We start from the raw sequence: 144,179 nt of genomic DNA on the forward strand, positions 1-144,179 counted from the left end.
AAAGTCATACATTTGGCAAATGACAATTGTGGAAATTCAATAGTATGTCTTGTAAACCTTTTTACTGAAGTTAAGAGTATGTCATTAATAAAATGCGTAAAATTAAAAAAAGAATTTCCTTAAATGACTTTCTTTTGGAGACGTCTTAGGGAGCATTATTTTGATAGTGTTAATTGTTGTCTTTTTCTTTTTTGATAAATGGATTATGCAAAATTAATTCCCTCACTATGTAGATTTAATCCACAACACAGGACCACTGTCAGAATTTTAAAGTATTTTGAGTTTTCTAATGAATAGATACAAAAAAGCCATACTCGATTAATTTATTAGTTTGAAATTTGAAATTATAAATCAGTCACTGTCTTTATCTACAGTTTCCTGCATTTGACCAAATCCTACTGTACGAATGCCTGGAGAAAATCATTGTAGGATATTTTTGAAGACAAAGTTTTATCATAGTATTCCAAAACGTTGAATAACTCCTCTTCAGTTAGGGTGATGCTGTACTCATGAAGAACCTACAAAAGACAGACAACTTTAAAATTTATTCTAGTGCTTTGGGTCAGCAAGAAGTATAAACATTAGTTTATCTTGCTAAAATTTCTTTACAAAATAACTTGATGATTCAGCTCCACTCTGTCTTAGGTTTCTCAGAATACTAGAAAATCAAACCTTCCTTTATTATCTCTTATTTTGCCCATGCCAATACTGGCTCCCTGGGATGCATATCCGAAAACCTGCACACGCAGGGGTTTTGTCCACTAGCCCAACTAGCACTTGCCTGAGGGAGCATTGGGAAATGGGTAGCACCCACGGGAATAGAAGCTAATTTTAAAAAGTACATGTTTAAAAGGCTTTCGGTACCATCTGGAGGTAAGATGGAGGTGGAATATCTTCCTTTCTATCCTCCTTGGGTGATCTGCAGACTTTGCATCCAGAGAAACGGAAGGAATAATCCAGTCACTCAAACTGTACAAACCCCTATGTATATAATAATGCCCACGATGCACTCGGTGCTTTTAATTTCTGTGGGACAAATGCTCAGCCTGTAAGCATGCCTTCCTAATGCTTCAGTGGGAACCCAGGTTGAACAGGATGCATCTGGTCCACCTGATGCTAAAAGCCAGGTTAGATACCTGCATCTTTCAAATATTTCGCCCAGTGCATTTTTCAGCACTTCAACAGTTTTAAATGTTCTCAATGCCCTGACATTGCGGGGCGGGGGAATAAAGCATTAATTTCTGAGGATTACTTCTGGTTTTAGATGCACTTGGGAATTTAAACCCTGAAAGTGGCCAGCAACACAGCGTGTCCTTGTGGGCTATGCCAGTTGTCATTAGTTTTTCTGGCAAACTCAGATTAGTCTGCCCCTTTCCTTCTTAACAGCTCAGCATCAGAAATCGCTAATGACCCCTTGCAGATAGTACAGCCATAAATAGCAGTGTTACTGAAGTTAGTAGAGAGCTAATTTCCCCGTTTCAGTAAATTAAGTTACCTAGGAGATAAAGGGATCTGTACCTCCACAAATCACTTGATATTTTGTCAAACAGCAGATTAACACCTTTGTAGTAGGATTTTGGAATCAGGGATTGCTTCTTGATCTAGAGCCATGAAGAGTTAGGTTTTTTTGTTGTGGGTTTGTTGTGGTTTGGTTTGGTTTTGTTTTGGTGTTTTGCTGTTTTTTGGGTTTTTTTTGCTTAGCTCGTATCATGTTAGGAAGCTTGATGAGAAAGTTGTTGACATTACTTTAACTATAAATGGTAATCATCACATGTCCTAGAGGAACATGACAAATTAAAATCAAATGCAAAGGAGCCTGATCTTCACTCCTCCTCCCCTGAGCCTGGTCTGCTGAGGCAGTGCCCAGGCAGTCAGCAAGCGGCAGTGATAGACGGGGAGCCGCAGGCAGGAAGGTGATATGGCCACGTTGATCCATACGTCTTGCTCCTCTGCCTTTGGAGAGGAGCAGACAGGGACTCAAGTTTCAGCTATGTGGCAGTGCCGGAACGTATCGCATTCCCACCGGTCCTAAATAAGTAAAGATTTAAAAGAGCATTTCTGTGACTGGTATAATTGAACAGGTTTATATCTACCAGGCAACAAGCTGGCTTCCTGCAGCTCCAGGGGAAGGAGAGCATCAGAAGCACACCTTAGCGCTGCTTATTGCAGCCAAGCATTTGCTTACTGCAACTGAGCATCCTGTCTGCTAGTTGATCAGTTGTTATTTTTAGTTAAGAGCAATACCAAGGGGTGTCCTAATGCATGCAGCATTAAATGGGTTAAGGGCGCCACTCTATTTTTTTTTCTTGCAATTGAATAGTAAATATTCAGAATTACTCCAGAACAGATAGTGATTATTATTCCTAGTTAAAACAATGTCAAAGATTTTGAAATCAGTAAAGTTAAGCAAAAATCAAACTCCCCATGGATCTAGATGAAGAATCACTGATATCCAGAATACACAGGTGTGTATTTGCTGTTTGAGGAGATACAAGATACCTAAATATTTGCAGAAGATACAATCCCTTGCCTAGTATAAAATTATGCTGCACACAGAAAAGCAAAAAGAAACCAGAAACAGAGGCTCTCAAATAGGGATTGCTTGAGCCCATTCCACTTTTCAAAAGGACCACACCAGTTGGAGGGTTGCAGGATCCTGCAGCTGTAGCAGTGCCTGTAGGGAAACCCATCAGAAGGTACGCTTCTAGTCCCTTCCCATGTGTTTGTAGAAGATGCACATTTAAACTTTGTAGAGGGACTAAGGTTTTTCTCTGTGTTATCTATTCAGGATGCCAGCAAGACCTCAGACCTCAAGGAAGTGTAATCATGTGTGGAGAAAGATTGCCGTGAGTAATGGTCAGAGCTGAAGTCACAGAGAGGAGCCAGTTTCTACACTCTAGTTCAGTACCATTTTTCAGAAAACCTTCAATCAGAAAGCTTAGATTACACAACTGTAATTTCCTGACTTATTTGCTAAACGCAACTTACTTGTCTGAAATCTGCAATATTTAACAGTCCGGTATGACTTTCATCATAGGATTTAAAAGTTCGCTTCATTGGTCACCAGCAGTGCAGGATCTGGGGCTGAATTCTCAGCATTGCACTGAAGAATGATGTGGTTTGTGGTCCAGGACTCAGCTAACAAAGTTGGATGAGAATGACTTGCATTTACTAACAGCATCATGAACGCAACTGGGAAGAACTATAATGCAGAATGAAAAGATGTTGGACTGTAATGCTGCCTTAATCTATGACTGGCTGCTGAATACTTGTTTACAAATTATTGCAAGATACTGTTTACACAAGATTATTTTAACCTATAACATTTTGATATTCTTGGAAAGTGCAGATGGTATATTTACTTAATCACTGTCAAAGCCCTAACTTTTTATTATTTGAAACTGATTCTGAAGTCAGTGTTACTTCTGCTTAGATCTCGGTGTCTTCACATGTGTTATGCTTGTCCTTGTTTCAACTCCCTTTCAGTCATTTTTTAATTCTTTGCAGTGTTCATTTTTCAGAGTGAAATTTTTGCTTAAAAGTGACTGAATGCACAAGCCAACTGTGGGAGCGGTACAATACTTAAGAAAAAAACAAACCCTACTGTACACTTTCCCTGGTACATAAAATACCTTGTAACCAGCTTTTGAACCTTTCTGCAGTTCCACAGCTGGACTCTAGGATAAATTTTCCTTGGGACATGTTGTGGCCTGTTGTTTAACCCAGCTAAACTTGTTACATTGATGTACCCTGAACACCTGTGAACTGCAGAACTATTCATTAAAGCAAAATTAGTTCCACTTGTACAAAGCTTTAACACTGGAGGGATGAGTAAGGGACTGTGGGAAAAATCAGCAAGCCCCAATCCACCTGCAGGCTCTGGATCTGCTCTACTATTTTCTTAAAATATGGCTCCATCTCAGCTTTCCCCTACATTCTCCTGGTATTTATTATTGTAATTGAGTAAGTTGCTAGTGCCCCGCTTGTGCCGGTTGCACGTCACTGGCGTCTCTACAAGCATCTCCTTAGGAAGGAATTGCACAGTTGGCTTTATACATCTGCTACGTGGACACAGAGGCTGTGCTGCACATACACTAGTTGTAAGAGACCTGGGGGGGCAGCTGCACCTTCTTTCTGTGCTTTTGGAGTATTTCTGCTTCAGACTGTGTAGCTGAGGAATGAGTGAGTACATGAATAATGCAGTTTCCAATCCAAAATACTGAGTACCCTTGTGGGCTGAAGGGAGGGAAAGGGCACTTCATGGTGACTGCAACTTGGATTATTTTCATAGCTCAGACCCTGGATACTTCCATGAAGCTCTAGGCCATTGATTCTCTCAGGCTTTTGAGAAAGAGAAGGAATTGTACGTGCCACCAAAAAGGAAAAAAAAAATTTTTTTTTTTTTTTATGGTGCCTTTTGATGTGTATCTGTATGCTTATTAGATGGAATGGACCGAGAGGTCTATGAGGAAATTTCACTCTGAGTATTACATTATATAAGGATGCTCAGAACATGGACTGAGACCTTCATTTTTTCTGAATTGAATAAATAAAAATTATTCAAGACAACTACATAGGGACTTAGAAATTACTGCTTTATCCACTCCAGAATACTGGGATGGAATTTTACAGCATCAAATTTGTGTATAAAGGAAACCTCATGTAAGATAATGAAGTTCTTTCATGCAAAACTTAATAGTTTTACCTTACTCTCCCTACTGGTGGTGAATACTTGATAATTCCTAATGATACTCTCTTCATACCTTGGTAGCAATCTGTTCATTCCACATCTGAAAACACTTTGGTAATGTAATTTCTCTATAAAATGCTGCTACTAACCATATCTAAGCTAATTAGGCACAGTCAGAAACAGCCTAAAAATGCAGCAGGCTTGCTGAATGAGCAGATTTGGAATTTGGCACTGTTCCTACTACATAACTTGATTGGGATGCTATTACCGATGCCTTCCTTTCTGGGCCATGAGAGCCAGATTTCTGTGTCTCTTCTGATCTTTTCTGCCCTAGAGCAGTACTGTGAGCAGAGGGGAACAGCCTGTGTGTAGCTGTTTTGCTGGGGTTCTTTTGCCTCTTCATCGTAGCTTGGGGAGCTGGTATGTGTGGCAGGGAGAGCTGCAAGGGCACAATGTGTGCTGGCCAGTCCTGGCTACGAGATGTTTTTAGTGACCGTCAACAGCAGTGCAAGAGAAGAGCTTCCCCTGGGCTTTTCTTGCAGTGCTGGGTGTGGAGCAGAGGCACAGCTTGCTGACCAGTCGGGATCATCTTAAGACACATCCCATGCACTTTTTATTTCTAGCTTGATTTTTATTTAGTTCAACAAAAGCTCTTAAAGTGTCAGCTCCTGTGTTTTCTATTTGGAATTATTATCCAAATTTTAGCAAATTTGGCCAATTTACTATATAACCTGGATACGGAAAGCATGATCCCAAGGAGTTAAGTCCTCCAACTGAAGGAGATACCAAATGAATACTAGGCAATTAGTATCATGGGATTAAAAGAAAAGAAAGTCCCTGCATAAAGTGACTACAGAGACAGGCAATGAAATATCCTGTCAGTACAGCAGAAACTAAAAAAAAAAAGTCATTTTGATTTTTTTTATAAGCTTTGTACCTACTGGCTTTTGTGGCTTCTGTATAATCATCCTCTGTAGCAGAGAGCTTTCCTGTGGTTTTAACAACAAGATACTACTCTGAAGGAAGTCATAGTATGCAAATCTTCCATTTTTCTTGAAATCATATTTTGTTGTTATGTGGTTAATTTCCCCTTCATTTAAATCCAAATTGAACTTCTCTGCTATATCTGAAATGCAAAGAAAGAATATTCATTTTGTCATTCTGAAAAATAGCCAATCGTTGTCCTGTGTTCACAAGTTTTACCAGGTAAATGCTGACAGGTCATCAGTTCCCGTGACTGCTGCGTGTGTTATGCAGATCTTGCTATATGCAAGTATATGCATATACCTATACTTATGGGGTTGCAGTTCACATTTTACAGGGTTTCAGGGGATTGATAACATGTCATTTTGATTTTAAACGCACAAGAAGTACTCCCTGACATCACCTGAGACAGAAGATCTGATAAGCTAGCATGTTCTTACAGCCAGGACTTTACATGTGATTATACAGGTGCGCACTGTCTTATCACACGTGCAAATATCCTAACAAAGGCACAGAAAATCCTCTCTCTAGAAGAGAACACAACAGAAGAGCAGCATAGCCCAGTTCTTCTAAGAGTAAAATCCAGGGTCCTTTCAACTCAGCAGACATTCAGCCATCGAGACCAGTGCGACCAGAAGCACACAGAAGTCCACAAGGAAAAGACTGGTGAATCTATTTATTGAAATATCCCCAGGGCACAGAAAGGGTAGTGTATTGGGAAGGTGATGAGATACTCGTACACATGCCATAAGTACCCACAAGCAAGCCATGCACTTCTTTTTCAAGGAGTAGCTAATTTTGAATAGGAATGCGAATGTATTGCAGCTAAGGCTATTCTGCTCTGCAATAGCAGGGTGGTACCTGGAGCAATCATGCAGTGGATGCTGCTTCCTAGAGGCTAGATGTTCCTATGGCTGGGACAGCAGAAAGAAAACAGAATGCATCTGAGAAATGAATAAAGCACTTTTCAGATGGAACAAACCTAAGAAGTCTGACGCTGGGATTTCTCCTAGCTTGCCGACATCCTTCTCTTTGCACGCTTTCAATATGCCTCTCCAGGAATGTAGGATGTTCTTTCTTATCTTATTGTCTATGGTTTTGCAGGTAAGGACAGATGCAGAACAAGTTGTTGTTGTCTGAGGACGACTGGATGTTGGTATCTAAAAGCAAGAGATAATGGGTTTTTTTTTCTATTGAGTTTCACTGGTTGTATAGATAAACTACCAGATGACAAATCCAGTTTCTGGTCTTCCAGCCTTGAGATTAATGTACCATTTGAGCCACTTCTAAGTCTGATGTGAATTTGGTCTGCAAAACTCTAGGTAAAGATGTGAGAACACTCTTAGTGTCAAAAGAACACCATTTAATGGGCCTTGACTATTTTTTTCTTAATTCAGCTTAATCTGTAAGTCATTTATAGTTTCTCCAAACTGTTTCTTATTAAACAACAGCTACTGTGTTCAAAAAAAGCTGTGTAGTACCATCTTAGACCAAACACAAACCAGTGCAAAGTCACTGAATTATGAAATAACACTGCTTTGATTTGTCACCGGGAGGACGCAGTTCTGCAGTAGTCCTGTGCAGAGCCACAGAAGGAGTAACGTGAGAGGATCCCGGTGCTCAGTGTCTTTTTGGCTGCTGCCTTAGCAGTACTGTGGGTAAGCTGGAAGCAAAGCCTCAGCCTACTGCTGTACGATACATGCACAAGCGGTATTTATGCTTCTAGATCCAACACATAATCTCATGTTTAGTGAGACCTCCCAGTGCTCCCTTGAGGGTCTCACTGGTGCAGACTTGCTGAGGCCTCACACAGGTTTCCATGCAATGAGTGCTGCAGGAACATTCATCCTGACTGGTGTTCAGGCTGGCTGGGGTCTTTCCAACAGCCATAAGTTTGGGGAGACTTAAGTTCTCTTCCTATTGTCTTCAAATCTAGCACTCACAGACAGTAAGAAGGAATTTTCCTTTGCTTCCTCTGGGAACTGGATCAAAGCACAAAGGATGCATGTAGCTAATCATCTAGGCTTTTCAAGAAAGAACCTATAGTTAATGCAATAATTGAGCTAGCAATGGGCCAATGTTTAGATTTACCAGCCCTGACAAGTTGTTTGCATCTTTAATTTGCTCAATCTGTTATTTCTTTTTCAGTAGCTAAACATCTCCATGTAGAAGTAGTCAGAAAATCCAAGCCTGTTCCAGGCAGTGAATAATTCTAAATATCTTATTCTTCTGTTGTTGGTTTGGTTGTAGCTAAAGAACGTGGAATAGGTAGGTGCAGCTCCACAAGGGGGATATTTAATTTTTCTGTGTGTAATGATTTCCCCACCTTTCTGTGAATTCTAGCACCAGGGTAAGAAGCCAGCATGGCGTGGAGAGGACCAAAGCGCATTATTGACATGAAGTATAGGTATGGATGCAAAAATGAAGCAGAACTACTGCATTCCTAATTAATTTCTCTTAACTCTCTTGGATCACTAGCCTTCATGGCAAGTCTATCAGACTGTCAGGCATTAGCTGCTGTAATTTGGCATCCACCAGAAAGCAGGCAAGACCACCAGAGTATTTTAGGACAGGCCAGCAAACACCTATTGGAAAATTGCAACTGCCAGTCCTGCCTACCTTTGTCAGATGACCACAGATAAGCCATCTATATTTTTTAATGCTGCTTTTGCAGCTATCAGACCTTTGTAATTTGGGCCGTTTTCTTTGTTCTCAGAAATCTGATTGTGCTTGAACACAGAAATTTTATTTGCCGTACAGCTCTGCGGATATGTGTATGGTAACAGCAGGGAATGCTATTGGTATAAATCAACATATATCCTTGGACTTTAGTGGGGTTACTATCTGGCCCAATTTTTGTCATCGTAACACAGTTTTGCAAATTACCTCATTTACTTATTGACAGGTGGTTGTGCCTGATTTCACGGGCAATCAATAGGAATACCTTCACTGAGTCCCACAGGTATTACTTTCAGTCTATGCACAGAAAAGAAAATCCAGAAAATTCATAAAATAACCACACTTACACTCTTTTGCCCTACTAGAGAAGATGATGTCTTGGGGCGTTCAGGCTGAGGAGATATGCATGGGTCCTGCACGGCATGGGTAGCTGGCTTGGTAGAAGTTGCAGAACTAGTTGCACTGGGAGTGCTGGACAGCATCGTTACAAGTTCTGAGCTGAACTTCTTCAAAAAGTCCTGACACTTCAGCTGTCCACCAGTGCTGACATCTACTGTGTTCCAAAGATTTTCAAACTAATGAAGAAGCAAAAGATTACTTTTGTAAATGCTAGTTTTACAACAAGAGAATCCCCTTATGTACTAAGGATATGACAAAACATATCAAAAAGAAAGGGAGAGGATGCCCTGGAACAGAAGGAATCCTAGGGCCCATCTTATTAAAAAAAAAATCACAGCTTCTCTGCAGAAGCTCACACAAGGCTGGGAAAACAATGAAAAAAGGATTTCTGCAGGACATTTTTTAATTGAGTTGGGCCCTTAGTGTGCTGTTTAAGCTACTAAACCCTGTGATTAGACACAGTGACTGAGCTGCAGTATAGAAGAATAACGCTTTAACATGAGATGTAAATCAAATACATGGTGCACCTGTATCCTGGCTAAGTACCATTGAAGCAAATTTCTCACGCTATCAGGGGCACCTAAGTTATACCACCATCTCAGGAGGCCATTAAGGTTCCTCAGTTATTGTATTTGCATCAACAAATTATTTCACCCTGAGGGCAAAAATGAATCAGCATGAAAGAACACGGCAGGAAATCTTTACAGCCTTTAGAATCGCATATAGTTACAACGTATGGCCAAGAACTGTACCTCTACAGCACAGCCAGCCTACAGAAGACCTGGGGGTGGCTGCTGATACCCTTGCTTCTGCTGCCTGGGGAGGTCTGGGTGGCTGCTTGGCCCAACACAGGGCAGGTAGCCCACCCTCGGCAGGTAGCCCACCCTCGGGGCTACACATGGTACCGTAAGGATGAGGCTGGGCTGATTTCCCACTGAACAGCACTTTATTCAGTAAGTAGTTGCACTGAATTATATGGGACTACTCATGATATAAGCTACTAATCAAAGTAAGGATTATCACAGCCTGCCCTTAAATGAGCTGTACTCATTTTGTGAGTGTTTCAACAGTCATCAGTATGCCTTTTTAGGGTCTTCATTATTGATTTTTAATATAAATCTAATTGGGAACTTCAGATTGCTTTTGATTTGATCTTTTCCGGCAGAGATTTAAACCCTAAAGGAAGCTAGTCACCTCTTTGATGCATGTGCCAAGTTGCAGTGAAACTTCAAAGGGCAAAGGATACATTCTGAATTTCCTTTCAACTTTCCCCCATTGGCCTGGCTGCTACCACATTATGAATTATAAACAATTCTATTTTGTGCTTGTGATTGTACTTCACACTTCATACGAGGATCTCAAAGTGTATTATAAACTTCAATTAAATAGAACAATACCCTGATGAGCTGGGTTAGCTATAGTTAGAAACTATTTCAACACCCAACAAAGTTTAGCCATTTGGGAGATTACAGATAGTTCAAGCAAGTCAAGGGAGTTCAAGCAGAGAGGAGAAAAGTGCCCGTGATAAAAAAGTGGATGTCAGTTGGCGAGATATTAATCAACACCTTGCTTGCAGCGTGTTTACCATCCTTAGCCTTTTATGAAAAAGGTCACAGTATCAGAAATTCAGAAGACCAAGAAACCAAACTTCAGGAAGAAATTCTTCATCCACTATTCAATACAGACTCCAGCTGAGCCTTGCTAATAGCAAACAGTAAGTGGCCATCATCCAGAAAAGGATAAAAGAAGACATTTTCTATGAAGTCACCCAGACTATGACTATTAGTAACACTTCTGTAACAACTCTGAGCAGCAACAACAACCAGCACGGCAGGGGTTTGGATTAGCAGTGGCAAACCCTGTACCCAGATTGCAAGGCTCTCCTGGGGCATCTTCATATAGATACACGTAGGCATATCTTTGAGAGGCCTGTCAAAATCAAAATATCTCTGGAGATACAGGGCTCGAGTCTCACTCACACAGAGGCTGCTGCTTATATAAATGAGGCTCCTCAGGCCTGCTTCTTGTTGCTATTATGGATGACAGTTTCTATCAAGATTTTTTTTCTTCACTTGTCTGAGGTTCTTTTAAGTATAAAATAGCTCCCGTGTCCCTTCACTTCTTCTTGAGTGTAAAGTAGACAGGATCTAGTCTGGAGGACTCTTCAGCTGGAGATGCCTGCCTTACTGCTTCCAAAAAAGAAAAAAAAATGAGATATTTTTTCACAGCTTGGGAAGGTGTGTGTTCTCCTGCCATGAGCTCACCCTGATGCTTCTGCACAGGGGTTCACAGGCACGAGGAAAGTGTCACCACATTTTCACTTTTGCTTTCACCCGGTGTTGAGGCTCCAGGTTCAGATCTGTCACTTGCACTTGGTACCTCACCAGAGTTGTGGCCACTAAGAATAGAGCACATAGGCCATTTTGTTTTTTTCTGCTATTTTCAAGGGGGAAGTGGAAAATATTTTTATTTTTTTCAGTGCTTTCACCTGTAACTTTACGCATGCATAGCAGCACCTGGTAACACGGCAGACTGTGCAATCTCTTTGCTGTAGTTACAAGCAGGCCCTTCTCCTGTCAGCAATTTATAGTCAAAAATGCTGGGCCAAGAACTCAGAGGGTATATCTGCAGTCAGCAAAGTACTGAAATAATTTTCTGTAGTGCAGACACGCATACGAGTTTGGAGGCTCTGTGTCTTGTCTTTCAGTTTGCTGCCAAATGGCGTTGATGCAATTGTGAGCATGAAGGTTAGAGTGCTGTTAAGTAAAATCTGAAATCTTTTAGTCAAGGTTCCCTCTGTTTTATTATTCACCTAGTCTTTGGACTAGGACAAATCACATTGAACAAGCATTAGCAAAGATAAAAAAATGGCTCTTTTAAATTCAGCAGAAGCAGAATCTTAGGTAAGACTGGCCTCTCAGATTCCCTTGAGATTAGCACTGGGCTAATCAGATGGTTTGTACTGCCAGATTCATGCCATGACTTCAGTCACTCAAGATAGATAAATTCAAGGTTACGTAAACTCTGCTAACACTAATCTGGTGGAATCTTTAACCCAGAAAAGAAGCTGAGAGGTGGCCGGGAAAGTCAAATGTTTGCCCCTGTCTTTGTCCAGGGAAGACAGGACAAAATAGCTACTGAGAAAAAGGAATTTGCATTAGCTCCTCATGGAAATACTTTTTATTCCATGCTGAGAAGGCTTTTTTCCCCATCAACTGGAACTGGATTAATTTAAAATTGAAAAAAGAAACTTTTAAAATAGCAACTATACAGATAAAGAGCTAGTGAAAGAGAACTACTGTGCTTTAAATTCACACCTTCGCTATTAGCAATAGCATCTCCGTGACTTTGCTTTAGAAAGCCTGCGATTATTATAGTTCATAACCATACTCAGAGATAAGGAAAAAAATAATCTTCCACAAATGTAGCAACAAATGTTCATGGAATGATAGTCTTAAAACATTTTCATTTCATCCAAATTTTTAAACTACTTGCCTATACACGGCAGTATGCAAACACATGTCTCTAGCCGTAGCCAATTTACCCAGTTGTACACTTAAATTAAGACGACAAAATTATATAGTTTTCTTACTTGTTCTTCAGTCAGCTGATGAGAATGTCAGTTACATATATCCCAGAACTCTTCTTTTGATACCGTATTATCTTTTGAAGAGTCAATATGTTTCAACTCTTGTGCAATTGCGTTAAAGCCAGCAGTCACTAGTTCTTGTATCTGTGAGAGGATGCCTCTCTCTGGCAGCTCCCAAGCAGATTTAGGTGGAATGACTTTTTGCCCTTCCTCAGTCTAGACAAAAAAAACATACACAGAGATTCAATAATGGATCCACTGAACAAATTATAAATCATGGTGTGGCATTCAGCCAGTAGAAGAGGGAAACGTCCGTGGAGAAGACGGCCTGAGAGATCCCGTGGGCAGTAAAACCTGCTTCCAGGAATTCTGGCTTGCACCACAAAAGAGAAAAGGGGCTATGCAAGTAGTTAAGGGAAAAAATAGACTCTCTATAAATGTGATCCAACTGGTGACAGGCCAACAAAAGCACAGGATTCCAAGACGGACCTAAACTTTTACAAAGGTCTAAAAAATAGGGTGATCTTACAAAGAGGGCTATTCTGTTAATGCAGAAAAAAGGGAAGTGAGCGCTAACTGGCCCAAATATCCCAAATGTATTCTTCTCATCTGAATAGTCTTTAGCAAGCAGTGGAAATCTCTTTCATTGAAAAGGCACTTCAGTTTTGAGATGAAAGAGGGGGCAATTATGTCCCTTTCCTTTCTAAGGTCCAGGTATATTTATGGCGGTACTTTTTAATCTGGTCACCCACAGTAGGGATACTGCAGCTAAACAATGCAGTTGAAGGCTGCAAAGGTACAGAATATGTGAGGGGAAAATGGAGAAGGGGTTGGGTACAAGTGTGTTAATGCTAGCACAAGATGTGCACAAACTCCTTTTTTTCAGTGTGTCGCTTTCAAATCTAACACCGGTGTACGGCTTTTAAAATCTACCGCTGGAGCTTATTACTGACTAAACTCCCATTATGCATTCCGCAGGGCAGAAATCCACACTTTGGATAAACACAGTAGAAGGTCATATGGCAAGCAGAAATAAAAAGGACAAAATACAGTTGGTTGGAATAAACTGCAGAGTAAAGCACTGCTAGGCTTTGGTATGGACATACCTGAGAACACCGAAAGTCTAACTGTGCAGGCAAAAGGCTACATTTCATGAAGTTAAATATCAATGAAATCTATTCAATATTACATTCTACCTCCAGAATTAGCAGTAAACTTCAGTTTTTAAAATGAAACCAAGTTTTACTTACAAATTAGTCTTAGGAATGGCACAATGTGGAATAATAATAACAAAGAAAAGCAGTATCAGAATTTTGAAGAAGAAACTATTTATTTTCAGTAATGGAAGCTGACTTTCCACCCACTGCACTATCTAAACTAAATACGTAAAATATCTTGAAAGCAAAATTTTCACAAACACAAGTGGCAGCCGGTTTTACTATAGCTGTGGTAAGAGGTCCTGGTAAAAACAACAAAAAAAGATAAATCTGGTTTTGGTTCAAAGACATTTCTTTACAGCATGTTAAATGTTACTATCATATTTTGTACCCCTATGTTTAAGCATATAAGCTTTGCCACCTTCCTGCTCCATGCAATATGAAATACCAAAAAAGAAACAGATGGCTTTTGGTCCTGCACTCCTGTTTCCTTGTCACGTCTCACATGATCATTATAACTGGATGGAAAAGAAAATATGTTTCTTACAGAACTGCAAGAAACCTGCCTCCTAATCAGAAAAGACTCCACCATCTTCAGATGCAAATAACACTTTTCAATATTAACCATGCTTTACATAAAACATACATGTGGGACAGGCTTTACGGCTGCATTATTATTAAGAGAAGAAATATGAGAAGTGGAATCGTGCCTGCAGACGCAGAAGCCAGTCTGTGCCGTAGTCAGGAAACGAAGATTGCTGGGCATGGTCCACGGCAGGGCGCGCCTTCTGCCGGCCCGACATTACTGCAACTAAAAAGCACCGTACCGCTGCTTTTCATTATTCTAATGAAGCCAAAGATTTAGGGAAAGCGTTACTGCCCTGCGACCTTTTAAAGAAACGTATTTTGTAAGTGCAAGCTTTCCTAATTTATTTAATTTCAAGAGCTTTTTGTTTCTTTCATAAGACCTGATGCACTTTGATCTTAAAATGGTTAGAGAGCCAAGAAAAAAAATATAAATTGCTTGTTCTTCTTGCAAACCACAGACTGAAGCTAGAAAACCTGCATTTGAAACTGAGCTTATGCACAGTGTGGGTACATTACTTAGCTTTGCTGTGTCTGACTCGAACCTCGTGAGTGAAAGGGAGCAGCAGGAACGAAGCTGCCTCAGAGCTGGGCAGCCTATGCCCTAGCAGTGCTTGCAGATCATTTACAGCAGAGTTTCCATCGCATAGAAAAGGGGTTACTTCTCTTTTAGTGATTTCCTGATATTGGCTGCCACGTGCTCCACTCGTCCCATCAGGCTCTGTCGGTATATCACTGCAGAGTTCGGGGGCCAGGACCCTGCAGCCTGCTCCTGCTCCGTCCCGTCTCAGACAGCCCCGCGGCCTCTCAGCAGCACCTGCCCGTGGCCAAACGCCAGCTGCTGCCGTAAGGTGTGAAATCCAGATTACCTGACCGTTCTGCTCAGCTCTGCACAGGCTTTCTCGCCCTTCCGAACAGAATTTGAGAGCACCTCGGGAGGACCATGTCAATCCACTTTCACCTCCTGCTTTCACCAAGAGAGGAGGGCATTATTACGAGGCTTTTCTCATGGGCCACCCGATGTAGCTCGCTTGCTGTTCAAAGCAGGGCTGTATTTTTCCTCTTTAGAAAGTTCCTTGCAGAGCCTCATGTCCTTTTCTATAAATGGCATAACTATGCTGATTAGTAATAAAAGAAGGCTCTGCCACCCACACCTGCTCAGTGAAGCTCCATTCCTGCAGGTCCCTGTTTCTGGAAGATTTTTCTATTAAGAGGAATTCTTAATTAGAAAGTAAATTGGTACATCAAGATAAACTACAATTTCTCTGGTCCTGTTCCCTGCCCTGTCACAAGTCTGACCTCTGTCCCTTTCTGGGGAGGCTCAGAAGGCAAAGGTCTTGGGAAACAGCTTACACAAGAAGGCCCTTGTATCCTCCCCTGAAAAAGGACGCATTTTCCTCTTTGTACATGAGAATGACCTTTGCCAGAAGTAATCATCCTTTTGACAGTTTACACAGCTTTAGAGGCTTCTGTGCTTGGCCAGTGGGCCCTCCTTTACCCTAACAGCATGTATCTTCAAGTTGTTTTCCCTAAACGCTCTTCCGTAAAGATGTGTGGAAGCAGCAGGGTTAGTTGCCTGACCGTGGATTGGGGTGGAAGTGCATTTTCTTCTCATGGTCAGATAACCAGTAATTCATCAGCCAGCCTGTTTTAGCTCTCAGAGTCTCAGCACTCTAGAGAAACTTGTATTCTATCCCTGGGTTGCAAGGAGAGCTGTATCCTCATCTGGCAGTGATCAGTCTAGCTCCATTAACCTGAGTGCTGATTTACACCTGCTGAGGATTTGATAGCTGGTGTGCAACAGGAGCTTGCAGTAATAAACTACATTATAAATAAAAGATGAAAACTCCATTGAGGGTCATTCTGTAATGTACCATTTTCCTTTTCACCAACTATTTGCAACAGATAGATTCAAGTTTTGAGGTCACATTTGCAGGATAAAATACTCTTGGTAGTGTTTAGAATATGTAATGGTATATGATGGTTTGACAAAATGATTTGACAAAATGAGTCAAAGGTAGCCCACATGCCAATCTCTGCCTTGTCTAGAAAAAAGCCACATTCCTCTAAATGTAATCAAAATACCTATTGTATTAAATAACTATGAAATATTAAGCCTAGGCAGCAGGAGCCACAGTGAGGCTTCCCTGCTCCTCTGTCTCCCCAGCAGTGCCCAGTCCATCAGCACTGTGCGTGATGGTCTAATACTACGTTCCCTACTTTCCATTATCCCTACTTTCTCCTTTTCCTCTGCTCTTAGTAAATATAGAGTGAAAGGCTTCCATCCCAAGGAGCAATTTGCCATTTTAAAATTCCATTAGACCCTTTTCTTCATGATTTGGAACAGAAAAGGAAAGGGAAGTACGGCTTTGGCACGCTTGTCAATGGGGAAGGATCCCAAAACAGATATCCCAGCTCAGTGGGGGACAGCACATTGTAGTCATGTGGAGGGAACTGCGCAGGAGAGCAGGGGCCAGGAAGGGGAATTTTCAAACCAGTATGCTATGGATAAAGAGAAACATGGAGTTAGATCACAGTGCAAGGAAAACTTTAACATTTCTCAGCCTGAAGCAGATATAATACTGGAAAATAGATGCAAACATGCAGGTATCCCAGAAGGAGTATTTCCCTGGAGCTGTTCTACGTGAGGACAGATGAAGTTTGTGGTGCTGCTGGCTGAGGGTAGGGACACAAGCAGCAGGGCTGGTAATCTCTGCTGGTGGTGCAATGGGTCATGACTGATGGCAGTGTCTGATCAAATCAGTGGCCCAGAACAGGAAGGCCCAGAGGTTCAACAGATGAGGACAGTGAGTGAGGAATAAACCTGTAAAACTCCCACCCCCAAGACAGGAAAAAGCAGCACCTCTGCAGAGCAGGTCCATACATATTCCTGCTGCGATTTCACAGGTAGATTATGGCAGCAAAATGAACTTCAGCTCTCCACGCCTGAATACAGGGTTAGTAACGCTGCTGAGTTTAGGAAGCAAGGCTGTGGAAAGACTGAGGATGTCAATTCTCCGTTGCACGGGTTTTTTGAGCTCCAAAACGATATGGTTACAACAGATACACGGTAGAGTTGCACTCTGCACTTCACCACTTGCAGGCAAATCAGTGTTTGGGGAGTCACGGCACAGCCACTCTCCATTTGTGGAGCTGGTAAGCTGTGTCAGTGCTGTCCCCTCTGTTGATTTAAGAATAGTTTCCAAGATCACAAGGAAGCTGTTTTGCTTGCGTTTTACAGGACAGGGTTGTAGCAGCTACTACTGAGAGCAATGTGGTGTGAGAGCAAGTGGCTTTAGCTCTGTAGACTCTCCACCAGCAACATGCCCAACAAAGATGGAGACCGTGACGATGTACCCACGGTTTTCACTGTGAATAGCAGAAACTAATCCTGGACCTCAGTGCTGGGACCTGGCGGTACAGTTCTCACAGTGCCAGGCTTCAAGAAGAGATGTGAACTTGCTATACTGGGGGGAATCCTCTCATGGGTACTGGTCCAAGGAAAAGCGGGATGCTCTCTCTGGCAGGAAGAACATCAAGGATGAATGAACAAGCCTGCAGTTTTGCAGGCAAGTTGGTTAGATGGAACTGGCTGAAAACAAAACGCACTCAGCTGGTGAAGAAGGCACTCTGCAGCATGAGACAGACTGCAGAGAAACTCAGAACAGGAAGCTAAACACAAATGAAAATGGAGAATTTAGTGTGGAAACAGAAAATTCAGGACAAAGCTAACTCAAATGCCTGATTTGATATTGAAATGTTCTGCAAAGAAGTCCTGGAATTCAATCCGATTTCCAAATTTCATCATTTTAGATGAAATCGCATTTTTTTAAAAAAATCTTTGCTGAATATGTTTCTACTCATTCCAGTAATTCCTTTGTGAGCTGAAAGACACACGTGTCAGCAAACCCCTAGTTAGCTCAGTTCCTGCCCTTGAACACGGACACATGCGGTAATCTGTCACTTCTCTCTGTCATCTCCTCAACCTGACCTGCCCTCTTTCTCCTCACTGCTGGACTTGACAGGTGAAGCTTTACTAAGCTTGCAGCAAATTACTCAGCGGTGTCAGCTCCAGGAAAGCTAAACAACAAATTGTTTGGCCCTGATCATAATCCCTCCTTTCCCCATATATTCCCCACTATAGGCAGCTGTGCCGATCCTGTATGAACACCTTCCTGTTCTAGACCTGACCAGCATGCCCTGAACTATTGCTTTTAACACGTTCTTTACTTTTTCCCCTTCCACGTCTCAAATAGCTCACAGTGGGGAAGGACGTGTGAGTACATTTTCTTTTGGGGGAGCCTAATTCCCAACTGCAGCTTTCATTAGGCCAGACTGCATTAGCCACTTATTTTAATGCAGAAGAGCTCCACTCAGGCCTTATTAATCACAAGACTGGCAGGCCAGCCAAGAAAAGTTCATGATGCATATTCCTAGCTCCAGGGTCTTGACTTTTACAAATATCCTCAGAGAGTCCACTGGTGGTTAATACCATCCCACCCAAGACAATGTCCTCTCTGCCTCCTTTCTCAGCTCTTCTGCCGTGGGTTAGCAACACCCAAGCTAAATGCCATAACCATGGTTCGCTCCTATCTGAATATTAAGCTGCACTCACATTGCTTAAAATACTTCATGTTTCTTTAGTTCTATTTTTGTATAGTATAGCCCTACAGCTCTACACAGCTGTATTTCAGTGGGCATCCTGCTCATATACACATGCTGTAGTGTGTATTCTAGAGAGTTAGTCAGAATGTAAAGCTCATCAACATATGTCAAAACCATCAAAAGATCCACGTGATGCATAAAACGTTTAGAAATAATTTCCACAAGATTTTTTTCATCTCCCCTCATTCAGCTGTTTTCTAGGAAAAAATACAACTTAAACCTGTATGGCTTGTTGGGTTTGTGAATGTTTGCCTTTGTGGTTGTGGGTTTTATTTATGAGGTGCCATTTGAGACAAAAGTCATCCCAGGCTCATACTTTACTAGTTCAGTAAATTTTCCATACTTTAATGATCAAGCTGCATACTTTACTTGTTACTTTTTAATATACTTCAGTGATCAAATTGTATAGCGTAATGATCAGTTTTCCTAACATGCCTGAATGAATTGCATACCTCATTAATTTAGATACATACTTTACAGGCCAAAATTGTAGTGTGTTTGGATGAAGTGAATAATTTAACAACCAGCCTTCTCTCAGAACCTGCACAGGAGCCCAGGAATACGTGTGAACCCAGGGTGGGATGAAATTGCAAAGGTGTGGGAAATTTTGGGTTGAACCCAAAATGAAAACATGAGATTTGAGAGCATCTGGAAGCTGAATAGGCACTGTGAATCTGGTTCGTATTTGTTTTGTCTTTTCAAAAACATTCCCTTGTGGATTAATTTAAGATTTTAATGATGGATTTATCCCTTCTACCCCTAACACGGCACAGAAAACTGTTCAAGGTGAATGCTCAATATTGAAAAAAGCAGTACAGGCTCCAGCCCTCTCATGGACTGAGTACCTCCTGAAAGATGTGGAGGTAGCTTATTTTTTTGCTAAGTTGAGGTGGAAAGTATTTGGGGTCTTGGAGGACTAACAGTTAAAGAGACTTGATGTTAAAACATGGACTATTGCAGATCCCAGGAACTGTGCAGCTTGTCAAGTTGTTAAGGAGGCTTAGCACCTGCTTTGAGGATGAGAAGACATTACAGCAAAACCTTCCCTAACAAAAGCAGCTACATATTCTAAAGTTAACAGGAAAGCTTGCTGGTGGGTCAATATTACAGCACACAAATAGGTTCTTAAAATAATTATGCAGGTATGTTATATTTCATACAATTGGTCTTTGTGCTGGTATGACTCAGTTGAAACTTACTGAATTTATATCAGCACAAAAGCAGGAAAGAGGGAAATGCGGCATTTTCTAACCTATACAAAGTATTCCACTGTTTACACTTGAGAACCATGTAATCTATTATATCTGTTGACTGCATTTTAATAAGCTGAAAATATAAATATTTTAGAATCTCCAAATATTTTTTAAATAACTATAATTAAATGTAGTCCTGCCACTAAGGACAAAGTAACAGTTGCACTACTATAAATATTAATGCTAAATTTTCAGAGAATAAAATACATTTAAGCAACCTTATAAAATTTTGAATAAAGCTACACTTACAATAAGCACTTTGGTAAAGCTATGCCTATTGGTAACTGATGCCTATAGATAAAGTCTCTAACCTGCTACAAAAGCCTGTAACACATTACAAGTGTTTGGAGCTGTTCATGGGTCCTCCTTCCTTCAAAATCTGTGGTCCTTCCTCTTCCTCCCCTTGTGAATCTCTCAAGCCCTGCAATTATTTGAAGCCTGACAGACTTTGACTCGGGACACGAAGAGGCTGAGATGGATCTCACTGGTTTTCCAGCTTCTACTTTATGACACAAGATTTAATCACTGTATAGCTCTATATGGATTTGTTTAGCACAACATTCTATTATCGCCATGGCAATAAAGTGGTAGGCTTTTTATATGGTTTTCCGTTGGGTGATGATTATTATTTTTCTCACTTTATTTGTGCTTTGAGCATATACTTTTGAAAATGAAACATACTTACTTCTTAGAACATAAGATGCAAGTTAATACTTACTTTTTTTTAGAACTGCTTTTTATCCAGCTAGTAACCAGCTTTCCCATCCTTAGCCAAGTTCAGAATGAGCTGTACGGTAATGTCGTTTGGACTCCTGCACCCTCAGATCTACTTACACCCGCTTCCCGCCGGGTAAGGCAGACTAAGAGGGGAGAAGCCAGAGGGAAAGGAAGGACTTTGAATTTAAAATAGGACAGAGACATCTTTTACTTACACGTTTTCATAATACTCCTGTTATTTACAAACATAGTAAGGATTGCTGCACTGATAAAAGGATGTGATTATGAACCAAAGGATCTGTTCCTGCAGTCTGCACCAAGTGAACGACCCCAAATGAGGCAATAGGGACACAAACCTCTGCCACAGAGAGACAGCAACTCTAGTTTAATTTGAGTTGTTGCAACAGGCATATTCAGAGCATCAGAAGACTCTATCCATGACTGCAGTCAAGATTTTCTCTGCACTTGACTAACCTCTGCATTTGACCTTCCTGCTACACCTACGCTGCTATTATTGTTTGGCACCAAGAACCTGGTGGGCTTCCCATTCCACTCACTTTTTGCCCAGCCCCTGCCAGTCCATCCAGACAGCTCAGGGATCACTGAGCGTATTTGGATATCCCACATCCTACATTGTCCAGTTGGGGCAATCTGGCTGCATCCGCGGTCGTGTTTTCAGCTTGCTACACGTAGAGACCTAAATCTACATGAATGTAAGACTTAACTTCTTAGAGCAGTTTGTAAAGAGATAAGGGCGTCATGGAATTCAACAGGACTCAAAGGAAATATACGTGAATTTTGCATGCGTAGTTAGTCAGTCACTCACTTCTAACACATCAGATCGTACCTTTTAAAGAAATACATTATAGCTTGCTAGCTCTTCTTACCACTATGAGGTGGTTTATGTTTTTCAGGAAAGCTTTCCAGTCTACTGTGGAGTCCTCACAAAGATTAAGGTTCTTGAGAAGAACCTTGTCTGATAATTTAAAGCAGAAATTGTTAAGTACTTGCTGAAATTCCAGTGCTTTAATTACTCCAGTGTCTTCTTTACCAAATAGAGAAAATGCCTGAAAAACAAGAATACAAATTACTTAAGCGAACCTAGACATTCCAGAAGAGAAGTCTTTTTCAGCAGCCATTTAGCAGTTCACATGGAAATACCTGAGAGCCATATGCCTTTTACTTGCACGTACTTTACAGATGAAGAAACAAAACACATTTCTCAGAACCTTACTCAGTTTGAAGATTTCCTTTCTTTTAAAAATGAGATGCAATTGTTGAAATAAGCCCAAAATAGCCTGTATTTCTGTGCCATATGTAAATATAAATATAGAAATAAACAACAACCTGCAGTAAAAGCAAAAAGGCATTATATCAAGTATCCAAACATTCCAGAAAAGGTAGTGGCTAAGACAAGAGAGGAAACAAACAAAAATATTTGAGGGCTGCCTTAAATAACCTAAATTAAAATGTTTTAAATTAAACTCACCTGAGCATATTTAATTTGCCTTTTGCCTCCCACCCCCCAATTATTGTCCCTGGTGGGGCAAGTTTGTTTTCTACTCTGTAAAGGACTTGATAGTCCTTCATCCTCATTAGCTTCAGCTCATCTTGAAGGCTTACTTGCTCTCTTCTCATCCTCCTTTGTGAAAAATGCCCAGCCTATTCTTCGTGGGAGTTTTCCAAAGGTTTCCCAGGGGAAACAGATTAGGTTTAGCACAGCTGCAGCAGGAGGCATGCAAGAGAGTAGTTCAAATGAACGACGAGGTCTAGAAATGTGGGTCATATCCACTCTCATTCAGCCTGGCTGCTACTAACTTACTGTGTCCCCTTGTTTTATTCTGCCCCTTATTTATGATGCTGCACATATAGATTACTGATTCCATAAATGTGAATGAATAGTATACCTTTCAAAACTTCAGGTTAAAGTCCTGTTTGTCTGCTAACACGATAGCACATTGGTATAATACAGCAATTTTTGTTTTACCATTAGAATGGTTCTAAATAATGGACTTAAAAATGTGTATTTAATGTACGTGGACCATGCCATACTGGCAAAACAAATGCTACCATATCCAAAGGATATTGGAAAGGGATCCTTTGAACACTAAAGAGGATTCTGTAACTTCTTAATATGAAAGTTTGATCTTTGCTTACATGCTGAAAGTCTTATGGGAAAAACAAAGCATTGAGTATATAGTATGAATTGTACCAAGTGGTGAAAATTAATGGGAAATTACTATACTAACAGAGAAGACCCACCTGAACTCTTAAACTATTTGTTATGAAACTTCCAAGGTCTGTATTCAGTTGTAGAAATGTTGTGGATGGGATGTGATGAGTTGTTTTTTTTTCAACTAGCTGGACTCTAGGAACTCTGCTTTCAGATCTGCCTCTTTCTAACAAAATATTTTGTTATAAGCTTATGTCATTAGAGTCCCCCATCACATAGGTGGCAGCAAGTATTACTCAAAAAATGGCTCAGAAGAAAATTGAGAACTTCCTTATTTTCTCTTGTAAGGGAAATGAGAAATAGTTCTGCTTTTCCATGGCATGGTGGACAAAGTCTGGCTCTCCATGGAGAAAATCCCCCAGTCCCTGAGGTTATATTAACCACCAAATGGTATCCTAAAAAACTAAATGGACAATTTGTTCATGCCAAAAGTCATTTTCAAATCATACCTTCGGCAGACAAAACTGTGACCTTCTCCATTCCCAAGACACCCAGGGATGAGAGGACAGATATTGTCTTCTATTAAAATTTAATGAACAGTAACCTGTTCTATTGACATTATCTATTTCCTAATTTCAATAATGCAGAGCACAGGAAGGATCTTCCCCTCCTCCCCCCTTACTATGAAAAATGTAAAGTGATTATATAAATATTTCAGTATCCTGTTCTATAGTTAGTCTATGTGGCCAAAAATGGCAACGTGGCCCCAGTAAGTTTACACGTCACAGGAGTCTCCAAAGAGTGTGAAAAGACATTTCTGTAAAGAAACAGCACCACCCATGGTACTACTTTTTTGGGGTGCTGGTACCAGTGACATCACTAGTGACGTCTTTTTTGGAAGCCTGTGTTATTTTTAACTGCAGGACAGAGTCCATAGATCGAGATTTCAGAAATGCAGCTATTGATGGCAGGGAATGTCTACCCGCATCGTCTTCCCAGCCGCTGTTCTCCTCCCTTCCCCTCCCTTGTGCGGGCAGCTGCTCTCCCGTGGTGACACACAACTGGTCAGGCTTTTTTCGGGTTGAAGCTGCCTGACCCGGGTCACTGGGCAGGAAGGCAAGCGCTGGTTTTCGCACAAGGCGGGTGGGAGGACCACGTTGCTGCGGCCACGGGGGTAGCAAGACCATCTTTGCAGGCAGAAGCCTGCCTCTAGAGCCATGAGCTTAAACTGGACCTGAAACTGCAGGTGCAGGTGAGATGGCTCTACGGTTCTTTGTGGTAGCAATGTTTCCTTCAAGGTCTTTTTGATTATTCTTTCCCATGCTTGAAAATAATCTTACTGTGGCATCAAGAATTATTTACTCTAGAGGCTGCTACATTTCAGTAGGCTCTGACACAACAGTCTAAGACTACTTAATATACAGCATTTTTTCATTCAGGGCTTTCAAAATTCTATAGAGAAGTGGTTATTTTTATTGTTCTCGTTTTACAGGTGGGAAACCAGGAAGCTTGCTGCTCGACAGCTAATGCACCTTATCTGTCTGTGTCAGAATCAGAAGTGGCCAAGAGCAGAAATGCAGATACTTGCAGAGCCCCAGCTGACAGGTGCTAACTTCTGCAGCCACTATAATGTGCTCACATCTGATCATATGTCTTTATCCTCAGTTGCTACACGATCCTTTCATCTGATAAAACCATAATGCCTGCCTGCAGTAGCACATTATATCTACTTATTATAAGTCTCAGCTTAGGAAACTCAACAGAGCTATTTCAAAGACGTGTGATATTTACACGCTTGGGACACAATTTACAGACAACTGGAGGAGGAAAAGGGGTTTGGGGAAGAGAGGAAGGTCCTGATAATTTGCTATTTGCTTTTTCCTTTCCAATCCTTACATTCAGAAAATCTCTAGGCTTGGTTTGATATGCTTGTTTTGTGGAGTTACCAGAATACAATCAATTAAGAAGTCTGCTGTTGTCAGAAGACACTATTTCTACATAGGCTAAGGTTGTTGGTAGCATTCAATTAATAGCAGAAAAGTTTTGAAGCCTTTGGGTTGGTCCCCAGCGAGGCAGAAAAAAATAGACATTAAATAAGATGCGGTGACCATATGAAACTTACCTTGTACAACAAATCGTAAGATGATGCAACTATTTCTTTTATCTTAATCAGGGTCTGTTCTAAGCTGAGTGCTGCAAAGCTTGCAGGTGGTGCAGCCTGCTTTTGTCTCTGTTGGTATTTAGATGCTCTGCCATCATCAATTGCTCTCAGGAAATCAAAATAGGAGAGCTTGCTGTCATGAATGCTGATTCCTAAGCTAAGGGAAAAACACAGAATGAGATATCAATGATTTTAAATAATTATCTCACTGTTGTCTGTACTGATTAATTATTACGATGTATGATCTGTACTGCAGCAGCACTTCAGGATATGCTTGTGCTGTCAGTGTATAAATCCTGTTAGTTCCAGCCCAAGCTCTTTCTCAGGTCTAAGCCACCAATCCTGTCATTTAAATGCGACCACACTCTCAGATACAGATCTAGGCCAACCTCCAGATGCTCAAGAGACCTGCTTTAGCCTGGGCCCAAGTGTACAACCTTCCAGTCCGTCAGCATTAACTTTGTGCTTTTTAAACACAGCACAGTATTTTGCTCACAATCTACTGCTGAGTTTACCATCCCCGACGTGGCCGGAGGACGCGTAGGCTCCCAGCCTGGTCCCTGAATCTCTGTTTCACGTCACAGCGTAAACACAGTCTAATAGACTGTCCGGTAGTAGATGTTCATTGTGCTAGGTGCTGGTACGTTCCCTCGACTTTCTGCTTTACAAAAATACCTTTGACTCACAGATGCTGAAGTGCTGCTTAAGCCTCCCAATATGTCGCGATCATTACAATTCTGAGAAAAAGAAGCAGAACCACGTACAGCCTGGTAAGCCGTTACCAGATATGAGCTAGGATATGAGCTCTGTGATACTTTTCATGGACGTACCAGCACAGGTCTGTGCTCGCTCATGGTTTCTCTACCGCGTGGGAGGAAACCGAACCAGGTTCCCTACAATGCTTCTCCTTATGTTTGTGATAGAAAGGCTTACATTCCCCCTCAACCTGCACTTCACTTTGCGCAGCTTGTCAGGCCACTAGAGAATTGTTTCACCCGTTCTTGGCAGGACTCAGCCTCACTGCAGTGGCGCTGGCCCTTCCTCCTCTGGTGTGACCACTGAGCTGCACGGAGAGCTGGCCCACGCCGTTGACTCGTGGCGCGCCGTGTCCGGTGAGGGTTTCCCTTCGGATGACTGGTGGCCCAGCCCACGGGCTCTGCAGGCTGCACTCGCAACGTGCCGAATTTCTGTCTGTCAGCTGAAACATCTGCTGGATCACAGACACTGGGGAATTTCATGTTCTGTCACATCGGAAATGCAGTGGGTTACAGAGCTGACTACAGATAGCTCCAGGTAACAAGAGTGAATATATTTTTGCATCAAATATCAGCGTGGGGAAAGATGAGCTCTTGCATATGATTTGGGAATTTTTTTTGCAGAGGACTTTGTTACCAAACTAAATTAATTTTTATTCAAAGATGTTTTACCGTAAAAAGACTGGAATTAAGGCAAGCTTCGCATATGCAGAAAACATGTGACTATAAAAGTTATTTACCATGAAAGATTAAGACAAGATGAATAGCACTAACCATTACATGAAAAGCTATTTTCCTCCAATGTCCTGTGACTTGTGACCACTTAATGAAAAAACAGCTGGTATATTTTAAACAAAGACTTCAAACCTGTCTAATGAGCCTGTAGAGTTCATCACCACAAGGGATACAAGAGTAGAGTCTTGCTCCGCTCTCACTTACCCAATATAAAGCCAGTGCATTCAGTTTGTGGAATTTCCTGCCACTGGAAAACAATCAGAGAGTCTCCAGGCTACAATATACATTAGGTGATTTTGATACAGATCTATTGGCTCCCATGGAATTATTTCAGACTGACCTCAGAGTTTTCATCTACGGGGAGGTTTTTAATAGACTTTAATAATTTTATAGCCAATTATCAGAACTATAGATTCTTTACATATATGTATTAGGTAAACAAGTCCTATGCTGCAGGGGAAAGGCTGGACTTTTTTTTTAGTCTTGCATTCAGCTTTTTTGTTAGAATTATGGTCAAGGCAAGTCCTAGAGAGCCAAGACTTGACAGAGGAGATGGCCCCACTACACAACCCTGATTTTCTTGTTTAAAACTGAATTAGTGTAACGTACTTTTATCATCTTTTTCCACAGTAAATCACTGGGGACCAATGTCTCAGCTACCAATCACCAGAATATCCAGTTACAAGAATGACTAATTAATGGGGAGAGCCAGTAAAACAAAGAGGAAGCTTTATAAAACAGGCTGGAAAAGAAATTAACTATAGACCCCATATCTGCGAGTAAGAAAAAAAAAATATTCAAGAGCCCTGATTTTGCATCTTGCAGCTGCACAGCACTCCCACATACTACCCATGTCAAGCTGGCTCCAATATTGGAGACAGTATGTGGAAAAGGAAATAATCAACACCATTTCAGCAGAGAAATAAATTGCCAAGTGGGCATTAAAATTTTAGTAATAAAACTAAATGCATATGCTAATCTACTCTGTATTATTTAGAAAAGACTATTTTGGATCAAGAACGGAATAATCTGCACAAAATTACAATCAATGGAGGTGTTTATCATCAAGAGGTCTTTGAGAAAGAAACAAGCAGCAGATTCCTATTAAGGTTTCAATTCATAAAAAGTTGATCACCCAATTAAAGGTGAACTGTGAAAAGACTTTGTTAATTTTATTTCAAAAAAGAGCCTGGTCTGGCAGGCTCTGGAAAACAAAATGCACTGCTGACAGGCGTATGACCTTTGGGGGACTGTTTGGGGCAGAGAACCACAGTACCTAATGTTGGAGCAGGTCCTTTGTGTTCTTCAGCTGCTACAAAAGAGATTTTTTGTCTTACTCATATGCGACACAGAGAATTAAAAGCATAGTTTTGCACAGCAGCAACATTGGATCATCTGAAAATCATTGCTATTCTATAACCTGATTTAATTCCATTTCTATTTTGAACAGGGTCTGTTTCACATGCTTGCTCTATTAAATTGAAATTAATTAAATAAAACAAACCAGCAAACAAATACACATACTCAAAGCATACTTTTTTTTATGTAAGAGGCCATTTCACTCTCATTACCTGCAGAATCAATACCTTACCTAAAAAGATTTTTTCACACATATACAGTTTTAAGCATGTGAGTATCTGCATTAGTTTTACCAGAGCTTCTTATATGCCTCACACGAAGTAGAAGCTTATGGGCTTTTCTGGGTGTGACCAAAGAGGTCCTTAGGAGATAATCATACAAACCTGTTTAGAGGACTGCTGAACTGATCGTGATTAAGGTACTAGCTGAGTTCTTGTAGTATCCTGTGCAGGTCACATACTGTTACATAGCCATCTCTATTTTTACCCGCTTTATGAAAGGCCTTATTGAAATCTTGGAAGTAATCCCTAATTTTATCCCTGAAAGAGAGCAGATGTTTATTTTAGCTCCTTTGTTAAATCAGATAAAAAGGATACAAACAAATATACAAAATAGGGGTGGAGGGGCAGAGAAAAATTTTGAGCTTATTTGTGTGTGGTAAGTTCATATAATTTATTCAAAGACTGCCAAGTTGTTCACAAATAAACCTCAAATCCAACATCCCTCCCCCATTTAATTTGCACATGGAATTGCACAGCTCAGGCCTCCCATTGTAAAGAAATGCTACTTGGGTGATTAACCGGCTACTCTCCCCGTTCAGAATTGCAGATACAAAACAAAGTTCTTTCTTTTAAAGTCTGTCCTGATGAGAGTTACAAAATGTTTAATACAGCCATTAAAATGATAAACGTTGCAGCATACTTTCTGCAATTTGAGGGTCCTGAAACTTTGACATAGTAAGAACAACTATTTCAACAAAACCAGATAGACTTGACCAAAACCTGGAGTAGCGCAGGGCCTGATCCATGCCTATGGAAAGAAGTTCAGAGCTCTGCTGACTTATGTGGACGTCAAATCAGCACCTTAAAACCTGAGATATTTATCATTTCTTACACATGACTGAATTCAGGCCTCAGAATCTTGACTCTTCCTCCCACTTTATGTTGTCACTTACCTTTCACTGACATCAGGGACCTCTTGATCAAACTTTGGAAACTCAAGGAATGTGCCTCTGCCTCTTGATTTAACCAAAGCCTCTCCACAATTTGGCTCAAGAGGACAAGGCAGGCACAAACATCTCTCATTACTGCATGTCTTCAACTAGCAAAGTGGCTTAAGATTAATGTAAGTTAAAATAGTTGTAAACTATGTCTTGATGTAGATTACCAAGTATACATAAATTATCTACATATATTCAGCACTTACAAGATGCTACCCTTACGGCAAACCCGACAGGTTTGGGTCTGGGCTAACACCTCCAGTGGCACTCCATTTGCTTTGGGTTTGCTCTTTCTGACAGCCCCAGGGTGCAGAGTGCGGAGGCTGGGTTCCTGAGAGTCAGGATTTTTAGAATAAAAGGCTTATTACAGCGATAGCGCACCTGAACAGTGTAACCCGCATAATCAGGTACGATTCGTGGCCTCTCACCGAGCCCGTCTGTGGATCTAACGGCTCCGACCAGCTCGCTCTGCTCCTTGCGAAGCCACCGCCAACGAGCCAGCATCCGAGCCTTGCGTTTCCCCTTGGTATGAATACCCTGCAATCAGTTGTTATAAGGCTAACTCAGGACATGCTAAATTCATATTTTTTAGCAACACTCCGTCAGCCTTTTCAGAGCTCTACAAACTCTCATGGATCCCTTCAGAGGTCTCTGGTCTCAGCTCCAGTCACTGGTGCTGCCTTTCCTCACGCAGCACTGCAGAATCCTTGGTTTTCCATTTGTTTTCAAGAAGCTGTAAGTTCAGTACAGTCTTTACAAGAACAATACATTTTCCTTGCCAATTGTTTCTCCTAAGAATCTGTCCTTTTGGAGTTTGCACTTCATATGAACAAAGAGTAATTTCGCCGCAGCCCTCAGGGTCCAGGAAACACCATTGTGTATGCAAACAGCATCACCTACCTTAAAAAATGTGAATTATGATATGACTTACGTGGGTTGTTAGCAATTTACTATATGCTTCAGACCCATTGTGCGATCCACTGTTATAGGGACTAAATGGGGAGTATCGTGACTCTCTGCTTAACCAAGTTTCAGCTGGCAAGAAACCATTTTTCAATGACATTTCTCTCAAGTTCAGTGAAAGTACGGATCACTTCTCAGCTTCACAGCTTGCTCGAACCATCTTTTAACATTTTTAGCCCAGCTCACCATTGTACTCAGCATATCTGGATATCCTTCATTCTTTACAAATCATTTCAGGTCTGAGCTGCTGAACAGGGCACCATTGCTAGACAATATTTCTGGGACTCCATACCCAAACAAATAGAGCATCAATGTATGCCGTAACATGTTCTGATGTTAAATTCAATCCAAACGCATTTTCAGGCTAATGCCTGAGTCAGGTAGTTCCAACAGGTTCAGATGTATCAACATATGGTCTTTTCTTCCACATTTTTCAGCAGCCTTGTGAGTGTCCCGTACGTTGTGAGGCACGTTAGGTCATAACACATTGACACCGCTATGCTGTTACCTCTGAAGCGGGTGCTGCCAAACACAGAACACTCGGATCCGATCAGTTATGTGGGCTTGGTATGCAATGCCCTCGCTACCCCACAGGACGTAACCTTCATGACTTTCTGCATTGCATCATCTTCTGTACAGCCTCCCCAAACCTAGCCCACTTTCTTCTGGAATAGAATAATACTTTTTAAAACTGTATTTCCAGGTGTTACGTCATTCTCTGTTGTTTTCAAGAGAGATTTCAAGATTCCTTGAATGTTCTAGAAAGTATGTCTTTGATCAGTAATTACTTCTCCAACTTAAACTTTGTTGTCAGATTGAATGGTTTCACCTTAAAAAAAGAAGACAACCTAAAAGTCACACTATTTTTATATTCTGGAAGCTGGTCTTTCTTTTGCCTACAAAAAGTGGTTTGTCTCGGCACTGACCATAACAGATCAATAAACAAGTATGTGACATTTCTTACAATCAGAGAGCAGAGCCAGAGCTCTGCTCCCTCGGTCTGTGCCTCGAATCGTGGTGTTGACAGGTGCCCTAGAGACACAGGCCACACATTTCCATTGATTATTTTTTTAACAATACTTCCTGTAAGCCATCTTTTGAAGACTTTGTCTGTCTTCTAGTGCCAATATACGTAAGGCCAGGTGTTGTCTTTATTCATGCCTTTAATTTGGGAATTCTCTTCCCAGGTTTACAGCCCAGTATGTCCATTTTGTGTAGTATCTCAAAAGCTACCTGCACAGATTGCCTGTGCGATACGAACGCTCATGTAACATTCACGTGCTAACAGGCCTCTGGACACCTTTGTTATCTTTGTGGATGGCATATTTGTAATGACTCTGTTTTATCTTGGTGACAGTTAATCTTTTATGTTATTTCTCTGCCCTTACATTTGCATTTCTGTCTAATCCTACTTCTGAGGCCCTCTTGGATACTTTTTTCACATTCCCTACTGGTTTTCTCTCTACTTGACATCTTCAGTATCTATTTAAGTAGCCACAGTTGCTTCAAGTGAATGGCTTTTCCTACACTTTCCTGTGAAAACTCAAGAATGGACTTTAAGCCTAAAGGAAGTCTTTGAAAGCAGAATCTCCTGTACAGTGGTCTAAAAATGCAGGGTGTTTGTCAAACTCCTGTCATGCAAGGAAGTTTGCTTGGATCCAGCAGAAGAATCTGAATTTGTAATTTTTGTAAAAATTTATTAATATCTGTAAAAACATATGCAGTCCTTTTACATGATGCCCTGCTTTTGGCTGGGATAGCGTTAATTTTCTTCCTAGTAGCTGGTATAGTGTTATGTTTTGGGTTCAGTATGAGAAGAATGTTGATAACACACTGATGTTTTCAGTTGTTGCTAAGTGGTGTTTAGACTAAGTCAAGGATTTTTCAGCTTCTCATGCCCAGCCAGCAAGAAGGCTGGGGGGGGGGCACAAGAAGTTGGGAGGGGGCACAGCCAGGGTACCTGACCCAAACTGGCCAACAGGGTATTCCATACCATGTAATGTCATGGCAAGTATATAAACTGGGGGGAGTTGGCCTGGGGGTGGGGATCGCTGCTCGGGAACTAACTGAGCATCAGTCGGTGAGTGGTGAGCAAGTGCATTGTGCATCACTTATTTTGTATGTTCCAATTCTTTTATTATTATTGTAATTTTATTATTGTTGTTATTATTTTTTTTTTCTTCCTTTCTGTTCTATTAAGCTGTTCTTATCTCAATCCATGAGTTTTACTTCTTTTTCCTGATTCTCTCCCCCACCCCACTGAGGAGGGGCGGGACTGAGTGAGCAGCTGTGTGGTGCTTAGCTGCTGCCTGGGATTAAACCACGACACCTGAAAACATCCTTTGTGGGACAGTGTCTGTCCTCAAACATATACTTAGCCCTGTTGGGTGTAAGAACAATCTCAGTGACTTGTCTTGATCTTGTTGTTGCTAATTGGTTCTTCCATTTTTAAACTTCCCACCATTACTCCTACATAATCTAGCTCCTTTACAAGCTTCTCTCTCACAACCAGAGGAATGTTCCTAGCAGCGCACATTGCTGTGAAAATACAGCTCTATATTCTGTGTCTACTTTATCTCTGACACTAAAGATTTCTGGGTACTGATCTCCTGTGTTTATGGTTCCATCATCAGACTCACTGCTTTAACCAAGCCCAGGGCTACGCATATTTTAGACCGAATATTATCTCTTTCTGCCTATAAACTTAAACTACTGTGTTTATCTTCACTTTTCATTTTAGTTCATACAATCCTTTAGAAGGAATTAGATTCTCGGTAGACACCCTCAGTTTCAATAGTCTTTCTTCATATGGCTTCAGATTCCTGAGCCAGATTTTTCACAGTGTGCTTGGAGGTACACATTGACTGAGCGCCAGTTTTGAATTTAGAGGTGCTTATGCTAAGTCTGCAGCCCCCTTGTGCAGCCTTTGCACAGAACGTCTATGTGTATTTTGTTGTATAGTTGGTTTGTGCACCATCACATAGATCTGGGGATATGGAGGGTATTCTCTTTTGGTTCTGCTTTTCCAGTTCCAAGGTCTCACAAAATAACTGTATTTCTTATAGCTGCTGCAGAATTTCTAAACTCCTGGACATAATATGAATCTGTGAATTTTCATATATTTCACTTTGGTTACTTCTTGCAGGTAGCTCTGAAAAGTCTCTTCAAAACTCTCGTAGTTTCCTTTCCTGACAGACAGCATGTCCTGCTCCCCTTCTAATATTTCCATACTGTCCCTTATGACTGTCCTAGTTCAATTAAACAGATTTTTCTCTCTCTTTTTTTTTTTTTTTAATCCTACCTTCCTGGGATTTTTCTGTATCTTTGGATCTTAAATGCCAATTGCTATCTGATCCCTTAAAATGGAATCTCTGAAAACATCATAGCTACTTGACTGATCCATTTTTTTTAAGATCAACCAAAAATTCTTCAAAGGATTCCTCCTTCTGCATTCTTGTATGAAACCTGTGTCTTTCAAAAGTTCAAGTTTCTTTGGGAGTGCAATATTCCTTCAACTTACTTTCCGTAGCTGCATGGATTGCCCTTTCACCCTGGCTTGGTTTCATGCCATTAAACACTTTGATAGCTCCTACTCCTGTAATATTCCAGAAAATAGTTGTAGGTTCCTTATGATTAATCTAGCCACTGTATATAGGTTTCAAAGCATGATGTGAATCTTTTCAAGGGAAAGGCAATATTGTCAGTGTGTTTTAGAGTCTCTAAAAGCCCCTAAAGAGCTATCACCTTTTCTCTCACTTTCAAATCTCCTTTTTCTGGTTAATTCCTTCCTCTTTTTCACAGTCTGCTCCTGTTACCATGTGGTACTTGGTTTACACTCAAAGCAAGACTCATATTGGAAAGAGCATAGAAGTATGCTGCAGAGGGTGCACATCAGTCAGAGTGCACTTGCATTGCACTCAAGGTGGCTTTACTGTCTTGAATCTCCATGTATCTAATTACTGATTAACCAGCTTAGACTCGTTCAACCTCCTCTTAGATATGAGACCCTAGAGATCCAACATCTGCTAATTACATCTCTGAGTTTTAACTTTTATTATGTTCAGAAGCCTACAGACTTTCCAGCAGACACAAATCTAAAATCTCCTGACAGAGGGTTTGCTTTTTTTTTGAGTTACTGTAACGTGCCATAGCTTAAACACCACGGCTTTACAGCGATTGCAAAGGGGCAATGGTGGAAGAGGATGGGTGCTGAGGCCCAGCAAGAGACCAAGAGAGTCACACCTCGGAAGCAGGATACAGCAGCCTAAAGGCCAAAACCAGCTGAGCACCCTCAGGGCAGTTTGTGATTTCAGTGAGAGATTGATCTCCAGCCCCAGGAGACTATTTAGCACTGCTCCTTCCATCTTGCAAGGGTGTGCTTTGAAGGTGTGGTATGGTCCATGTAGTACCCTCACTGCAGAAAAATTCTGGAACCCTTTTCAACTGTATGTTACTTTCAGTGCCACTCTTCATCAGCACTATCATCTTCTACTTAAAACTTCCCAAAGAAAGTAAAGGCTGAAGTAAAATCTAAACAGGTTTTGAGATTCATATTTTTGGAAAATTGAGGCATTCAGCATTTTTGGACTGATAAAAGATTTCCAAGCCATAATTATTCCGCTCACAGCAGTAAATATGTGTGTGGAGAAAATGAGGATTAAAACCATAGATCAAGTTACAATGCCAAAAAATAATATTTTCTTGCAAATGTTTTGTATTTTTCTTGAAGAGCTGGAGAGCCACTGTTCAATGTCTGTTTCTAATTTGGGTGATTTGTTCCTGTGAGTTACAACAAAAGCAGAACAGGGGAAAAAAAGTGCACAGCAGTATGTTTTGAATTGTTAAGATGTCCAGAGCTTTTGTCTGCCTCACAGTGTGTAATCACAGGGCGCTGAAACTGCTCCAAAGCTGTTAGGGTGAGGTTCGCAGCCCTTGCGGAAAGCCAGAAGAAAGGACACAGGCTGGATGCAGCCACTGTGCAAATGGAAACGAGAGGGCTTAAGCGAGATCGCAGAAGGGGGAGCGGTGCTGAAGCGGGTCCCATAACCAACAAGTGCACACCTGAGGCATACGTCCTCCCAGTCCAAGTTTGACAGGTGAAAGGCATCGTTTTTCCAACTCATTGAGAATGAAGTGGGGGCTGAGACCCACGTGGATCACCGTGGCTAAGTTGTGCAGCCACCGCATCTGTTCTCCCAACCCGGAGCAGCTCTCCTTACACCGACCTTCGCGGCAGGAGGGCACGGTGCTCACCCGCGCTTCCCGCACCTCAGCGCTCTTACGCGGTCCCGGAGCGGAAGGCTGGCGTTCGACCCGATCGCTGCCTTCACAGCCACCGCGCCCAGGGGTTTCATCCGTCTGGCAATGACGCCGGCTTAAGAGTCGTTTATGGCTTTCCAGGGCCTTACGTGAAATCTGGGGAGTTGAGAGGCCTGGGTTCAACTCTTGCACTTTCAGCTTTCCAAGAGAGAAAACCAGGGAGGAACTGCTGGCGCGGGACTGCTCCCACCAGCCAGGAGGTGGGTGAGGACTTGTGGGAGACAAAAAGAGAACATTCAGCGGAACAGAAAGGTGGCAATAATCAATAACAAGACATTTGCAGACCACCAGTGATTAAGTTGTGAACTCATTCCCAGACAAAGCTGTAGATGCCAGAAATTTCAAAAGATTGAGAACAGAACTGGATGTCCTATATATATATATATATCTCAAGAGAAGGCAGAATCTAACAAATAATTAGAACATGATTTTTGAAAGGGATATTAAAAGTCCCATCTGCAGGCTTAAACAAAACCCCATCATTTCCCAGGATGAGACAGACCCAGTGCAGGGGGCAGAATATTCCACATCCATCTGTTAGAAGGCTGCTCCACCTCAACCAGAAACATCTGGCTCCGGTTGCTAGCAGATAACTGAATCCAGTTACACTTGACCCAGCCTGCCACTTTCTGTTTTCCTCCAAATTATGGTTAAGCAATCGCTATGCACTTATCTGTATGTATTTGTGTGTATAGTTACCATATACATAGTTGTAGACATAGTTGTTGTTGTGGTAGGTTCTCAAAAGTAAATAATTCTAAATGATATGGACCTGCCAGCATGTCACATCATGACTATTTTATTTTTACCCGGCATGTCTTCCCCATTGATTTAATTACTCTCCAGCTGCTTCAGGATGAGTATTTGCATCTTTGAGCCACACTGCATAATTCCTGCTTGCAACACAGCATCTTCCCTACTTGCAGAGCTGCTTCTTATTTATAGCATTGGAGGCAGGGCTGCCTTGCATTTGGCATTGCACTAACAGGAAAGAAATAGAAGGTCCCTGACCAAAATAACTCTTCATCCAAGTCTAAGACTAGAGACAACTGGCTGGTACAACAAATGGAGTAGAACAGCCCAGTATGAAAGAGTTAGGGCCAAAGTTTCACGTCAGACAGTTACAAATACAGCAGTAAGCAATGCCTACAACACAGCAGCTGCCTAACCATCTCTGCTGTATATTTTGCAATTTTTTACAGGTGGAATGCTTGTTGATACCTTTGGGTGTCATAAGTGCAGTTTATGCCAGAAAGCTGCAATGCAGGTGGGAGAGCTGTGATGCTGAAAAGAAAGGACAATTTTGCCCTTGATTCCTTCAGCTTATTTGGGATACTGAAAAACAGAATCTAAAAAAACCAGCAGGGTGAAAAGGCAAAAGCCTTAGCTTACAAGCTTCTCTCTCTGTTTTTGTTTTTGGGTTGGTTTTTTTTTTTTTGTCTAATGATTTCCCAAGCTGCCTCTTTATCTGCAAGACAAGGCTGCTCTTCTTTGTTTATGAGTGTATCACCTTTACCAACAACGTCATGGGGAATTATCATTCTTATCAATAATAATTTATTAGTTCCTACAACTTCCAGACACTTTCCAAGCACAAAAGAAAGCAAATCTGTGCTCTTGGGGGTATATTTTTACAAGTTTTTTGCTCCTGAGGGTTTATACTCATAAACAAATAAATAAATAAACACATAAACAAACAAACAGTTCAGGAGAAGAATGAAAGCACAAGCAGAAAACATGGTAAGCATCCAGGTGGTGTCTATCCACAACCTGGAAATATAAAGTTTTAACAGCATTGTACCGGGGCAGAGGATTCTCCCGCTGCCTCAATCTGCTGGCAGGTGCAGGAACCCTGTAGCAGCAGCAGGTTAATCACTGCTGACTCACTAGGGCAAGCATGGATCATTAGTCTCCACTCCGAGTAGGGTATCATTTTGGCATTTGTTTGTCAAATGCTCTTCTCAGGAGCAATGACCTATTAACTCTATGAGTGTTGATTTTCTCTGAGGCAGAGACTCCTCTTGCTTGAAGACAAGATGCTTATTTCTGTCATATGGAGCCAAGGTCCATCTTTGTCAAGGCTGTTTTTTGCTGCATCTACAAAGCCATTTACTAACAATTTAACTAGCTGCTGGAGGGATGTGAAACCAACCGTGTTTGCTACTTGGCCCTCATCCAAGGGACAGGGTAGGATATGGGACCACTGTGTCCTACACGCCCCCTCAGTCCAGCTGCAAGAAAAGCCCCCGTTGAGCGTAATCAGGTAGGTCTAAGTCTACGTTGCCTGAAACAGTCTGAGATGAGACCCACAGGTTGACAAAACTGCACTTGCTCTTCTCCCTCAATGTGAGCTGATAGTAGTGTTAGGACTGGAACCACAAGCTGGGACGATACCAATAAAAAGGCCAGGGAGTGCTCCAGGCACAGAGTGAACCTTCTTAGCCACCAAAAGGGAGCAGCTGCCTGCAAACTGCTTGTTAGGAATGGTCCTTGAAGCATTCTTGCTCCCAAACGGTGCTGGGACTGATCAGAGAAAACGTTAGCTGACACAGGCCAAAGCATGATGAGGACTGTTTTGGCAGTCTAGCAGCATAGATGACTGAGTCTGGGAATGTTTCTGGACATTCTGATTTGTCAGTATAGATGCTGCCATAAATCTGTAAAATAAGTAATATAAGCCATGGAGAGTATCTGTAAAAAAAGTATCACAGTGCACACTGAGGTAGGCTTATCTCCAGCAAATCAAGGGAATAACACTATGGATAAGCTGGTCCAGTACCTTCTGAGATTCCTTTTCAGAGCCTTTTTTTTTTAAATTACATTTGTATTGTACACAGTGTCATCTTAACAAACTAAACGCAAACATAGAAAGTTATATGCTAAGCTCATAACTAACTTACTTGATCTGCTTTTTAATTTCTCTCACATGCAGAGCTTTAGTTTGCCATTTCTGCTGCTCTTCCAGCTTTGAATGCTTCTTTTGTTGATTATTATAATGTGCTTGTAAATATGCATAGATTTCTTCCATGATGTGTCTGCTGAGCCCTGTGTCAGCGGGTGCAAACTCTATCCCTGGTTTCTGTAAAAATTCTTGGTGAGTAAGATATCCTTTTGCATCTGCATCATACCTTGAAAAAGAAATGCTCTTTTTAAATATTCATGTGTTCCTCATAGAAAGGCATTACAGATGTCCTTAAGTGACTTAACAGCTTAAATCTCACTGACTTCCCTTCCTTACAGAGGTGTCACACCACACTGAGAATGAGTGACTTTGTATGAGACTCGAAAGATAGGGCTTATGCATTGTAATCACAGAGTCGATTCTGCAAATACTACCCTGAGGACCAAATTGTCAGGAGTATTCTCCAGCTCTCCGTACTGCTGCCTTTTAGTGTCTGGCTTGAGATGCAGAGAGCTGGGCTCCTAAAATTCCAGTCTCAAGTGTCTCAAACTGGTCACACAAGTCTGAGATGCTGAGCATTGTAGTCATCCTTCAGAAACATAGATTTAGCTTCATAAACACTTTTCATATTTTCTTAGGTATAAAACCTTCCATAGGCTTTTTTTCCCTGCAGTTTCTCCCCCTGCTAGTGCTCCGGTGCATGGTAATTCCTAATTTAGCCTCAGCTTCACTCTAATTCCTTTATTCAAGTTACAGTCATATCAGGCACGTAAGAAATTTTAGCTATTCTATAAAAGGAGTGGCTGATGGGAGTGAAGTTGTGCAGCAGATAACTGCTTGAAAAGGATACTCTTCAATGTGCCGTGGCATCCATAAGGAATAAGAATGGAAAGTAAAATCTAATGGAGTAGAAAATTAGTCAGAGATGAATCAGTGCTAAGAAAAATCTATATAGTTAATGCAGTTTCAAACCAAAATGCAATACACTCAGGTTCTATATGTTAGACAGAGTGATTATTTTTTTAAATAGACCTGTAATGAAGGTAGCTTTTTATCTAATGTCACATATAGCTGACATCTATGCCATTTCAAACACAGTTTATAGCACAGCTCTTCTTTGTGGAAGGCAGACAAGTATTTTCCCCCACTTCACAACAAATTACTTGTCTACAAAAACATTTCACGATATTATTTGCCATCTTTACACAGCATGAAATTACCTTACTTTCTTTTGTTATGTGTTTGGTATGTAGCATTTTTCTTTTGACTGAGTCACTTTTATTTGGGTAGAAAATATTGCAAGTAAATGTAGTGCTCTGAAAAGGAGACGTTGGTAGCACTGCCTTCAGCTGGGTACGCGATGCGGACTGTCCACGGACCTTTTCTGTGGGAGCTTTGTCTGCAGTTCCCACCTGACCTGAGACACCTGGAACTGACTTTCACCATCACAAACTGAGGTAGGCGTTTGTGTGTACAAACAAAATTGATGAAAACCAAGTTACTTTAACCAGTGACCTCAGGTGCCTGCTGTCCAAGAAGAAAATGCACATTAAATTAAAGGGATCGGTAATACTGAAGCCAAGAGAAAGTCCTATCTTTGAATTCATTGGAAACTGATGGACCTAACTGCATTCTTGAACTTCGTATAATAAGATGTAGCCACCTCTAACACAGGGTCATGATCTGAGGTCACAATCGTAACAAAATAAAAGATTCCTTGTGCAGTGTAATGGACTGTCATTTGCTGCACTACCAAAGGCTCTGTAATCCTATAAAAGATACATTATTGCAAAAGCTAATCATTTAGAGTTGTCATACCTTGCCCAAAGCTGCTTAAATTCTTCCAGGGTGATTGGAATGCCAAATCTGAACAAGACTTTCTTCAAGTCCCTCGGCTGTTTAATGCCATTTCCTTCACTGTCAAATTCCTGAAAATTCTGGAATGTAAAAGAAATCATCACTAACAGGAATCAACAAGTTTGACAAAATATTTGATCTCTCTATAAGCTTAATGAATAATGGGAATTGAGAAAGGAATGGAAAATCATGCACGTCTGAATTTCACCTTTTGATGTTTTTTCATTTGATTTTTACTGTTTCCTACTTTCCACTATGGATGTGCAGCTCTCAAAAGCTTGAATCAGGATTGACATTACAGGTGTTCAGGTGATGATGCCCTCTGTGTGGAAAGTTTCTTACTGATGGCAAACACAGGAGATATGAGCAAGAGATGTGTGCCTGCAGCTGCGGGTATGCCCACTGCTGAAGCTTGCCAGTGGAAGATGAAGGCACTGGAAAATGGCAGACGCTCAGATTTGCTCCCCAAATTGTTCTATACCCAATATGAATTTGATTCTGCTTTGTGTTTAGGTCAGTTGGTTGGGTTTGTTGGTTTTTTTACCATTCATCTTGCAAACTGAGACTAGCAGTACTATTGTCTGATTTATGCAAACATTTAATGAAAATATTACATTCATTTTTCTTTGTGCTACGCTGTTGTCCAAATATTGCAACTATTCAACAAGTTAAGATAAAAAAGTAGCAATAATTTTTATAGGACAGTTTTGTGAGAGTCTCTTTGGATGGCGTAAGCATCGCAGTCAACGCTTCACTGTGTTGGGCAACACTGGGTGTCAGCACAGGAGTAGGTGCGTGTCTGCGTACAGCGCGTAGGCAGACAGGCCTCAGATGAAGCTCATTACTGCTCTTACAACAGAACCATTAAATAAAACCAACAATAGTAAAATATGAAGACAGTTTTAGAAATAAGTTTAATAGCACCTACTACATAATCAATGTTACAAAAACTGAGTATTATTCAAACTGTTGATTTTTTAATCACATAGTAAGTTTTTATCATTAATGAGCTATTTTGCAAGGGTCTCTGAATATTTATAGAATCAGAAGATCAACATTGCATAATGTTCTGAAATCTATTAGTGCTGCTTATTTATTTAAAGAAAACATTCTTCTTACCCTTGCTAGGTCATGCCATCTGGTTCTTGCTTTGATAACAAGGTAGTAATGAGCGTGATCACAAGCTAGCTCTGCATCCGTTATCATCTGTTTTTTTCTAAGAAAAGAAAAAAAAAATAGAATAACGAATAGCTATGTTTTACGTTACTGGGATCTTTAATCTCCACAAGTTTCCTTCCTTTTTATTGTTCTTCATGGTAGTGGTGGTTTTGTTTCCTAGTTTCTAAGATACCCATTAAAGACTGTTACTTCACATCTGTGTAAACGTAATTCTTTAAATACTGCCTTATTTCCCTAGCTGCAGGTTAGCGAAGATATTTTAAATTTTGTAATTCCCTATTTATTTTCAAATCAATGTTGTTCAATTCTCCCTCAAACTCAAGAGCCAGCATGGATCATTTATACGCATAGAAGGAAATGTTAATTATCTCAGAAACAATTACATCCTGGAGTGATTCCAGGAAGATTATCCTTGATTTACAGCAATAACGTAGATCAAAACTGTCTTTGTAAGTCACCAAGGCATGGCTAGTAAGTCTGGTGAGTAAGACCCACATTTGCAAATTCAGCCACAAGTGCCTAACTTTTGGGGGCCTGGCTGAATCCAAGCATGCAGAGGAATATGGGTGCCTCGGATTAGGATCCAGCATAGCTGTAGCACTACACAGAAAGCTGACTAAATCTGTGTGCTGTGCAAGGACACACGTACCCGAGAATCGAGGGGATCTTATGTCTCACCATCCTTTGAAGTTTTTGTGAGGAAATGCTGCAGACATGCAGCTTCAGAGCCCGGTTCAGCCGCACTGCAGGAATACGCTCCCTGGACCAAGGTTCTCAAACAAGAGGGAGAGGAATATTGGGTCTGCAGACCAGGTGAGACGTGGTCACTACATCTGACCTACCCACTGAGTTCCGTACCACCTGTGGTATGTGCACACCAGAGCTTAAGTCCTGGAGAACTGCACCACAGTCAGCTCTGCCACTTCTGAGCTCCTGGGGCTCTGGGCCTTGACAGCCTTTGCTGAGGGCTCCGTTTGGATTTAGAAACATGAATGCCACATTAATCTGTTTTAGGTGCCTAGGAACCTTCTGAGTTTTCCCCATTCCCACTGCTTGAGAGAAGATTGCATAAGCCTAAACAATTGACCAACAAAAAATGGTCTAAAAATTTAGCTGGGAAAACGCAGGTGCTCTTAAGGCTTTCAATCACTGTATTTTCTTTGCTGGACTTCTGAAACAGTAATAGTATTTGAAACGAGGAAATTCTGGAGCTAAATTCAAAATGTTTCAGTTTCTAGCTAAGTCCAAACTGAAACAGAAATGAGAGCACAACAGTAACAGTCTCTGACTCCAACTGTTAGCAAGACTCAGTCACGATCAGTTTCCTTTCTTGCTTTAGAGTGATGTCCCTGATTCACTCAGTCGTCCAACTCAGGAAAAAACAAACCAAGCAGATAAATATTACTAATATCAGAGCCAACAGTAATGCTGTAAGAGACAAATAAAAACTGGGAAATAAGCCTATGTGTATATATCACATCTTCACTGCCGCAGCAGAGATGAGCTGCTGATCAGGAGCTTTTTCAGTCCTGCTGTATCTTGTCATTATTTTTATGAATTTATCTGTGTTTGCATAGTTAAACAGAGTTTCACACTGAGTTTTTAGAATGAATTTTTTAGTGGCTAAATGCCAATTATCGTTAAAGTTAAGCTCAAACTTTAAAATTCCAGACGTTTCAAGTAGCATCGCTTCTCGCAGGAAGGGAGGTAGCAGCACTGTTCTCCCTACCCTCCACCAGCTCCACGGTGCCCCAATGCTGCTGTGCACCTCACCTGACCTCGTCTGCTCTCAGTGCCCTGGTGCCATAAAGGTCTGGAGCAGGAGGCTTCGGGCTACTGTAATGTTCACTAACAACAATATTAGTCTCAGAACTGACAGACACTGTGCCAAACGGGTAATAACCTGGCAGCTCCTCAATCCCAAATGACATCTGATTCCCAAACCATATCCCCAGTTCCGCATGCGTGGAAGATGCAGCAAAGTTGTCCAGTTTGGAGGCTAGCTCACCTCTAAGGCTCCAACTCAGGCACCAGTATATATGTTTGACCTTACAGATTTAAGCAGTCCCCAGGGGTAGTTCTGGCATTCTAACCTAGTGGTGGATTCAATATCTGATTTAATGGAGTCATAAATCACTGAGAATTTGGTAAAGCTACCCAACTTCAGCTTGATAAAGACATATTTCAATAGTATCTTTTTTCAATTATATCTAATATAAATTTTCAGACAACATATTCATTTCTGTAAACATATAAGATTACTGTAGGTACCACACAATGTTTTCTTTCTTACTTTTGAGATGGCGTGAGCCGAGGAGGTACCTCCTTAGTTTCTTGGGTGTGGAACCGTTGACAGAATGCTTGCTAATTTAACCTGGAGGTCACGTTCATTCCCAACAAACCAAGCAGGCGCAGGAATTCCTCATCTCTAAGATGAAGCAGAAAGCTGTCCAAGAATTGCCGAAAGTCAAGCAAGTTGATGATACTGTCATGATTACTGTCTGTTTCATGGAAGACAGAATAGGTGTCCTAACAAGGAATATTTTACTAAATATATTTAACATATTTTGAAACATAAATAACAAATGATTGCTCTAGACTTGTTTTGACAACAGGCAAATATTTTAAAGCAGTTTGAGAATACAAAGCGTTTATATAGTACTGCCTTACTAAACACTTGGTATAGTCTGCAGTAAACTGCAGTCTTATTGCTTTGATCTCAAGCATGTACAGAACTGAACAAAAGTAGGGAGCATCAAAAAGCCACCCCCATATCAATTTACAAATTAACTTCTACCTTCCATCGGTACTATACTGCGAGGTACCTCATTTCTACTCATGCACACCCTTAGAAAAACCTGTAATGAAGAGAGATTTTACAGCAATTGTTCTACCAGCTGAACAGCTTCTCCCGTTAAAATAGATGCAAAATGTTCAAACACCTTTAAAATGGTGCAGTTCTTCAGAAATCTGAAGTAATTATGATCAATATGATCAGCTTTGCTAGGTGTGTCCAAGCTGGTTTGAACAGAGGATCAGTTTCCTGAATGCTGATCTTTCCACTTCTCCCAGGGAACAGGGATGGGATGGGATGAACTGAGCAAAAGGGTAATGACTGTGGCTTCTTTCCTTTGTAAAATGTGATCTCTCTTACTCTGTGCATATCCATGGAGGGAATTCAAGGAATACGTTCTAATGGTAATTACAGAAAACAATAAACAAACACAGAAAAGCTGGGAAACAACTCTTTATTAAGACCACTGTGTTGCAAGATTTAGGGACTAAGAACGTCATCTTGAAAGATCATTCTCATGATTAGATGGACTGTTCCATGAATGAGTAGTACAGTTATTCTTTTCTAATTGCAGAATCTTTAATAGCTATGCTCACAAAAGGATGGGAAATAAATAACTCAGATCTTATTTTCCTGGCAGAGGCTGCTGAGAAGACAACTAGAAAAAAAAAGTTTTTGCCTTGAAAACTGAAAGTATTTGAACTGGACGTTTCTGAGAAGACAGAAGACATGAAATCCAACATAATTTTTAGAGTCACTTTCCTGACAGCTCCTCCAAACCAACTTTTAAAACAAATGTTTATATCAAAATAACAACCAGCTTCACTGCCAAAGCAAACCATGGCTCAATGTGTTTATCTCATAGACTTCCATCAGCTTATCATTAAGTTGATTGAGACACTCTTCAGCAGTCATGTAGTGATATTTAGCATCATTTACTCTGTGGTTTGGACTGTTACGTAATGTAGCTCCCGGCCCATTCAATCTGGCATCTGCAATAACGAAATCAAATTATAGCAAACATTGAAAAGATTATATTAAACATATCTGATAAATAGCGCAGTAATGTAACATAAACAAAACAAGAAACCCTGCAACCATATTCTTTACACCCCAAACATGACTAAGTCCAATAGCTGTATGAAGCATTAGTGGTGTCCACTCAATTTACAGTAATGGCCTCAGCTGCTATAGTTTTCCCAGCACAAGGCAAAGATAATCTCAGCTGAAGAAAGCACAGCTGAAACAAAGTCTTTTTCTTTGCCTTAGCCTTCTCTGGTGTCTGGCTGCTTTGAGGAAGGGAGGTATCAGACCGGAGGAGGAGGAAAGGAGCACCGTGAAAGCTGTGACTTGTTGTCATATCGCCCGTCTGTCTCAGTGAGGGAACACAGGAGCTGCAGACAGTGTCAGAGAAAGTAATTTGTTACATCTTTGACTGTGTAGCACGATCGCTCCACACTAGACCATCTCCCCTGGAGCAATTCTATCCTGGCTTAGCTCTCCTCCCGTTTGAACCGACGCGAGCTATTTCAGGAGATCTGCCATCAAAACACTCCTGACTTAACAAAGCATCATCCCTGAAACTATTTCGCCTAATGTTCTGTTCTGGCAAGACTCAGTCCTGCACAAACAGCAGCTTCATATTGTCAGAAGTTTATTATACCACAGCCCAGCAGGACCAGGAAAGGGCGACAGCCAGCTTCCCAGCAGGGCACCCGTGTACTTCCAGTTCTGAAGGGCTAAACTACTTTTAGGCCATAGAAAAGCTATTTTGGTCACTGTTCCAGATCTGATTCCTTCTTCTCGTTGTGCAGTGATACTCTAGGAACCTATTTTGCCTTCCTTCCGGGGAAAAAGAGACCAAGCATCTTTTGTAGCCTCTTGAACATTTTACAATTTTTCTGCAACATATGAGCCATATAGAGGAGTAAAGTAATTCATGTCAGATTTTAAAATGGGAAAAACCTGCAAAGAAGAATGTACTCACTGACATTTCACTACACCCTACTCCTGATTGATAAGAAAAATGCTGTTAGTGGTCTGTTCTAAAGGAACGTTTCTTTTCTTTTAAAAAGATTTACATATACCGACACATAAGAGCCTGTACAACTACTCCAAAGAATCACTAAATAGTATTCACTGCATCATTTTAACTTCTCCTAATTTTACCCTTTAAATCCTACTCCCCCTACAGACATGCACTATCCTTCCCTTTTTTCAATTCCAGTTTCTACCGAAGTCTAGCCAAGAAAATTTATATTTGTGTTGTCTTCCCACTAAAGCTTATAAGAAGAAAATCAGGTCTCTTTTTCTGTAACTACAGACCACCCTCCACCCCAGTGAATCACAAATCATTGAAAAATAAAAGTTAGGAGGGTTTTTTCTTTGCCTTCTGGTTTCTGATACTTACTTTGTGTTAAGTGTGAGTCACGCTTCCTTTTCCAACTATGAGATATAGTAACGTATGGAAAGAAAAGTTGTGATTCTCATAATTGGCAAAAGCAAAAGCTTTAAATACAGACAAAACACTGTTGATTCTTGATTTAAATCAAAGAGCTGGCACACTCATTTTCCCCGAGGTTAACCTGTTTCAAACGTGTTTTATTAGGCTACTGGATGAAGGCGCACATATTTTGGTGGACAGATAGTTAGCTGGCTATATTCACAAACTTCTAAACTTCTAGGCCTGAATGAAGAAAAACCTGAATATTATGTCAGCCAGCCACAAGTAAGTTCTCCTTCTTGTCTTAGTTCTAGAAGAGAAATAATGACAGCAGAAAAGAATAGTAACAGTGTGAAAAAAGTAAATGCGCACCTCTGAGAAAAATAACAGAGGCATAATGCAGAAGTTAAAACAGGCCTTGAAGCCAAGGGCAAAACTGCCATTGACTTCAGTGGCATCAGAATTTTACCCACAAAATCTAGACTTACGGCATAAATATAAAAGAAATGAGAAATGAATAATTACTTACTAGCTTTAGTCTGCACTCAGGGTTCCACCCTAAGAAATGAGTTCAGATTCCATCAGTTGAATTTTTGAGCTGAAAATCAAACCCCTTACTTACAGTACCTTGAAATCAGTGAAATTACTGATGGGTTAAGGCAAGTAGCTGAGGTGACAAAATGTGCTCCCAAATTACAAATATATTCCTCTGGTATTCATTCCTCAGCAACAGTAAATCAATGAAGACCACATCCTCATTATATGGGTGGACAATACATCTATATCTGCACAAACAGTAAACCTTGCTCTCTCACTGGGATTCTTGATACTCTAATAAAACTATCAATTACTTTATAGATAACCACATTTCAGCATTCTCTAGTAGCAATGTCCCTTAGGAGCTTTAACGTTCAAAAGCAGTACTTTAAATTAAAACCATAAACCAATAAATAACCAGATCACACCACAGGGCTCCAGTTGTATATACTGCCACTGAAACTCATCACTAATGGCTTACTAACAGATCCTTCTTTCCTGAAAGGACTAGTTACTGTCTTCTGGCTTTTTACACAGAATAGAAGAAGTTGCTGGACATCACTACTATAAAATCATCCACTGGAATTTAGGATAATTCCAAGACTGTGAATAAGAGTTACAGATGCTGAGGACAAGGATCTACTCAAGGCAGAGCAATCAGTCAGTTATTTTTTGCAAACTGTTAGTGACAACTCCATGGCACCTCTCTGTGGACCTTTAGTTAGTTCACAGCCCACATGTTCCAGTTTTCCTCTTGTCCTGAATTAGCTACTCAGCAGCTCAGCTGGATCAGGAGTCAAAGAACTACAGATGGGAAGGTCATCCACGTGCTAAAAATCATATCACTGATATCTTCCTGATTTTACCAATAGCCTTTTCTCGAAAGAGAAAAGTTCTGGATTTTCCAGGAAAGGTTTGTTTCATGGTTTATTGCTGTTAAAATTGCTTTACCTGCCAGTGTTGCCACAAAATCCAGATAACTCAACCCTCCATCTGGTAACCCTAACTTTTCTGTTACTAGATTAAATTGACTGTCATCCACTGGCATGCCATGATCTTCCAACACCTGTTAGAAGAGAAATAAAATAAGTTATATAATGGCCTATTTTCTTGCTTAATATGCCATTTTGAATACTAAATATCTGGGTGTTTTATCCTATGGCTCAATTTGAAATTACTCTGAAAATTGTTCTCTCTTCCTTACATTTACCGTAAGCCACTTAAATATAGGTCTATTTTGTACAACTTCAATTCTATACAGAAAGAGACAGAGAGCAAAATTTGACTGTATTTTTCTGACTGGCATTTTAAGCAAAAGCTCCGAGTGACAGGCTAAGATTAAACTTCACCTGGAAAGTAAAAAGTGCCAGAAGAAATGATGTTAGCTCATTTAGCAGACTGGAGGAAAACTGTCGTTTGTAGAATTTGCTGCTACAACTTTTCCCCACAAGCCTGTGACAACTACCTCCAGGACAAGAAATGCTGCAGGATGGATTCAGGCCCCTGAACCACATACAGCAGCAGCGACATGGAAGGCATGATTCATTCCTTCTGCATTGCTGCTCTTCGAAGCATATTTGGGGATCCATTTTAGGCAATCTATTTTGGCAAGGAACTTTCTGACCTTCCTACATGCCTCCCATGTCCCTTTCTCCTTTTTTTGGCAGACCCTTTACCTCTCTGCATCTAAGAGATGCAGCAGTCCGGAGTGGCAGCAGTCTCCCATTGTGTCCCTCTTAATGTTACCTTGCAGACAACTGTGGAGAGGTCCCTGGTTTTCTTCTACTTTTCCCACCTCCTGTTTCCCTGAAGAGTTGTAGTTGCAGCCCCTGCTGCTGCTGAGGGCTTTCTCCAAAATCTTTCATTTCCTTGACTGCTTTGTAATTCCTGATTTGGATGTATTTCTTTACAAGCATCCTGCACAGCTCTGTCCTGACTTTCCAAGCGTTCCTACAGCGATTACTCTTGCCATTATATTTCAGTTAATTGTACAGATTAAAAGAAAAAAAATCATTAAATAGCTGAACAGCATAAGGAGTGTTAAAAAAGTGAGAATAATTAGCAAATTATCATTCCTTTCTGTGAATGTAAAGCTTCTGGATAAGCAAGCATATTTTATGTTCAGTTGAACAAGTATTTACCATCAGATCAAATGCTTAATAGTAGCGATAAGGAAATCTGGCCACACAAATCCAATCAAAGCTGGAGAGAATCAGTCACAATAGTAATGTTGGTGACTACAGTCTCAACTATTAGCACTTTCATCTAGAGAAAAAAAAGTGATAAAACTCCACGAAAACTGCATGCAAGATTAAGTCATATTAAATTGTACGACTAGGTCGTTGTCCTGTGCTGAATGGCTCACGAAAGGCATAGTTTCTAAGTCTTATTTAAAGGAAGAGGATTGATGACACCCTTACAGGAAGGACATACTGTAATCCTTCAGAAAAGTGAAGGCACACATGCAAATTGTGGACGTTACCCCAGGACCCCTGACAGAGCTTCAGTTACCATCTTCCTGATTTTGAACTATATTAAAATTTTGCCAAGTCCAAAGGTGCAAAGGCAACAGTTGTCCAGTTGGCAGAACTTGTCTAGTTCCTAGGAGATCCAGGCCAGTGAAGGCAGAGGTACTATGCTACTCTTTGGTAAAGGTGGTGGAGTTTGGCAACCCCTTCACTAACCCGCCTCACACCTTTGGTACTCCACAGGCAAGCAGCTAAAAGGTGTCCTTATGCTGTAAGCTAGAAAGAAAAACACAGAGCACCGACAGTGTTGGTATAACCCTGCAAAGGTTAACTGGTGATTCTATGTCTGCATTTTTGGGTTATTCGGGCATACCAAGATCAATTACCCTTCAGAGGAATATAAAGGTGCATTCTGCCCACTCCCTTAATAGTGCTGTAACATAATGTTATACAAATAAACAGAGCTTATCCATTTCCAAGTTGGGCAGACAGCTTTTGCCTACTTGTTGTGGTTTAAGCCCAGCTGGCAACAAAGCACCACAAAGCCGCTCGCTCACTCCTCCCCCATCCTGGTGGGATGGGGAGGAGAAAATCTAAAGAAAAGCTCATGGGTCAACACAAGCACAGGGAGGGATCACTTACTAATTATGGTCACAGGCAAAAAACAGACTCAACTTGGGGAAAAAAAACCAAAATCAATTTCATTTACTACCAATCAAATCAAAACAGGATAATAAGAACTAAACCCAAATCTTAAAACACCTTCCCTCACCCCTCCCTCCTTCCCGGGCTCAACTCCATTCCCAGTTTTGATTTTCTCTACCTCCAGAGAATGGGGGTTGTGGTCAGTTCATCGCACGTTGTCTCTGCTGCTCCTTCCTCCTCAGGGGGAGGACTCCTCACTCTTCCCCTGCTCCAGCACAGGAAGAAGTTCTCCATGAACTTCTCTGACATGGGTCCTTCCCACAGACTGCAGTTCTTCACGAACTGCTCCAGCGTGGGTCCCTTCCATGGGCTGCAGTCCTTCAGGCACAGACTGCTCCAGCGCAGGCTTTCCCATGGAGTCACAGCTATTTTGGAAGGCTTCCCCCTGCTCTGGTGTGGGGTCCACCATGGGCTGCAGGTAGATATCTGCTCCCCCGCTCCCCTCCGTGGGCTGGTGGGGACAGCCTGCCACCTCACCGCGGGCTGCGGGGGCATCCCCTCTTCCTTCCCTGACCTCGGGATCCACAGAGGGGTTCCTCTCACGTCCTACTCCCCTGACTCTCGGGGCATTCCCCTTCTGAAATCTGTTCTCCCAGAGGTGTTACCGCCGTCGCTGAGGGGCTCGGCCTGGGTCAGAGGCGGGTCCAGCTTGGAGCCGGGGGAGCTTCGAGCAGCTTCTCCCAGGAGCTGGCCCTGCGGACCCTACTCCGCTACCAAAACCCCACCACACAAACCCAAAACACCACTTCTATGGCTTGGCTTTGAATAACAAATCAGAAAACAAGTATGCTTTATGTTTACCAGTATCACACTATGCTATGACTGTTTGAATAACCTATTCCACCTCTGAGGACAAGCAACGCTGGCACTAGCTGCCTGGCTGCTCTAAATGAAGCTGTAGATCAGAGTAGCCGTTTCAAATGAGCCAATAAGGTGGGCAATGGTGTTGGCACACCTGCCAAGCTCCAGAGTCAGGATCCAGTCAAAGAACAGCGTACCACTGTAGATCACTTTAACGTCAGTGGCACCCCAAAATGCCTCACAACCTACCCACCTAAATGTGCTTGCGACATGTCATATTGTCTACACCATTTGCGATAACCTAATGTATCCAAAATATCTACATGCAGCTGGCAGATGTGATACAGAGAGTCCTACATCCTTCTGGAGCAGCAGCTGGAGGCCAGGGCAGGTTCCCTGTCATGCCTACAAGGGTGCTAGACAGCCATTTCTAGATATTCTTTATCTACCACTGAAACTCCATGAGCTCTGGGATGAGAAGCAGCTGTGCTCCCAGGGCAGGGATTGATGAACATCTTGACAGAATTGTCAGGGAAATTAAAGCAAGAAGAATGTGAAAACTCCCAGTTGGAATTCTACCTAGGCAATGAGTTGGAAAAACCCTTTCTTTTGCAAAAGGTGCAGAGACCTTTGAAGACCACAAGTGATGGAGAATCAGTTTCAGTCTGCGTTTCACCTGAAAACACAAACGCCCAGGCTGTTCCCAGAGACATAAGGTAGTCTGTCACTCCAGTTCTGATGAGGAATCCCTTTTAATCACCCTTATTTGCACAGAGCCCTCATCCTCATTCATTCCAGAGTAGGCTTATTTCACTCAGCACAAGGCAAAGCAGAACAGGATGATCAGCAGCAGCAGCAGCAGGGCAGAGTTCCCGGGCAGTATTCCACCCAGCTGGGCTCTGCTGAGCATGCAGGGTCCAAGAACATCACAGTGCAGTGATGCATATACCTGGCTGCAGGTACATGACGATTTTTTATCCTTTGTGCTTTGCCAAAACTTGAGAAATGCATCATCCACTGAAATCACAAAGACTAACTGTTCAATAGCTTCTGGTGCTATACAAATATCTTAAATGTGAGTTGTACACAGCCAGCCAACACAGAAGAAAAAGCAGCAGGTGACAAAACACATGCTACTGCATTAGCTGCAGGCAACATATAAACCTCTTAGGTATCACGTTGTAGTGCAAATCACAGCAACCAAAGCCAATGTCCCAAAGGTATGTGCCACAGATGTCGGATCTGCATAGGAGGAAGGGCTGCAGCTTAACACATTCTTAATAAGTATATTACTAACAAGAAAACATTAAGAAAAATGGAAAATGTTTTATGTGTTTTGTCCTCCCTCTTTCCCACCCCTTCATTTCAAAGCAATTTCACTGCCTGCACGCAATTGCAGCAAGATATCCACCTGAGGGTAAGAAGATGTGCGGCTGAATGCAGCTACAGTGTTTGCAGGGGAAGGCTCTATAGTAACAGCCTTCGTCCCATCATATGACGTGGAGCACATACCTCGTGAGTCTGTGCTGAGAAGAGGAGAAAGGAAGGCAACAGCTTGTCACCCCCTCACAGTCAGTACATTTGGCCCCACAAGAGTAGCTGGTGAAAACAGGTACAGTCCACGGTATATGGATGGGAAGATGATGTTTATTACTGAGCCAGAGCAAAAACAGATTGGGACAACCTTTCTCAAGGGGCTATGCAGGCCATTTTCAAAGGTACAGTTCTGGCTTGACCCTTCCTGACTCTCACCTTACCTCCGTGCCGAGGCAAAGGGCAGAGCATGCGTTACTCTCATAACACTATTCAGCAGCAGCTCCTGCTTAAACCTAGGTAGGCTACGGAAATATTACTGCCACCATGTCTCTTTTCCTGCCCAGTCTCAACTTTCAGCAAAGTATTTTGCTTTGAAATATGAAACAAAAGAAATGTACAGGTAGGTGCCATTAGCATTGTAGCTACAATCCCAAATCCTTGACCTCATAAGTCTGTCCAAAGCACAACATGCAGTCAGATAAGCCATCAAGGCTGCGATGGGGCCTGGGAACACCACAGAAAACCCTACCTCAAAAAAGACACCTATAAAATTCAATTGGAAGTCTTGGCAAGTAAAAACTATACAATTTCAATACATTCGTGTTATTGTAGATCCTCTCAGTGCAGAGATGCTGTACCCAAATCACCTAACCCAGTATCAAAAGCCAGCCAACATCAAATAATTACATTGGAAATTTACAACATGATCAAATCCACTGAATTTGAAGGAGAGCTACAGAAAGGTTCTTCTCTCCTGTTGGGGACCAGTCTCTGCCCTGAAATACTACTAGACATCCAGGGGAGATTTCCCTGACACAGTCACTGTAGGCTCCTTTGAAAGCGGAGCAAGAGTGAGCAAGGAAGAGAGCCAGAGACCCCAGGGGTCCCCCCCCAGTCCCACTGTGATTGCAAGCCACACTGCAGTCCATGAGTGGTTCAGAGGAAGCTGCGGCTCAGAAGTCTGAAAGATCGTATAAAATTAGCTTAGGTCATTGTCCCTGTAGTGTCATGCTGTATCTGTTAAGAATCTTATTCTTCACCTACCTATATCCAGTTCCTACCAGCTACCACTGTGGAGTTGCAAAGAGGGCTTAAGGACTCGGAATTAAGGCTTAGGTGATTCTTTAAGGTATGCCCACTCACTTCTCATAAGAGGTGTGTTGTTGGTTGACATTCGACCTCCAAGTCCCAAATGTGTCTTGCCAGTCCCAATTCATACATGTTCTTTTTGACAACTGGGAGCAGTTGAAGATTTCAAGGTGTAATACTGCTACAGGATAACAATTTTATGTCTTTAAAGACAAGTTGAGATTCTTTCTCATACAATAACCTGCATGAGACCTGTTTAGCTCATCAGTAACTGAAACAGTCCTGGAGGATTTAACTCTAGCTGTGTGAGCAGGCACATTGCTAAGACACTAAGTATCTTTCTGGGAAAAGTACAGGATAGAGAAAAATAGCTAACATTTTTCCTACCTGCCACAAGCGAGCTTTATTAATTTGCCCATGTGATTATTTGTTGTAGGCAAAAAAAGCTGTCTTTGATAGCTGCTGCCTGTTGTATCACTCTGTCCTTCAGCCTTTTAATTACTTCATCAACAGTTCTATTCTGGGCGTATTTGTTAGCTTGATCTTCAATCTGCTTGATTCTAAAATTGAAAGATTGTGCATGAAGGCAAGTCACTTATTTTTTGTAGTTTCAAACATTTGATTCAGCAATAATGAACAAGACTGCCTTAATGACAACAAGATATAGACACGGAAGAAGCTTCTTTGATGCAAACCAAAATGATAGGTTGATCAAGTTAGAGCACACGTTGATTCCAAGGCCTGTATTGTGCAAACATTTCTTATGTATAGCTTGCTTTACAGAAAAAAAACCAACAACCAAACAAAACCCCAAAACCAACACAAAAAAACAAACCAAAAATTGACTGATACTGTTCTGAAGTATTTCTTTTGCAAACGGAGATCCTAAACCTCCAAATCACAGGCTTAGTTTCTAATCAGCCCAAGTTTCTACATCAGCTACAGAGCCATCTTTACCCTTTAATACCTCCTCAGTTAACATGAGATGGCTAAGCTAACATGAAAGAAGTTAATGAAAGTCTTTCCATTGATTTTAAAAGGAAAAAATTTCTCTTATGATGTTTTCTCTCTTCCAGGATACCAAGTAAATCACATTCATGCTTTTTCCCTTTGGAGGGATGGCCAGGATACCTTTCTTTCTCAGGCCCGATAAGAAAGTCCATAGATATGGACTATATACTCTTCTTCCTGAAATACCACAACCTTCATCAATAAGCCATTAAAATAAATAACAATTAAATATTTAATAACTTTTAAAGACAGAAAAGAAATTAAATTAAAGGGTATGTAATGTGTCCCACTTGTACTTATTTTACATCTGTTATGGATTTACTGTAACCCATGAAAAGGAAAGGTGTAACAATTATTTTTGCTAAATTTTAGAGGATGTATTTCCATATAAGCAAAATGCAGAAATATTCACCAGTCTTATTTTATAGATTTATTAAGTGTGTTTTATAGTATTCCCTAAACTTGAAGATAATCTTAACATTTTAACTCTTATTCTAAAAATATGCTAATGAAAAGAGTTTTACTTTGATCTGAGCAGCACACAGAAGATTAACTCTAAGCCTCCCAAAAGGGATCAAAAGATGACAGTGACTGCTGACTCCCTCCTCAGGATCTCAGATGGACTCATTTGCTGAAGGCACCCGGTCTTCTGAGATATCTGTTATCTTGCCTGAATGCAAGAGGTTGCCAAAACATTACCAACTTTACCTGCCCCATCCCACTGATTATTATATTCTCCTGCCTATCAACATAGGCCTTGCCATGAGTGACCCTGAGAGAATGAAAAAGTAATTACAGGACAGGTGATGAAGGTAAATTCAAATGTTCTTTATGCCCTTCCTCCTTAAGTTCAAGACTGAGGCAAAGGCTGGATGTGTCCTGGAAATAAATGAATGATTACTTGCAGGATGTCATCTAAATGACCACCTTCCCTGTCAGGGGCTTATTCACAAAAAGGTCTCTTTATCTACTATCCTTTATAACCTAGTAGGGAAGCCTTAGACTAGATTGGAGAAAGGAGCTAGCATAAAACCTCACAGGACGGTATTAACCACAGCCACTTAGCTGAGGACCTAAAACTACTTGGATTAGGGTTATACATTACAGGGTCATAGAAGAGGCAAAACCAGACAGAATGGATCAAGCATGCTGGTTGTCAGTACATGAATATAAGAAACGTGGTATGAAGAAGGTGACCTAGAAGTCCTTATGGTTCTTGGAAGATCCTGCAATCTCACAGTTCAGTAAATCAAACCTTATTTAGAGTTCTAATGATAAAAACCTATGATATTATGAGTGCTACAATGGTAGGATGCCTGCAATACATCACCAACAGGGAAAACAGGGAAAACAGGACTTGATTTGAAGCTCTTGGAGATTTGGAGATTTTTTCCTGAGACAAAGAAAAAAGAGGCAGAATCAGGTGGGGCAAAAGAGCTGGTTGTAATTGCTTGGGAAATGATTACAGGAGAACACAGGTTGTCCAGCAGATTATCAGAATGTGTCAGTGACATCCTGTCGATGCTGCAAAATCTAGTGAAGGTAAAGTCTTTCTGAATTTCATCCTAATTAACACAGAGAGAAACTGCTTGAAAAGGTGAAATACAGCCTAGGCAGGAATGATGATGGAATGACAGAGTTTATGACACTTGTAAAAGGAAGGTGGGAGAATAATGAAAAAAAGTAGATTTCTACCTTCTCAAGGAACTAAAGTCTCAAGAGAAATGGGTCTAAAGGGAAAATAATTTAAGGAGAGCTGGCAGTGTATCAGTGAAACATGCCATCACACTATAAGAGAGAAATATGAGTACATACGACCAAAATCTGAAAGGCCACAACACAATGTGAGATTCAATATAAAAAATATCAAGAGTAATGAGAACTCACTCTATAAATGCTTCAGTAATGTAAGAGGGATCAAGAAAATATTTGGCTTTCTATTCAACAGAGAAAGGAAACTACCAGCAGATTGCATTAAGGGGATGAAGCACTTAAAGCCTCTTTTTGTATCCGTCTTCAATAAAGAGTCAAATATAAGCAGGCTGCTTGAACAGTGAATACTAATAACAAATAAGGAAAGAACAAATTACAGAATATTGCTATGTATTCATATAGGTTCTTAAAGAACTGGCTAAAATTGTCTCCCAAATTTATGCAGAAAAGCAAACACACTACCTAGCTTTAAAAAGAGGGAAGGAGAAGAACTGGAGAGTTACTGACATATTTCTAAGAAATCTATTCCTGCTTTCAGGCAGTAATTACAGAGTCACAAAGAGTTCAAAGCCTGCTAAGAGACACAAGAGCCACTAGGGATCCTTGAGATCTACCCTGATTTCAGGCAAGCTTATATTTTAAATTATACTTCCCTCTAGCCAGCACCACTTTTACCTTGGTTTCCTAGGGAAATAAGAATAATGTAATCAGCCTTTTCATCCACATCTGTCAGCCGTTCCCCTAAATTTGGAGTCCATCTACCAATTTCAGTCAAACTTGAGAGGGGTAGGAGTCTTCAGATGCAGCGGTTACAAGTTTTGTGAAATTGACAGTCATGTAAAGGAGAGAGACTCTCCATTCTCCTAGTTGGGAAGGCAGGGACATTATCTTTTCCATTTGTTAGCAGCTAGCCAAGCAATCAGCATATGTGCCTCTCTGGGCTAGCCACACACTCTCTCTTGCCCAGCTGCCAGCTTGAAGTACTTAGTGAGAAGTATGTTCTTTTTCCACCTTCAAGTAATAAGCCACAAGTACATTTACCAACTGTGTGAGACACCAAACCCTACTCCCTGCACGTTCCCATCTCACTGGGGCTGGGTCTCAAAGTTCTTCATTCAGGCCTGACAAACCTGACCTAACCATCTACTCTAACACGTCAGTTCTGGGTGCCAGAACGCTTGCTGAAGGTATGGGTAAAGCTCCAGATGGTGGCTCAGCAGAAGTTAAGGACAGAGATATTTATTAGTGAGGCCACTGATTTATCTCGAGTTTAGCATACTGTGTCCTATTGACAGAACTGTATTCCATGTTGGTGAGTCATCTGCATTTTTTTTATCTTGCCAACTCTCTGCTTTGACAGTCTATCAGTAGCAATGGCATTGGAGCTCAGTAAAAATAACCTTGGGGAATCTCTGAAAGATCTGTTCTTACCAATACAAAAAGAAAGCTCTTTTGACCTCAAGAACAGGAGGGACAAACTCAGTTTGCAGAAGACAAACAGGTTGATTTCTCGATTGAAGTACAGCTCATATTCTGCTTTGGGGACAATCTTGGAATGCATCTGCAGGAACACTCTGTTCCCATAAACCTTTACATAGAAGGAGCCAACCATAAGATCTTAGATATTTCCTAGTGTCTCACAAAAGCAAATTAGGAAAATTTCAGAGAGAGAGGCAGTCCGCTAAAAGTCCTGAGGATTAAGATGAAGGCTATTGTGGAACAGGATCTTTCACAGGTAGGGACACCTTCACCACCCCAACCTGTTAAAGACCTTACAGGTGGAAAGATGTGGAAATATCAAGATCCCACCTGTTGCAGACCATTGGTCCAAAATCACCACTTTGGTAAGAAAGAGGCCAGACTTGCTTCCCTAGAGACTTCAGGTAATATTTCTTTTCCATTACTCGTCACAAATTCTCGCTAAAGAGAGGAGCAGACATAATTTGCAAATGAGAGGCACACAGCACCCCTTATATAACAAGGAAAGAGGTAACGTTAAGATTCATAAGGATACTGAAGTTTCATTTTAGCAATTTCAGGGGGAGGGACAGAAGCCTTCAACTCCAGGCTAGGAGGCTTAAAGGTGTTGGTACCAGAATTGACTTGGCCACCACATCACTGGGGCAAGAGGAACTGAAGGGAAGATGTAAACCACTGCGTATAATTACAGAAGGAGCAACTCATCTGACATAGCTCCAAGACACTGACCAATTCAGAAACTGAACATCCAAAGGTTCTCTTTTAAACTTGTCAGTATGTGTAAACCAACAGTTCTGGTCAACGTCATAAATAAAAGGTCAGACTTAGTACGTTCGCAGCACAGTCCGAGCTTTCTGCACAAGGGATTGACTCACTTCTGCGCTGGCCTGACAGTAAAATGACTCAAGCCATGTGCCTGAGACCTTGTCTCACACGAACGGTTGGCAGGTAGTCAGGTTAACACTTCCAAACGGTTGACATCTGCGCAACGGCTAGTGGCTGAGCACACTGTATGAAGGAGTTGAAAGGCCTCATACCCAACAGTCACCTTGGCAAGAAGGTAAAGGAGATTGTGGTCTTTTTAAAAATATCCAGAAGGCTTGTATCTTCCCAAGACCTCACTAGAAGAGACAGAAGGATGTCCCGGTGCCTGAGAGGCCTTCGGAAGATGGATAGCATGCTCCTCCTCCGCTTTGTCTTCCTACAGCAGAGCTTGGCAAGGAGCGATAGAGAATTCCGGTGAGCGCAAGCTGTCCTTCGGCAGGGCCCTTCAGCTGGCATTCCAATCCTCGTATTGCCAATTCAAATGCCAAATATCCACTGCTGATTTCTGTGTTCATGACAGAAACGTGAAGGTCCGGGTGGGCCTACAAACCATGTTGTGAGAGCACTGCTGAAGGCTGCATTAAGAGCGGCACTGGAATTGGTATTCAGGGTTAGAGCTGAGCGTCCAGCGTTTATACCTGTGTTTGGTGTCCCTGCAACATTTGGCCTCCTTTGAAAAGTGTGTGGAGATCCTGAGGCAAGGCTCCGAGACAACAGAACAGAGACAACAGAAATGGGCTTTTTGAGCCATAGGAATAAGCCGCCAGTTCCGATGTGTGAGTACACAGACAAGGCAATCCCTAGAGCTGCTCTGAAGGGGATTCAAATGGGGACTTCAGAAACACAAAAAAAGTCAGATTGTTGAAGAGGAAACAAAGAAGTCTGAGGAGAATCTGGCGCAAGACAGGGCATACTCCTGTATTGAGAGCTGTTGACAGAAACGTGAGCTTTGCATAGGGCATTCCGTTTTATGGAATACCAGCCTAAAAATGAGGGAAGATAGGCAGTGAGCACGCCTCCATGGACATATTAGAGTAAACCATTATCTGGATTCAAGTGAAATGAAATACATGTGTCCCGGGTCTGACCGTACATGTAGATTATCATGCAAATATAAGAAAAAAAAGTATTTTTAAGAAGAGCTCATCCCATTACAAGGGAAAGCTTGTTGTTTCCACCCCAGATTATACAGGCATTTACATGTATTTGACAGTAAAAAGTGAGGACAATCAGTAGGTCATACATCTTTCTAACCTGGATGCCAATATCAATGATGCTGGTTCAGTCGGAGGCTGTAGCTGTGGCCTGCAGTAGTCACAGCCATCAGAAGTGCCAGAGTTCCTGATCTGCTGAGAATGTTCAAATCCAGTTCCTGAATAATGAGCCGCACTGATTCTACAGAGGATCATAGGCTTACTCTTCAGATGTTATCTAGAGGGCAAACCCCCAATTTTTGAGTGATGCAGTGAGCTATAATCTTTGTGGACCCTGTAGAGTGAGGTCAACCACTTTTACCTGAATCCTAGGACCTTTGATGAATGATACATGTGTGTTTGCTCTCCTGATGCAATGCTTTGAGCGTTGCACAATTTTGAATATATCTCTGCGAAAAGACAGATCAGCCCAGGACAGTACTTACCATTAGAAAAACAGCACAGATCCTCAGTTTATCTGAAAGTCTCCTTTCTATACATATATTTTCTTTACATTAAATAGAAAATTGTCTGTAATAACAGTACCTTTTTGAAATCCCTGTTTGCCTTTTTTCTTCTCTTTGTTGTTTTTTCCTTTGATATAAGTGAGCTGATGCCATTTAAGTCACCAGAAAGAACAGCAACTTTTAAGTTATCCAAAAGCATCTTGTAAAAGATTCCATCAGAAGAGTTATCCTTGTATTTATAGCATAACCTGGATAAAATAAGATCTTAAAATAATTTGGGAGGTTGAGAACAATGCATAATACAAACGTCTTAAGGCAAAGACGATCAAAGTAACACATTTCCTTTCCATATACAGCTAAGGGCATTATTCAGAAGGCTATCCTTAGGCACTGGAAACTAGCCTTCTCAGGCTCCTTCTGTAGCCTACAGAGAAAGCAGGAACCTAACTTAAACACTGTATCATTACCTGGAAGAGCTCCATTGACTCTAGAAGGAGCCTGAGGACACAAGCCTCCCCTACCTACAGTCACCCTTTATGAATACCCTGCGTAATTAGTGCTTGAATTATATGGTGGACACTTGGAAGCAACTTGGCCCACTCAACACTGACCTGTCAAATTCAGCTGCTTTAGTGGAAGAGGGAGCTAAGATCGCAGCCACGGCACAACTAAATCTGTCAGAAATCATGAATGAAAGCCCTTGTTTACCTTAACTTGCTGCCTGGCATATGAATATAACATGAAATCACTAGCAGCCTAAGTTAATACTCCTGGATGTGAACCTTAGCAGCCCAGGAGCAGACACACTGTTTGTTCAGCCCCTTCTGTTATTCTGAGGGTAACTTCCAGCAAAGAGGTCAAGCTGGTAGTTCCCTGGGCCTGTTAAATTACCCTCTTAAATCACTGCCGTATAAATTAGAAGAGCTCATGAATCAGAGCCCTTGTCATTACTGTGTGGCTGCTTCACTGAGCTGCTCAGCCTTCCAGGACTTCATTCATGTTCATAAAGCTTTGGGGCATTCCTGGGTGAAAGCAGAAGGCTCCTGTCCTTGTGCTGGGGACGCACGGCATTCTCTGCACTCCACTTATCCCAAGTAACCGTTCTATTTAGAATGACACTAAAAAAATACCTGTGGCAAAAAACACTTGTAACTTAAGATATCAAGTGCTTCAATGCCTTCCTTCTGAGAAACAAAAAAAAAAAAAAAGAAAGAAAGAAAGGAAGATTGAAAGAAAAAGAAATCAAAGCTTTCAATTCTTTTGAGAAATCCAATCCACACCATATACATTGCAGAGGAGAAAGTGTCAGGGGGGTGAGAGGGAGGAGAAATAGTCTCCATTTTCTAGTATTTGTGAAGCTCTGCTCAGCTAAAACAAGTGTAGCCTTCACACAGAAAATGGCTGTGAACACTACAGAGCAACATCTGCTTTGTGAGTGTAATCCATAAAAGGCTTCCAAATGCCCTTAAAAATTGTTCCTTCTTTTCCCCAGTCTGAATGTCATCTCACAGGAAGCCATCTGGGACAAGCATGCCAGCTATTCTGCTGCAGCGATAGCAGTATTGTCCTCAAGTGCCTCAGGATGAGTCACATCAATGCAAAAGTCCAATTATAGTAGAAGCCCCCCAAAGCAGAAGTATCATTTCAAATAAATAAGACTGATGTAGCTGAACCACTGGAATTCAGAATGTAATTCAGTCACTTCATCACCTTTTACTCAAAAACCCTGCATCCCTTAAAGCACCCGTGCTAAATCCCCAATCTGGTTATGACATTCCCAGCACAGATGTGATAGTCTTAAGCCCAGTGTGTATGCATTTAGAGGAGTCAATTACTTTTTTTTTTTTTTTTTTTTGCTTATTATTTTAAAATACAGCTTTTAAAACCTGGCATTTAGTATGACTTTAGAGCAGCGAATGAACAGTGCCATCCACTGTTTCTCTGCATAATCCACAACATTTTCCTAGGATTGTCTTAAATAAGATTTAACATAAAAATTTATGCCACATTTGAAACAAAGAAATACAGATTGGTAAAAAGATGTGAGTCAAAACATATTTTTAAGGAGTCAGGCTAAATCATAGAATGGCAACTCTAAAAGTAGATTACAACAAAGGAGATTTTTCCAAATATCTGCTCACCTGTGGACGAGCCATTCTAACTTAATCAGCTATATTATTACTCCTTTATCATAAAACCAAATACTTCTCCAATCAAGTAGGCCATCTGTTGCATTCTTAAGTATAAATTCTCTCTTCATCTTATTATAAGAATTACATTTCTTCTCCAGTATGGGCATCAGCTCTCTAGAACATGACCCTAAGAACAGTACCTTTAGAAATGTTTACTACAGAAGAATTAATAATATGGTGTGACTAAGACCCTGTTTTCATGGAGTGGACATGGCCAATGCAAGACTCTATGTCCCTGAATGTCTTTGACAATGGAATCCAAACCTTATCTTTTAGATGTATAATGCTATTTCTATAAAAATATTCCAAACTCATCCCATCTATCTCCCTTTGCTAAACACCGGTATCTGCATGTTTCAACAGTGCCACAGTTCAATAAAGCAAATACACAAATGTGCTCAATGTTCACCGTAACAGAAATCCTAGAAGTATCATACCCACTTCTTCCTGTGCTTTGCTAGAGCACAACCTGTGTTCAGCATTTTGATAGACTGATCTCACCAGGCTTATCTTGCATCCTTTTAAAACAAAAGCAAAACAGCCGTTGACCACAATGATGAATGAATTAAACCTTAACTATTTGCCTCTCATTGCTTTACTCTGTATTATTTTCTTATAGGGAATGTTTAGAATTTCAAGTAAAGACCACTTTCCAATTCAAAGTGGCTGTAATTCCTGACTTTTCTTATAGTACAGATCTCTCATTGACACAAATAATGGTAGAAACATTATTTAGAAAATTGTATAACTGCTGAGTCCCAGGTAATTCAAAGGATAATTACTTGTTCATGATCAATGACCACTGATTATATACTACAAAACACAGAGCTATAAAACTGACAGATGATGAAAGCATGTAGTTATAACACAGTGCTGGGAACATGACTTTTATGAACCCAACGCACAGCACCTGAAGTTTTCTCCAAGACATTTATAGAAAGGAAAATGCATACAGTAGAATTGGTTTTACTGATCATGCTCATGCTCATTCATATTTCAAGATCAAAGATTATTTTCCAAAAGCCATTTCCTATTGATGCTGTTGTGTTTGCTCCTAACACACAATGATCAGCCGGACACTGGGTTGTAAGGGTCAGACTGGAACTCATTTCTTTGATTTTCCTATTATGTTTTCAAAGGTAGGAAAGAATTCCACACCTTTCTGAAAGTCACTAGCTGTAAGCAGAGAAAAACAGAGCTCCTGAGAGAGTAGATTAGACCCAGTTATAACCTGACTGAAATGTTATTGCAGTAAAATGCCTAATACAATTCCCTCTTCTTTGGACATAGATATTTTGACTCCATGCTCCCCACGCTTCTAGCTCTTTTGACTCCTCGCTTTGGGGAGCCTGCTCACATTGAAAATTAGATTTCTTGCTGACAATATTAAATTTCAATTCCTTCTTCTTTACAACAATAGTCTACTGAGGAAAGACATAACATTAATTTAATTAATTTTGTATTACATTGTATTTGAAAATACTAAATAATGTTTGATAATGTCTTGGATCTCCAGCACATCAGTTGTTCCTTTGTAGAAAAGGCTTGTCTCATCTTTGAAATGCTGAAATAACGTCAAACTCCTGAGAGTTTCCAACATGGAATTGTTATGAAAATAAATGAGGGATTTACAAGCTGATCGCATGAGGAATGGGACATCTCTTCCACCAACCTTTTCTCTTCTCTATGCTTAAGGCAAACCAAAATACTTAATGCCTCCAGCTATAGCTTTCAAATTAAAAAACAGGAAAAAATATACGGTAAGAAAAGAAATTACATTAAATCTGTTACAACTCACACATCATCAACTTACTTCATAAATTGTTGATCTGACAAAGAGGGACAACACAGCTGTAGGACTTTCTTAGATGACTTCTGTTAATAATGCCAGTACACTTAGGATGATAGGACTGCAAAGCCTTACAAAAATCTTTCCAATTTTCTGTGATTTTACCTGAATGGATCTCCTCCACCTAACAATCAAATGAATTAATAATGCAGGAAAGAAAAAAAAACGTCCCTGAGGTTAAGCTATGATAGCATTACCACATGAAAAAAATGTACTAAAATAAAAAATCTAATGTTGGAAGACCAACACTTAACTCAAAATGAGCTGTGTTATCACTTACAGTATTACAAGCTAGAACAAGAGCAGGCTTCTTTATTTTGTTTGTTCCACTAAGCTATTCATGAACCATCTAATTTAAAACAAAGTTCTGTTCAACTAAAACAATATTAGTGTACTAATTTCACAGCATGATGCAACATCATGCCCAAAATTTACCCTTGAAAATGCTTGTTCTGAAAACTGACTGAAAAGTGACTGCAAGAAAGCGTATACCTCACTTCATAGATCTCCTTCTTTAAGTGACTGAAGAGGAACGTCTACTGACTGATAACAACGCAGAGCTTTTACTGTTGTTTCTCCCCTCAGTCCTGTAAAACAAAATCCACTAGGACTGAATGAATTGCAAGTGGCACTCAGCTTACTCGGGGCATAATTTGAAGACAATGGGCTTGCACAGGGGAAAATAATGACAAAATCTGGCTTCCTGAACCTGCTTTAGGATCTGCCTGTAGCACTGGCAGTTAAAGTGTTTTTCACTTGTAAATTGAGTACATTATAACCAGAAGGTTCTGAGAAGAAACAAACACAGGATCACATTTTGACAGAATACCTCAGCATAATTGCAGATCTGAGCAAGCATTGTACTATGCAAAATTTCAGGTAAAAAGAAGGAGGTGGAGATGCCCCTTGGGTTATCTTAGCTGGCTGGGGTCCTAGATTGGTTCCAGGTCCTGGTTCTGCCCATTGCTGCTTTTAAGATACCTCTGACCAAACCCTTTCTGAGAAATGATAAAAATGAAGAAACTTCTTGAAAAAGTTGTCCTCTTTCATTTGTACAACCTGTAATCTGTCTTTTCTACAGGATAAGCCACACTGATGGACGTGGCATTACCACTCAGGACACAAAACAAAAGGATTTCCAGACACTCAGGCTTCCTTGCAGCTGCTTTTTATCAAGATCTGGGTACAAACCCAGCCACAGAGTCCAGAACAGACCTACTCCTCAGGGCAGAATCACTCTCAAAGTGTGAAACCACAGCCACCAGGGTCATGTGTGGCCACTGTCATCCCTGGTGGTATTTCATCCCAAGGTGACAATGATCTGTGATGTTTAACATTTCCTTTACCTGCCTTCCCTCATGCTAGCATTTACTTCATATGGGATGCTTATTTTAAATAACAAAAATGTCTAGTTATCTGTGTGCATCTCTAATTTGAGTCTAACCAGCTTAATTTGTAAATCCCATTTAGTGTGCACATCAGTTGTGCATGTAGGCACCGTTGGCATTTGCATTTTCCCCAGCATGCTAATTTTACAGCTACTAAATTTTGCCCCAGAATTTCAGCCAGACCATTATTCTACTCAAAACCAGCTGGAAGACACTTGAGCTGCTGCATCAAATGTTGCTATTGTTGGAGCCATCAGAGTGGAAAGCAGCCTGTTCCAGCCCCTAACATCAAGCATTTCAAAGCAATGCACACCATTGAGGGCTGTTCAATGGGACCTTCTTTATGTGCATCTAGTATCTCTCTTGACACTACTGCAGTCCTTTGATTTGTCTCAAAAACTCTAGACAGACTACCTAAAAAATTGCTAAATATGGAGCTAGTCAGTTGATACACTAATGCAAACCTAGGAGTTGATACTGAAAATTATGAACAGCTTCTTAGTATTAGGAAGTAGATTTGCAAATACAGCTTAGGTTATTTCTTAGAATACTTCAGTAAGCAAAAAAGTATTGACTTATTTCTGTCAAAGGAAACAGACATATGGCATGGAAATGTTGACTGTGGATTTCAGCACATAACCTCTCAACCTTCGGTGAATGGTTCTAAAGGAAAACATTGTAAGATGACTGCAAATTCAGAAGATGTCAAAGCTGTACACAGGAAAATATGCAACGTCTGTGTAGTATATAGCATATAGTTTGAACCAATGTATATTATAAAGAATAATAGATAAAACAAGAAACAGCGAAATATCAGCAAAACAGATCTGACAACTGAAAGCTAAGAAGTGCTGCTACTGTTCCTCCTCTGCTGTACACACATGCGTGAGCTAGTGATTTTGCTGGAGTTTTCAAAAACCTGCAGTAACCATGAGATTGCTTTCCAATTGATGCTTCAGAAGAAGAGTCTAGAAGTGCTGATTATTATTATTCCATTGCTGGAATGAATGTGAACCTACTAACTTAGACAAAAACTGTATGCGGAGCACAACATTTTACCACATCCACACACACAATCCAGCATTTTGCCACAGCCATTATAAAAGAAGTTATAATTAGAGAATTAAAAGTAAACACTTACTACTGATTGTTTTTCTTCAGACAAGTCTAAAAATTCATGGTAGTCAGGGTATCCAGTCTGTTCTGGATCAATTATCTCAATTAACTCCTGGAAGTCTTTACCTTTCATTTGAAATATCAAGTTACGTAAAACACGACAAAGGTCATTTCTTGGGATCTTTCCATCTCATTTCTAAGACAAAAAAAGAAAGCATGCATAAAAAAAGAATGAACATTTACTAAAGCAATGCTGATTCCAACATGCCATTCTACACTGCTAGATCATCCTGACCTACAAAAACTGAGAGCTCTGTAGCTCTGAGAGCTGTAGTTTGTGTATACTGAATTTAGTACTTTTACTCCAGTTCCCAGTGAACATGCAACTGCAATATTTACTGATGGATGACTAGAACTATGGGAATGAAACTACAGTGACCTTTCCATTACCTTGGGATAGATTATTTAGTTTGCTGGTAAACTGTGCCACAAGTGAATGGATATTTAAACTTGCTTTGCACAGACCAGCTCACATTCAGGTCAGTTTATCAGCTGCATTTCATTTCTTACATTGTCTGGAATCAATGTTTGCACAAAGTTGTGTCTGACTGAATAGTTGCTGGATCTGTGTGAACTTTACTCAGTTGAGTCAAGTTGCATCTAATTTGCTGTTATCATGTACCCTGTCCTGGTTTCAGCTGGGTTAGAGTTAACTGTCTTCCTAGTAGCTGGTACAGTGCTATGTTTTGAGTTCAGTGTGCGAAGAATGTTGATAACACTGATGTTCTCAGTTGTTGCTCAGTAGTGTTTAGTCTAAAGTCAAGGATTTTTCAGCTTCTCATGCCCAGCCAGCGAGAAAGCTGGAGGGGCACAAGAAGTTGGCACAGGACACAGCCAGGGCACCTGACCCAAACTATTCCATACCATGGGACGTAACATCTAGTGTATAAACTGGGGGGAGTGGGAGCGGGGGAATCACCGCTCGGGGACTGGCTGGGGGTCAGTCGGCGGGGGGTGAGCAATTGCCCTGCGCATCATTTGTACAGCCTCATCCTTTTATTATTGCTGTTGTCATTTTATTAGTGTTATCATTATCAGTTTCTTCTTTTCTGTTCTATTAAACCATTCTTATCTTGACCCACGAGTTTTACTTCTTTTTCCCAATTTTCTCCCACATCCCACTGGGTGGGGGGGAGTGAGTGAGCGGCTGCGCAGTGCTTAGTTGCTGGCTGGGGTTAAACCATGACATACCCCAACCATTGCTGTAAGTCCATGCAAAAGTCCATCAAGTGATGTCTGTTAGATCCTAATAGATCTCTCAGCATATTCATAAACAGCACATGAGCCTACAGTTATCAGTGCTCACTCATCTGTGGCAGGATTTTCTTCATGATTAGCTTCAGAACAACAAGCAAAAACTCAACTAAACATTTTATGTTTGAGCACAGCTTTTTCTCGGGCTGCAGTTTTCAGATATGGTCCATGGCCATGATGGTCCATAAGGCCAAAGTAAATGCTGTGCAAACACTTGGGTCATTATGGTGATTTCAGTTAAAGATGCAATTAGAAGTACATGGTGAGCCTTGAGAAATTCTGACTGTTGGCAGCGGTGCGTTAACCCAAAATGTTTGAGACCTACTGTCCTTCGACTTCCTCTTTCTTTTCTCATGCTTCCTTTGCATCTTAGTGTGCATCCTTTAAATCAGCTATACAGCTAGGCTGGGTCTATTGGCATTCTTGACCTGGCTAATGAGGGTGAATTTGCTCTCAGGGAGAATCTTTATCTGGGGCCTGATGTCCTGTCACATTGTCATGCCAATGGATACTCATTTGGACTGTAAGGTAATAGGCATAGTTTGTATCTCAGTTCCCATGACAAGTAATATCCATAATTTATGTAGGATAGTTTTAAATATGGGTTTATACCAACTCTTTTCTATGACTGTCTATTGCATTTTATAATTTTAAATTTGTTCCTGAACTTCTACTATTTTTTTAATTGTTTCTTTGTTTTCTCTAAGGAAACCTGTAGAAAGATAATGGGAGGAAAGAAGAAGAAAGAGTGGAATAAAGGCTTTGGAACAATAGCAGAAAAATTAGGAGTAAATAGTTCCTTCAGTGATTCAGTTTTCCTGGCTAAGCACTAGACAAATATCTTTTTGTTCATAAAATTCACCCTAAGAAAATTCTGTTTCCCTTTAGTCCCCCACAGAGATCCAGGGTGGCAGTAATAATATAGAGGATGAGCAATTATTTACTTCATCAGTTGGTCTGGGAAATACTTTAAAGTTTTGCAATCAAAAGATAATGGTCTTGTGAAACTACTATCTGGTATTTGAATTTTCTTTAGAGACTGTTGTCACTGCATTAAATCATATGGAAGCAAAACCTGATAATATACCTACCTCCCCCAGTAAATAAGTTAGGGAATCTGATACTGAAGCTACAAAGATAGCTTGTACTTCACAAGAAACAATTGTGCAGAATGACTAGGTCTTACCCATGAAGATGAAAAATCTGTTACGATGAAAATAAATTACATTTTGTTCAAACCTTAGATAATACAGGAAAGTTAAGATATACTACAACAGGATTTATTAAGCAGATTGCATTTGCTTATTTGGTCACCTTGCAACTTGAATTTTATTTATTTAAAAGGAACTAACTTATTGCCCAGATCATTATCTAAGTCAGTCCAGCATCAGTGATGTGACTGGGGATGTACTGGTCTATTCCAACAGAAAAATCATGATGTTATGTATAAATATAAACCATTCTTACATGTATTTCTTTCACGGAGAGAGCCTCTAGATGCTGAGGATTAAATGGTTCTTTCTTCAGCCTTTCTGCCACCTCAAATACCTCTGCCTTTGTTAACAATTTCATTCAGTAATGCTCCAGTTCAGTAAATGAATTAAAATCATGTAGTAAAGTGCCTTACTGAATCATGGCCTGAATGCTCTAGGCATTGTTACTATTATCTACTGCAGTGTATAAAACCGATTTCTTTTCCTATAAATTGCTAGATGAATTCTTTCTTTTTGTGGTCATATACATATATATATATGTTTGTATATAGATGAAATACCGCAGAGCTAAAAAGAACAGGTTTTATGTAATTATATTAGAAAGGAATTGTAATATATCATCTATATAAAACCATCTAATGAAAAATGCCGATACGACTTCTGAAGATATGCCCAGTGCTCCTTTTGCTTGTGTCAACCAGACTGAGAGCTTTAATTTTTTCAGTCTATTATTTGCTCATTCAATTCAGAAACAGAGTCTACAATTTAAGAAGTGCAATATGTAGCAAATCAAAGTAATAAAAAAAAAAATCCAGCTTGTCCACTAAAGGGTTGATCACACACGCCGGTCCACAGGACATACATATAATGACATTCCATCAAAACTGACAGAGAGGCATTTTAGCATAGTTCTGTACATTGTGAGGGCCACAGAGCTGGTAAGGATAGACAGTTCTTTATCAGAAGCTCATATTCCAGAACTAAACACGAAAAGGTAATCTGAAGTCTAGAAAAAGTCAGATGAAGTTACTTTTGAAACTGGAGTGAACTATGCAACAGTAGGCTCAACATTGTCAGTGTCACACCTAAGTTACAGTCTACCTGACAGATGACAAACTGCAAATATAAACCTTTTACAAACACATGATAGCACTCTCTGTTTATATTACATAATATGAGCTTATAATAATTGCTGCACAGTTCTGGTTCTCATTAACTTTACCTATCATACTGATTTTATCCTTTCATCAAAAAAGATTTGCTTTGTCTGTAATTTCTCCTGTGTGCACAGGGACCATGGGGATGTATATTCATTGCTAAGCAGTGTATTTGGATGTACACACTTACGACATCTCTCTTCTTTTCCAAAATGCTGTATCTCAGATTAAGGTGTAGCCTTATCCTGTACATATTAACGCCTATCTTTAATTTAAATGTCAATCACAACCAATTGGTCTCCTACAGCATATAATGTTAAATAGGTATTCATGTTCTGTAGTATTAAGATATAGTATTAAAGCCATTAACTATGTTCCTTTAAACCTTTTTGCAATGCTGGGAACACTCTGAAGGTTACCTGAAGCCAGGTTTCAGCACAGGACAAAAACCATTTTAGTTTCTCTTATGAATCTGATGCATTTAATTAAGAACTTGAGTTAGGAGACTTTCCAATACTACTTGAAATCCTTGCCTTGAGATGAATAATCTCTTTTTAAAAGAGACTAGAATAAAAACAATTAAACAATGCAGGTGAAAAATTACAACCTGATATTGCAATTCTAAATTTCTAAATTTGCAGGAGATGCAACAATATGACTCTGAAAAAACTACGATGTCACATCTTCAAATGACGGAAATGCCAGTGCTTTAAGTGACTGAGGCACCACATGTGATCAAGGTCTATCAAACAATGCACTCCACATAATGGAATATATAAAAATAAGGATATATAGTAATGATAATAATTTAATTTTAAAAAATGCTCAACTAATTTATACTGAATATTGCCCACACAAATGATTTTTAATGCCTTTTTGTTTCTGTGTTTCAGAATATATGCAGAAACTTTCTAAAAACATTCTAGGAGGCTAGAGAGGTTGTTTGTTATTAATTCTTTGGTATTGAAACACTTGCATAACTATTTTTTTCCAGGATCTGAGTTTTAAAGTAAATGACAAAATATTGCAAGACTTAACAAAAGAACATCAAAGGGTGCTTCGCTCATCCTTTTATAAAACATCAATCTGATTCAACATTTTAAAGTCAAATTTGTAGTATAGTTACAGGGAACATTATATTTCTAGCTTGCACATTAGAAAGCACTGCTACTAGGTTGGGATTTTGTTTTCAGAATATGGATTAACAGGTAGGGACCAGCAGCATTTCAGACTCCAACACATCAAGAACAATTCAGAAAAAAAATCAGTTGGAAGAAAAGGGAGCAGGCAGTTGCTTGAGGGCTGGACAGTGATTGATGAAGAATCAGAAGCATGCTGCATGAACCTATTAAAAACTTTTAGATAAGAACATGACTGTATTTAAGTCCTGGAACAGGAGACATTCAAGTTCAAATCTATTTCTACCTCCTGAAAAAAAGGAGAGCAAGGAACTTACTTTTGTTAACTCTAAGACAGGAGGAAATGTCTTTACTTGGTTTACATGGGCTTTTCATAATAGCTGAAAACCCACTCACACAGTTATGTAAATATTTAGGATTGTTACAAATTCACACATATTTAGACATTAATAATGAGTTCACTGGTGAGATCACTGTTCTACTGAACATTACATAGAGCAGCTGACCAGGAGAATAGTATTTGCTAAATCTTACTATGCAGATCTTAGTGTGGAAAGGAAATATGACATCCGAGATGACTTTTCTTGTGTTGATCACAAGACTGAACATTTTCATAGCATACCTTCTTCATTAAGTGTCAAAGCCAGTAGGTATCGCGTTTCATTTTACCAATAAGGAAATCGGCTTTTCTGGGAGCTACCACACTTGACGATAGACTGCGGTAGGCGACGAAAGGAGGCAAACCACTTCGGCCCAGAGACAGTCCTGAGCAGGAGGAAGAGCGTGGAGAGGGAACGCAGAGCCAGGTTTGGCCGTGAAACCTGCATAATCAGGATATAATGCCCAACACTGAGGTAACCAATGGTACCAGTCAACATAGGGATGTCAACAGCTGCAAATTAACACATCTGGATCCCTCTCTTGGAAGTAGCAGCGAACAGGGCTGTCCAGGACTCTGGTAGAGGCAAAACAGGCGTTGGGACCCTGCCTGTGCTGCTGTCCTGGGGCAGTCTGCTGCCCAAGGCAACCGTATACTTTACTTATACCCAGTGGCATGCCATTTTGACTAAGAAATGAGAACACTACGGATGCAAATGGCAGGCATCAAACAAGTGTGATAAGTAACAGAACCAGATAACAGAAGCCTTCACATAGAATTGTAGATAATAACCCATTCTCAGGTAGGTCTGTTTCTAATGAGGTCTTGCAGGGCCTGATTTTTAGCCCTGTGCTATACGTCCTTTTGATGCACACACGTAGATATACATGTGTCTCTGTGTGTGTCTGTATATAAACAGCGTAAACACAGCTTGCTTGCTTTCTGTATATATATTTATATACATATATACATACACACGTGGACAAATGACCTGGAAAAAAAACCACCCAAAACTTTAAAACATCAGATGACCATAGATAAATAAAAGACAAATGGAAAGGTAAAACAATGAAGAGAACAAACCACTGACACAGCATGACTGGGAAGAATAAGCACAAGCAAAGAATAAGCTTTTATTATAAAAGTATATAAGAAATGGAGAACATATGCCAGAATAGAAGAGGAATCTCAATTATAAGGAGCAGTTACTCTTAAAGATTTGCAGGTCATAATATATAATCAAAGCATAAATAAATTGCCAGTACGATGTTAGGCACAAGGGACTCAGGCAGTCCTTGGATGTAGAAACAGGGGAACACTTAGCAGGATCTGAGAAGTTATATTATTTATTTTTCTGGTACCAGTGCAACTTCTATGAAAGCACCAATTCTCATTTCTATCATAACATTTCATGAAATATACAGAAAAACTAGCAGGAGTTCAAAGGCAGCCACAGGGATGATTAAAGAACTGGCCAACATGACTTCCAGTGAAATTGTAGGAGGTCAATAATTTTTGTTTATCAGAGAGGTTGTTACAGATTATTTAGTCCCCAGTTGCACATATCCATGTTAAAGAAACTTGAAAAACAGACTCTGCGTGCTGCTGTAACAGAAAACAAAGACTGGCAACCACCAGATTACTTTGAAGCAGATATGAGACGCAAATGTTTAGCTGTAAGAGTAATTAACCGAGGCAACACCTAAAAATAATTGCTCTTACTTCATCAAGCGTAAGGAATGCCTGCTTTAAAAAGGGATAAACATCTTGGATGCATCTGCATGGCTTCTGAAGAACAGTGTCACTGGAGAAAGCTTCATCTCCTCTAGCTGGATTTACTCTGCAAGAAGAAAAAAGACAGTCTTTTCAATGCTTTCATGTCTCACCCTCTTTTACTCACTATGTTCTTCTCAGAGCAGAAAGAATAAATCACCTCATTAAGACTCGGGGTTTGATAGGATTCAAAATAAGAGTGTGCTTAGAGAAAGCATTGCCAAAAGATTTTTTAACTGAATTTAATCAAGGGTGACCATTGAGTGGATATGCTTCTCATTTTCAATAAATATGTATACCAGAGGTTACTCACATAGAAAAGGTACTTCCTACTTATCTTTTTTTCTCATAGGAATTTTCTGCCTGTTTTCAAAGGTGCTCCCAGGATCCCAGAATTTTTCTAAAAATTGTTGCCAAGCAATTTTACCTGTGGCTTTCAGGCCAAATCTGTTTTTTAAAAAAGAAAACAATTTTAAAATATTTCCTTATAAAAACACTCTATGTTCCAAGAAGAATTTTGAATTAGAACATGACATCATCGTTATAATATCAATGTGTGCAACATTCATAATTAGAGTAAGCTTGCATAGCTTTTCTTTGTTACTAAATATGCAAACTGAGCCAACTTATTTTCTCAATTCCAAATGTCTAGCTGTGGAAGAACTAGATCCCAGGTGAGAATTCATCTAACCAAATATACATGCCTGCACCTGAGCGAGTCACTCTAAGTTCCCTTTATAGTCATTGGGGAGAGACAGACACTTTCAGGACAGGATTCATCTCATCCTAAAGTAGACATCTAAAACTGGTTAGATGAATCCTGCCCGTTGTTTCTCTCCAGTGACTATAAAATGGAGTCTAGGAGGAGCAGTTCAGGCGTAGACATTCACATTACAGATGTCTAGAATGAGATAGTATTTAATGCATCCCTTCTCATTATTTACACGTAACAGTAGAGAAACTAATTAAGGGGAATAGTATGTTGTTTTTTAAAATGTTATGATGTTCACTATATCCAAATTTGAAAACTTAAAAAGTACTGGAAGTGTTAAACTATGTTAAAAATCCTGGGAAGTCACCTAGCATCATTTATTCTATGAATAATTACTTTAAAATCAATAAGGACCTAATCCCATGACCCCCCAAACCATTGGCATATCTCCCACTCAGTTTCAGTGGTACTGCAGAAAGCTCCAATGCTCATGGCTAAACACACTCCTACTTCAGATGGCGCTTTGTAGGCAATTACATCCCTCACGTATTACCAGAAACGTGCTGACTCGCTACTGTCATCATCTCAGAAAAGCTTTTAAAACTCCTAATGCTCCTTAAAATGGTGGCAGATGGTATTTAGAGCATTTGCTAATCCAGGATGCATAGGACAAACCTAAAAAATTACCAAATGCAGTCAGAGGTATGCAAGACTTCCTGGATCTTTTACAAAAAAACTCCAGGTTTTGGACTACCCGGCAGTTTCTCAAGCTCAGCCAACAAAGCTAAAACCAAAAGCTACAAGAATCACAGCATTTGGGCTTTGGCTGACTGCAACCTGACAGCACGGGGTATTTAATGGGAGGGGAGGGAACCCGACTTTTTACAGTCCTGTCCGCGAGTAGCATGCACGTGCCCCGGCTCAGTGGCTCAAGGGCTGAGCATCTCCCACTGCACAGGCAGGACAATTGCACCAGAGCCCAGAAGAGGGGCTGGGAAGGACCAAGCATGAAGACTCAGGGTAAGTGAAGACAGAGGCAGTGCTGCTGTTTGGATTTCACCATGGGAGCCTTTTCGTTCCCTGCAGGGAGGGGCTTTGCCAACAATGCTGTTGAGAGATGGGTTATTAAAAAAAAAGCTGTGGGAAGGAGAGATATTTCATATCTGATTATTGTCTTGGATAAATGAATATGAAACAAACAGTATGAAATAACAGATGATCTTTAAAATTAAGGCCAAGATAACAACTGTTATTTTGAGCCCCCAGCTGAGATCCCTTCACACTCAAATGTCTATGGACTACTAAATCACTCAAATCACCCTGTAGAGAGCAATTCTGCACTGAAAGTGAGCAACCAGCCAAAGCTGCGTCAATCAGCGCAACAGACCTCTCCACTTCCACCTCCTTGCTCAGAAGCCCTACAATTGCCTCTCAGACTCTGGCAGTGACAATTGCCAAAATCCTGGGAGCTGCAGGGAACTTAGGAAGAAATAGCAATGCGGATGTGTCTGGCATTACTAGCTCTGATTTGTGGTGCCATTGATCAGTCCACAAGGTGCAGTGGTTTTCCCCCTTTCTGCAGATGGATAATGGATGGTGGAATTCTTCCAGTTCTGCCTGTGGCTGGCCAACAGGACTTTTCTCTTGCAGGTTTTATCATGGAAAGGGATGAATCAGGCCCTTGCAGCAGGGGAGGAGGAACTCCCCAGCATTAAGTTTCGTGGATCAAATTAAAGAAAGCCTTATTTAGACAAAGCTAAGTCAGTGAGACTAAAAACTGAGGAAGGACTTTGGCTTTTTTGGTTTTATTTAAAAACCACTATAGTAGGCCAGCTAACTTATTAAAGTAATAAAAATAAATTCTGCATGGCTTTTTGGAAGTATGCTTATGGTTACGTCCAAGTACAACAGAGTGTACTTCCAGAAGAAATGACCGGTTAGAGCTGTAACAGCATGGATACCTGCTAACGTCATGTGATACATCATCTCATAGAGATCCTTTACAAAATACTACCCAGTGAGAAATTTTTAACCATCAGTGCCTTAGCATCTGATACTTTTATGCAAATCATAAGTTAAAGGAAGGAAGCATGAGGGTAACACAAAAAGTTTATAACTACCTCTGCTGCTGAAAACTGTCCTTGTGTTTTTAACTAATATGTTCACTGAAGTCCTGGGCAAATGAGCACAATGATTTACCTCATATCACAAATAAAAGTCATAATTAGAAATCCTGGCAGCCACCAGAAAAGAGTCTTGGAAGTTAGGCCCTCCGTTGGCAAAGCCTTCATACTGGTCATGTATGATTTGCTCCCAACTGTCAAGAACACCCTTCACTCACACCCCTCAACCTGTGAAGGGACACAATCCACAGCAAAGCTCCAAAACACAACCAAAATATTTTCTTACATGGGAATGCTGAAATACTGTGAAATTAATTCCTTCAGTTTATGCAACTTTCTCAAGTTCACGATGTTTTACTTCCAAGTGAAAGAATTTTCAAGAGTAGAAGTGATGGAATTCAGGGAATTCGGGACTCAGATGAGTGATGTCCTTTGAATGAATTACACCTCAATGGTCTCCCTCTGATGTATCTGAACTTGCTGCAGTGGGGACATATACTGAGAGATGTGTGTGTGGGTAATCTGGTCCTAAACCAGTCAAGGATTAAATCCTAGCTGAAGTCTAAGGCAAAACTGCATCAACTTCAATGGGCCCCGAATTTTATATCAGGAGCCCATGAGATGTAAATATCTCAAACAACCATAAAATGCTGTCATGTATTATTTCTTATAAACAGCTCCCTGGCACATCTCATGTCATATTATTTAAATAGAATCTTAAAAACCTTGAAATCATGTCCCTTGCCCATCAATTACTATTACATTTATTATCAGCTACAATGAAGTTACTTCGTTATTAGAATTAGATGACTATGAGGAACTTTTGCTCTTGTTCCATTCACCTGGTGGATCTTTTGAATTACATTATCTGAGAAATATCACCTAAGAGATATGGCATACATAGGCTTGAACATTTCTGTTTACAGCATCATTAAAATGTCACTATATTTTTCAAATGCTAGAGAAAGCTCCAGTGGAAGAATACATGCAGAAATCTTTCCATTATGCAACTGCTTTTAAGAGCAAGATTTACTTTAAGATTTAAACTAGCAAGTGACATGAATTGAAAAAAAACTATAATAGCAATTTTTTTACAAAGTAATAGTTGATCATTGTTATATCACACTGTGAATGACTAGAAGCAAATCAGATTTATCTGCTGAATGCACAAAGCAATATGGTTACTGCAGATGACTCTCATACAGCACCTGCTGCTGTAAAATGTGTATCTGCACTGAGGTCTTTACAGCTAACTAGTGCATGTAAAGAAAAAAATAACCGATTATTTACATGGATGATTATATTCTTCCAACAATTTAAACAGATAAACTATAAATTGCAGAATCATTAAGCAGTAATGCATGATCTGGTTACTGACCTCCTCACACAGTATGATTTGGATGCCTTGTCCTGTTGTTGAAAGCTTCAGTAATATTTGGAGTAAAAATGGTGTGTAAGAGTTAAGTTGTTCTTCCTTTCTCTTTGACTGGCCATATGCCCTTGGCACTGTTGCCAACAAGTATAAAGTATATTCTGGCAGTTTTCTTCTCACAGTTTTTGGTTTCTGAGTACAAAAGATTAATCATGAGAGATTCTGGTCTAGATTTAACCAAAAGCCACAAAAACATCCATTCTTGTGATATTTTGGCTTTAAAAAGGAAATATGAGTTTAGGAAGTTAGTTAGCATAAGCTAAAGTGATCATGTCCAGGAAATCATATTTTGGAAAATGTCCTGTGGCCTAAACTCTGCTGAGATCATTGAAGCTGGGCTGGAAAATGTTTTCTATCCATTTATCTTCTGCACACTATACTGCCCACAAGATGATTTGAGTTTTAGTCATAATACTACAAAGATGCCTGGTTAAAGTAAAATAGTACATTGACTTGAATCCAGTAGTTGGCATGATTTCTCAACGTTCACAGCAGTTTTAATAAAAATATTTACAATGTCAAAACCTAGGTTCAAAAGATTTTTGCCTCATTTTAGTTTAAATTCAGATTTCCAGGTATGAAATTGCTTTACTATGCAGCACAGAAATGTCCCTTCAGTTACCTTTTTCAGTGACTGACAATGAGCAGTACAGAGTGAAAGCTTTCACCATTAGTTCATTCATTGACTTTAGTTTTGCTTCTTCCTTTCTTTTCCTTGCCAAACCAGCAGATATAAAAGGACAGGCTTGCAGAGTCACACTATCACCATGAAAATATGGTGCCGACAGTTGTGAAGCTGCTCTTCCAGCAAATTCACACCATCCTATATCACTAGTCATTTGAATGCAAGATAGCAACGCTCCCTTTAAGAAATTAAATACAAATTTGTGAGCAAATAGAAGTAAGAAAGCAGTAACTTAGAGCTTCTACTCCATTAAACTTATGTACCTTACTGCAAAAAGCTTGGTTTTATACCCACCTACATCAGCTTTTACATACTGTGCCATACATACTGCAACACAGGCACAAGTAAGATGAATTAATGATGGTAGTCACAAAAAGCAATAATAAAGTTATAAGGCAGCAGTGCTAAAAAACATCCCCTAAGAAAATAACATGATTCTTACCTATTCATTAGCTCTTGAAAAGTTTCATTTGGCAAAGGAAATATAAAGCCGTTTATGACTGACTTAAAGTAATCCAAAGACACAAATCCACTCCGACTGACATCAATTGCTCTGAAGGCTTTTTCAATGTCCTGATAGGCTGAACACAGCTGTAATGAATACAATTTATAGTGTTTTGTTCAGAAAAGTCAAGTTCATGAAGCTTTTAAAACAATAATGCATTTTTTACAAGACCTTTTCAAATGTTCTTCTCTGTGAACTGATCAAATAGGTTACCCCGGCATGCTCTGACCGTCAGATGTTTAATTAATAAGCTCACTACAAAACAGTATTCCCAATCACACACTCTCAAATGACAAGTCAGACAAGTTTCTCAAATAATAACTCTGCCTCAAAATTCAGAGCTAAAAATACTTGGTGGATCAGCCTGCTTGATAACACCTGTCTTAACGTAACTTTAAAACCATCCACTGCATAACCTAGTATCAAGGTTTCCTTTATTAAAATGGGTCGTTAGCACAATAAATACTGGAAGATGTTAGAAGACATGCAATAGTTAACATAGCTGTTGTATAAACACATCACTCATTTCTTTGCTTTTTTTTTTTTAATTCATGGGCTGTTGCAAAGGAGCTATGTGGATGTGTTTTTGCTTATGGGACTTGTAAAATGCCTGAAAGTTGACTTACTGCAGATTTTGATAAGGCTCATGAAACAATAGGAAGACTGGTTTGTTTTTCTGAAATGTTAGCTCACACTGGGTTGTTGAATACTGCCAGCATCCCCGAGGCTTTTCTCCCCTCACCATTTTTTGACAAGTACCCCATCTGCTTCTAAGCTGATTATTGTTCATTCAAAACTGCCGAAAACACAGTGTAAAGATAATGTATAGAGAGACTTTAGAAAGCCCAAAATAAACGTCAAGGACTGGGAAGGATTGTAAGGTGAGATGTACTGTGCTTCCAATCCAGGCCTTGAACTCTGTATCAAAGATATACAACATGAAAAAGGGTCAAGATGTTGAATGTCCCTGTAGCCTTGTTTGTCCCTCCTCCCCTGTCTTTTGAAGGCTGAGAAAGCACAGTTACAGGTCTGTGTAATTGAGTTTGTGGTAGAATATGCAGACTTGGTGCACAGTATCAGTTTCTCTTTTCTTAGAGAGTCAGGATTTTCATTACATGAAGGCACAAGAGCGAGTGCTGGAAAATTTTCTTTTCACCTTCCCATAAAGCAGGTGGAATACAGTTACATTGCACCATCACACTCGCCAGTCCTCTTCAGTTAAGATCACATCTAAGGGCACAAGGAGAGGTCATTTGCCATGTCTATTCCAGCTCCACTCTCTATTCTAAGCTTGCCACCACATATCAAAAAAAATGTGTTTCTGCAGCAGCACCTATCCACTAATAATTTATTTCATGCAGGTCAGAAAATAATTGTCAGACAACGATAACTAGTCATTACTCAGTGTAAGTCATTACTTACTTTGATCTGACAGAGCGATCTAGCAATTCTCATTAGGAAACACCTTAGCCATGAAGCTTCGATGCACTCTCATTTTGGTTTAGCCTAAGGAATTTGTAGTTGTAATACGTATGTTTTTAAGGCTGTGAATCTAATAAGCAAGACTGGAATACACAAAATAAAACTGAACTGCTGCTTCTGCTATCTGGCTTTAAAAGCAAACAAGAAACCCTGTGCATGGAATTTGTTCATAAAAGAAGTTGGTATAATTAACTGGCCTCAAAGCTTGGCAATTTTCTTTTCTTGTGATGCCTGGCTCAGATTCTCCACCTGTCGAAGTATTCCGAAGTATTAATGGCACTCCCGTACCTTTTCTCTAAATGCCCTCCTAGTGCTCTCCATGCTGCACTCTGTCACAACGCACCCAGCTGGTGAAGGCTGTAGGAAAAGTTTTGCTGGTGAAGACTCTGGAAGAAGTTTTTTCTGGTTCTGTTCCTTCTATTTTCTGGAAGATTAGTGCTGTTAAGAAACCTGATTTAGCGAAGTCCACAGCTTTGTCAGCTTCAAAGAAATAAAGCCATCAAAAACTCTTAAAGGCTGTTTGGATAAATCTTTAGGTACAAAAAGACTAAACCAAACCGAAAATACATACTTTCTTGTATTTTCCTGTATTTCAAACTTGATCAGTAGTTTAAAATTATGCTAACTAATCTGTGCATTTGTTGTAGTAGTTTTTCATTTCATATCTCTTTTAAAACATAATTCACACAACTTACAAACTTAACAGGTATCTTTATTACATTTAATATTAGAAGGTACTACTAGAAACTAGCTCCCTCTCTTTGTCAGTATGTTTTCAGAATGATCCACTACCAAAAATATTTTTTCAGGAAATGGAAGACAGTGTCCTTATAGGCCTTTGATAATAAGCATGCCTATTGACCTCAAAAAGGCTCTTCTCTTTTCCATTTCCTTCACATAGCCCTGTCCACTGGCCCATCTTAGCTCCCACAGTCCTTGGAAGAGCTTCCAGTTACTGTAAGTCAAACAGCCCTCCTCAATGATTCCCCATCAAAAAAAACAGACGCCAAACCCAAACCAATTCTGTGGAATATTTATTAGAGCTGGGCTGAGCAGCTCATTTTGTGATGGTGGTTTGTTGTATACTGCTCTACTTAACGCGCTGTTGGCATGTACACGCTTTGGGATAACGATTCTGCTATGGATGTGTTATACTTGATTCAGAGCATAGCAGCAACCCCTGTGACGGACAAGACACAGGCATTTTGAGAACCTTATGCACAAAGAGTATGTGCACCAAACTCTTTCAAAAGTTATTCCAGTGGGGCTACATAGGAAACAAAATGCTGCTCCATATGGAAAAGGATACTCATTTGCTTAGGGCTTGCTCTCCCCTGTTCCCTCTGCCTGCTCAGTGGCCTGCTGAACACGGGTTTGCCTTCCTGTTTACATAAAGCTATACTTTTTATTACTTCAACTTTTTAAAATTATTTGTGTGAATGCTCAATTCCATTTAGAACTGCCCTATTTCAATTTGGTTGATTGGCTACTAATAAACAGATAGCACTCAGTTTTGCACCTCAGAAATGCACCAGAGGTTCCCACTAATCTAGCTGGATGATTTTAAAATCTATTTTTAGACCAACGTTGATCAGTAATTTTTTTATATCTACTTTACATGGACAAGGCTCCACTTCTCAAAGTGGGTGGGTGAAAGAGATGGAACTGAGAATCGGAGGGCAGGAGGTGAATGCAAGACACTGTCAGTACAGCAGGGCTGCAGGAACCACAAGCAAGGTCTCCAGATGACTGAGGCATTCTATGGTAGAATGAGTGGGGAGGTTGTGTCCCAGGCCCCATTAACTAGACGGGTTAATTACGAGGGTTAATCATGCACAATGCTAGGTACAGCATGTACTAGGAAGGAGGAGGAGCCTTAATTCGTAAGATTATTTCTCCACAATTTCAGTACCCCACACAGGAAAAAAACCCTCTATTTTTGGTAGTTATATTTACTTCTAGTAATGGTTTCAAAACAATCTTTGATAGTACTGCACAAACTTACAAACCTCTATATAGACACACCACGGCTGTGTAAAATGGTGAGAAGAAAAGTATTATTAAAATACTAGATGTTCTGACTTCTTGATTTCAAAAGAGTTCAGCTTCTTCTGATCCTACTAAAGCCAATGTGAACTGTTGGTATTCAGGGCTTTTGAACGTCAGGCCATATATTCAAAATTGGTTCAAAAATAATTCCTACCACCCAAGGGAAGACTTTCTGTCAGGAAGAGGATAATCATAATTCAGGCTTCTGGACTGCTAGCTTCTCTTTTCTAGACCAGGATAGATTTTTTTATTTATTCTTTTTTTAAATTCTAGAATTGTCTTCATGAAGTGCTAAATTTTGAGTAGTAGAAATGAAAGAGACAATGTTTGAAGCTAATGCTCTTTAGCCTGCAAAGTACAGGTAAGTCTGTACTGGCTTTCTTCAGCAAAGGTAAGTTTAAATGCTTCTTTTTAAATAAAAATAAATGAAAAAATAATTAGCAGCTAAACTCACTCTCATGAAAACTCCTATTGCCAAAATATCATATGTGTACATATGTGATGAACAAAATACCTTGTTAAATACACTAAATTAAATTTCAAGATATGAAAACAGATTTACATTATTTTGAAGTGTCCTGGAAGGGCCTTTCTCACTATCTTCTTAAACTCATATCTCCATAGATCCTCACGTTCATATTACAGGTAAATCTGGCAGATTTTTGCTGCATAACCTCTCAAGCACAACCCTTTTTATCCACGTACAGGGCTAAATCTCTTCACTGCCTCCATTCATCCAGCAACTGAATTACTGAAACACACTTTTTCTGTCTTTGAGGAAAACAACCATATCCTGCTCTTATCAATGACTCTTCCTTCCCTAGACAACAAACATAAGCTAATGCCTTCATTTTAAGGGTCTCCACAGCCCCCGTCCTCCATGCAATCACCTTTCACTCAGGAACGACCCCTTGTGCCGCCTTGGACTGTCTGGTTCTTGCAATTTCAAACAAATACATGTTTTTATCTACTCTTATGGTGACCTTTATATTTGAGAGGACCTGCCTATACACATTCACAAACTGACTTAATTACTGACCGTCAATCCTTCTTAAACATCCTTCTTTGAGTTGATGCCTACAAAGACTCCAATAAGTTAAGTTGCTGCTATGCTTGAAACTACTCCTGTCAGGCTGACAAAAAATGTCTTACTGTCACTTTGACCTCCCCAAGCTGTCCAAGTTCACCATTTTGTCACTGTCTTAGCGTGTAAGTTCTTTGTTACAAAGATTACCTGCAAAATTCAGTATGATTGAATACTGGATGAAAACCGAGGTTCCCAAGTGCTACAAGATTCCAAGCTGTAGTAACAAATTCTTTATCTGGAGTTTATGAGCTTGTAATGGTGATTTTATTTCTTGGCCCATGTAATGTCATCCTTTGATTTTAAAGGCAGTTTTCACGCACAGTTGGTAGAATTTCCCAGGCCAAAGGAACCTGGCTTTCTTTTCCTCCCTGTCCTGGTTGTGTCTGTTGAGAATCAGAGGCTACCAATGTCCTACAAAATTGCAAACCAGATCCATCAAGGCCAACAGAAATACTTCTATTGATATAACTGGAAAGAGGAAAAGTACCCAAGTTTCCACTCCTTTTCTGAGCACATACCTGGAACTTCATTTTCTGTGCTTTTTTTCTTTAGCTGTGTCTGTACTTATGCCAAAATTCTTCAAAAATTCTTTATAATCCATCACATTAGAATCTCTAGCACAGTAACAGTTCCACCGCCTAGAGAAAAAGTCATTTTTCAGAGAACACAGCTGTTCTAGATCATACTTGTAGTGAATTGAAGAAATAGGAAATTTATGAAATCTTTAGAAACACAATATGTAAACAATTGTGAAAAACAAATAAGCAGCGAATTACTTTTTTCTACCTTCCCACTACATTTTTCTCCGGTTTCTTTCCTCTACCCAAGATTGTCTATAGTATACAAGTTGTCTGCCTAATATCATTTAAATCCTACACGCAGTGCCATTTTCTTGGCCATCTACATGAACATGAATTTGAATATATCCGCACAAGGATATTTCTCTTCTAATAATATGTTATGATATTCTTAAACAAATTCCAGTTTAACTTATAAGTCATACCCAAACTCTGTAGCAAGTTGTCTGAATTTTATAGCAGGCTGGAAAATTTGCAGCAGCTTTATCTGAATTAAACAGGAACCTCACTTTGCAGTTAGGACTCATTTCCACACGGTATTAACTTCTACAGCTTGGAAATTAATCTTTGATTACAAGCATTTATTTTCTAGATATTTCCCCTGATTGACAGTGAAGTTGTTAATACTGTATACACTTGCCATCCTCAGATTGCATCCAAATGCATGGAAAAAATGAGCATTTTTCACCTTTCAGAACAACAGTTCGTTAGAGAATCCAGGACCAGTTTATCACAAGTCACTGTGGGATTTATCTCCAATCCCCTTCAGAAAACAATGCTGTGACTCATGCTCATGTTTTATCTTCCTAATCATGAAACCTAGAAAGATGTAGTTTTTAAAATGAAAATTAAAATTCTGTTGCATAAAGAGGATCCATAAAGTCTAAAGCTAAAATGGTACCATAGAACATCTTGTGTATGCCAGGCAACTAAGTTTCTCTCAACTTCCTTTGCATTTAGCCCCATAATTAGTCTCTAAATACAACAAAACTTGTGCTTGATTAAAGCATGTCTGACAAGAATGCATCTAGTTAGTCCTTATGAATTTGTTCCAAGGACTCAGAAGAACTGATTGCCTTATTTTTTCATTTGAATTTGTCTATCTAGTGAAGCTATTACACCATATAATGTAGTCACCTCTTAAACTCCTTTTTCAAAGGCTAAACAGATTGTCTGCTAACAATAAGCTCTAAAGCATCCACACCATCCCTTGAATCATGATTGTGGCTTTTTTGTTTTTCTTTTTTTCCTATAGTTTTCTAGCATCCTGGGAATGACAGTACCTGATGTGAAGCTGTGTTCTGTTTTTGACTTTGACAATATATGAAAATAAAAGTCCTATTTCTGCTCAGAACTTTTTCCAGACGTGTTTGGAACATTAACCCTGTCGGACAGCCGCATAGTAGAAGCCAAGATCTTATGAAAAAAAAGATAAATACCACCCATTTATAACCCACCACTTGCATTAACACAGGGGTGAGAGAGGGGCAAATTCAACTTGCGATTTACGGGACCATGTAGGTGACAAAGAGAAGAGAACCTAGTTAGCCATTCAGCAAATTCCATTTGGAACAAGAATAGAGCTGCACTGTAACATACCCTGTTCTCCTCTCTGTTCTTTGGGTTGTCTGGCAAAGTGTGAAGGAGTGATTAACTGCTAAGATCGTCGTAATTGCACCACTTTTGTGGTCTAGTGAAAGACAAGAGTTCCCGATCGCAATATTAAATTTACTCAAGAAACTTGGGAAGCCATTGGCTTGCCTCTTGCCTTGATTTCCCATTTGTAAAAATTGAATTATAATCCTGCCCAACCCATGGGGCTATCCTGGTTATCACAATAAACCATACACCTGTGATATATGCATAATTCATGGAGGACTTCACTTCTTTCCCCCAGCAATTCCCCCACATCCGATTTCCCCTCAAGCCTTCTCTTTGTCTCTTACTAGAGGGTGAGGATTATCTGTGAATTTATTTTCAAGGAAATTTTAAAGGGATTAAGATTATGTTAGCTGTGAGTTGTACATATGGAAATACAGAATGAATATACAGACAGTACTCTGACATATGTGAAGCGCAGTAGAAACATACATAATAAAATGGATAGATTTGGTTCCATTTTGAACAAACTTTTCATGCATACATTAAAAATGAAAGGAATACTTCAAAAACATTTGTGTGATTGGATTATTTGGGGATTGACAGTTCTATTTTACGAAAACGCTGTGAGAAAAATCAGGTTAATAGTAAATCTCAGCACCAGTCATGATACTTTGGCACTTTTTCGGAGTGTCTGAAATTCTCCCATGTTTACAGCTCAGTTTTTGAACTATGAAAAAAACCCCAGCCTACAACAAAAACCAGATACATGCACAAATTACCATGGCCTTACTACAGAACAGGAACACTCTTCAGTCATTATCCTACATTAGTGACAGTTTTCAGCAACCCATGGGGTACTCTGTTTTCTGTCACATGAAAACACTTGCATTCCTTCCCCTAGGAACTTTCTACTGTTACTCTTGGGCAATTTCTGCTGTTTTGAACAAAATGGCTTATTATGGATCTGCATATATCAAGGCTGGAAAGTCAATCCCATTTAATAAACAAATAGAAATACAGAACTAATTACTGGTTCAAAACTGTGCTTCTGCCCGCTGTTCTTTACACTCCAGCTTCTTACGCAGGATCCCCATGAATAGGCAAGGATCACCATCATGGTTTGCACACCATTAACCGCATGCTTACAGAAGGGGCAGGATACAATCTGGATATGTAACGAATGGAGATTGAGTTGGTCTTTGCAGCAGCCATTAAAATTGGGCCAGACCCTGTTTTCTTTATTAAAAAAAAAAAAAAAAAAAAAATCAATAGGAGACTTGCTATTGCCTTCATCTGGGCATATGAAGAGAACACAAGTTATGTAGCATCATTCTTGATTCATCTATGTTAATATGCCTTAAAAAAAACAAATTATTGGTCCTAATCATCACAATGATTAGTTTGGTTTCATGAATTTATTGTCCAAGGAACGTATTCCCAAAGACTAGCTTTAAACACTGGCAGCAGTCTCTTCTACCCTTCTTGATGTAGGGAAGGAGGAAAACAAGTACTACCACAGGGTCATTCAGAAATCCTAAATTATAGTTCTCATCTGCTTGCTCTCTGGATATGCTAATATCTTTTCACTTACTAGAAAGGGCAACAAGCCTCAGGTATTTTAAGTTAGCCTTTGGATTGCCTTGCCCTTCCTGTCATTTAATGATTTCCTTATTTATGTCCGTGACTTCCCTATCTATACTCAGATTATAATCTGAAAAAAAAAAAAATTCCAGTACATGCTTATGTTCTATACCTGCTTAAATTTGATCACTGTTTCCTCTCTACACCCAGGATGGAAGGACTGGATTAAAACCAGTTGAAAACAATGAAAATATGTTAATTACATTCAAGGGGCTCTGGATCCAATCCTCTCTAAAGCCCTGTTCTTGCAAACACACAGTCTTTCAGAGCACATGGATCCCAACTACATTAACTTTACCACTAGTTTTGGCTCTGATAGGCTGAAGCATCCCGTCTTGTGCAGCCATAATATTCTTGAATCAGTGCCATGAATATAGCTGGACTACCCAGATCCACAATGGAAAAATCTTTGCACAAGTTTTGCTTAAAAGCTAGAAGACTAGCACATATCTTGGTGCCGATAAGACTATTACAGGAACAAGCCTATAAGACCTTACGGATCTTTTAAGAAAGATGGGGACAGACTTTTTAGTAAGGCCTGTAGCAACAGGATAAGGGGTAATGGTTTTAAAGGAGGGTAGATTCAAACTAGCTATAAGAAAGAAGTTTTTTATGATGAGAGTGGCGAAACACTGGAGCAGGTTGATGCCCCATCCCTGGAAACACTCAAGGTCAGGCTGGATGGGGCTCTGAGCAACCTGATCTAGTTGAAGATGCCCCTGATCATTGCGGGGGGGGGGTTGGACCAGATAACCTTTAAAGATTCCTTCCAACTCAAACCATTCTATGATTCTAAGCACAAGAAAGCTAAGTATTGTTCTAGACATTTTAAAGTCTGGGTTTACTTTTAATTTCAGTATATCTTCCTTAAGCAACACTTAATCTGAAATTATTTTTTAGTTTGTAATTTCCAAAAAACTGAAGCTGACAATGCACATTTAATAAGCATAGAAATGGGTTCTGGTTTCCTAAGTATCAAAATATGCTAATTATAAGTACAACTATTCATTATTTTCCTGCTTTCTATTTTTACACACATACAAATACCTCCTAATTGTTAAAATTGAAAAACAAACAAATGTACCCATTATACTTTTTATGAATCCAGCCCACTGTTCAAGGAAAAGAAATCATTCTTTACACAAAGATTTGCTCTGAAATTGCTGCCAAAGAAAATAACCTTGAGTTATTTGCTGCATAACTGCCACATGAGTACATTAAAGGTGCCTAGGGACAGCTTCGTCTTGAGCATGTGACTTTTAAGAAAAAGCTTTTAAGTTCAATATTTAAAAATTGCTGCCATATCCCTTTTCTTTCTCTGATTTTTAAATTAAATCCAGTTATCGCATATAGGAAGAAGTCAGGTAGATGGCTTTTGTTTCTATGTTTTCAGTCATTTATCTAACAATGAAGGTTTGTATTGCCTGGCTGCAATGAATTCAGGATGTCATTGGGATGTTAAGGAAATAGGTATATATGTATTTCATGGGTGGTTTTCCCCACAAAACTGGAGAATGTAGCCCTGGTATGAAATCTAAATAACTTTCCTGACCATTAGGACTAGATGATCAAGACTGCCCAACTGTAAAAACAGTAACTGTAAAAACTGTAAAAAGCTGAAGTCCTGGGATCTGGTCTTAAGGAGAGTTATATTTTTCACATAATCAAGTAAATCTTTAGATGGGAGGTCCATCCAAAAAGGGTTTACTTCTTCCTAGCAGAGGCTGGGTTTCAGAACTGTTAGCTTTCTGGGTTTTTTTTCCCGAAAATTTTTAATATCCTTTTGGTGAGGTAATACAATTGCTCTGTCTCTCTGGAGTTGGGCTGGCCTAGCTGAAAGAAATGCTATGAGCACAAATAGGGCTCTCTGGCAGAGTTTGTGCATCCAAGACACATCTCTGAAAATGAGTATTTTCCCCTGACTACATAGTAAGTGTCCCCAGCCCAAAAGATCTGTCTGGGCAGTACCTTATGTCAGGATCTTGACAGAAAAAGCCCTTTTAATAATTACAGGACTGGTCCAAAGTCCATTAAAGTTAATTGAGAGTCTCGACACTGTGTCCCAGAACAACCATAACAGGACTATGGGAAAAAAATATTTGTTAATCAATCCAAGGCAAATATTCAGCAGGCTCTGGCTTGAATCAGAAACAGCTGCGGAGTCCAAAAGCAGAAATCAATTCAGGAGACCACACTGTGAAGAGACAGCAGAAAGAAAAGCGGCAGCAAAACTTGGTCCAAAGAACAATATTGGGTGGTTGGTTGTTTTTCAAGATCAATGCAGAGAGAAGCATTTAAAGTGGATTATATTATATTGTAATTCAAAACTAGAAACCTGAAGGACAGCAGGAGCCCAGGCCCTATCAAATAAGATGCATTTTCTCTAAAAGTCACAGCCACAGGTCCATGCTATGAAAGATATACTGTCCAGAGAAATGTGATAGACAGTCATATCAAAGAAACATAGCCTAGCAGCTAAGCATTGAGCACCCAATGCCCTAGAACATCCCTGGACCCACAGCTTTGAAGCAAAGGCTCTTTAGATATGTAGAAATCTCACCAGGAACCTCAAAAAGAGAAGAAAATTTCTTTCTGATGAAACCAACATTTTAGGCTGCTGGGTTTGGAATACAACACTCCAATCTTTTGCCCAAGGAAGGGACCTGAGTGGGAATAAAGGGGGGTAGATATATCTAAACAGTCTAAAAAGACTGTTAGCATTTACTTCGCCTGCCTGCTTATCTGCCCTTGACAAGTTAAAAAAATACCTAAGAAGCCCAGGGATTATTGATTTTTGTCAAGGAATTTGATGGATGGTGATTTTGAGAACCTAAACATTCCATGGGAGACCCATTTTAGTTAAATTTTTTTGCTGTTCACTTTGGATTTTTCCAGTTTCTCAGCCATTATCACTACTGTCAGCAGTGCAGATTTATGGAGCAGTCAAGTGACTTGATAAGGTTCCCAACAGGCAAAAAAAAAGTATTGTGCTTGCCCAGTTTATCAGGAATTCAGAGGGAAGCATGGACATACTTGAAATAGCAAGGACATATAGACTCAAATTTCTTGAGTTGCCCATGCCTCCCCAACCACCTACAATATAGACAAAATAAACCCAGTCATTATGACCCAAGTCATTCACATGGACAACATTATTTTAGGGCATGATGACTACAGGATGTATAGCTTTTGTACATTAATATACGTGCAGACAGAGGAGCAGAGTATACTCCTTTGTTTTATGTTGTCCTTGAGATTTAACTGGATCAGTGCAAAATTACCAGCACAGAAGTGAATTTGGCCCATAATTTTAACCACACTTTCAAAAGAAAAACATTTGGTTCCTTTGACTAGGGCATTAATATCCCTCCTTAAATGTATTATTAACATTAGTTATCTTGCAACTTGTGCTTTGAGAAGAGAATACACTTTCAGTTGCTTTAAGGTTCATCCATAATAAGAAAGTCAGGTATAATTTGGGTACATTTAAACATTCTTAAATTTAATAGGCTTCTTCAAAAGTCATTTGTGTGATATTCCATCAGTAAGAAAATAAAAGTTACATTTAATCTCTGTATTATTTCTGATATTCTGTTGTTTCATACAGAGGAGACTTGTAACCCTTACTTTTATTTGTTAAGCTTCAGAAGCTTTTCTGATAAAATCTCATCATTTTAGAGCTTTAAACCCCCCAAACAAAAATTTGTGTTCTTTTTTATTATTCAGCACTTATGAGATGTAGTAACATTTTTATAGATTTATTACCTTTCAGATTGCAATGCCAAACACAAGGTTTATTGTCAAATAAAGTATCATTTTGGTTTTTTGATTGCCTGCTTTAGAAGAGTATTGCTTCTGTTCTATAATTGCCTGTACCAAATTATTTAATTGGGTTTGTTGATATCTAATTCTGGAAAGTATCCCAACCAGAAAAAAATACACAAAATGAAATAGCGTAGCCAGGCAATATGAACTGACAAAAATTATTTTGGAAGATGTTCACAATGAAAAAAAATATCCAAATAAAAAAATCCAAACAAAAATCCTCAAGCTATAAAGTACCATCTTAATTTGCTTCATTTTCTTTTAAGTCCCTGTCCAGCAAAGAATATCTCCAGTGGTATTTCCTGATGGATTTCATAGACTCCAAAATCCACAGAAAGTCATTCAAAATCATAAGACACTAAGCATTCTTTGGAAACAGAGCATGTAACATCAGATTCATGTTGGTTTAAGGCAGTTTGTAGCTGATCTCCCCGCATGTCATTGGCATCAATTCACAGGCATTGTCATCACTTGATCTCTTTCAATATTTCCATCGCTGTGCCTTACAAGCACAGTTTCACAGCAGCCTGTTGGCAAGGATACTAAGCAAGTATTCCACGTGCTCTTTGGGAATGCACTCTCTTACCGCATCATGCTCGGGCCATCCTTCTTCCTTGCTGGTCCTGCTGCCATCAAAGCTCCGGCTCCTTCCCGTCCCCACGTCCCTGCTCTGAGAGAGCCGGCTCTGCTACAGCTTCTGTCAGGACAAACTAGTAGAGACGCTGGATCCATCATATCTGAAGCGCATATGGACTCCCAATATTAATACTTAGCCATTGCTCTGCCATTGATGAATGGAGCAATCTAGTTTCCAAACACTACACAAATATTAATCAAGGCTCACATCATACCTCTGAGGTAAATAAGTGTTTTTCCCTCACGTAGCTGTGCAAACCACAGCCCTAAAAGGGTAAGTGTTTCTTCTGAGGCTGCTGGTGAACCAAGTGCCCAGCCTAGATGACTGGGTCACTGAATCAAGTTGCTCCTTGCTTTCTGGCTTCACCTTACCTGGGGGCAGCCTCTGAGTTTCCATTCCACCATATCACTTCACATGAAAAGCACGCTAAGGGGAGAGGAAGCAGACCATAGTACCCGTGATACAACATTTCCCTGCTCCCTGCCTCAAGCCGCACAGGATGTGAAGATGTGCCACGGTACCATTTGATTTCAAACAGCAGCGTTCTTCTGCCCCATGGTCAAAAAAAGTCACATTCAAACTACCTGCAGGAATTCAGCAGAAGCACAAAACAGCTGATCAGAGCTTTTGTCTTTCTCAAAGGCAAGATTCCACTAGTCATCTGGCTATCAGGATCTTTTTTTCCAGTGAGAGGCAACGGCTCTTGGCTTTCTCCACTCACTGGTCTCAGCAGGAGTGGGAAGACACCTTCTCATTCAGAAGCCAACAATTTCAATTCAGCTGTGAAAGGGAGGGGTTCCTGCCTCCTGTAGACAAGTGCTGTACACACACATTGTCCTCTTGATACATTGGTTCTGGGGAATAATATTTCAAAAATGTCTTATATATACCCTATGTCAGCCAAAGGAACTGAAGGGGACAAGCAAAAGGCTGTCCTAACACCTCTTATAAGCAGGGTAAGGAAATCCTTTCCTCTCTGCACTACTTCTTCCTCTGGAAAAGCCTCTGGGGTTCTCAGTATCTCTTCTATTCAGCTTTCAGAGTGGAGCAGGCACCAGCATCTCCATTCAGATTCCTCAACCCTGTCCTGGTCTGAGACCAAGAACATCCACCCCCAATGTCACTCTGTGAGACTGCAGGCAAGAGCAGTCCCACATTGTCCCTCTAGTATCTTAACCCCCATCCTGAAAATCAATCTGATTGGGATGAATTCTGATGCAGGACTCATCCCTTTGGAATGAATTACCAACATATTTATCCTTGCCTACTATTGCATGCATTTAGTCAGAGAAAGGCTGAAGGCTGCAACTTGCATACAGAAGATAAAGTGGCAAATTAGCCTGCTGCAAGCAGCCCCCAGCCACTGTCATTCAGAACATCATATTATTAGTCTCACAGAAAAATCACAGCTGTTTCTTTACCTACTTTTCAAATTCTGAGTCCTTCATCCTAAAACAGGCAATCTCAAGAACTTGCCTTAATGTGTGCCTCTGTGTCCACCCTGCACAGCTGTAGTTAAAAAGTCTGCAGCACCTGATAATGTTTTTCACATTCTTTGCAATCTACAAATTACAGGTGATTTCAATGAACAAGAAACCAATACTGACACAACTGACACAAATGCAAGCACTGGAAAGCTTTGCTAAGGTATAATACAAAATGCCATTTTATACCTATTTTGATAATACAGGACAACCTTCCCTGGCACAGTAGAAAATTTTACAATAACACTTTATGAGAAATGAATATTTTGCATTTACTCGAGTCTAAGGCAATTTCCTCTTCAAATGGCACTAGTAAACTGCAAAACTCTTTTAGGCAAAGCAATGAATTTCAGATATGATTCATATATTTTAAACAGTAGGCAGAGGATGATCTTCCTTCAATGACTGAAACCCAGAGATTTGCTGGAAACCAAATATCAAAGATCAAGGCAGGTATACATTTCGTAAGTATCAGTGAACTCCAGAATATCAGTGAATTATTTTTTCTACATATACCAAAGCATTCTTTTTTTCCCCCCTTCACTTCAAAAATTACCAAAATCAAGAAGATTTAAGGGTTGAAAGAAAATGTATACATGGGACAAACTGACAGATATATTAACATTCTAGCAATTGCAACTGTCTTCTCCAAGTCTGTTAAAAGTCTCAGCAACCTGGAACTTAAAGTAAGCTTACAAACTGAAAACTGACAATAAAAGTAGTATTGACAGCTTCCATGCTTACTCTGTTCTGTGTTGAATTGTTCAGCTTACAAGAATAAAGCTTTGTTTAAAAATATCACTCTTTTTAACTGCTATTTCTGAAAATGCAACTGGGGAGCTGAGTCAGGCTGTGTTCTTTCTGGCTCACATAATAGCAGCAATAATAAAGATTCTGCCACTGCTCCTTACTCACTCATTCAAATGCAGCTGCCTGAGACAGAATTAAGTCCAGCTCAGTTGCATATATTCTGTAGCGCTACCAGGAGTAAGAAGGAGAAAAGTCCTTGGAGGGAGTCCTGATGATAGTGAAGTCAGTACTTCAGTGGAACCAAGATTTCGTATCTTGTTCGTTTTCACCAAAAGAGTTGAGATTCCAAGTCCAGTACTCCCACTGCAGAGCATTTGTGCAGAATGAATAGGCCTATTTGTGGCTACAACCATCCACTGATGTAAGCAAAGGTTGCCCAAAGTAAGTAGCTCTGAATCAGGCAGATTTGACTACTCCTTGGCGACTCTGCCTGGCAAAAAAGAGTGGAAGAGGATAAAGCTTTTTATCCGGCTAAAGACATGAAGAAGGAAAGCCAGTTTTTATTCACTAAAAGAAAAAGTGTTTTCCTATGGTGATAGATATATAAAACAACAAAGGAAATTCAAATTCAAAGAAAGGATTAGACTTCACCAGAGCAGGCTAGGATTTCTCTTCCTTGCCATGATCAGCAAAACATTTCCATCACAACTCCAAGCTTTTCATGCAGAAAGAAAGGCAGCAATCTTGATTCATTTCTGCCTGTAATCAGATTGAACTGAGAAGTATTATTTAATGAGTGAAGCACAGGTTTGGATACTATGGTGCCTGGCACTGGTGGTACATTTTTCTGCCAGCTTGATATGGCCATTTGTCCGTAGAGGTTAGATAAGCTACGTACCAACCAGTTTATGCTACCAGAATCTTTCAGCAAAGACACCAGAAGCAATGTTCCTGTTTGTTCCCTGGAGTATTAGTGCTATCACAGCACTTTTAGCAACCACAGGACCTTGCCATAGTGTCTTTGGCATAACGCGCTCTGTTGTCACTGACACATGCCAGCTGGCTGCTGCTCCCCACCCCAGCAGTGACCGCGTTTCAGCAGCATTTATGCATGTAAAGCACTTGGGGATCCCTTGGGAAGAAGGAAGACAATGACTATTTTAAATATTTTCTTATACTTCAGAAGCACAAAGGATATCCATTGAAAACACATCCTCTACAGGCATCGCAACAGGAGGAACTTCCAGACCCTCCCTTACACAGACTGCAGCTTAGTGTGAGACAATTTCATGCCACAAATCACTGAAGTTCATTTTGCTACCCACCCAAGTATGGCCAATCACTGTTTATCAAGGCATTTTTCTCAGCGATTGTGTGTCCCATGGATCTGGGCTTGTAAGGTGCCACCTGCGTCACGCGTTGCTTCCCTCTTCCAGCCTTTATGGAACTTGCTGGGTGGCTCAGGGTATTTGGCAAGGGTGGGAAGGAGATCTGGAAAGGGGCTTTCATGCATTCCCATTACCCCAGACTCCTGAATTCTGCCTACAATAACATATACCTTCCTTCTGATGTTGAATGAGTCTGAAAGAGGTTTTAGGGAATCCCTGAGACAAGCAGGCCCCTAGCATTATAGTTAGAAGAATCGTGCTTTGCGGAAGGGGAAGCTGGCTGGATGGGGAGGAGAAGTTCTGCACAGATGCACTACGATGGATTGCCTACCTAGGGGGATATGCATGGAGGAGACCGGGACAGACCCAGTGTTTCTTCTGCAGGAACAAAAGCTGCTTGCCCTTGACGTGAGTATCAGAAGAAATATCTGTGTTCAAACTTGTGGTTGCTGCCCCTCATTAAAGCCATACAGTCACCCTAATAAACAACATATGGGAAATCTGGGGTTATTATTTGCCAAGAAAGCAAAAATAGCAAAATTTTAATGGCAGCATTAAGAAATATGCTGCAAGGAACAAGTTGGGGACAGAGTGGCAAAACATGCTGCCTTCTTCCATTTTTGTGAAAATGTGTCAAAAATGCATAAATTAGTAAAGAAAAACCCGTACTATAACACCTGGCACTCTCTCTGGCAAAAGGACTAGAGCTCAGATATGCTTTCAAGGCAAACCCTGCAACACAGGACAGCTTGGAAGCTTACCACCCCTCTAACCGTCCCTGAAGGGACTGTGCATCAGATCCATGGTCTCCAAAACACCCTTCTCGAGAGTGGAGGAGGTGCACGTGAGGCAAGGGCTCCAGGGCAGGAAAAGGAAAACCCTCGGTCCCTCTGCTTCCAGTCTGTCTCAGGACAGCCTGACAGCAGGCTGTAGCAGTCTCTCTGCCTGACTGTCCCCTTCCCTTCGGCCAGCGCACCCACGCAGAGATGTACACTTCCATGTCCTGCCCTTCACGGCACCCTCCTGTGCAGGCACCGGGGGAACGAGGGGGATAATGGGGAAGCTATTAGAGGTATGGTTCTATACCTTATCGGCAAATGGAATATTTCAATCTGCAAAGATCTACCAATCTAGCATATTACACACAGAGAGATACACACATCAGATTTTGTTTGTTTTGTTAAAAAAGAAAGAAAGAAAATAAATGCCTGAAAAATTTTCTTCTCTTGCTATAAACACATCAGTGCTCATTTTCCCTATATTCTACTTTGGGCCATTTTGTGTAAAATCTTTAATTAAAGTTTTTCTTTGAAATTGTCATCATCAAACCAGAAGAAAGAAAGAAAGTAAAAAACGGAAGGACACAGCTGTGCATATATGAAGTGCTATTCAGTACCAAATGAATTGGAACAAAATAAGTATCGTGACTGTTATGCTCTTAGTTTTGGCTCTGTATTCTCAGTAGCACAGTCTAACTTGTCACTTTATATTGATTCCATCTGTTTACACTCTGCAGAGTATTGGCTTCCTACAGTGAACATTTCCTATTTACCAGCTGGTAAAGATAGGCCCAAACCAGATAGAAAAAATTAGACTATTTTCAGATCCTCATAAACATAAAATCAAAAATTAATGGGGGAGGGGACATAAGAGTAGGAGGAGTGAGGAAAATATATGGGCCTGATGCTTGTTCATATTGATAGCCCTTTACAACCCATTAGCAATTTTTAGAGACCTTGAAATTTGTGCAATGCGTACACAAAGTAAATCAATTTTCAGTTCTCTTTACATTCTGCTTTACATGAACAGGCTTGTTGTAAATGCAAATCAATCCCAGTACTTCAGTAATCTTTAAAGAGAAACAGTTGGGGCCTGAACTTAGCTAATATAATATTCCCACTCCCACCATCCAGCTATGAGTAAAAGACCTCCACATAAAATGGATGTGTACATGCAGTACAGAGCCATCTTTGCACTCCAGCAAACTGAGTGTTAGTTATTTCTTTTTCATACTTGCTGGATTCCTTTCTTAAGGAGACTATTATTTGGAGGGGCTGACTCACTTCAGGGGAGTCCTTTCACTGCCATTAAAAAACTGTTTCAGGTTGCAAGCTCTTCTTGAACAAAGTTTTATTTTTTTAACATTTAGGAACACTGCATCATTGAAGCTGAGGCTCCTTTGTGTGGTGCCATGTCCTTTTGCAAGTATCACTGGGGAACAAATCCTGTCCCTATTTTTGGAGTCCTAGCAGCCAAGTCAGTGAAATCGCACTCTATAAAGAAAAAGAAGACAGATTTGGATGCTTAGAAGACAAGTTGCCCTTTATTGAAGAGGTCTCTACTGAGCCAGGACAGCAGCATACAGCCAGGGCATCAGCTGGCCAGGAGCATGGAAAAGAAGAGTCTGGGCTTCTGGTATGCTATGAAAGTTCTGGTTCTTGTTACAGCACATGAAGAAGTGCATAAGTATCCCTACTACATTGCTGCCTTACTACCTTGAACACTCACTGAGTCAGTAGAAAACGAATTCTTTCATGCACCACCATTTACATTCCCAGGCACACATCTGTTCAGCATTTGGCCCCCCTTCTGAGGCTGTTCTGTTCTTAGGAGGCAGCACTGTGGATCCTACACATTGTGGCCATTTTCCTACAATTTGCTGTTACTTTTCTTTCTTGATCAGTTGTTTGTTCGGGGTTTTTTGGTTGGTTGGTTGGTTGGTTTTTCTTTAAACCTGCTTTTCCCCAGACAGTGACCTTCAGGAGTAATATTTTACTACATTTGACTAGAAATTATAGAAGGACTCCTAAAGTCAAAACTAAATGTAGAGATTCACCCTGGCATTTGAAATACTCAAAATCTTTTCCTAGCTTATCTATGCTTTACTGAGCAAGTAAGAATGACTACAAAGGCACTAAGGCTCACTTCCAACAAATACAATAACTTTGGTGTCATAAAACCAGGCAAGGCCAGCCCTGGATCATTTGATTAAGTGAACTGTCAGCATAGCTAGAGTTTCTAAGTACACAACAGTGATGAGAAATCCAAGGCCACCTGTCAGGTCTTGGTTCCCCCCTGTTTTTTCACTGACTAGAAGATGCTCTGAACCACCTGCTGATTTTCTTGATGTCGTGGTTTAACCCCAGCTGGCAACTAAGTACCACACAGCCACTCACTCACCTCCCTCACAGTGGGATGGGGGAGAGAATCAGAAGGATAAAAGTGAGAAAACTTGTGGGCTGAGATAAAGGCAGTTTAGTAAGTAAAGCAAAAGCTGCACACGCAAGCAAAGCAAAACAAGGAGTTCATTCCCCACTTCCCATTGGCAGGCAGGTGTTCAGCCATCTCCAGGAAAGCAGGGCTCCAGCATGTGTGACGGTGACTTGGGCAGACAAACACCATCACTCCAAACGTCCCCCCCTTCCTCCTCCTTCCCCCAGCTTTATACACTGAGCGTGACGTCCTATGGCCTGGAATATCCCTTTGGTCAGTGGGGGTCAGCTGTCCCGGCTGTGTCCCCTCCCAACTTCTTGTGTCCCCTCAGCCTCCTCGCTGGTAGGGTGGTGAGAGAAGCAAAAAAAGCCTTGATTCTGTGTAAGCACTGCTCAGCAGTAACAAAAACATCTCTGTATTATCAACACTGTTTTCAGCACAAATCCAAGACATTGCCTCATACTAACTACTGTGAAGAAAATTAACTCTATGCCAGCCAAAACCAGCACACTTGATCTTGGCCATTATGCTAGTTATGATGTCTAAATAAAGGTACATATGGTAGGTGGTCCAAATACAGCTTTCTGCCTATACAAGGAGAAAATTACTATTCTGTATTTTACTGAGGACATTAAGAACTATTTCTTTTTTTTTTTTAACATGCACATACATATTCAAAACCCAATCAGATTTACAAATATAAATGTATCCTTGACTAATGATGTGCATCCAAACAGGAGCAGAATAAGGTTCGGCTTGGGAATAACCACTGTGATAAATTACAGATAAATACTTAAAAGAGTATATGAACTGTTAAGTGTATCTGAATAATTATCTGTGTACATCATGCATTTATATATCTTGCAGTACTTCTTTAACTGAATTGTTCCTGGGATATATATAAGGCAGTAACCTTGCCTTAAGTTAATGATGTTTTCTGTTAATGTACTAAAATATACATAACAGCTCTATTTCACAATGCTGTTAAAAAAAAAAACCCACACATAGAACCTTGTAAATTAAATGTACCTCTAATCAGGACTTTGGAGGATATTTTCAATTCATAAATTCTGTAATAAGAATATATTTCAGCAGTTTCTTTTGTGATAGGAAACGCTTAACATGAAAACGTAAATGTTACTCTTCAGTTAGCCGCATATAGCCAAATGAATAAAAGCTATGGCATTAATAACAACTATACCAAGTTATGATTGATAGGCTTTTCCACAGCGAGAAAAGATTGTCTTGGATACAATCTGTCCTAACAGCCTTGCGATATGTTAATATTTTATTCAGACTAGAGTGAGGATATATTCAGATGTCCTACTCAGTGGAAGGGAAGCAAATGGGTTGCAAATACTACTGCAGCCCTGAGGTGCAATAACAGCTGTGAAATCAGAAAGATTTTATTTCTCCCTCCCAAATTACAGGCCAAGCCCATGCCAAGCACAGCAGGAGACTGGATTTTCCTTGGAATTTACATCAGGTTATGTTTAATGTATTTCTTCTATGAACAGTCTTAGGGTAGAGCCAACAGACTGTCACACAGTGCTCTAGAAGGCATGGAATACTCCTCTGTGTCCTTGTAAATAATAACTATTATTAGGCATGATATGTGACATTAGGTTAACTTGCAAATGCCCAAATATAATAAAATACTATGATGTTGATAAACAGATTTTCATGGCTCAGTTTGTGCAAAAATAAAATAATAAAAATCTAGCTTTCCCATAGTCACACCACCACTTTCTCCTCAATTTAAAAAAGTGGGTTTGTGCAGTTCAAATTTGTGTTGAGATTTAAGCAGACTGAGCTCTCAGGTGGCTGGACACTTCTAAGCAAAAAGAGTACAAAATGCATAAAATACCGTTCTTCTGATGTGACAAAATGTTTTACATCAGTCTTGCAAAGGGCTAAACAATTACAGAAATTGTACTGCCATGGAGAATCTAGTTTCTTAAATAAGTCAAGCATTGTTACTCAAGCCACAAGCATCTAGTAACTAAGAAATAAAATCACAGTGGGACTATGCCAGTCCTACACCAGAGATTTGTTGCAAGACTGCTTGAAAGAGAAGAGTGCTTAGGTTTTTGATGCTAAAAAGGGACTCACAGTGTGGATCAGAGAGGCTTTTAAAATACTACTTAGTACTTCAGCATAATAAAAACCCTCAAAACAACAACAAAAAACCCTACAAAAAAGCATACAAGTATGACCATGTCCTCATGATACAACAGGGCAACATCCTTTTAAACACGTTACCAAATTGATATTGGTACATCAAGAGCAACATCTACTTATCTGAAATGAATTACTACCCCAGCATGTGGTTTCTGTTATTACCGTGGTCAGCATACTTTCTCCTTGAGCAGGGTTTCCAGCTGACTTAATGTTATTGTTTGGTGACTGTGCCTGTTCAACCTGAAAATAAATATAATAAAAAAGATTAGATGAACATAAACCACAAGTGCATCACAGTACCGTTGAAGACCGACCACTGTAGGGACATCAATGGGAGAGTTTTATTTTAGCATGTGAACAACAATAAATGCAAGAAAGTGGCTTGACGCTGCCTTCGTTGTGGCTGTTCTTCACAGCTCTGCACTGGTCTTGGAGAAAATCACCACAAATCTGCATCCCTGAGCAGAACGGAGATGTGGCAGCTGCTCCTCTACCACAAGCGTGATGACTGTTAGTGTAAAATATATTTTCTTGAAGGATTTTTTTTGGCTGCTGTAAGGGACACAAATGCTTATTAGGAGCTTGATCTGGCCCCTGGGATGACAGAGTACTAGGGAGTCCCAAGGTCAAGAAAGTTAGAGTGCCAGTTCTCCCCTCTCCTCTGCTCCTGTCAAGTGTTCTTTAGAGAACAAGAAGCGTGTCTCCTCCTCCCCTTCTCCCCCAGCACAAATCTGAGATCCACTTGTCACCAGTAACTTTTAAAATGCTTTTAAAAATTAAAAATACATCGCCTTGCTTTTGCTTTTGTTTCCTCATCCTATTGACTTGCACCAAGCACCAGAGCGGGTCATTTTCAGAGTCAACTACCAGCCAAGTTTACTCTCGCTGGTGGGTTCTGCGGGTGCCAAATTCCACTCTCCGCACCTCCTTCTCTGGTTTCAGCCTTAACTGACTGCTCCTGAAAGGCCCTTTTCTATTCATATCTGTATTTGCGGGATGAAGTCCGAGAAGCCATGCTCTGCCATCGTTTCAGCCTCCGCATTCAGCGAATGGCTGGAGTTCTCGGTGGAGAGGAGAAGCGGCTCCGAGCAGAACTCCCGGCGAAGAGCCCCGGTGCTGCCCTCCCGTGGGCAAACCACGGGCGTCCGTGCCCGGGGGCTCTCGCAAACCCACGCCGGGGCCGGTCCCGCACACCTCGGAGCGGTTCCCCAGCAAACTCGCCGGCCAGAAGACAAGAGCGTCTGAGCCTGATCCTTACTTTCCGCATTTTGGGAGTTTAAAAGGAAATCAAGAGTCACGTCTTGTATATTCTCCTCGAACAGCGGAAGAAAATCCAACCCCAAGCGTACAAAAAGCTTTACCGTTTTATTATATTGCATGTAATAAAGAAAAGATTAACCTTTTATTCCAGGAAAGATCCCTCATTTGTTATTTAATTAGTTTTCACTAATTAATTAGAATTTTTTAAGCTCCCCTGTCTCTCTGGGAGAAAGTGGCTTAGGTCCCTCCCTTTTTCTTCTTTTCTTTTGCTGCTCCTCTTCTTCCTCCTGCTTCCTTTCAAAGTCCTAATCCCATTTTTGTATCCTCAGTATTACACTCCCTCATTCTCTCTTTGTCTGAGAGTTTTCTTAGCTTTGCACTTGCTGGGAACAAAGCCGGACTGGAATTTACAGAATATTTTTTGAGGCAACTCTTTATTGAAGGCTAGATCATACAAACCCGCAGGGCAAACTGAAGGAAAAGGAATTTCCCTGCAGATCCCCTTGCAGAATTTCACCCTTTATGTTTTACTGGGGGCGGGGGGGGAGGGGTGTGGTGTGACAAATATTTCGTACTCACTAAGAAAGCTACCGCGAGAGTACAGATTTGGGTTTGGGGTTTTTTTGTTTGTTTGTTTTTATTTATTTTTTTTTTACATCGAGTACGGCTCTACTTTCCATTTACTTCATTGACAGTAAGAATCCAAACTTAACCCCACTTCACACACAGCTGGTGTCTTCTCAACTTTATTATTGAAAAATTACTTGCACTGGAAATGAAGATGAATGTGAGTTATTTACTCCTAAAGGATTGAATCCTGAAACACTATAACTTTCCCATTATTGGGTCCCTTGCCTTAGCTTCTATGTTTCACTTAAAGACGTGTCAAGCTGAGTGGCATGCTTTCAAATCCCTATTAAACTGAATCAGTTATAACTTCTTTCATACACAACAACTTTCATTGTTAATTTAGAGAACAGACTGATTAGTCTTAAAGGTTCATATTTTCCCAGTAGCAGATCAGTGGCTTGGCAGACCATTCCCTTCCCTTTGGCAATCAGGTAACATTCCTATGGCAACTACGCCAATTACCCATACAGAAAAAGTGATTTTAGAAAAAAGTGTATCATATCTCTATGTCACTAGAAGCTTACATTAGCAGCTAGATTCCTCCTTGAGAGTTAGACAACTCACACGTGATTCATGAGTACAATTTAGAAGCAATTTGCCTGCATAATATGGAACACTTACCGTTTGAGCATGCTGGTACTCCTGGCAGTTTTAGTGAACTTTGACAGGAAGTCGAGATATGGCACAGTAACTTTGCCAATATTTGGGGTCTGTATTTCAATATACATGGATAAGTCCTACAGTGATATTAGATTGTTTAAATACTTCATTTGCGTTACTCGTGCTTTTCTTAAACAGCAAAAATAAACCTATCTTATAATTTTGGTTTTGTTTTGTGTATGGATTATTACTTCTCAGCAACTTGTCAAGAATTAAGCAGAGCATTAATTTAATATCTGGTAATTCCCTCCCAAACAAGTTACAACCTACAAGTCTTTCCATCACGTAAGATAAAGATTTCTCAACTCTCTAGCTCTATGATCTTTCACATGTATATATGAAAGTATATCCATTCTCATCAGCGTCACTGATGCATCCTTCTCTTGTTCCAAAAGACTATTTAATGCGTTGTGCTGGTTTTGGCTAGGATAGAGTTAATTTTCTTCATAGTAGCTAGTATGGAGCTATGTTTTGGATTTGTGCTGAAAACAGTGTTGGTAATATGGAGATGTTTTCCTTATTGCTGAGCAGTGCTTACACAGAGCCAAGGCCTTTTCTGCTTCAGGTGTATATGTGTACCCCTAAAGACAACGTAGTATTAGCAAAGAATTTAACATCAATCTTGGCTGAAATGGGCCTAACCCATTACAGGCTGATTAGTTTAAAATGCAAATGTAATAGATCAGATCATTCAAATTAAACAAATAAACAAGAGTCAAGTACATTAGAAAAAAAAGAATATATATAAAAATTAGTCACCTACACTTTCAGGACAGAAATTTAAGTGTACAGTAATGCTGGTGCAGATTGGCATCAGAATCTTCCCTTATTTTTGATAAGTGTCAGTCATGATATCATATAAACACCCAATGTTCCTTCAAGTCCAATCTGATGATGGTTTATAAGGTAGCAAATACCAAAAGTGAGCTGAGAAACTCCTCGTGCAGACAAAAAACAGCTGGTCTCTGACTCAAAGTTCACAACCTAATCTATGCATATTCATAACACTGCATGTATATGAATTTAAGCTGTGAGATTTTTTTTTAAATCAAAAAATCTGCTAGTAAATGACAACTCTTTCAAATAGTGAGACACACTACACAGACAAAATCCTCATATAAACATACCAATTGTCAAATTTACCTCACATTGCTTTTGCAAGTTTTCTATGGCTTTCACTTGAACAAAAGGTTTTGACCATGTCTAGCATCTTTTTGATAATATTGGTCTGGAACCCGCTCCCATTGAAATTTTGCTCTAGATGTAAACAGGAACAGCCTCTAAATGATTATAAACAGCAATGACGTAGCACACCTCTGCCAGCACAGTATCAAATTCGGCTTCTGTTAGATGGAAGAGAAAGGTTTCAATCACTCTCCTGAATTCACCCTTTGTGACTGTCAGAGTCTGACCAACATCAAGCATCTGAAATGCTTTTTTCAGTTCATCTTCTTTATCAGCTGTCTTTTGAAGTAAGATCTGCCCGACATCCCAGGAGAATAATGTGGGATCTGGGATGGGGCTCACAGGCGTAACTGTAAAATATATCAGGCAGTCACCAGATACCCCTAAGTCTGGCAAAATCACATATTTTTCTGAGAATTCAATACAAATCAGTTCATCCCTAGAAATATTAAGTAAATTGGTTATTGTTTGCCTACTGATTTGAAAGCAATAAATAACCAAACACAATTATAAGTATTTAAATAAAAGATTCTGGGGTTGCTCTTTCTGCTACTACAGCCAAAACAGTAAGTTGGAATATACACTGAAGTTTTAAAAGTTAAAAACCAATAAAGTTACAGTGCATAGATGTGTTCCATGATGGCAGCCCTCCCACTTCAAACTACAGAGAGGATCTCTCCACCCTGTAAAATTTAGAGACTTTATTCAGTTATTGAGCTTTGGGTAGAGATATCATGTAGTAGTGGGGTCAACATTCATTGTCTGTACATAGAGTCTATGGCTGGTAAGTATTGTAGCACATGCCAGCCCCTTTCCCATGAAAAACACAGCCAGCAATGGAGAGTGGAAGTACCTGATAGTGCAATATAGTGTACAGGGATGCCTTATATTACTTAAGACACCTCTGGCTCTCATTAGACTTGAATAAGAACTAAACAAGGACCAAAAGATTTGCCCTGATGTTTCTTTTGGATTCCTAATGAGCCAAATCCAGCCACAGCTATGAGCATTTAATTACCTTCTACTTGAATCAAAGAAGGTTTTGTACACAAATCTGAACACTGAAGCTAGTTCATAGGCATTTATGGTTTTTCCAAACGTTAATCTAGGATCTGCCCTTAAACAAAATGTAACTGCCTTCAGAAGAAGCTTTGTTTACAGAAAGCAAGATGGCAAAATACAGCTTTTTGTTATTTACAGCTTTGCTGCAGTTTTACGAGAGCCAAATTTTTTCTTATGCTCATCTCTTCATTACAATGAAAGTATACAATCATGGGCACCTTGCACATTTCATTTCAACTTCAAGCCGTTCTGACAAAAGAAAGCATTCAAATTCACAGCTGGATACAGCTTCAGTGAAATCAATAGAGCTGTCACAGCTTACTCCTACAATGAATCTGACCCTCAGTCTAAAAGTACATGGCAAGGAGAGGAGGAAAAGTGACACGAACTGTGATGGAGGAAGCCTCACATGATAATAATTAAAAATTACTTGCAAGAGGAATGTCCACATTGGGATTAACAGCAAATTCATACTTGATTGGAACAAACTATAAATCTTACTCCTCCAGAAAATGAGCTTTCTGTGGTAAGGGTATAGTCATTTCAAATGAGTTCCCAAAGGACAAGATATATATCAAATCTGGTAATGTGTTATAATTGGAAACAGTGATCTTGTAGTGACTTCAGAACAGAAGCGAGACAGTGGTCCAAAGAAGGCATCTCTCTCAAGTTCCAGAGGACTTCAGAGAAGGGAAGAAAATAGAGACTCTGTTTCCTCACATACAAGCAGGAGGAACAAGAGTTGGGTGAGAAGGGCCATGGCTCCCTCTTCCACCCTCTCTCCATCAATAGAACTAGATTGATTTTGCTCCTGTCCACAGGATCCAGCAAACATGGTGTATCTGTAACAGACAACTTCTCTCAAAGTACTGAGGGAAATGTGCCCCAAACCCCAAGCAGCGTAAGGGCTCCCTGGCCACTGCAACTTGCTACACTGAAAGGCACCACTGAACCCCAGGCAAACAACAGGACAGAAAGGACTGAGAGGATGATGCCACCTGCAAGTTACACAGTGCTTGTCCTCTGAGCAATAGGAGGATTTTGATTTAAAGTCCCAAGGCTGTGAGCACTTAGACTTCGGTACAAATCTGCAGCCGATTTAATTGAGCTCCACCTGCTGCCACACAATGATGCTCTGTTTTGTGTAGAATGAGGTCCTGCGGTAAATGTGATGCCTTGAGAGGAGAGGTGCAAGGCACTGAGGTCTTCTGCAGTTGTCACTCTGGCCATGGTCTCCCCTGGGTTTAAAACAGGATTATGTTTTAAACACACCAGAATATAGGACATGAATAAGAAGCACTGTGGCTGCCAACAGCGACGGGCGAGACAAAACCTGATTTCTTGACATGAGATCTAATTTACTGATAAAAATATTGACTGAGATAGTGTCCAGCACAAACACAGAAATTGTGAACTCCTCTCATCTAGTCACTGTTAGTCAGCAAGAGCTATCTCCTATGTCAGCACTTTCAGATACGCAGTTTAGAGTAGGAGACCAGACTGGTAGACAACTAACTCCTTTACCAAATAACACAGAATTACCTCTGGAAATGTTTTTGCCCATTATCTTGAAGGCTATGCACATTAAAGTACTCTAAAAATCTTTAAAAACACAACCTTTTAGTTAAGAAAGCCTGCTATTTTATTAAGCAGTACAGTTGCTTAGATGTTTATTTAGACTTTTAGGCTTTTGCAGGAGAAAAATGCATGTACCAGACACCAGCTCATTACAGTAATTACTCTGTTTTATGAAGAGCTATTATTAATTTTCCGCACCAGGAAATCTGAGGCAAACTATACTGTAAGTATAAACAGAAGAGCTAACTGGGAAAATAACAATCAGACAGAGATAGTATTGCGTGGCATATGCAACAGTTTCGTAAGTGTGGCTCACTGGTGACCCGCTAGGCAATGTTAAACGGTCTGCATCTGCTCTGTGCAACCATACAGCTTGAACAGCGCCTGCGATTGCAAACACCACTATGCAAACTCCCAGTAGGAATGCGGAGAGTCGATGATGCTCTACCACTCAAAACTTTGGGAGATGCCGCTCCGGGGCTTATTCAGGTATGATGAGGCATTTGTCTTTGCCCACATGGAATGTGTTTTGAGTGCTAATAAAATAAGGGAGATCCAGGTGATGGTGCTATCACACAATCTTTTCCGTGCTGTTTTACAATCATTAGTCACAAAAATACTTTCAAATATTGGCGGTCTTATGCACTGGATCGCAGGGTAATTCTATTGATACTTATGTAGTTAACCCAATCAGACACTTCAAAGGAAATATTTTAAAAGGCCTTGTTTTCTCTATTACAAATGTAATTCAAAATTAGAAACTTGGGTTCTCCCCAAACTGAGTGGCAGTCAGACAGTATAATATACTTCCTCCTCTCTCTGATATGTGCCCGTCAATAGCACCTTGCTCCTGCCACTCAATTACAACAGTATAGAAAGCATTAGCACAGGGAGTTCTATGAGTTCTGAAAATCTAGCATGCTATGTACAAATGACAAAGGCCATATAAGGAGGGTCAGTCAATTCTCTGTAAATGGCGACGAGAAGTAAAAAGAAAGCAGACATTGCACAGCCAAGTGGAAAACAGTGGGACAACAGCAAGACTTACTAGTCCTTTAGCAAAAATGCAGGACTGTGCAGCATTTTACACAGGCAGAAAAGCACTTCTGCCCTCTCCCCACCTCCCTTCAAAAAAACATCCAAAATTAAGAAACAAACAAAATCACCACGGTTCAAACACTTCAAGTTTTCATTACCTAGCTCAGTGCTTTGGACTACTAGGGAGAAGGGGGGGGGGGGGCTGGCGAGGAAAGGAAAGGAAAGGAAAACAACACCTTTCTGACAACTTAAGCAATCCTATCTTCATGTTATCAAACAGAAATTAAGTAGATCTGAGTAGACCATCTCCACTGCTTAACATGAGGCAAATTAAGCAGTTGCTGGGTAGTGTCACTGGGCACTGCATCTTCATCCTCTGTACACTCAAATTGTTAGAATAATCTCTTACTGGGTTTTGATCCAAGCTTGGGTCAAGCAGCTTCTTGGGCACATTTCGGGAGTTAGCTTGGTCGGGAACCATTCCCAATGGGCAGTTTGCACGCAGCCATCTTGTTTCAGAGGGTGAGAAGTGTTTAACAGTCTGGACATAGGCTATTCCATGCCAGTTAGCCTCAGTGCCAAAAAACAGTCACAAGCACACTTAATTTACTAGCACAGCCCATCTACAGCAGTAACCCCTGGCAGATGTCCTAGCTCTGTAGCCATCCATTAAAAGAAATTAGCCTCCAAGCATTCTTTCTCCACCATTCAGGTGGAAAACAACCTTTTCTTCTTCACCTGATACATGGCTAAGTGTCATCATTACTACAGTCTCTTGGCTGATACACTTGCAGTGGCACCCATGCAAGTTTGGCTCCCTAGAAACCGTAAGCAGGAAGGGTCCATTTCTCAGAGGCCAAGAGCTCAAATGAAGGGGTTCTGGCTGCAAGATCTACCCCATCATAAATATGGGCAGACAATAAGTGTATTTGAAACAAACAAACACAAGCTGATTCTGCCATTGCCTCCTCAGGCACCACCAAGCTCTATCTCAGGTACTGGGGGTTTGAAACTAAAGAGGCTGTGCCAGCTATTTGTACCATGTCAAAGCCAGAGGGAAATTCGTGGACCGTTCAATACTACTCTGCCCTTTTTACAGGTTCAGAATTTGTTAGCAAATTCAAACAGCTAAGGTAGCAACAGCTATGTGGCTCAGTAACTAGGCTACAACAAGAATATGGTAAGTAGAAGCACATCCTGCTGCTGCTGAAGTCATTAGCAAAGCTCTCTTCAGAAAATCAGGATGGATCTCTAAAGTACTCCTGTAAAAATCAAGTGCAACTGGTATTTTCTGGACTCTAGACATTTTCTTGTGGAAATATATGTCTGCCTGGTCTACTAACAGTCAGCTTGCCTTTCTTAGCTATCTTTCACAGACCCTTCAGAAACAGTCCGTTGTCCATAAGAAGTCTATATACTGAAAGTCAAAGATTGCAGACACAGAGCAATCAAACTTAAAGTTTCATCAGATACTGAGCCTGGTTCTCTTCTCACTTACACTGCCTTTACACCTGCAAAATATCAGTGCATGAATCAAGAATAACTTACCTGCACTGAATAGCTCCTGATTTATATGTTACTTGGAATTCATGCTGGTGCATAAAAAGTCATAAATCAGATCCATTGCTAATATTTTTAAGTACACTCCTACTAGTGCGAGGGCAAGATCCTCAGTTACCATAAATCAGAATAGCTCTGCTTGCTTTCCTATCTTCAGAAGAATTACAGCATTTATAGCCACTAAGGGATTTGGCCCTCATTTCCTCTCATTTCAATAATTTAATTGATAAGACTTTCCCAAGTGTCTACATACCAAGTTCCTGCATCTGAGGCATGTTTCACTATAGTTACAAGACGGATGGATCTTGCAAATGGTATACACATATTTCTGGCCAGTTTAGATAGAAATGTAGAAAGCAGGCAGAATAATGAGGATCTGCTACAGTGTTTCAGTCAGAACCATGGGACCAAGTCCTTTTCTTTTCTTGGAAGAATGAATGAAGCTTTAGAATAGAATGCTTTTTCCATTTGTTTCTGAAAGCTTCACTGTTTTGCATTGTGTTTGGCAAGACAGACAGCAAGTCTCACCTTCATTTTCTCTTAGTTCTCTTTTTATTTTTAAAGCCTGACACATTTTATGTAACCTAATGTAAAAGGATCGCTGTCACTTTGTCCTTTATTTTGTTTTATTCCCCTTGAAAGAGTGACAGTCTCTGCAATTGTCAGAGAACAATTAAGGCTACGAATTCCCCCATGCAGATTAAGGGTGAACAGTTTGTGGCTCTAGCACAATTTGTTGTTCTCATGATGGGGTTATAGCAAACAACTGGCAGCAGAACCACATCAGAGTATAAGCTCCTGCATGACTTGAAATGGGTTACCAGAGGCTTCCATGCTGTGGTGGTTTGACCTGGACTGGCTGCCAGCTGCCCACGCAGCTGCTTTCTCACTCCCTCCCCTCAGCAGGACAGGGGGAAAAGATAAGATGGAAAAGCTCATGGGTTGAGACAAAGACAGGAGAACACACCAATTACCACCCAGGCAAGACAGACTCGATCTGGGGAAAATTAATTTAATTTACTGCCAATTAAAAATAGAATAGGATGGTGAAAAACAAAGACAAAAACCCTAAAACACCTTCCCACCACCCTCCCCTTCTTCCCAGGCTCGACTTCGCTCCTTCATTCCCAACTCTTCTACTCCCTCCCCCGGAGCAGTGCAGGGGGATTGGGAAGGGGGGTGGTAGTCAGTCCATAGCAGCTTCTCTCTGACACTCCTTCCTCCTCACACTTTTCTCCTGCTCCAGTGTGGGTCCTTTCCACTGGCTACAGTCCTTCACTCACTGCTCCAGCCTGGGGCCTCCACAGGCTGCAGCTTCCTTCAGGGCATACCCACCTGCTCTGATGTGGGGTCCTCTGTGACCTTCAGTATGGATATCTGCTCCAGCACGGTCATCTCCATGGGCTGCAGTGAAATACCTGCTTTACCATGGCCTCCTCCAGGGGCTGCAGGGGAATCTCTGCTCCGGTGCCTGGAGCACCTCCTCCTCCCCTCCTTCTCTGACTTCAGTATCTGCAGGACAGTTTCTCACAATTCTTTCTTTCCCCTCAATCCCCACTCTCTCAACACAGCTATGCTGCGTTTTTTGTTGTTTGGTTTTTTTTTTTACCCTTTCTTAAGTATGCTTTCACCACACCTGATGGGCTTACCTGTGCCCTGCAGTGGATCTGTTGGAGCCAGCTGGAAGCAGCTGTATCTGGCAAGGAGCAGCTCCTGCCCTTTCCTCACAGAGGCTCCCCCTGCAGCCCCCCACTACCAACACCTTGACACCTACGCTCAACACACAGGGCAAGTCACCCCAAAATCCAAATGATGGGTGAAGCAGAGGTTTTCTGGGAAGCCGCTGTTACCTCCCACCTCACAACTTTTCCTGGAGCTCCCTGTCTCTAAGTCATGCAGCATCTTCGCCAGTGTTTGTTAGCCGTAGGAAAAATTCTGGTGTGCAAATCACAGACTCTCCACTGTAAAGATGGTGTCTTCTCATTGCCTTCCTTTTCTTACCTCCCTAACTCCAATTATGAAATCCTTAATATATTCTCAGACTGCAGTTGCTACTTCTCTCTATTCTCCTTCCATGGCTTGAGGGGGAAAGGCTGGTTCTAGAAATATCAGCTACTTAGAGCCAGATTTTGCCCTACTCTTAGGATGACCAAAGAAGTTTTCTCCTCACTTCATAAAACCCAGGGAAAACAGTAGTAGCACTTGCTTTATGGGAAATGCTAAACAGCAAATAAACATGAAAGCAAATAAACATGAAAGCTCTCTCTAGAAAGAATGAACAATCACTTAGATACCACATCCTCTCCTGCATGTAAGCTGTCCCTGCATGACATACTAAGGCAGCATTTTCTGGATTCTGGCACGTGTACCTCTTACACAGACAAACCACCCCCAAGGCTCCTGCCCCTTAAAAGGTCTAATGTTATTCAAGTGGCTGAGCATGTTCACTTGTTCCTGTGTTTATCAAACAAGGTGGTACAGCTGGAAACATACCTCCAACAGATCAGGCAGGGACCTGGCACCACTCTAATCTGTGGTGATAGCCTTCTCACAACAGCAGATGATGGCTCTTCAGCAAATACAGAAAGTTTCACTCCAAGATTCAGTTCTGATGAGTAATGCAAAAGACTGAGATAACCTACAGGATGTGCATTTTATTTTGCAATGAGCATTTTATATATTATGAGCTCAGGGACTGTGTACTTTTGTGTCCCAAAGGCAGAAATTCCCCCGAAGTTAAAGCCAACCTACAACACATCAAATAAGGAAGTTCAATAGCACACAGGCTGCCTCCTGTACTGCTCTGTACTTCCTCAGTGTGAGCAGGTCATTCTGATTATCAGGACATGCTCTAAGTTTGGCTGCAGTGACAGACTACTGGCCCACAAAGATCCTAAACTATAAAGCATGTCTCTTTTAGGTATTTCAGAGAAAAGGTGAAAGAACTCCTGGCAAAAAGAACTGTGGAATAAACCACACACCAACCAGATTCTTCTTTATCAGGAGCAATTAGGGATGGCCTGCCCCCTAAGAGAATTTCTTTTCTTTCTTTCCTCCACTTGAACATAACAGCAGAGGATTTCAACAGCCACACCGTCCTTTCCCTCAGTCCAAACCTGCAGCCCTCACCCTGACAGAACGCAGAGGGGCCCCTTTCCCTCCATGCTCACCGCAATGTCCCTCATTCCCATTTCCAGAGCAGTCTGGTGCAAGCAAACCCCGCAGCACTTTCTGCCTTGGTTGGGGCTTTGCTCATCGTTAGACGATGGAAAAGAAAAGTTAATTAAAGTGATTCAAGCGCTCTGCCCGTGTAGGGAGGCAGCTGACCCACTGGCCGGGGACCGGCTTCCCTCACGAAAAGGCCGCCAACACCGGGCCTTCCCGCCGCCCTGCGAGGCCCCGCTCGCCGCTACAACGCTGCCGTGGCTCCCCGGATGGCCCCCGCTGCTCCCCACCACCTCCCCGCACTGAACTTCGTCGGTCTACCGGGTTCCCCAGCCCCGGGTCGTTACCTGCGGCCCGGGATGGGAGAGCGGGGCCCGCCGGTGCCGGCATCGTCCCGCACCTCCTGGGATCCGCTGGTGCCGGGACGCCGTTGCCGTGGTAACAACGGCCTTCGCACCTGATTGGGCGGGGGCGCCGCCGTTCGCGTGGCAGCAGTAAGGTAAGTGCCTATTGGGTGCGGCGCCGGCGTTGTGGTGAGGCTCGCCCCGCCCCGCCCGGGCCCCCTCCCGGCGGGAGCGGGTCGGGCCGTCGCCGACCGTCGGAGGCGGGTGAGGGGGTAACGGGGGCAACGGAGCCGCGTCGTGCTCATCCCCGGAGCCCCGGCTGCCGGGCCGGTAACAGCGCAGGGCCCGCCGCAGCCCTCGAGAGGAGGAGGCTGGGCCCCAGGGCCCCGGGCCCGGAGCCTCGCGTAGGGAACCGGGGATCGCCCCCGGGCGCGGCTTCTGGTGGCCGTGGCCGCGCCCAGCGTTTCTGTGAGGAATCGGGCTCTTTAAGGTTCGATTCGGTATAGAACGCCTGCTTTTTGATGGTGTGGTGACCCATGTGAAGTATCGGTTGGGCATTTTCCATCTTGATTTGAGTCCTTTTGATTCCAGAAGCACTGCGTAAATTATTGCAGTTGGACGTGAGAAAAGAAGCCTTATTCTGTGGCCTTCCATAAGCTTTGGGCGGGGTGTGTGCGTGTGTGTGTCTTTGTTGTTTTCTGTTTGTTGGTGGGTTTGGTTATTTTTCAATAAATGGAATGAAACTTATTGAAAACTATATTGTAGCCACTGTCTGGAAAAAATACAGTCTCTTGCACAGTCCAGACACGCTGGCCACGCATCAGCAAGTAACCAATAATGCTTTCTATTTTCAAGAGTCCATGAACAAGTTCAGTATTTCAATAGTTCTTGATGTAGACTAATGCCCTGCAAGGCATGTTAAAATTTTGATTCCCACAAAGATTTGTGTATGTAACTTAACTTTCATACCTGGTCCCTTTGAATTCAGCGGTCGTACTCCTTCAGAGACAGTCACTTGAGCAGAAGCATATAGGATTGCAAGAATGTAATGGCAGTGCATAGTGTTGCAGTTATTGCTAGAAAAAACAGAATAATTTTTAAATTCTCGCTTCATTTCAAAACCTCCATGTAAATTGCTCCAGATTACTGAGTAAAAAAAGTAACCGAATGATCCATACTTGCATGGTTAAAAACCAAAGCTTGAATTGGCCCATAACTTAATTTTTGTTTATATTCCTTTTTCATCCCGTTTAGAATACACAGGCTTACAAGATCTTTAAAAATAAAAAACAAAGAACTAGTTTTGCCATCTAATCTCAGTAGGATTTACTGAAGGAACAAGGAACGTGTCCAAAAGGGTCTGGCTGTTAAGAGAGACTGACCCCTAAGCATGTGTGGCTGAAGCAGGGTGGTTAAAGAACAGAACTGGAAACCCACTGTGGATCTTCCTCTGTGGGTTTAAATCCTACCAACTATGGAGTGGTGGCACTCCCAGGAACTGAAAATCTCTTGCAGCATTTCCAGGGTTTAGTAGGGTTAGAACTGCCTTTTTTGGAGGGGTTACAGCAGCAGAAACAATGAAGGTCCAGAAGCAAACAAGAGTGGTACATGAATAACCTGGGAAAAGTTAAAATCTGGAGTGGTGCAAGCTTTGAGTAGCCAATATTCATCATCACCTTTGTTTCCTCTGGTAAATTTTTATTATTTATTACGCCTGATACATTTGATTATGTGATGTATGGGCAAAAATAAAATACTGCCTTCCCAGTGGAGCTTGAAATCTAAATGTTTTCCTTGGTTCTTGTTTTGTTCTAAATAGTTCGCTCGTGCCGAGTTCTTAGAGCTCTCACATATTTTTTGGTTGACTTTTCCAAAGCTGTAAGAAAGCAGATGTAAGGCCTGCGAAGGCTAAAGTCTTAGCACACTGTTACACCAGCTGTGCTACTGTTATCTGCGTGCGAGGATTAAATTGTCATCTTATGTTCAGTGCTGGCAAAAGCTGAGTATGTGACAGAGATGGTGACAGTGGATTTAACGTCTGGGTGGCAGTTACTTTGAATATCAGTCGTACCACACATATCAAGCAAGTCAGCATATTAGTGATTGTGATTGGAATCAGTCTGAGCAGTCAGCTGCCATTACGTTACTGTTCTTTCTGCATCTTGCATGCTGTCACACAGCATGTCTTCTTGCAGCACTCCCTCCTACAAAACAATATTCCTTCCAAAAGCAGGTTTGGTTAATTCATTCCATGTGGCAGTGTGGATCTGTCTCCCCTTCCTGCTGAAGGATACAATTTCACCTTTATAGACTATCTTTTGCAGGCGAAAGTTGGTCCATGCGTGAAACGGACTGCTCCCAAGTAGACACTGCATTCGGCCGATTGCAGAGTGCTTCCAGAAGAGCTCTGACAAGGTCTTGGGAGATCACCTCCGAGCCAGGGCAGCACCCGAGGACATGCTTTGGCTCCTTGCAGCTGCAGTTCACAAATCAGCCTATTATCTGAAACCACCATCCATATCAGTTTAAGTTAATATGTCAGCCTGTAAATTACAGCAGCTGAGGAGCCAGCACACATTTGCTTCTGCTGTCTCTCCTCCACGGTGGCCATTTCTGGCAGAGAGGCAGAGTGGACAGCTGGAGGTGGTAGCTTCTAAAACTACTCTAGCGTGCATTGCCAGGGCTTGTCATCTGTGCACGGTGAGAACTCGGGCAAAAGTTGTTGCGTGGCTTTACCATTTTACCCACTGATGAAGTGGCAAAATCCAGAAAAATGATCCTGGCACAGCACAGCTTACCAAAAGAATCTCATGTAGGTTCCTGCATTAGCAGGGAGTACGAAGGTTTCTTCTTTCTTTTCTCTCTTTGATTGGTGTAAACAGCTTCACTGTTTCTAAAACCAATTTATGGTAAGGAGTCCTATGCTGCTAATAGTAATTCCCACAGGTTGGGGTCCTAAAGCACAGAAAACTGCCCTGCGTTTTTGTGAACTTTTCTCCCATTCGTTTTTAAAGACCACACAGCTGGAAGGATGCTTTCAGGACACTGGACGTTACATGCACCTATGTATGATTCAAGCCTGAGAGCTAGAAAGAGGCATTGTTCCAGTCTGCCTGCAGAATTTGCCATCGCTTTCCCATCTTTTAGAGGGGTGATTTATTATGCAGATAGATAGGGGCAGAGTGGCATCAGTGCTGTTGACTTCCTTGCCCCTTCCTGGAGATAGAACAACAGTTTTTACTTGAGTATGACTCAGTACTTAAGGTCTAAACCTCATTATGCCAAAATCTGTGCAAATTTTATTTTTAAATGAAGGTGCTCATTTTTGCACACTCTCTTTCCATTGCCAGAATGAAGCTGGTTATTGGTTGCAATTATTTCTGTTCTGTCTGTGTGATATACACCACGACAGGTAGCAGAAAATACTTATCTGCATATTTTTCATGATTCAAACACTAGAGGACAGCAGTCTGCAGATCTACAGTAAACAAATCAAATGGATTATGTAGTGAGATTATATATCATAATTTCTGTACTGTGTCCTTCCCATGGGTGTGGTCACTGGATTTGGGATTTTTTTGTAAATATTATTTGATTCAGCTGAATCTGTTTAGCCTTTCTCTTTTGACTAAGAGACAAATGCTCTTCCTTAATCCTCCCTCTAAACCTCTGCTGGTAGCTACCAAGCAGCATTATTTATAACCCAGGAAAGACTGAATGGCTTATAATAATGGTGACTCAAGCCTATAAATCTTTATAATTATTGCCAGAACTATTGGTGCCATGTTGTGTTGTGATGCTTATACAAAGGTGCTGAGAATCTTTAATGGTTACTCATTAGCTTTCTTGTCTTTCCTCTTCACTGCTCAGCTTCACTGCCATGAACACTTAAACCTTTTGTATACAAAACCGTGCAAAAATTTCTCATCTAGATTAGTTTCCCCTCAGTTCCTTCGTGTTAATGCTTTGAAGGGCTCTTACTGAGGCAAGCCACTTAAAGCTGCTGGCACCTGAGCCATCCCTGCGACTGAAGCTGCAGGGATGGAGAGCCAGGAGCCACGGCGGTGCTCAGCACAGCCCGGGGGCTTTCTGGGGGCCTGACGGCCACGGCCTTTCGAGTACTGCGTGGTGTGCACCTGCATAGTGACGGATTGATCCAGTGAAGTGGTATATATGGTATTTCCATGAAGGTATATGGCCAACGATGGCTGGTTTGAACTAACGTTGAGGGTACTCGGTGCTTTAGAGGAAAAGGGGGAAGCCTGCTGGTGATCTGAAATACCATTGCAACGGAGCCATCCAAATCCTCCCCGCATCTTGCACATTTGTATCACTAAATGGGCTACCAGCCGCGTAACTATGATAAATCTCGCTAGCATGCTAACTTTGCAGCAGTTACCTCAGCAGAAGCAGCTTACCAAATTTGAATGCTGAGGGGAGAAAAAAAAAACCTCTTGGTTTTCTGGTATTTTTGTTCTTCACTTGCAGTGCCTTTGTATAAATGAGGCATTCTCACCAGAGACAATTTGGGGCACTTGGCCAAGGGGTGTCTGTGTTTGTACAAAGAGAGTTACGGTGACATTTGGCCGAGTCCTGAAAGTTCAAGTTGTCAAAGTAGGAAGGAGCTTACGACCTATAGATTTTAATAGAAAGACTGAAATGCTTTCAAGGACCAGAGATCCAAAGGTAGAATTTCAGCATGGCTTATGTGGAATGGGCTTTGACCAGGCTTTCAGCTTTGGATGAATTTCACCTAATAACACAGAAGGCAACAGAATCAAGGGGTAGGAAAGAATAGCTCTGGCTGAGGACAGTCTTTCTGGGGCTAGAAGGCAGATTCCTGTCACACAGCAACTTTGTCATCTAAAACAAGGAGCACCAGCATAGCAGTAGGTGCACAATAGACTGTCACAGAGGTTATTCCTCTTTACTATAAGGAAATGTTTTTTTGGCCAAACTAGCTGTTCCCCCTCCAGCCTGGTAGCTGGTGGCCCTCTGCACAGGCTGAGTTTGGCAATGGCATGTGTATACACCTGGCTGTTAAAAATGTGGCCTTAGAACATTTTTGGCTTTGGGGGGTGGTCATCTGCTGTAGCAAAGGAGACAAGCTGTGCCTAGGAACCAAAATAGGATTCCCTGGTGTATTCAGAAATGCAAGAAGCCTTTTAGGCAGCCAGTAAGGATGTATTGTTCATACATCCTCAGGATTAAGTGATTTAAGAAGATTTTTGGTGCTAATGAAATTTTCTTCTGACTCTAATCTGCAGGAACCATGGGGAGATTTTGTCTTCCTCTGTAGCAAGAAGGAATTCTCCTACTCCTGCCTTATTCCAGCCTGTTGTAGTTTGTGGGTTTTGGTCTCCTGTAGGACAGAGACTAGTAGGACTTCTCAGCACGGAGTTGCCCAACAGGTGTAAAAGTGTGTAAAATCTTGTGTGGATTGAACAGTGACTGTGTATCATGTCATAGTGCAAGAACAAAGGAACACCAAATTACACTATCTGGTGGCAGTCTCCAAGCAAACAAGTCCTTTTTCGTACAGTGTGCATTTAGATGAAGAACTCATTGCCATGGGATGGTGTCAATACCAACCTGAGAGGAAGAAAACCCTGTGGAGGGCTATTAAACACAAAGATGCTCACAGAGTCCTGTGCTCTCTATTGTACTCTTGCACAGGCATTCGTTATGGGCTGCTGTCAGAGACAGCTCATTAGGTGAGATGGTTGTCTGAGTTGATGCCATCTTTCTGTGGTTCTTCTGTCTTAAGTTAGGAGGTGTGGGTAGGGGAGAGGATCTGTGGCTTGTACAAAGACTACCTGGCCTGAGTAGGAGGTCTAGAAAATGAGCAAACCACAATGCATGGAACACATCTTTTATTCAATAAGCAAGCAAGCACAGAAGTATAATGTGTAGTGCTTAATATTCATACAGTACTAAAAATATAAAAATAGAAATAAAATTTCACTGAAAGCATTTTCACTCACAAATATACAAGGAAAAGTGCTGTCAAGCCACATCATGCTATACCACTTGCCAGTTGCTGAACTGACAGTTAGTTTCCCAACAGAACTGAAACACTAAAAATCTGCTAGTCCTTCCTCATGGCTTTTGGTGAGCCTGAATATTTGACTAGCAAAAATGGGCCTCCTGCAGCCGAGAACCTAAAAAGCATATATGTCATTACCTAACGGAACAATAAAATAATTCTGGAGAGTTTTATAGTGATAGTAGCCTGGTTCAGGCTGTTTGTGTACCTGTCATAGAAAATAAAAAAAGATACAGAAATAAACTTGAATCCTGATTATAATCCAGACCAGTCATGGCTAACAATTACTGCAACTGTATTCTGCATGAATTTTTGTGCAATACTCCCACCTGGTGGCGTGTTTTCAAACTCCCTTCAGTGCTGCTGTTTCCTCTGCCTGCTTACACTGGCATGTATATTCATCTTCCACTTAGGTCTGGTGGAGTCCAGTAGCACAAACTGTAAACAGTGTTAGGTGCCCTTAACTTTTAGTGGAACTAGAGGATATCCAGCACCTTCTCTTCTCTTTCTGTATCTAATGGGTGAAATTCACATCTACACAGGAAAGCGATGCAGGTCAGAGACTCTGATTCCTCAAGATTCCCCTGCGCCAGATGTCTTGCTTTTAAGCCCCATTTTGAGGGACTGAATTAGAGTTTGGGGCTTAAGAGGCTTCTGTTTGCTGACCTTCAGCACGGAGCTGAACTTCATCCATCAGGAAGACAGCTGTGTGCCGTCATCCATGAAAGCATGGGTGGGTTTTGGGATTAGACTGACAATCACAGCTATGTTTCATAACAAGGCCTGTCTTGCAGAGTATGCCAGTGCACGGAACCTACTCAGATTATACAGGTAAGGGTGTGCAGAACCTAATGTGAACCCCACTTTGATCAGTTACTATTTTGGAATGGGATTTATTTATACTTGATATACCTGCTATAAAAATAAATGTGACGATTAACCCCTGAGATCATTCTAGCATACAGTTTTGGCCTGTTACTTGTTTCCCTCTGAAATAATTTTTTATTTGGTTTACGGACGTTTATTTAGGTTCTAGTGAAAAGCTTTTATAAAACACATTAAATAATCAATGTGGGGCTGAAAAGGTGTACATTCTAGTTGCATATATGATACATAGCTTATACATATATAACACATTCCGTAACAGCTGAATATTCTAGTATTGTCTAGGAAGTTTTTGCATGTGGACAAAGGATTACAATACTAGAAGAAAAACAGCTGTTTAGGATCAAAGATAATTGTATCTGATATGGTTTACTTAGATTGTTTTTCTTTCTTTAAATCTTGTTACACATAATAGCTACAGTATTTTGTCCAGCAAGTAATAAATGAATGCATAAAGCACTTCTAGCTATATTTGGATATCATATGCATGCATTTTTTATAAATAAAAATCAAATGTGAGGTCACATTTTCCCATCTTCTGTTTATAAACTAAATCAAATTTCTCATTCATTGAAACAGTGAAGATGTCTTTCCATAGCCCAACTCGTCCTGAAACACAGAGAAGGAACACAAGTCAGAGAGCAGACATTAACAGGACACCAAGTATCTACAGTCTAACTGTGCAGGGCACCAAGTATCATCTGTGAGATGCTAAGCAGTCTTAGCTTTCATTGAAAGCTCAATGAGACCTAAGGCTGTTCATTGTCTTACCCAGTTGCTCTGCCACAACCCTTGCAAAGCCTTAAAATAAGTACCATACACCTTGTCATCTGCACCAGCCAAGTATTATACAGGAAGAATGCAGATTTTTGTGAGATTTTGCTCTACCCTTAACCAGAAATGAATACAGATTTTGGTTTGGGTATTCCTTTAAAAGTGGATTTCTGGTCTCAATGTAAACTATGGCTGTTTAATAATTCCAACAGCTAACAATAATACATTTCAAAATTACTGTGCCTTCAGCATACACTGGTTAGAGAACTATCCAAAAGGTACATGGAATGCAGAGTATTAAACTGATCACTGAATTCCGATTATTGAGATGTAATATTATCATTACTAATTTCTATTATTTTATGTTTAAAGATAAGTTCAACAGATTAATTTACATTCCTCAATATGGAGAGAATTATTTGTTAAATATGAGTGCCTAGATTATATGTATGGAAGAGAACAAGTGCCATGCACCCAGTTTATGCCATTTAAATTTCAATTTTGTACACGAGGAATAGGTAGCTTTTAGTGGATGCAATATGGACACTGAACACTTTTTCCTTGTATGGAGTATTCTTCTACTCTACTGAACCCAACTAGTAACATAACCTGATGACACTGCTGAACCCGCCAGTCAAAAGCTGCGGCCCCCAACCACTGTTTCACTGCAGTCCAAAATTTATTTAACTCAAAGTCAGCCAGGGTTACTTGTTGGTGAATAATCCCCATGGAGTAACCAGACTGAGAGGCCCAAATCTCTTCTCATTTATGTTGGCTATAAATAAAGACAAAATTCAGGCTTGTTCAACTGGAATAAATGAAAGGAGAATTGGGACAGTGCTACCAGAGAGTTTAATCATAACAGCAAGAACAAAACTACATGCAGGGAGCTTAATTATGCATTTGATGCATAAGAAGAATACCCATTTAATTTAATTACCATTGCTTTTATGCAGCAACTCTATAATTGAGTCCAAAGACAAAACTGTCTGAAACATCTACAAATTACATATTAACATGATGGTGCAGTATGTGTGGCAAGGGCCGTTTTGTGAAATCGGGATTTTCCTATAACTCTTGAAGGTATGATAGTGTTCTGGTTTGTTTTCAGGATCCTAAGATCAAAAGAACCGGAAACTGACTGAAAATGCATCGTTTATTGTTTTCACCAAATTTCTCCTGTATCAAAAAACACATTAAGAAAACGCTTGCAATCATAAACATCCGATACGGATTTCAATTTTGCTCTGGCAACTATAATTGCATAAAGTATAGCATGAAACATAAAAGCCTGTATTTCCCTTTCAATAATAATAATAAAACATTTTCTTCCTCTGCTTGGTAAAGATAAGCCTTTTCTTTCTCAATCTCCCTAACAACATGTATGGACAAATGACAAGTTTTATAAAGGACATATGCAGTGGATTATTTGTAACATCTTTTTTTTTTTACCATATGAATTGATAGCTTGTCAAAAAGTCACCCACCTGGTTTATGATTTGAATCATGCAACTGTGTAAATTATGGTGTGATAAGAGTCAAATATAAGTAACATATCTAATCATTGTTCTGCTTTCACAGCAGCTCAGGATTATCTTCAGAGTAAAGATCAATGTGCTAAAAGAAAAAAAAATGAAGAACTAAAATAAAGCAAAATAATAAAGTAAATGTAACTAATGACAAATTAAAAATATTTGAAACAAATTACAATAAGCTGTCATGTTATTGCCACCATTGTTTGTCACAGAAACGAACAGAGAAGGAACAAAGCACTGTTAATGAAGCTGCATTCTGAAGTAACAAAATACTGTAAAAGCCAGAGACAGCAAACAAAAGAAATTCAAAATAAGGATATTTTTAATAAAAAGCACACAGTGAACAAATGACAAAATATTAAATTAAGTGCTGTAGCTCCCTTCCTTCTCTATCACAAAATGGAGGCTTCTTTTTGGAAGATTTGTAGATAGTATAAATAAGAGGCTCTGCCCCTTGACTGGGGGTTTGCAGGCTCCATTTCAGAACAATGAACACTAACACCATGTACAGAATGGTGCACGCAGCAAAAGTGGGCATCGCCCTGTTTATCTGGATGCAGATGAAATGGCCAGCAGAGACAGTAGTTGACCTTTCTGCCTGTGAAAGGTGTCACCAGCAGCTCTGTTCTCTCTTCTCTTGGGTTACAACCTCACCTTTCTTTCACAACCACCTTTCTGGCTTTCACTGGAAAAGGAGCGGGGATTTAGACTGTGCATAGCATGCGGCAGTGCTGCTGCTCCACAGATCTCCAGGTCGTGGAGGTTAGGAACAAACCTAGGTTTCTGTGTTATGTGCAAGTCAATGGAGGAGAACATGGCTCTGTTGTTTGTAAAATCTTGCACTGACATGGAACACTATCCAAGGCCCTCACGATGTCTTACCAGACTCATTATTTTGTGATCTTGCCTTCATAGCAGAGAAGCGGGTTGGTAATCAGTTAGGCAACGCGCCGTAAAATCCTACTGGCAAATGAAATAGTCTGTTGTTTTCACACAAGATACAAGTTGTGTTACATGATGAATTTTCAGTTTGAAGTAGTAAGGGGAGGATAGGATGGGAGTTGAAAGCAAGATAACTAAGAGCAGGAAAACACACCATCCAGTGGAGACTCTACCAGAAACTATAGGGAATATATTAGGTCTTTCAGTGAAACAACAAATTCTTTTGTCTTCACTGGAATTTTACTTCAAGCCAGCAAATTTGAGATACTTATTTCAAGAATGGATCGTTACCATAATGTCAGTGAACTGGGGCAAAAAGAGGTGCGATATCAGAGTTATGACAGAGAACTGCCCATAGGAATCTTGTTTCCAAGCCTTACTGTAATGACCGGAGCATATAGCCCCTATAGAACGTATGAAGAGCCTTTCCGTACCAGGTATGCAAAGTCACAGATAAAAGCAAGGAGGTGTGAGCAATGGCTTTTTACCAAGAATGACATTCTGAAATGTTTGTGCCAGCATACAAACAGGGCAAGTTATCCTGGGTCAGTTACTCTGACAATAGCCTGAGCTGAGTAATGGAAAACTGGCACAAGGGTCTGCCAAGAAAGATGCAAAGGTAGTATAGAATACCAGTGAACCTGCTTTCATGGGAAAGCAAACTTGCTCTCAAACAAACCTGACTGAGTGTTGGTAAGGTTACAGTTTGACTGATTAACGGTGACCAATAGACTTCTGTAAGGCATGTGATTTTAGTGGTTTTTAATAGAACTATACAATGTCAACAAAATGCACGATAAATGAATAAACAACTGGCTAAGTCAGAATCAGTAGTCAAATATTTGATCTTTTTATCAGAGATTTGAAAATAATTATAAAAATTACGCTGATATAATTTGCAGATCACATGAAGGTTGGCTGAGAGAGGTAGTATGGAAAAGGCTCCTACAGAGAAACCGAAGAATAAAGTATTCAGGTCATGATCCCTGAGTAAAGGACAATAACCTGTAAATCAATTCCTCTGAAAGGACTTTGTGGTCATGACAAACGCATGCTTCATGTATGATGCTGTATCAACAAGTGCCGACATGGCTATGGATGGACAAACAAGGGAGAGGGAGAGAGGAAGTTCCAATTAAAACTGGATTAAATTAGTAGATAAAGTTACTTTATGTCTGGGTAAGGCATTTGTGAGGCTGACATAGGAATTGTCCATCTTGATCTTATTCCCTCATTTTTAGAAAGAGCCGTTAAGTGCTGTAAAGCAGCCTACAGAAAATAATTTGAGGGAGACTTACTAAGTTCGCTCTTTTATGCTGATCAGAAAGACAACTGAGAAAGGACTTGATTTCTTGACATTATCAAAGGACAGATCTATCAACAGATCAAAGGGCACTTCAGGTTCCTAGAGAAAGACCTCACCAGAATAAACATCTAGAAGCTAAACACATTTTGAATAGCTGAGGTAAACAATGAAAAGAAAAGAGCTCATAAGGAAAGCTACAGGTCCTTGTCATTTCATGCCTTCAAACTAGAATTATCAGCTATTCTAGAAAATCTGATATACTTAAAACCAAGGGCTTAGGCCAGGATAAACTGTATGAAATTGTGTGGGCTTTGACATGCCAAAGGTCAGAAGGAGCGGTGCAGTCTTCTCAGCATGAATAGCTCAATCTGTTGAAGTAAGCCAAAGACTCTCTAACAGAGTAGTTTGTGTGGTGTTGAATATACCCTGTTGATCTTGGATGTTTCCATCCTTTTTAGTCACTTCTACCTAACCTTATTTCAAAACAAACCAAGCCCTATATTGCACCAACAGTCAGTGACCTCCCATCATTTACATAGCAGTATTTTGCCAATATCTTAACACATCCTGGAGGTTACTAAGTTGTCAGTTGCTTCTTGCAATTTCCGCAATAAGAGTTTTACTGTGCGTTTTAAACATACCCCTGCCAACGGGAAGTGCTTCTGCATTACAGCACTGATCAATGAGTTGATGGCAGTGTTCCACCATGGATTCCAACTGTGCTTTGTCATAAGAAACTCCTAAGAACCTCACCAGCTGCTCAACCATCGTTGCTAGGTCCTGTAAAACAGTATTTAAAAAATAGTTTATTTTACAATATTTTAAATGACCTTTTTAATGAGTTTCAGTATTTCAAAATAAGTGATATTCTGATGAGTGTGAAAAATACAAATGCAGAAGTTGTAGAAACACCACCATCTTAAACTTTTGCGACCTTCCCATTTGCTGAAAATAAACACATTGCAAGTAATTAGGGTAAGACAGGTCAGCAGAGAAGAGAGTCACGTAAGCTCGCCTCTTCAAATATTAGAACAGGGAACTGCAAAGTAATTGTGATCTTCCCACTTCAGACAACACCAGGCCCTTAACTGATCACCTGGGAATACCAGTGTATTTTGGAGGAATTAAAAGTTACTTTGATTTTGATCATGGTAAAACAAATGACTACAACTGTTAGAACTGTTGGAGCCTTCCTTCATTGTTAGCTTCTGGGACTGCATTCATGTAGATGGAAAGGATCTAGTGAGGTGGCCTCAGAATAAGCAGTCATTAATTTACATATCCAGAACTCCAGGGTTCCTCAGTATGAGTAAGACTTCTGTAGTTGCAAGGACAAAATAGCAATGTTTATCAGGAAGCAGAAGATACTGTGATGCCACCAGCTTTCAAGAGCATCCATCAGTGAGCACAGCTAGGAATAAATCACCCTTCAACATCACGGGTTTGAAATAATTTCTACTATTGCAATTATTTTGATTGTATTACATCATCTTTTAGCATCCCACTCCATCAGAAGGCTCAGTAAAGCTGAAATTATAATTTACCCAGCTTTATTGAGTTCCACGCTGATTTTGCCTTTTTGTAGGTTTAAGAGATAAGAGCTGGGTTTTTCCTATGTTCCCATTAATGTTCCAGTCAAGTAAACATTTTGAAGCATTTTCATTAATTCTCAAAAATATATTATTGCAATAGGAAATGGAAACCAATGTTCTATGTAGTATTTCCACTAAATTTCTGATTAAAAATAAAGTGGATTTATTAGCCAGCATACTATAAGGACCCAATAATTATGTTCACCTTATGCTACACGATCATCCCTGTTTTCAACATTGTTTCACAGAAGACAATATGAACAACCAAATAATCAGAATAAATACCAAATATATTGGACAAATTACTGATGATGTGCTTTTTTTTATTCTCATTGATACAGCACACACAGCAAGACATTTCTTTTAAACGAATGCCCAGAGCTGAGTGTAGCAAGCACTGAACAGTTACACATCTCTGCAAGTAGTTTAGTGCCTATGGATGCAGGCACATTCCTGAGTAAATTACTAGGTTTATGAAAGTGCTGAAAGTCCATAGAAGCTATTGAATGCCAGTGCTTTAAAAATGGTATCAGACATTAGGGAGCCCAAATATGGACATAAGCAGCAAATTTTGTGCTTTATGTATTTTAAACACTACGATGCTAAACATATTAAAATATTAAAACAATTAAAGTACCTTTTTGCTACTTCTAACCTACCTTATGCATATCTTCATACTTGAGAAAAAGTACATTGGCATCCATGTGATGTTCCCAAAACTCTTGCACATGTTCAAACCACGAACCGTATCCTACTACAAAGACATTATGATTGGCATGAGGAAAATGAACACTTTTGTTATTAAGCCCTTTTCAGAAAGGAAAAAAAAGGAGAAAAATAAATTAACTGGAGTGGCTCATAGCCCCAGGAGAATACTGTCTGGTTTTCACCCATTGCCATGCACAGCAAGGAACTTAATTAAAAAAGAGTTTTTCTATCAGTTTAGAATATTCAAAAGAACTAACTTATCATAAAGATAAAACGTTCAGCTGAAAATGCCACCACATTTCATGATGGACCTCTCAGAGCTCAGTATTAATAACTCTTGACTACTGAACGGAAACTGAGCCAAGATAAAAATTACACAGAGAGCTTTGCAGAAGGCAAATTTCCAGCGGCTCCAACCTGTGTGAATTCCTGCAATTAACATACCACACTGCAGCTGCCTTCACTTAGCAGCTAGATACATCATTCGTGGAAAGTTCCATAGAGCACCCTCTACTATGGACAAAGAATTGCCAACAACCATTGTCCTTTCTTAATTAAAGAAGTATTGAGGAAACAGACCTATAAAAATGCTTCATGGTCATTCCCAAAAATGTAGGATGTACTGACAGAATATTCTATTTATCATTACATCTTTTGCCTCCCCGCTAAAATCTCAGACCTATTTCCTTCTATTGTTATTTTCTGAACACTGCCACACAACTTCTGTGGACATGCCAGAACACAGTTTCAGTTATACTGTTATCAGTTATCTCAGTTACACAATAAATCCAGACTACAACTAGATGCCCATGAGGTGTTGAGTGCTCCCAAAATCTTAAGAGTGATGTGATGAGGTACTTCCCATATATCACAAGTTGTGAGCAGGCCCAGTGTGCGGCGTTGCCAATGATTAAAAGCTTATGCCTCCTACCTCCTGCTTGCCACCAGCAGCTTGTCTTCAGTTCCCCATACCTGCTGTGCGGGGTTTAGGACTTGAAGAGAAGCTGAGGTGCTATGCTGGGAGGACTTGTGCTCCCAGTACTGCTGAGGCAGTGGTTACTGGAAGCCTCAACCCTTCCCCCAAAACTTTCCTCTGTTTTTCACTTCTCTGATAAATTCCACATTTGCACTGATTTCAGTCAATTTACATGTGCCTAGCAGAGGTTCAGACACTGGTATTTATCATCTAGAGAATGTCTTTTGCTGCCAATATTACTGGAAAGACAACCCAAAGAGAAATGCATTCTGCATATTTCTTTGTTGCCTGTGATAAATTCCCCCAAAGTACTTCAGATAATCAAAGAAGGAATTAAGCAAATATAGTGAGCAGTTTTTCACATTCTTTCCCAATATTTTTTTGGTCAATTTCATCTTTTCAGCAAAGCAGCTATAGAGAAATATTAAACTTTTTAGTTTTGTATTTTGAAGCCACCTTTTCCCTTTGAAAAATAATTGTTTAATTTTGGTAACTGAAACATTCTCAATGGACAAAGAGGGCCATATCATAGTAAAATTATTTTAAACAGCTGACTCATTTTCAATTTCTATAAAGGTATTGGAAAAATTCCATTTTTGTTAATCCCATTCCACACCCCCCTAAAGAAATTCACACATGAAGCTAACACATCAGTCAAGCAAAAAGCGCTTCTAGCTGCTCTTGATGGTACAGGGCAAGAATCCACTAAGATTATGTTAGCAGAGTTTACCTATGCTTTATGTAAGAAACTCCCTTAAGCTATAGAGGATAATGCCAAAGAATTAGCACATTCAAGACTAATCCCTATCTAACCGTATGCTTTCAAACAACACAGCTAACATGCACTGAATTTGTTTCAAGATGGTCAGGTAAGAAGGGGTAAAAAGAGTGGGATTGTGTCGTTTGGGCTCAGTACTTCTCCCTCTAGCAGTACTTTGACTTCTTACAAAGGTTTTTTTGCCGCTGCATTGCTTCCATCAGATGCAAACATTTAGCTAAATGCTAAATTTACTGTATTACGAAACACTCCATTTGCACAATTATGGACAAAGAACACACTGTGATGTTTTATTGACTCTGGGAGGTTATGATAAATCAGCTAGCTGCTACTAGATGAAGATATAAATAACTCTTGCGATACTTACATGAAAAAGAATACAGAACCTTCTTCCTATTTTAGAAGACCTTCTAATGTGTCTTTCGTATGTCTCCGGTCTAGAAGTTCCTGATCATGGGCTACAGACAAACATCCCATTCTCAGGGAATGCAAAAGAAAAAGCTGAAAGTGGGCTGGAATGGAAGGAGAGCATTTACCCTCCCTGCGCAAACTTGCAGGAGAAAGTAGCAAAGGTTTTTAAGGCCTGTTAAATAACCTCCACTGGTAGGCTTTTACTTGTACTTTTTTCTTCCCCTTATATAGCTCCTTTATCATCAACTCCTCCAAATTCCAGGCTGAAGAAAAGTTTGCTGCACTGGTTCTAGAGGAGATGCTGCTCTCAGAGCACAAGGTACCTGGTGAATTCTTAGTGTCACATTAAGGTATCATAGAGAAGATTTTGTAGAGAAATAGAAGGCAGTAAAAAATTCTTCTCTTCCTAGCTAGAATGTGTGGCAATCCATTGGCAAAAAGCCCAGCAGCAGCCAGTTATGTGAGAACATAGGGCTTGCCCTCCCTGTAAGTTTACTGAGCTAGTGCAATGGAGCTACTTAAGGCAGTGCAGCCTGAGTGGGAACACCGTGGGTGGGTGTGTCATGAAACAGCCCTTGCTCAAAGGGATTACTGGGTGAGCAGCTGATGAGTTGTTGTGAAGCAGGTTAATTGTATTCTCATTATAGAGTGTATTTTTCAGACGGTAGCAGCCTGCAACTGCCTTTTTACAGGGGCTCACTTCAACTTACTGATGTACTCCAGATCAGTCTCATGCAAACTGGAGGTTTTTGTGTGCTAACTGGTATCTTGCAAGGGACAAACCGTGAATTTCTGGATTAAATAAAAATATTAAAGGAATTACCAGGAAAAAAACCCAAACCCTGAGGAACTGAAAGACTCGTGAGAAGTAGCTAACAGTAAGGTACAACTGAAATCAAATGATGGAGTATTCACCACTTTTCACAAGGTACCTGGTACCTTGCAAACTAAATTTTAGAAGAGTAGACCAGAGTTTTGCCTGAGCTAAGTGGAACACTGCTGAGCCCAGGAGGTCAAATATTGTAAAGACAATTATTTACAAGGCATCGCCATAGTTTGCATGGACAAATCTAAGTCCACGCAGCACTATCTGTAGCAACGTCCTTGCTGTATATGCAAAACAAATGCACCTTTATCCAGTTCATTTCTGTACTTGCAGAAGGAATGCAGAGATGAAAATAAATGTGTAACAGCGTGTGCAGAGAGAACAGCTCCTTACACTTGTCATTCATAAACCTTCTGCAGAACTCCTGAAACGTTCCTCTGTAGCTCATGGTCCTTAGGGAGCGGTGAAACTGGTAATAAGACACCACCAGGTCTTTGGGATTGCGAGCCATGTATATTACCTATGACGGGGAGGTGAAAAAAAGAAATCATCTTATTGAAAGCTTTTTCCCCACCCCTCTCCCAAAGCACTTAAACAACTGCTGCCAATATAGTTAAACAAACATGATTTCATTTCATTTTTACCTTTGAATTGCCATTATGGAGGTCCGAAGGCAAAAACCGATATGGTAGGTGGCTTTTTATGAGACGAGGAGATGTCAGTTCCTAAAATAAAGCAGACAGAAACATTTCTTATTGTGCATTAGTTTTTGGCACATCCTGAGCTGTCCTGAACTGTCTTGAAGCCCTTTGCTATACTGAGTCACATTCACAAATTCACTTCTTAAATTAATAGGGGTCTGGGACAAGAAATTAGGTCAGGGAATTACATCTGGTTTTTAAATATCAAAAGGCTGGATAATGTGTTGGGGGGGTTTTGTTGGGTTTTTCTCCCCCTTTTGTTTTCAAAGTACTTCCATTTGTAGGACCTTCTCAGGAAGAGAGTGTACTAGTTAAAGATTCTTAGTATCAAACTAACTTTGTTTCCAGTGGTGCTTCCACTAAAGTTCCTTGAGAAATACTAGAAGCTCTGAAAACCCTACCCCTAACTTCTTCACTTCAAAATTTTACTCTTGCAATTTATTTTATCCTCAGAATTAGGCCCGGACAGTCCAAAGGTTTATTTGAGTGTGTGAACATCTTTCAAACAGAGTATTTTTCTATAATTTGAGAGAAAATTGTCTTATGACACAAATCTTCTAATAGTTAAAAACTGCATAAATCCATATTGGATCAAGTTTCTAGCACATAGTATAGGCAACAATGTGTAATCTCAGACTAAACCTTTCACTATTGCCACCGCTTATTTGCATCAAGGTAGCACTGAGGTCTCATTGGACTAGGCATCACACAGGTGAAAAAAAAACCAGCCCCTGACCCCTAAATACTCTCAGCCTAAAGCAGGCTGATGCTGCAGAAGCAGCTTAAATCTACCCATGCCAGCCTTAGGTAGCTCAATTCAACAAGCACTGTAGCTGTTATAGGATGGAGCCCAGTATTTTGCCTCATCATTCCAAGATACGCCTATATCAGAAGTAGTTACAGCAATGACAAGATCACACTTGTATGCCATGCCACCAGTCTCTGAGTGATTCTTAACAGTGTGGAAGTCATTTCATGCAGAATATTCCAAACTCCTCAAACTACACCTACAGAGTCTGTAGATCCAGAGATTCTGGGTCTCTAAGGATTTAGATGTAAATTCAGAGCAGTGGGTCTACAGATCCATAGATCTCTGTATTTGTAGTTCTTCTTTTGCAGACCCAGGGAAGGAATCAAAGCAAATTTGCCTCATTTGGGCAGCTTCTCTTTATGTAAGCAAGGGAGGCCTGGAACTTTTATTCAGAAAACCCACTGCCAAGATATTTAGGACATGGAGAAACATCTAAAGCATTAAATAGAGTATTTATAATAAAGCTTAATAAAAGCAACTTTAAAATAACCTAATAATACTCTGAATCATTCCAACAAACTGAGCAAGTCCAGTGATGAAAAGGACAAGGGCACAGGATGAAATGAAGTGATAAATATGGAACTGAGGAAAAAGGTATCCAAATGCTGAAAGACTTTCTTTGCAATAAATTGTACCTTGATGATGTCCAGACCAGGCTGAGGGTACTCTAGGACTGGAAGTTGTTCATCTATATTCATTAGTCCAATCTCATCTGGATCAGCTCCCTGACTCACTAGATATACCACTTCCTGTAGCAAGCCTGTGCCTGCACAAACCAAACAATGAAAGAGAACAGATTGTATTACAGTTCTTATCTAAACAGAAGCATATGAAGGGAGACCTAGACATAGAAATAATAACTTCCATCCTTAGCAGTCTGCTGTGAACTAAGTCTGTAACTACTGTTTTAACACAGTCTGTCTGCTCCCTTAGTTTTATTTTAAACACATGAAGATCTCCTTTCACGTAGAAGACCTCAGATTTTTCTTCAGTAATAATGTAAATACGTTTCTATCTCCCAATCATTTTACCTGTGAATTGCAAAGCATTTTAAAAAAGTTTTTCCCCTGTGAACATTAGCTAGGCAAAATACTACTATTTCCATTTTAGAAATGAAAAAAAACGAGGCAGAGATCATCCAAGTTCACAAAATGCATTAGCGGCCATACTGGGAGACTGCCAGTGTCCTCTATGCTAAATTGTAGGCAATTCTACTGTTACACAATGATTTGAGAGTCTATTTATACCTCCACGTTATGGACTGGATAAACCACTGAAGGCATAAATGCATAGCAAGTTCGTCATAAGCTTTAGTGGCCCCAGTTACGTCCCCCTCTCCAGTCCAAGGACATTTACAAAGCAAACATTAGATATTCTAGCCTTAATGACTGCACTTTGGAAAATTAATAGGTATTCCAAATAGAAGTTTGAACAAGGAAACTATTTCAAATGATTTTACCTTCAGGCAGGTACGAAACCCTCAAAACAGGCAAACAAAGGTTCAGAGATATCTGACATGCTTGTGAAGAGAAAGGCGTGGGCTTTTAGTGAGATGGAGGAACAGAATGAGGAGAGATCAAAGCAAGCTAGCAGGGAAGGGACTCCACAGTTTAGATGACAAGTCACACGGGCATGGGACATCCTGGATACTGCAACAGATAGACCAATTATTTAAGAGTTGTGAGTGGTAAGGAAAATGAGACCAGGATTTATTCTCTCTCCCATGTTGCCCAAAGGAACGAGTAATTGTTCCAGAACTCTTTAGAAAGCCCCAGTCCACCTCAACATCCCATATCCTTGGAAAGATGAGCTGCAAACTCTGAGATCGTGCCTTTCATTCTCGTTTTAACTTGAAAATAACTTGCAAGTTGCAAGTAACTTGTAACAGTCACTAGGTTAATTCATGTTAACTAGCATGACTGTACACACTAACAGGCACACTTTGTACAAATTCTGTATGTTGCTCCAACACAACAAAAACTAGTGTATCATTATTCAGTTTTGTTTTTTTTTTTAATCTGAGCTATGAAGAGTTACAAAAAGCTGATGTGCTTTAGAGGCTGGTTAAAATGAACACCGTCTGGATACAACGTGAAAGAACACATGCCTCCAAGAACTGCTTTGGAGAATAAGTACTTTAAGATTCCTCTGTCTTCTGACTGATTGGTGGGTAAATTAAAATGGCTTGGAAAAAAAAGAAACTTTTACATTATCATCACCCACAGAGACAGCTGTCACAGCCTTAATACACACTTGCCCCTGAGGCTGTTCACTCTGCATTTTTAAGTCCAAGCATATATTTTATACATTAAAATTAACATATATACAGTACTTCAGTATGTGTCCTTGTGACTCTGAATGAGCACAACCCTTGTTCTCATTAAATATTTATTCTGACAGGAGACACCCTGGTTCTCCATAATTTATTTCTGTATTTCCAATTCCGCCTGCAAAGAAAAATGCTATTACAGCAACCTTGTTCCATGAAAGGAAAAGGAATAGCTGTATGTGGATAAACAACACAACCAGGACTTTCTAATTTTTTGTTACTCAGCTGCTCTCTAGGCAAAAAGAAGCCATCTCCATGGTGCCTCTGAATACCAAAGGACCACAGGGTTTTAAGGCAGAACTATGCTGAAACTTCAGGAGAGCAGCACGTTCCCTACCAGCTCTCCACAAAGTCCACCAGCTAAGTGGGAGGCGATGGGCAGGGAGCACAGCCCCCATGGTCTTACCTAGTTCTTTTTCAGACCTTTGGCCATGCACTAGACTTGGCTTGATTGCTAGCAGATCCATGGAGCACTACAGAGATAGGAAATTACATATTGATGTAGGAGGCATGGGGAAGAAGGGTTCTGATTCAGAAGGAAGTAGGCCTTTGAAAGCTTAGAAGTCTTTAAATGTGCTTCCATCAAAAACAGTGATTCATTGAAAGAGTAATGCTGTGCACATGGCAGGTACTCAAAGCAGAAAAATAAAAATCTCCATCAAGTACAGGTTCTCTAGAACAGTGCTTTAAATCTGTGAACCTCAGTGCTAATTAGTAGCATGCACATACACAAATTACTGTAGTTATGTATGTAGTGCTGCACATCTTCCAGCATCCTATTCCAATTCACACAGCAAACACTATTTCTGCAGTATTTCTTCTACAAAGGGGAAGACTGCAAGCTGACAGACGTCTGGCTTCTGCTCATCCAGCAGGTTAGAATTTCTCCTCCCTACACCTGCAGTAGGGCCACTGATCCTGATTTCTCCCACCCATGAACTCTGCTAGTTTTCACTTTTGTCACTCACTACATTAGCCTGATTTTTTTTCCACATTAGCACTCAAGTTATTCTGCTTAGGATTTTCAGAGTCTTAATGCAAATGAAAACCAGAGATTTAACTTTTGAGGGAACTTTTGAGGGGTTTTAACTTGTGTCCTGGTTTCAGCTGGGATGTAGTTAGCTGTCTTCCTAGTAGCTGGTACAGTGCTATGTTTTGAGTTCAGTATGTGAAGAATGTTGATAACACTGATGTTTTCAGTTGTTGCTCAGTAGTGTTTAGACTACAGTCAAGGATTTTTCAGCTTCTCATGCCCAGCCAGGGCACCTGACCCAAACGGGCCAACAGGGTATTCCATACCATATGACGTCCCATCTAGTTTAGGAACTGGGAAGTTGGGGGGGCAGGGTTTTCGCCGCTGGGGGACTGGCTGGGTGTCGGTCGGCAGGTGGTGAGCGATTGCCCTGTGTATCATTTGTACATTTCAATCCTTTTATTACTACTGTTGTCATTTTATTAGTGTTATCATTATCATTATTAGTCTCTTCTTTTCTGTTCTATTAAATCGTTCTTATCTCAACCCAGGAGTTTTACTTCTTTTCCTGATTTTCTCCCCCATCCCACTGGATGGGGGGGGAGTGAGTGAGCGGCTGCGTGGTGCTTAGTTGCTGGCTGGGGGTAAACCACGACAACTTGTTACCCTTAATCAATTATCATTTATCCCCCACACACATGCCCAAGAGCCCCCCAAAATTATCATCAACCTGATATCCTGTTTTAAAAAAACCTGAAACACCACATGCTTATTTGTTTAAAAAAAAACCAACAAAAAAAACCCAGAAAGCCAATAAACTAAAAGCCTTTTTATATATATATATAATTAGATATATACAACCTCCTCACATCTCTATTAGGGTTAAAGACAACTCAAGTTAAATTACAGACATCAGAGCTGAATGTCCTTTTGGTTTAGAAATGGTGGATTAACCTAGAAATAGACAAATGGCAACCCAAATTCCAGACCTAGCTGCTAGGGCAAGGTTTTCTAGCCCCTAAGAACACCAGCTGGCTGGAAAGCCAAACAAACTGGGGTATTGTACCCATGCCTGTGATGAGAGGCCCAAGCCTAGACTGGGGCTAGCAGAATTTATTAAATTTGCCACTGTGGGAGGTGAATGCGAGTCTTCTGGTGTAGCCCCTGATGCCTCATCTGTGTATAAGGCATACAGGAATTGGCCATTTAAACAAACTGACTTAAACCGATGCCTGTGGGGATGTGCAAGAACCACTATTTTACGGGTGGAAGGTAGAGTGAATTGCTGAAACTGAGATTTTCAAAGGAGATTATGGGAATAACCTCTGATAATCCTACTCTATCACAAAACTTGGCCAGATCTAAATGTCACAGAAACTTTCTTAGTAAAAGGGAAAATGATGATACTTGTTGGAGAGAAGAAAAAGATGAAGGAAGCCTAAGGAAAAAAAAAAAAAAAAGATGCAGAGCTTATCTTTATACTCCCTAGATTTCTGGCCTGGCTGCCAACAATGATTTATTGTCACTTGAGGGTTACTCACTTTTTAAGTGAAATTAAAGGATTAGGTCACTAACTGGAAAAGCTAGCATGTAGGCATATGAAGCTAAGGTTTTCTTGGAGACAATCAGTGGATCTTGTGCATCTCAAGTATTTTCCATCATTTTCTCCTTGTGTTGCTCAATGCTTATGCATGTACATGCATGCCTCACTTGGGATGGTACAGAAAGAGCAAACAGTCACTGCCAAACAGGATTAATCTGTCAGCCTTGGGCATGAGGGACCAGATGCAACATTCATAAGTACCCAGCAACTCTACCCTTCCTTCTTCCAGCTGCAGCAGATCCACACCTCATCCTGGAGGAATACTGCTGGCCCTGCTACCTCTGAGGTCATATTGCCAAAAGAGTTGTGGAATTCATTTACATTTATCCAATTCCAACTAAAAAGGAGCCAGTCCCCATCTGAGGAACTTCAGTGCACTGTACCTGAGAAACGCTCTTCCCTGACAAGCTCTTCTGTTATGTCAATACCTCAGGAGAAAACAGTGTGTTCCAGTTTATCTCACAAAATCTGGCAAGAGATAGGATAGGAAACAGCTGTGATAAAAACCTGCAAATTCTAGCAGTAGCTTAGGAGAGCCTTTTAAATTATCTGTGAACCTGCATTTTGCATTTCTGCTCTGCGTAACAGCATGTACAAAAGCAGCCCAGTCACAGCAGTTTGAAAGTCTGCTAGTTGAGCTGCACTGTCCTTTTCTGTGATGCCTAATCATGCACAGAAATCAGGACTCATTAAGAATCCTACCATGCTTACAGCATCTGCTATGATGATTGGAAACTCTTCGTTTGTACCCTTCTTCATGGCCAATGCCTCAGCAACAACAGCAAAGTCAGTTCATGGCCACACTGCTGCTGCTTATCAGTAAATGTAACTGCTGCAGCAGTAACCAGACAGCATAGCAAGATAGCCAAAACTCTGCAACACCACAGCTACTCCTTTCTGCTTCTAGGTGTTAGATGACTTTTGACGTCAAACTTGGTCTCTGTAGGAGGGAGAAATATTCTTTAGTGCAGCTGTTCTCTGGCTCTTGCACTACTTTCTGGCCACTGGCACATTCCCATGCAGCCACCGAACCTCAGATTTGTTCAAAGTGAAGTGGCAGATATAAAACCATAAAATTTCCTGTGAAATTTTGCTTCCCTACATGGTGTCTAATGTAGTTTATTTCAGTTTTCTGCCCTCCATATCAGCTAACATGGGACAAACCTGCAACTCAAGGATGCAAAGGTCTTTGGTATGTTCCTGTTATTAACCCCTTGTTTGGAAACCACATGGAAAAATAAAATAAAGAAATACTCATGTTAATACTAACAGTCTTCTAGCACTCTCAATTAGTTGCACTTCATTTGATCTACCAATGCTTGATCAAGTTTCAGCTAATACAATGCAATGGACCCATTATGACTCATAATTTTTTTATAACATCGGTAGATGTAAGTGCTCATTAAAAATGAGGGCTGCTAAAGCTGTCAGATTGGCCTAGCAAGTGCTGTAAAGTGATTCCCCACATAGTTGTTCTAATTGCCTGCAAGCTCATTCCCCTTTCACCAATTTCAGTGTATATCTCCAGGTAAGCATGACAGATTCATCTTCATGCTAGAATAGTGGAGGGAAAAATAGATTTTTCCATTAGAAGAAAACAATTTCCAAACCATAAAAATATCTCCTTTTGAGGTCTCTATTTTCAAGTTCTCCTACATCTTGGAATTCCAACTGGCTTAAGAATAGGCATTTTCATTATCAGATAGTGATATCAAATCATATCAGTTTAATAATAAAAATAATGTATACACCTTGATACTGTATTTTCCAATTCTTCTGTTGCTAGATGACTCAGGATTCAGAATAAAGGCTGAAATTTTGATGTTATATTGCCAATATTTTTGACTGACCAATTAAATATATATTAAAGGGCCCAATTTTCAGAAAGGCCTGAATACTCATCCTCTAAGATTAATGTCCCTTTTATGTGGCCTACATGCCCCTAAGTTTAATAGTGACCTGTCAAGGGACTCTGTGGAACATGAGGAAACTGAATTCAGATCTTCTGAAACTGATGGCAACAGCTTAAATAAGATTGGATTTAAAACAAGTGTTAACTGCACAGCTTCCAGTAACATTCAGTAAGCAGAGTCTTGGATTTTTAGACTTACTAATCAGTTTATTTTTCCACTTGTAGATACTGACTTTTAAAAGAAAACCAACAGGCTAAATTCTGCTTGTCTTTCACTAGACTTATATCATAGAATGCAGACACAGGTCCATTAGGTCTGACTTGTGTTTCGAATGTGTTTCACCAGAGGCTGTAAGCAGCAAACTATGAAAACCGTATTCTATTTAGGACTAAAATGTACTTTCTGTTTGGTAAAAAAGCTGTCACTGAACTGTTTACATACATATATTATCCATACAATTACTGCTACTAATATATATTGCATAATATAGTATCCTAAAGCACTGCTTTAATGAACTGGTTACAAAACAGTGTTATTTTCAGCTAATGCATTAGTACTATTTTTAAAAAATGGCCTGAGTCCTAATTCTCCCTTACATTAGCATACTAACTACTCAATAGAGGACAGGATGAAAAGTGTAGAATCGACCACAGTGCATCTCAGACCAGGCACCGACTGTTGAGGCATCTCCACTTCCACACAGCAAGGCAGGCAATGCAGTATGTTTCACACATAACACCAACAGAAGCAGCCTGGAGAAAAAGGCCTAGTGATGCTTTTACGCATGCTGGATCCTAAAGCTGGAGCAACACTAGTAAATAAAACACACCAGGGCCTGTTCTCTGGGAGGACATGTGGGACAGCCGAACCCACATCCACAGAGATTGATTTCCCAAAACAAGGCAGCCTCGTCTGTAGCCTCCTGGGAACAGTCCCTGGCTCCAGCTACCTCCCACACCATGCTGGGGAGCATGCTGTCTGGGAGAGAGCAAAACTGTCAGGGAACACGCTAGCAAGAAAATAGCATGGATGACAGCCTGTTGGAGCCTCTGCCTAGTGTACTAGTGTAGCCACAGTGAAGCAGATAACTGGATTGTCTATGTTGCGTACCTTAGACTTTATAAAACCAGAAGAAAAATAGCTCAAGAGTCACATACTCCCTAACCATTGCATCTAACCAATGGCTACCCCCATGTGTCCCAGCAGGCAGAGGTCCACAAGGCAAAACCTCTTGAGGACAGCTGGGGCAAAAAGTGTTTCTCTTCTGTCCCTCTTAATAAGCCACAACATCCTCACATGCACTGCAGCAAGGACTAGGCAAGTAGTGTACTAACAGCTCTAAGAACTAGGAGTCAGGTCCACAGATTGCTCAAAATCTAGGGATCAAAAACAACAAGAAATCACACGTTTGTCTTTATTTGCCTTCTGATTGATGAGTCTTAATTTGTGTCTTCATGCTTGTCTCCACATCCATGATTTCATCACATCTAGGTGTCCCAGATTTTGTTACAGGTCCTTCACTGACAGCTGATATTGGTTGGTAACTGATATTTCTTGGTATCAGATATTCAAAAGGAAAAGTATTTTACTCTTCTCTTCAGGCTTTAGCTGGGCTGGTAAAATCTGTTCATGTCTATGGATGCTCATCATGTCTGCACCAGCTGTCATCACCAATGGGGCAGTTTGTGTGAAGTTACTCCAATTCACTTAAAATTAAATCAGCCAAATTAGCTTAAGGAGTTTCTATTTTTGGCATCAACTTACCTAGCAATTTTTGCCTGAGACAAACTAGAATGCATCCACACAAAATACTCTGCGGGTGGTTCTTCAAGAGAAACGACAAACAGCAGGCTAAGGACACCAACATCCTGCACTAGCACAGATGCTTTTAAAAGAGGACATCTACCTACACCCTTAGATTATTTCTCTCTTTCAGTTTTTACTCGCCAAACATGCTCCCATGGTATAAGAAAGCATAACACCTATCATCCTAAAACAGAAAGAAAAAAATGTATAGTATAACATGTCAGGAACATGAAAATAACAGATAAGCCTGCTTGCTCCCTTAACAGCTGTCTGGCAGAATCACATCCCTTTTCACCCTTCAACCTTTTCAACCTATTCAAGGTTGACCAGGTCTGAAGTCAACCCAGTACATTCAGTCCTTACCTTCTTTCCCCAGGCTCCTCCCTTTGATGGACATCCTCACGACCCAAATTAAGAGACACCATGCTTTTCATGATAATAGCGTGAGCATGTAGGATTGTGCAGTCACACCAAAGCGTTGGCCAACAGGACAGTAATTCACAGGGGAAGAGTACTTTTATTGGCTCATCTATGCTACAGGGCAGCTGCTGTCTCAAACACCTGAAAATTATCTGGCAAATTTTGGCCATGTAAACTAACAACAGTACCTCCTCACATTGATGGGCAAAAGGTATATTAGCAAATTTTCAAATCTTACCTCCTCTCTGCAGCACACATAAGAAGGTACATGCGCTTACCCCAATCTTACCTCAGTTGTATCCTGCCCTTCTGCTTCATCTGGCAGTCCTATTCTCCCAACCTTTTAGAGCCTGTATCAAAAACATGCCTAAATTGCATCATACATTACCCCAGCAGGAGCTCACAATCTCCAACAAAGTCCCCCCACCATGAATAATTTCCCTTCATTTTCATATGGGTCACACAACACTATACCAAGGAGAACAATGCAGAAGAGAACTCTGCTGTAGCGACAAGTCATTGTTTTTTAAAATCACTCTCAAGGACTTCATTATGTCGAAGAGAAGTGCATAGTTGTCCTAGAAATCAGTGGCGCTAAGGGTAACTATATCACTTTCTGTGTTCTGTTCTACAGAGTCGTAATATGGTCTGTGGCTAAATGCAGAGCCTCACAGTGAGCTCTGCCGATTGAAATAGGATCAGAAGGCAGGAGACAATAGGGCATCCATATTAGAAACTTGTGTGGAGGTAGTTCTCATACCCTTTGATGTGAACATGTTCCTCTCCTCATATGGTTAGTGCATTTCAGAAGACATCTGTCACTACTTAAAATGCAATTTTATGCCTCAGTTTCAAACCCTTCCAGGAAATTTGTTAGGCAAAACCTGCCTACACATTAATGTGTATTTGCATATATTAGGTGGTTAAATTGCAAGAAGGCAGCACACCAATAGTATAATGTGAAACCATTGCAGATAAGAGTTACACATGTAAAAAAAAAAAAAAAGCAGCACATTTTTGTTTCAGAATTTCAAGAAATATTGTTTACCATTTATTCATGAAACTACACAGCCTGTTTAGTCAGCTATTGGTTGTCTAAGGTCAGGGAGTAAAGTATTTTATCTCAAACAGAATCTTCCTCATATTATAGCTGCCCTAAGCAAAACCATTCCTGCAAGGTACCTATGTCCCCACTCATATTTAGCACACAGTCATTCCCTCTGTCTGCTGAATGCAAACTACAGCCATTTCTATTCTATTCCTATTGGCTGCTCTTCAGAATTAGAAATGGAAATAGATCTAATTGGGAGTACAAAAGAGGATCAGCCAATCTATATCACCATGGGTTTTCTCAGTATTGCAGCAAAATCCTTGAAAAGGACACACTATTTCTGATAGAAAACACTGGTGTTCCAATAAAAGGACTGACATTGATCATTATTAATGTGCACTTCAGCTATATATGCATAGAGCAATCCAATTTTCGCAATGCCTGTAGCTGTTCTGTGCTACTTTGGCAATCCTGATCAGCAGTAAACAGGCTTTTAACTGGATGGTTAACCTAGGTTTACGACTGCCTTGCATCAACAGGACACTGCAAAGCAGCCAACGTCCTGCCAAATCTGGACTACTGCATGTATAGTCAGTGTGTGTCTTCTGAACATGATTCTCATTTCACCTGCTTCACACTTGTCTCATTTTGTTGCCTTAGATGAATTTATTACTCATGCAGTGAATGGCTAATTCAGCACCATTGCCTACTTCCCATACAGTGATCTAATGTCATTATATTTCATCTAGAACTTGCAGCCTTATAAAGGATGATGGCCTTCACATCCTGCACTATAAACAGCAGGTGGGTAAAAGCACATGAAAAAAAGCAGCACTGATGGGACAATACAGGGCGTAGTTCCTTCCCCCCAGCATAGGGTGTATGAATCCCTACTGTACCCAACAAGAGAAAAGTCTTCATTTAATAAAAGACTGCATAATAAGAATGAAAAATTATGTGTGCTTAATCTACTTCAGTCCAATGTTCAAGCATTTTGCTTCCTTTCATTAATATCTTCACTATGAAAGATGAACATTAACACGAGAATGACTGGCTGTTGGGTTTGGCTGATTTACATCATCTTCTACTTCTTTAGTCTTTGAGGTCATTATCATCTAATCCAGTTAACAGTGATTTCACATGTCCAGATTACACTTTTTACACAGGGTAAAACTTTTTTCTTTTTTTTTTTCCTGAGCCTGCTTTCAAAAAGCAAGTTGCTTGAGTTTTGCACTACTTCACAGCAGGGAAGCAATTATGCTACATTTGCAAAAGACCCAGCAAAGCCTATTAGGTAGCTGGAGAATTCTACCTCTTCTGAACCATGTGTTCTGTCTCTAGTAACATCTCTCCACTAGTTTGATAAAAGGCTCATGAGAGAAACACTGCTAGCTAGATAACAAACAAGTTCTCCTTAACTGATTTTTCTTCTGCACCCTTATTTCCTGTTCAAGGCATGTAAGGACCTATTCAATTCTACTACCACTGAAATCAAGTCAAATGCATTAGTGGCAAATTTAACATTGTCTTCAATTACTTATTATTTGATGTTTTTATTTATCATTTCTTTGCCTAGCAGTATTTAAGACTGAGTCGATACCAGAAGGTATTTTGAGCTATACATAAATAAAACAAGATGGATCCATCTCAAAAGGACTTTCAAAGCACAGGAAATGAGTGGCCCTAACCACCAGAAACACTTGTCTACAGGTGTTAACTTTCTGCACCTGAGTGGTCCTCAACAGAGCAAGTTTAGGCAGCAGAGTATTTACTCTTCTAATTGGTGGAAGGTCCATGACTTCAGTCACCAAGAGCATGAAATCAGATTCAAATATGGAGCCTGTACGTCAGTCCCTAAAAGGACAGCCCACAAAACATATCTCCATCACCCAATGCAGTTTGCTGTTCCCTTTCTGTTTCCGTAAGAAGTCCATTCTTTCTGGCCAGCTGGTATGAGAACTGATGCACATTCATATCGCATTAAAATGGAACAATATCTGAGCTTTAATAATTAC

The 144,179-nt window shown here is 40.5% G+C and overlaps 2 protein-coding genes across 2 annotated transcripts in view; both read right to left on the minus strand.

Moving 5' to 3' along the window:
* Window positions 1-395: 395 nt before the first annotated feature.
* EFCAB6 (EF-hand calcium binding domain 6) lies at window positions 396-81,182 on the minus strand. The gene is given in 26 exon segments (XM_010563598.1): window positions 396-518; window positions 2,989-3,138; window positions 5,632-5,816; window positions 6,657-6,834; window positions 8,701-8,928; window positions 12,345-12,557; window positions 21,606-21,785; window positions 25,014-25,209; window positions 28,285-28,440; window positions 29,076-29,170; window positions 29,502-29,657; window positions 35,145-35,613; window positions 38,303-38,530; window positions 40,123-40,241; window positions 41,281-41,377; window positions 43,114-43,362; window positions 43,706-43,869; window positions 45,002-45,126; window positions 48,066-48,180; window positions 48,325-48,367; window positions 64,407-64,461; window positions 64,464-64,566; window positions 73,872-73,989; window positions 74,256-74,369; window positions 79,317-79,465; window positions 81,150-81,182. Coding segments are annotated over 26 exon segments (4,041 nt in total).
* A 39,647-nt stretch (window positions 81,183-120,829) lies between these two features.
* The window catches only part of SULT4A1 (sulfotransferase family 4A, member 1), a 29,588-nt gene continuing 6,238 nt past the window's right edge, over window positions 120,830-144,179 (minus strand). Inside the window, exons 2-7 of the mRNA XM_010563588.1 lie at window positions 132,705-132,835; window positions 131,202-131,282; window positions 130,951-131,077; window positions 127,518-127,612; window positions 125,908-126,046; window positions 120,830-121,318 (exon numbers count right to left, since the gene is read on the minus strand). Coding sequence (XP_010561890.1) covers window positions 121,206-121,318; window positions 125,908-126,046; window positions 127,518-127,612; window positions 130,951-131,077; window positions 131,202-131,282; window positions 132,705-132,835 — 686 coding nt within the window. The 3' untranslated portion in view covers window positions 120,830-121,205. The remainder of the gene's footprint in view (window positions 121,319-125,907; window positions 126,047-127,517; window positions 127,613-130,950; window positions 131,078-131,201; window positions 131,283-132,704; window positions 132,836-144,179) is intronic.

This window comes from Haliaeetus leucocephalus, unplaced genomic scaffold (assembly GCF_000737465.1).
Source record: "Haliaeetus leucocephalus isolate CR32 unplaced genomic scaffold, Haliaeetus_leucocephalus-4.0 Scaffold170, whole genome shotgun sequence".
NCBI classification, from domain to species: Eukaryota; Metazoa; Chordata; class Aves; order Accipitriformes; family Accipitridae; genus Haliaeetus; species Haliaeetus leucocephalus.